We start from the raw sequence: 144,179 nt of genomic DNA on the forward strand, positions 1-144,179 counted from the left end.
CTATTCTAATTTTCATCGAAATCGGTTCAGCCATTATCGCGTGAAAAGGTAACAAACATACATACAGACAGACAGACATACAAACAAAAATTTCAAAAAAGCGATTTTCGGTTTTAGGGTGGTTAATTATATATGTTAGAACCAATTATTTTTGGAAAATCGAAAATTACCAGAAAAATTTCGGCTACAGATTTATTATTAGTATAGATGGAAGTAGTGGCGATTCTTCCATGAAGGATATGAGCATAATCCTACAGTTCAATTTCGTGCCTCTGAGGATAGAAAACATTTTAATTACAGATTTTATTTTTAATGCATCCCGATGTAATAATTTTCTTCAAACTTCCACTTTCTGTCGTGAGCTGTCGCCACTGCACATCTCAGACCTTAGGAATACTTCCCGAGGAACCATCCAAATATCTTAACAAACGGGTTTTTTCTAGTAGTGAATTTACGGACATGGGTGTGTGCGGAGAGCGGGATATGGCTTGTCTTTAACCGCGTTGAGGATATAACCACAGTCTACTATATACAGTCGCGAAGCTCAATATGTAGTAAAAATGCAAACATGGATAGTTGCCCACCACTAGGATCGCTACTATCGCCTCATCATCGTAGATCTCTCTCCTAGCAGCCGACAAAATATGTCGTTGTGTTCTTTTGGAAAAATTAACACCTTCCTTCCATTATTGAAATATTAAATGCATAAAGTTAATTTATTATTTTAATGAAGTATATTAAATTCCACCATAAACTCGAAGATACCTGCAAGAAATAGGTTAATATTATTTTTGTTTGTGCGAAACGAACTGAAATTTACTATAATCGCTTCACTCATTCAAGATTATAGCGATAATTAACTATGAAACCAATAAATATTAATTTTCATTTCCCTTTACAACAATAATAATGGAAATATGAATTAATGGATTAACTTATGTACGTGTACCGGTACTTGTATTGTAGGCTTACGTAGTTGAGGTTAAGCAATAATAATCACACCAGAATTGGAAACAAAACGTGATTAATAAATTTTATTGTAACAGACTTTTTCTACGTCTCTAATAAAGTAACAAATAAAAATAACAACAAAATTAACAGCTATAATTAAAAACATATCCTTTGAAAAAAAAAGTAGGCCTAAGCAATAATAATCCCACCGGAATTGAAAATAAACCGTGATCAATAAATTTCATTAAAACAAACTTAATTTTTCTACGTCTCTAGTAAAATATTATTATTCCAATTATTGTATTTTAGCCATTAACATTTTCATTACAACCAATAATGAACATTTCACAAGCATCAATGTGAAATACGCAACGAACTAGCACTCGATGGAAATACGATTTAGTCCAAAGTCGACCGCAGACAGTCTATTGTTTCTAGTTGCTAACCGCTTGGAGCGCTTTATCACGAGATTTGCAAAAAATCACCTCAAGCTTCGCGACTGTATATAGTAGACTGTGATATAACCGTCTATCCTAATACTACGACACTTCTTTCTGGGTGGTGGTGTGAAAACCCTGTCAGAGACTACATTACGAATTTTCAAATACCCTTGTGGCCTCCTTAAATGCAGTTCATTGGTCATTTAAAAAAAATAGAATAAACGAAATAATAAATAATTTAAAATTATATAATATAAAAAATAAAATAAAAACCAAAATTACATAAAAATAAATAAAATATGCTATAACAAAACACAAGAATTAACAGGACTTTGAGATGACAGGAATGCCGAAAGAATATCTGAAGTTGTATTTGATCATTTAGAAGAATTTAAATGTAGCAAGAAATTAATTGCGCATGCTCTATTATTATTATTATTATTATTATTATTATTATTATTATGTTTGTTTTGGTCATCAATCGTCAATCTCATATCCTACAACCAAAAAATATCACGAGTCGCTACTGAATGGAAGTAAACAAAAGTAACAGGTACGAAACATTCTCACTGACTACCGGAAGGGCAAAAGCCCGATCTCACTTGCAAGCAAACATTCCGATGGGGGCAGATAAAAAAAGTTATATTTTTTTCTTTAACCATGTTAACTGTTAATAATGTCAAAAGAAGTAGGCTTACTTACACAAATTTTGGCCACTCGACCGCAATTACGAGGGCTGTAAAAATAAGTTTGCCAGGGGCCGTTTAACAGAAAGAAAACACAATTTCATTGGAAAAAATTATTGCGACAGACACAGCAATATTGTTGAGCTATTTTTCAAAATATTCCCCACCGGAATTGAGACATTTGTCATATCATGGAATCGACAGAGAAGTACAGACGGCTGTCAAACGCTGGTTCCAATCCCAAGCGGCTGACTTCCACGACACAAGGATACAAAAATTGATCCCATGGTATGACAAATGTCTCATTTCCAATGGGGAATATGTTGACAAATAGCATAACATTGCTGTATCTGTTACACTAAATCTGGCCCGGTAAATTCGGCTTCAGTTGGAAGCGAGATCATCTACTTGACGTTTTTTCGTTATAACATCATACCATGATGACTTCGAATACCAATACACTCTACAAATTACGTCAGTAAGGTTCCAGTGGCGGCACGTTTGTCAATGCTTTGTACTGTATAAAGGCTAATATTTCTTATGTAAATAGATATACTGTAAGTGTTATAGATTTTAATTATAATAAAAAATCATAAGCCGCTATTAAATTCTAATGAAACATTAATTCAATCAAACTGATCTTAAACTGAATAGGCTACATGTCATTATTTACAAATTTACAGATCACTAAAGAGAAACAACTATTTTTTCAAGTTCTTTATGCTCTGTGTCTAAATTTAAAACAAAATAATTAGTGAAAACTTACATATGAAAAATAAATAAATAAAATAACTGTTTCTTATCACATCTTTAGTTATTTCTTTCCCTTATTCTTGCGCATGTGTGTTCCGAAGATGTCTCCTGACGTTAAAGTGAAACGTATATGCAATTACTGCTGAACAAATTAAACAGCGAGCCTTTTGGTCTTCTGGCACAAAAGAAATATTTTTCTTCCCACTCATTGTGAAATAATGGTGAGTTAGTTCGACCACTCATACTGACGTGCAGTCACTGACTCGGATTTGTCTTGATTTTGACGAACCGACTACACGAGTGGTTCCCAACCTTTTTTGATTGACGACACACTTTACTGGAAGCCCACGATATCGCGACATACTTATTTATTTTCATAAAAAAAAATAATAATAATAATATAACAATAACAACCAGTGCTTTTCTTCTGGGAAAAAGGTGATGGAACTCTGTGTAGAATATTTTATAGCGAACGGGGAGATGATTACTGTTCATTACACGATTTGTCGCTTTAACCTCCTTTTCGTTCAACTAAGACTTTCGATGTCTAAGCGGAATTGAAAGAAAAATTATATTAAAACATAGTTATTCACACAATATTTCGGTTCCACGATGAAAAATGTAACAAAAAAGTGCCGGAACGCCGTTCCAGTATATTCCGCCAGAAAAAAAAAACACTGATAACTTCTATGTGGTGTCGGACATCCAGTGTTGTAGATAGGTCGATGTTAACACGCAATCGAAAATTCTAAAAAAAAGAAGCAGCAACTTGAGTGGCATTAGAAAAAAACCAAAGGTAACTATGTGTCAAAAATCTATCTATGCTGGATGTCCAATAAAAGATTTTTATTATCGTTTATGGAAGTTCGTCTATTCAAATTAATGTGAAGTCTGCGCTTAGTGGGTTACACAGAGTTTCTCTATACGTGGACTTATGGTTGACAGGCCAACACGTAAATCATCTTCAAGATGCAGCAGTCTGTTCTTTTGTTTATATTTCACTATTTTGATGGTAGAAAATGCTGATTCACACAAGTATGACGTTGAAAAAGGCAGTCCTAAATGTCTTTTTAGTTCATTCGGCACCATCGACTGATTTGACAAAACATTTTCCACATATAGCCTAAGACACTCGGGATTTTGTTCATATTCGCATATAAGACACTCGGGATTTTGTTCATATTCATCTCCACGCCACGTAAAACCATATTGAAAGTATTCATCAATATATTTACGAAACGCAGTACGTTTTTGTGAACCCTGAAAGGAATTTTCGCTCACGTTATTTGAATTAACACTGCTGTCATCTAACCCAGAACTTGATTCAGATTGCCTTTTTCGAATTAAATATTTGTCCATGATAACTTGGGTCATGAATGAACAAATGAAGGTCTTTAACTAATGAATGCAATGTCAATGGCAACAACGCAATTCCCACAAGGTACAATGCTGTAATGTGTTACAATTTTTCTCGAGTGATTAAAAAAATCCACAAACGATTAGGGAAAACACGGAAATTTTACTCGAAGCAAGTAAAGCAATAGGTTTGGAACTAAACCCCGAAAAGACTAAGTATATGATTATGTCTCGTGACCAGAATATTCTACGAAATGGAAATATAAAAATTGGAGATTTTTATTCTTCGAAGAGGTGGAAAAATTCAAATATCCTGGAGCAACAGTAACAAATATAAGTGACAATTGGGAGGAAATTAAACGCAGAATGAATATGGGAAATGCATGTTATTATTCGGTTGAGAAGCTTTTGTTATCTAGTCTGCAACAGTGTATATTACTGTACATATTACAGTGCATAGGATTATTGTGGAATCCCGGCCACCAAGTCACTCAATGCACTCCTTGTATAATGGCAGTTGACTTAATATATAAAAATGTCAACATACATACCCAGCTTGGAGTCAGGCCACAAAGGGAAAAACACTGGAGGAGAGGGGTTCGATCCGGTGCTGTGGATTGAACTTCGGCGTTGTTCAATGGTGAGAGCCTTGGTACATAGAACCAAGGATTTGGGTTCGATCCCTGATGTCGGAGCGAATTTTTCTCCTCTAATATTGTTACCATAACAGATGTATTCTATAGGACCAAACAATAATAATCTTTATGTGGATTAATCTTGCACAGGATAGGAACCGATGGTGGGCTTATGTGAGGGCGGCAATGAACCTGCAGGTTCTTTAAAAGCCATTTGTAAGTAAGTAAGATGCTCAGAGAAATATTCCATGTTAAAATATACACTTCATACAATGAAAAGCTTGAACAAATAATTTAGTCAGAACATGATTATTGTACAGTGCTGTAATGTTTGTTACAATGTTTCTCGAGTGGTACTCAGAAAAACATCTCATGTTAAAATATACACTTCATATAATGAAAAGCTTGAACAAATAATTTAGTCAGAACATGATTATTGTACAGTGCTGTAATGTTTGTTACAATGTTTCTCGAGTGGTACTCAGAAAAACATCTCATGTTAAAATATACACTTCATATAATGAAAAGCTTGAACAAATAATTTAGTCAGAACATGATTATTGTACAGTGCTGTAATGTTTGTTACAATGTTTCTCGAGTGGTACTCAGAAAAACATCTCATGTTAAAATATACACTTCATATAATGAAAAGCTTGAATAAATAATTTAGTCAGAACATGATTATTGTACAGTGCTGTAATGTTTGTTACAATGTTTCTCGAGTGGTACTCAGAAAAACATCTCATGTTAAAATATACACTTCATATAATGAAAAGCTTGAACAAATAATTTAGTCAGGACATGATTATTGTACAGTGCTGTAATGTTTGTTACAATGTTTCTCGAGTGGTACTCAGAAAAACATCTCATGTTAAAATATACACTTCATATAATGAAAAGCTTGAATAAATAATTTAGTCAGAACATGATTATTGTACAGTGCTGTAATGTTTGTTACAATTTTTCTCGAGTGGTACTCAGAAAAACACTCCATGTTAAACTATACACTTCATATAATGAAAAGCTTGAATAAATAATTTAGTCAGAACATGATTAAATGAGCCCAAACCATAATGGAGGAAAAGTATAAGTAGGTTAAGCAACAAATTATCACCATTTCACTTCACTTACGTGATTCAAGTTCCGCTTATTGCAGACAGATGGCAGGACTGTGACCTATTTTCAAGTTGCACACAACTTCAGGTCCTGCGCCGTGGTGTCGTAGTCTAAGGCATCCTGTCTAGGGCTCGCGTTACGGAATGCACGCTGGTTCGAGTCCTCATGGGGGAAGAAATTCTCTCATGAAATTTCGGCCAGTGTATGGGACTGGTGCCCATCTAGCATCGTGATGCACTTGGGGAGCTAAGATAGGTAGCGAAATCCGGTTACGCAAACCAGCTATAACGGCTGGGGGGACTCATCATGCTAACCACATACCTCCATTATGGTTGGATGATCGTCCACCTCTGCTTCGGCATGTGGACGTGAGGCCAGCAGCTGGCTGGTAGGTCTTGGCCCTTCATGGGCTGTAGCGCCACAGATTATTGTTATATTATTATTATTATTATTATTACACAACTTCAGTGGGCAATGCTGTGCATGATTTGTACCTGTGGAGAGTAATATTGTGTACTAGGGTGAATGTTTGTGTAAGTAGGTAATGGGTGAGGATGATGATGAAGATAAGGAAGGGAAAAGGTAAAACCCGGTGCCGGCATGTAGCCTATCCCTGTCGAATAGCACCAAAGGGGCCATGAGGCTTAACATCCCTGTTCGACAGTCGAATCAATACCAATAGTTATACTCTGTAATTTACCAATTATAGCTCCATTTTACATTTTTGGCTATGATATATTTATACTTAACTCTTTTTAATTTATTTTTATTTGGTATTTTTCATTTATATCTATATCTGTGTCTTTTATTTAGGTAGTATCTATTTTTTTTTTAATTTGTAATTATACTTGTATCTTGCATTTGTTTCTGTTTTATCTCTTTTTTCATGTTATATGCAATTCTATGTTTTTTTTTTTTTAACAAATCTGTACTGTCTATTGTAATTGGGGCTTTGCCCTGTTATAGAGATAAATAAATAAATAGATAAATAAAAATAAATAATATGCCTTCTCTCCATATGCACCGTGGAGAGATTTGGAATTTAACCCAGGCATATTGGTGCACAATCTAGTGGTTAGATGTTGTGCACTGCCATCTCTCCTTGTCCTGGGGTAGAAATTTTACAGGAAACTCTTGACTGTGCCAGGAATCACCAGTAATTCAGGAAAAAATAAGAGGAACTGAAGCTGTAAGGACAGGGTCAGTGTTGAACAGAGCTTCAACAAAGGAAAGAGTTTGCAGGTTAAGTAAGCAAAACTCAGTTTTACTTCGAACAATGTCTTTAATTCTGTTATACAAAAACCATGGATTTGTTTCTAACTCGGAAAAACAATATCATTGTTATGTCAATGATCTCTCGTACTGTGCTCTAAAATCAGAAGGTCACATAATTTAATTACAACCTGAAATACCTGTAAAATCTCATATTAAAGTCTTCGTCTAACTCCCTGTGAAATAAGGAATTCATTTCTTCAGTTAATGTAGTCTATAGTTATCTTCATTACATTTTCATAATTTCATGGGTAATTACTACATTCAATGTGGTGAAAATGTTGAGAAGGTTTCACTACAAGAACAAACTATATCAGATTTAAAAATAAATCAGGTAATTTGAAAGTTTAACAGTTACAAGTATGTCTTGTCACTGAATTGGATAATTCCCATATAGACAGACTTCATGTATAATGTAACCCTGCAAAGACGACATGAAATAAACTTACGATTGGAATTTTATGAAGAAGATCGGGCAGTTTTATCTACATATTTTACGTCTTGAACAGAAGTCGTGAACTTTCCATTAAAAATTATTATTGTTCAGTTGGAATTGAAATAAACATTACTTTTAATTACCGTATTTGTTGGTATATAAGACGCACTTTTTTATTCTCAAAATAGGCCTTGAAATTAGACTGTGTCTGAGACTTATACAACAAAAGTAGGCCTACATGTACTATTATTTTTCATAGTTGCCTGCACTCTAGTTTTTCCCTTCCAAGATCTACAATTACAGCCTCCTGACGTTTCATTAAGCAAACTATTTAAAGTGTTAATGAGAGAAGAGTGGAATAAGTGGATGATGGATAGCAGTGTGGATCATCTGACTCCGAAGGGAGCGCTTAACAGCCTACACTCACTCAAGTTTGTGAATGGGTCAAAATATCCTGGTCCAAGATCAGTGAGAACACTATTGTGAAGTCTTTTCTGAAGTGTGGTATCAGCAACATTCTAGATGGAAGTGAGGATAATTTTCTCTATGAATCTGAAGATGAAGATTCTAGTTCTGATTGCGAGTTCAATGGATCCAATGAAGAAGAAACTTCTGATGACAGCGATGGGAGTGAATTTAAAGCCTTCTGAAGGTAAAATGTTATGTTTTATTTAACGACGCTTGCAACTGCCGAGGTTATATCAGCGTCGCCGGTGTGCCGGAATTTTGTCCCGCAGGAGTTCTTTTACATGCCAGTAAATCTACTGACATGATCCTGTCGCATTTAAGCACAGTTAAATGCCATCTACCTGGGCCGGGATCGAACCCGCAACCTCGGGCACAAAAGATCAGCGCTATACCAACCACGCCACCCAGGGGGACCCTTCTGAAGATCAGTGAATAATTCTTAACATTAGTTATATATATTTTTTTTAAATATAAGTTTTTCTGGAAAATTTATTTCAATTTTTTTGGGTGTCTCTTATACAACGGAGCGTCTTACACACAACAAATATGGTAATACAAAATAAAATGTTATAATCATCTTCTTCTTAAGGCACTGAAAATTTGGCCTTCTCAACGATCTCTTTCTATTTCTATCTTGGATAATTTTGGGCCAATTCTGAATCCATAATGATTTTTTATCAAATGTTATAATCATGGCAATATATTTGAATACATCTGCTTGTAATGTATGCTACAGAAACTGCTGCTGATTTCCACTGCCAATAGAAGTGTACATCAAATTGTGACACAGGATTACACATGAAAGTGTGAATAGTAGGAATTATTTGATGGTGAACATAAGTTATTATAATTAATAGTGAACTGAATAACGAATTGGTTATAGAAGTGAACTGGTATAAACCATACAGCTCGCGTCACCGTTTTTGGCGTGTGAAAAAAGTAATGGGAACGTTAAGGGCGAGTGTTTTACATTTGCTGCAGTCAGTAGGATAAGTATTAAATAGACGATGGACTGAGCAGCAAGAGGTGGAAATAGTGGGATTAGGGTAGTTTTTTAAACTATACTGCAAAGAAGTGTTATTTGTAATGATTGTTAATGGTGGCACCGTATATGTCAAAATGTGAGGTCCACCATTAGATATAAAAATGCTGTGACGAAATATATATATCATATCATATCATATCATATCATATCATATCATATCATATCATATTCTTTCCTTCCTTTCTCCTTTTTGTTCTCTTTATCAGCAGATGAATTTATTATCATAGCCTTTTTATTGTGAATTTTATTTAATATTCGTATTTCTTTTCTTTTTTATTATTATTTTATTACATTCCATTTTGTTATATTCTTCCTTACGTTTTCTATATTAACCATTTGTACTAAATGAGTTGCTTTTACTATATTCCAATGTATTTTACTTTCTTTTTTCTATTATGGTATTATTTTCATGTTGTTTAGTGTCGATTTTATTATGATATTATTATTATTTTTTTTTTGTAATACCGGTATGTTAGTAGTCTGTTCTTTAACTTTTTGTTAAATTTTAACTGCTTGTATACTTTGTGACCTGGTAGAGTGTAAGAGAAGGCCCTATGGCCTTAACTCTGCCAGTATAAATAAAGAATTATTATTATTATTATTATTATTATTATTATTATTATTATTATCATATCATATCATATCATATATTATTTATTAATATGATTAATTACGCTCAAATTTCAATTAACACTACCTAGTAACTTTCATTTCATGAACACTGTCATCTTCTTCAAAGGCAAGTGATAACTGTTAGGAAGTATTGCCAGTTGGAATATTTGTCAGTACCAAAAGTCGAAACAAAGTTGGCAAAAAAAAATTCAATCTGACAACTAGAAAATCACTATAACCCACTAGCATATGTAGTAACATGGAGAAAATAGTTAGGTTTCACCCTTAAGGCATAAAGTAAGAAGACTGACTATATTTAGGGTTTCTTATATGCTAGAATAAACGTCTCAAAGATAATCAACACATTTTAAAAGTAACACACACATGAATAATAAAATCGCGATATGTGACCTTCTGACAATAAAGTTTATTATTTTTGCAACAAACAAACACAAACTAATGGAATGTATACATACATACGTAAAATTATTCACTGGCATCAATCCAACACATGGTATACATCTGTACCATGTTTGGAAATCTGTATTCTCTAGTTACGACTCACAGCCACTTAGAAGAAACTGGTAAGTAATAAATAGTATAACCCACTCATCAGCTGATAAGGGGAGCAGCAGAACGTCCAACCTGTAACCCAAGATTTGATACGACTTCTTTTCGAAACAGCCAAGACCACCCTGGAAAGAAAGGATTTGTGCTGTTGTCTTTATTTCAATAAAGAAACATATATTCCATTTCTTCTGATATAGAACCTTTCTATCTCTCAACAATTATTTTTTTCGTCTTTAAAATAGGCTGTTTTAAATCTTAAGAGCACCATAGGTGTTTAAATTATATTGTTGCAATGTTTTGACAATATGAAAATATTTTCTGCAAACAGTTGTTTCATATTTTCAGAAACTTGATAACCCAGTTGCAAGAAAAGAAACTCTATTAATTACAAGAGTGGTAAGGAAACTCCAACCTACTGACCATTTGCAGCCTACACAAGGATATTATAATATGGTTCGCCATCAAGTAAAGACATCTAGAATTCAATATATAACTGGTGAAATCATTAACAAACTGCAGGTGCATCCATCTCATTAAGACGTGAACTTGATTATGCTTCTTCTGTGAAAGTAATTTTTTGTATAATTGTTTCATAAACATTATATCCTGTGTAGTTGTAGTCTTGTACATAGTTTCACAGGATTTTCATTATTCCTCAATTCATGACTATTTTTAGAGACCCATAGGAAGAAAAATATACCTACCCTGATTCATAAGTTGATGATTAAAACTATCTTGTGGTAAGATTTATCAGATATGATAAATATAGAAGAACGAAGAGTCCAATAACAAAATTACAATAGTTTGAACACGTTAACAAAGTATAAAAATAAATGATTTGCGAGAAGTCATTTGAAAATAAAGACATCATTGCCTTAAATAGGAAAGAAAGAGTTATGGACTGGTTTTAGATCCCACCATTCATTTTTAAAGGGACACAATACAATCATAATATATAGATTTGAAAGATAAGGTATCATACGAACCATGTCTGTCATTTTAAAAACACAAAAAAGGTATATATGTATATGTGCATGGGGCTCAATGCCACTTTATGTCTTTAATATTTTAAAAGACTTAGGGTTCCAAATCTACGATTCTGATAAAATGTTAATCAAAATACTTAAGCACTCACTCCAGATACTTCAATATAATTTAATGGTTGATAATATACAGTGCAGAGACAGCGGAGTGTATGCTCTCACAACTGCAACTATGTTGGTAGCATCAGGCAGGCCGGGTCATTGCCATATTCTTGAGTGGCGGTTGTTTATCTAATGGTATCAGTTGAGGGTAGACGGGGTGTACTGCAATCTAATTGTGAGTGAGTAGTGGCTAAAAACTACTGGTGACAATACTTTCTATTGAAGAAAGAGCGTTTTTGGTGGAATACGTTTTTCACGAAGGTGATAAGTTTACGAAAAAAGTGAAACAGATTTTTCGTATGCGTTTTCCTAATTCCAGATGTCCAAATCACGATACTGTACGTGATTTGTTCAATAAATTCCTTGGAACCGGATCAGTTCTCAATGCACCAAGAAGTGGCAGGCCTACAATTTTAACGACAGAAAAACTTCATGAAATCTCGGCTATAATGTTGCGGAGTCCTACAAAATCAACGTGCAAATTAGCACAAGAGGTCGGAATCTCTAAGCGGGCAGCATATAAGGCTGTAAGAAGCGAACTTCAATTGTACCCCTATAAAATTACAGTGGTTCATGAATTAAAAGAAAGTGATAACAAAAAGAGAGTCTGCAAAATCTGCGGTATATGGTAATAACTCTAAACGATCACTGAACTTAAGATGAATATAATTAATTATGTGCAGTCGATTACGCAAGAAACATTAGTAAAAGTGTTTTCAATCAAATACGTGTAAAAGAGTGCCTTCAAGAACGAGGAAAACACTTCCAGCATCTGTTATGATTGTGGTGAGTACACAGTTTACGTTTCGTTCCTAGCGTAAGTTACAACTACTACCAACATAACTACAGTTGCTAGTTCATACACTCCGCTGTCTCCAGTGCTGAGAGACTTCCCTGGTGCACTATACTTGTCTTCATTCATGAAATTATATAAATACCCTGTATTAACCTACATATCAAAATATTGGAATATATTCTGGATCCTAGAGTGGTTACCCTCAATGGAGGGCACATGATTAAGATAAATAAATCCTTCTCACTCTCTCTCTCTCTCTCTCTCTCTCGCTCTCCCTCTCTCTACAGGAGATAATTGCTTAATATATCATCTGCATTGCATCAAAATACAAAAACTCTAGTCACTATGGAATATGTTGCAATCCTAAATCTTTTTAAAACTTATTGAAGTGTACTGGTTCGAACTAAGAAAATAAAAAAATGGGAGAAAACAAAAAAGGTTCAGCAAACCTACTGGAAGCAGTGGAAAATGAAATTACAAGTTAGCTTAAAAAAAGAAACAGTGAAAAAAATTCTTGCAAAAAATTCATGTCGAGATCAAGTCAGAAACAAAGAACAAACTTTGGAGAATAAAGTAAGAAATTAGAATTTTAAAAATTTTCATTTTGGAGTCGAAATAACTTTGTAAGATGATGGCAATGCTAACAATGATAGTGATGGTGGCGATGAAGAAGAAAAATTCAAATGCACTGTTCACAAAATACAAATTTGTGCTACAGCAAGAACCACAAAATCCATAAAAGATGTCTGGAATCTCAAGAAATATACAAATAAAAACAAGTCTATTAATTTAGGCTCAACTCACGTGGATCACAACTTTGCCAAAGCCCAGCATTAGATAACAACAACTTTGCGATTATTTTGCAGTTTTGTGTGGTTGTGCTGTGGACGGTCAGGAATTAGTACTGAATTATATGGAAACAGATGATACTAACTCACATGGACCAGAAACTGAAGTCACTGTCGACGTCTGTCGCAATGCATAGTCGGTATCACCCACAGCACAACCATAGAATTGTCGCTGTCGGTGGTCAAGCACAACTCACACGTGTGACACACCAACCACACTCCAACCACTCACTGCCGACACCATATCCTTGGAAACGACAAACGCTTTCTTGACAAATGGTGTGGTTGTCTGTGGTCGATATGGGCTCCAAGCGACCACAAAAAAGAAGTCCGTGTGTGATTGGTTCTGCCGATAGCACAACCACACAAAAACTTCAAAATAATCGCAAAGTTGTGGTCCGTGTGAGTTGAGCCTTATTGTTTTCCACTTGAATGAGTGTTTTATAAAAGCACAATCCCTGAAAAAAAAATTACCCATCATCACTGTTTTCTCTCAACTTTATAATGCTAGTACTTGCAAGCCAAGATGCATAAAGCAAAGGATAAAACATAACTGGCAGAAAAGCTATTAGTTTTCTTCAGTCCCTTCATAAAAATGTCCAACATCTCTGGCTACAAAATCAGTACCATATCGAAAAATTAGGGCTTACCCTTCCCCATTATCATATTTAGAAGTGTCTTGACTTGTTAACAACTTGGACACATCTGAAACTGTGAGAAAAATGTAACAGCTTTGCACTGTTAAGTCAGAAAAGCACATGGTTGTCTCACTTCTGCAGAATATTTCATATTTGCCTCTTATTACAAGAAACATAACTTACCATATTATTATGGTAAGGCTGTAGCTTGGAAGAATGACAGCTTTCGCCAATTAGAACAGTGGTTGTCAGCACTTACTGAAATGGGTAAAGGGTAAGGAGTGCAACGAAATATGCTCCGTCATACAGAAGGGAGAGAGAGAGACAGCATGCCCGCCAGCAGCCACGAATGCTTATGATGGGACATTGTACTTTTAGAAAACAGAGGTACAGGATGGAACTCTTGGGACAGAAGCCCCAAGTATTCATTTTGTAGAACAAGACATCATCTAGTATGTAATATGAATATGATTAATTGATTCTGTCCCACTAAAGGAAGAGCAAGCACAAAGGATTCTTTAAAACTGAAGAGCTGATCTAATTCACCTCTATTTCTATCAAATTTCGATTTGTGTTTTCATTAAGTTTTACATCCACAATGTATGTACAGCGGGTGTTCAACAGTGCGTAGTATAAGTTGCACAAGATAAATCTATTTTTTTAAATAGAACGTCAGTTCAACAGAAGTGTTTATAGTAAGATTGAAAATTAAATTATACATAACCTTACACGTAAGAAGTAACATGGCACTATATAAAATGACATGATGTGTTACTGTATGCAAGAGAAAACCCCTTCATTCCCGAAAATGTGAAACACTGCGTGCTTATGTTCATTTCATGTCAAACAATCATTATCTCAAAACTCAACGCAAAATAAATCAATAAGAATTCAAAGAAATTAAATTCAGGTTAACGCAGAAACCTATCTTGTACGTAACGCAAATAAGTCAAAGTTAAGAATTGTACACCTGGTATAATACAATGCCAGAATCATCTCCAAATACTCACTCAATAGTATCTTACCATTCTAACTTTCATACGTAAAATTCAATTAATTAAAAACATAATATTTCAATTGAAGTCGAAAAAAGAAAACCTATGTCTTCGCAAGGCAAAGATTCAGTTCTTGCAGCAGTGGCAATATCACAATTACCGAACCTGGTTTGTCGTGGAGAATGTCAGCCTATTTATTAGGCTTTGTGATTGTTTTCTACAGTCTGTGTTTGCAGATATGCACCACTCAGGACAGTCTGGTACAACTGCTCTGTTTTGAAGTGGATTCCCACTTCTAAAAAGTGATTTAAAAGCCAGCTGATCTATACTGGAACACCTGATATGGATCATACGGTGTCTGCTGAGGATTGTTATATTGTCGTTGTGGTCTTGTCTGGATATCGGCACGCAAGATCACCACACCTGCAATAAAGATATCAATATTGTAATGTTCGAAGGACAATAAAAAACCAGTAGGTTTATTGGTTATAGATCACCATAATGCACTGAGCCAGAAAAAGGAAACGATCACAATTTCTTAGCCAAAAGGAGAATAGGTATCACAGGTTAGTTAGCAAGTAGGTCATAAAAAGTGGCAGGGGATTCTCGAATCTCTATAACTGCGTGAAATATTTAATGCTGTTTGTGACTGTTATTGTGAGCATGACTGGGATTGTAAGGATGTTTGCGATTTTAAATAAAAGTTTGATATTTCTTTTTATTTCTGTCTTCATACTCCCTGCATTTAAATTCAACGAAGCCTTCTCATTACAGTCATGGTCCCTTTGAATGATGCCTGAAAATAGCTATTAATCCTTTGCGTATTTGTTTTTTAAAATAATGTGTTTAATCTGTACCTACAGTCAGTGTATTGTTATTAGTATCTCTTTGTTGTTACCTATTGCTTTAAAAAGAATGTGTTTAATTTGTAATCTTAAGTCATTTTTTCTACTATTCCTTTCTGTACTGTTTACATTTGTTTTTAAATCTTTTGTATTGCCCCTACCATAATATATTGCCCTTCAAGAATTTCGGTATTCGTTAGTTGTAAGTCATTACTTGTGTTATATTTTAATTATTGTAATTGTTCCTGAATCATGTACCGTAAAGTGGGGTGACTTTGAACAGTAATTTAGCGCCTTTCTAAATTAAATGCTGTACCCAACTGCGAAAAATTAAATGCTATACCCAATTGCGAAAAATTAAATGCTATACCCAATTGCGAAAAATCGCAATAGGGTACAGCATTTAATTTAGAAAGGCGCTAAATTACTGTTCAAAGTCACCCCACTTTATGGTATGTACTTGTAACCGTAAATCATTGCTTGTAATATCTCTTTATTGCTCTTAACTGTTTCATTGTTCATGAATTAAGTATTAATTTGAAAGTGAAAGTGAAACTTTGTTTTATTAATCTACTATTGATTATCTTCTTAAGATCGTGATTTACTCTGAAACGGTTAGACATTCTTGTATACCTTTAATATTGATTATTCCTCAAACATCTCATTAATCTTTAACAGGAGCCATTCTTTCACTAATGTGCATGTTTCTACATAATTCATGTAAATTGTAACTGTGATCCATTATTTTATGTTATCACTTTACTATTGTTTATTGGTTATAAAATATGTATTTTGATGCCAACTATAACCCTAATACGCCTCAGAGTGAAATAGGGTTTATTAAATTGAATAATAAAAAAAAAAAGCCTTCTCATTAACTACTTCATAATCGCCTCTTCATTCCATGAGGCTTAGTGTCGAGACAACAATACAATTGACAGTCGAAACAATTCACACATCAATATGACGCCAATAATATTCCGTGTCCCGCTTGGAGGGATCGAGAAATAAATGCTCACCATTTAAAATCAGATGAAGATACTGTTTTGATTTACATCTGACAAGATGCAGAAACTGTCAAAGTTTATGCACCAATGGCTTAAAAACAGTTGCATGCGCATGCGCACTAACGTTTATCATGCAAACAACCCTGGCGCCACTCAGTAGAGCATTCCGTCATTGGACCATTCTCCTTCATCGAGATGACAATCAAAGGGAATGTGTATCTGGACATGTGCAGAACTTTTGTTGTTAATCAACTCGTCCAGGATCGGTTTTTCAGCAACATGGGGCTCCACCCCATTACTATGGAGCAGTGCGTGGCTTTTTGAATGCAAACTTTCACAATAGGTTGATCGGAAAGGAGAACCCTTGCCTGGCCACCTAGGTCACCCGATTTGACGCCCACTGACCTTTTTCTGGGGCTTTATGACTAATATTGTGTACCAACATGGTACAGTTGACACTTTGGAAAAACTGAGACAACGCATTATAAATGCAGCTGCGCTAATCACTCCACAAATGTTATGGAACACTTGGCAGAAGGCTGAGTATCTTTTGGATGTCTTCACGGTAGCTCGAGGCGCACACATCGAGTTGCACTGGCCATTCTCCGAAACTCGGAGAGTTTTTACATCAAGTTGTACAAAAAGTTATGTTATAAAACCAATATTTATACTATAAATTGGATGCACTTATGCAATATGGAACCAACCACCATTTTATGAATATCTGGATTTCTATTGCAAAATGTGTCTTAATGTCTATAGTTTCTTATACAAAATAGAACCAACTCCTATCTGTAACGTGCTGCCCTATAGAGAGATCTGAACCAACCACCAAAAACAGAATCCATAGTGCAGTGTTCTGCAATTTAGGACCAACTCCAAGCTGTCAGTTCCCATGTTTGTTTTGTGTAAATATGGGAGTTTGAATACAATTTTTTGCTAATAGGAGTGATATATTATATTATATTATATTATATTATATTATATTATATTATAGCTATTATATTATAGCAACAAGAGTAATGTTAATGTATCAAAGAAAGTTGTAGAACCGAAGATGTTTAGGTATCAAATATGTAACTACAGAAGAAAATCCAATGAATTTTTATTTTAATAGGTTATTTTACGACGCTTTATTAACAGCTTAGGTTATTTAGCGTCTGAATGAGATGAAGGTGATTATGCCGGTGAAATGAGCCCAGGATGCAACACCGAAAGTTATCCAGCATTTGCTCATATTGGGTTGAGGGAAAACCCCGGAAAAACCTCAACCAGGTAACTTGCCCCGATCGGGAATCGAACCTGGGTCACCTGGTTTCACGGCCAGACGCGCTAGCCGTTACTCCACAGGTGTGGACAGGATGATGTTGATGGAATCAATGGTCCCCTTGACTTCACCTTGGAATGATAAGTCAATGTATGAACAAATGCTAATGAATATATATTTTTTAAATTTTATTTGTAATCCCACAATTAGTGTCTCGGATGTTTAGTTTTCCAATAATAAAGTGTTAAACATGGATTTGAATTAGAATGTTGCCTCATCTCTCTCTCATTTGAATCACAGAAGTAGGAACCAAGTGCCAATATCCATTTTTGCAATAAGCAATATGGAACCAACTCCAATGTTGCCCTTCTACTCTGTGTGACTCAAATACTGATGCGAGCTGCACCATTGATCTGAAAGAGCATTTCAGAATGTTAATAATGCAATCATTACTTTCGTAATAGTATTGATGTAAAATTTTATTTGTAACGATTTGCTAAAACAGCTGTAGCTCAAAAGTTGTATTTTAGACTTGGTTCCATATTGCATAAGTGCATCCAATTAGCACTTATTTCTCGATCCCTCTACGCGGGATACGGTGTATATGTCATTACAGAAAAATGGATCAATTTTGAAACTAATACCATAGTTAAGACTGTAGAATAATATACTATGTTAAATTAAATATTTTTGTCTTTATACATCCCGCATTTACTAATCACCCTAATACTGTATGATTAATAATTTTTTACTATGTTAAAATTAAGTTTACTATTTCATTAAAAATATATAAAGCAACGTCGACATTATTGTAAAAACTGCCTATATGAAGAGACAACATCCCAGGTGGCTGGGTGATTTCTTTCAGGAAATGCTGCAATGTACAGATACGGAAATAAAATTTGGAGCTCCAATACTGTGCAAGTTTCGTTTGCAGCACACTGCACATGAGCAGTAAACAAGGGCCCCTGTATATATGCTGCTTATGGACAGTCCTGCGAAATTGTTGCCTACATACAGGTGGACTCCCATCAAGACATGCTCCAAATTCTAATTCCGAATCTGTACATAACCTCTTAAAATATAAAAACAAATGAGGCTGTTTTTTATGTCAGAATCTCCCACATTACAGTGGTTTACCGTCATACCCACCAGGCACAGCTTTGCTGAGAGTGCTACTCCATTGGACAGGTGCAGACTTATCACGGGGAGTTGATATAATGATAAATGAGAAGTGATGATGGAGAAATGAAGCATTGGGAAGGAGTGGGGTCACGGCCCTTGAAATTGGTAGTATCCCAGCATTCACCTGAACAGACTTAGGAAACCACAAAAACCCAAATCAGGGTAGCCAGACCCCAGGATCAAACCCCGATCCTCCCAAATGAAAGATTCGAATGATAACAATTACACCACTGTGCTAGATTATTTTCCCCTCTTCTCTTTCAAAATATCAGTTGGAGCAAGCAAAACAATACTTGATGCTGAAGTCAAAGCCATTCAAATAGCTTCAAAATCCTTCAAAATAATCCCCCAAGACTTTCACACATCTTTGCCAACGACGATGCAGGCGCTGAATATCATCGGCTGTGTGCGATTCATCTATGTGTACCACCTTTTGTCGAAACGCTGTTAAGATGTCCTCCCTGTTTGCAAACCACAACCATGCAGTGGTTTCTTCAATTGCGGAATGAGAAAGTCGCATGGACTGAGATCAGGCGAGTAGGGAGGGTGTCCCAAAGCACTATCACCCAATGCTCCTCATAGCTCAGAATGACACCGACGAGCATTTCTGCCATGAAGAACTGCCTCTAGCATACTAACTTTTGCGTGTGCTGTCAACTAGCCACCACTGCACAAGACGCAATTTGGTGGTAGTATCCCGTACAATGTACAACAGGTTTTAAAACGTATATACTGAACTAACCACATTTTCGGTTATTCAGAGGATATAACATAGTTGCCATGACTTATGAAATGACCCTCGTATTTGAACAAACTACATTGACTTTCTATCTTCTTTAATCAAGTTACTCGTAACAGCTAAAATTATTCAACTTAACAAGTACACATAGACAAGAGTTAATTCACTTATTTGAACAAACTAAACCGATGAAATCACTTCAGTACTAGACCTGAGTAGCAATGGCATAACTGTACTGTACAGTGAAGCCAGAAGGCAACTCATGAAACAATTATTAATCCTTAATGCCAATGGACAATTCAACTTACTGGACAGATTTGGACAGGAGGAGGAGACCAAGGAGAATGAGTGATGATTGATACAAAAATTCTCTACAGCTCGACCAAGTTAAGTCTGCGAGCCGAGAGGGGAAGTTGGAGGCAGTTCTGTAGTGAAAGGAGGCAGTAACGAGAGGAGACCAGTACAGTCTCATATGACAGCAAAGTTTTCCTACTGTGCTTCAGTTCATAGAGCGGTAACAATTTAAGACGCTTTGAAATAGATTGTACTTCTACTTCTGCTTGACAGTGAGGTTTGGCGTTCTGATTGGCAAGTGTGGGCGTAGGAGAGAAAGTTGCATGAGGGGAGAGACTGGGAGACAGTGTAACTGTTGCCTTTATCTGAAGACAAGGACAAAAAATGCGTGCACTCCGTAATGTATTTTAAACGATATGCACACGTTGAAATGTGAGCGTCAAGTGACCTATGTGGCAACTGTGTTTTGCCTCTACATTCCATCCCGATATCGCCACTTGCAGACTTGACTTGGACAAGCTGTACTTGCGTCTTACCCTTTCCAAAACATTTGGAAACTGTATGGTAGTTCCAAATTTAAGAACACACTATAGAGAAGGTCCCATATTTTGAGAGAATTGCATATTGTTGCTGCGCTTCCAAAATCCAATATGTGCATTTAAACAAATTTTTCAGGAGAAAGAAAAAAGAACTATCACTTTTAATTCCCTTGATTTTCAAAGCCACTTTTGGTATAATTTCAATCATTAAATAAAAAATGATGAAATTATACTGAAAGTAGTTTTGAAAGACAAGGAAATTGAAAGTGACGCTTTTTTCTTTCTCTTAAAAATCTGTTTAAATGTACATTAGCATTGGGGGTGCAGCAACGATATTTAGATTTATCTTTCACACCTTTCATAAACAAAGTAATAATTCAACTTTTGTTTTATATCCTAGAGAAAGAAAGAAAGAAAGAAAGAAAGAAAGAAGGTAGGAAGGAAGGAAAGAAGGAAAAAAAGAAAGAAAGAAGGAAAGGAAGAAAAGAAAGAAAGAAGGAAAAGAAGAAAGAAGGAAAGGAAGAAAGGAAAGAAAGAAGGAAAAGAAGAAAGAAGGAAAGAAAGAAAGAAGGAAAGGAAGAAAGAAAGAAAGAAGGAAAGAAGAAAAGAAAGAAAGGAAGAAAAAAGAAAGAAAGAAAGAAGGAAAGGAAGGAAGAAAGAAAGGAAGAAAGAAAGCAGGAAAGAAAGAACGAAGAAAAGAAAGAAAGAAGGAAAGGAAGAAAAGAAAGAAAGAAGGAAAGGAAGAAAGAAGGAAAGAAAGAAAGGAAGAAAGAAGGAAAGTAAGAAAGAAAGAAGGAAAGTAAGAAAGAAAGAAGGAAAGTAAGAAATAAAGAAGAAAGAAAGAAGGAAACAAAGGAAGGAAAGAAAGAAACAAAGGAAGGAAAGAAAGAAAGTTAACAAATATTCATCATTATTTCAAATAAGATGAAAATTGTAAGCACCAAATATACTCACCAGATGGATTTACTTTAACTTTGATTTTAGTTTGTGGAGTCAGAAGACCGTAGTTTACATCTTCATACAGATCCTATGAAAAAACAAAATTACAGAAAACGACGTGAGTAAAGTAAGCAATGAATATGTCAACAACGTCAAGCCATAATTGTAGGAAATAAGTAAGTTCTCTTCCACAACAACATTCCACAAATCCCTTAAAGTCACAATTTAACCTGCACATGTAGTCAGAGTTCAAAAATTTAAGCATTAAATGGTGTTTTACCTCAACATTGTAGCCACCAGGAAAGGAGAGACCCAGTTCTCGCAGTGTGACAGCAACATCAGATGGTGTGCCATCTGTACGGCGGTTTAGGAAAGCCACAGCATATGAAAAATAGTTCTGGTACACTGGAGTTATTGGTCTGGCCCAGATTTCAATGCCATTGTGCTGAAATATAATTGCAAAGGGGTAACTTCGACAACACAGTCAATGCAATGTTCATGAACCTTACCTCCACCTTTCACTCGCTCCTAAGGCCCGCTCCCACTTAGCGGAATCGAATCGAACAGAATTTCTCTTCACAATGTATTTAAATGGAAGATAGCAGAAAGCCGCACGTCAAATCGAATTGAATCGAACAGAACAGAATTCAGGAGCTAGAATATTTATTCCACTGCCAGAATAGAATTTCTTGTTTTGGGTATGATCGTAAGTTCTCGTGAAGCCTTAGTGAAAAAACAAATAAACCACATCAATTCTTGGCGGCTTAATTTGTTTACTATTGAAAGTTATTGCTGAAATAGTACATATACAAAAATCACAATGTAATATGAATGAAGAAAAATTAATAAATCTTGTGTAGAATTACTCTCTTTCATATGACAAAACACAAAAGTACTAGATGTGAGCGGCAGCAGACTTTTCGTTTTGATTCCGCTAAGTGGGAGCGGGCCTTCAGTCTTTCTAATAGAAGAACGTGTGTGTGTGTGTGTTTGTTTATTCAATGCCTACCCATTTCACTTGCGTGATTCGGGTTCTACATATTGTGGATAGATGTCAGGACTGTGACCCAATTTCAAGTTGCACACCACTTTGGTGAGTCATGCTATGCATGATATGTATCTGTGGAGAATTATGTCGTGTATTAGGGTGAGTGTATGAATAAGTGTTCGTGTAAGTGTAGTGTAAAGAATGGGTGAGAATGATGATGAAGATGAGGAAGGGTGAAGGAGCAACCCAGTGCCGGCACATAGCCTACCCTTGTCGAGTAGCACAAAGGAGGCCGCCAGGCTTAATGTTCCCATCCAACGGATGAATCACTATCAACAGAGACATATGACTTCTCTTCATATGCTTTGTGAAGTGATTTGGCAATTAACCCAGACATACTGATGCAATATCTAGTAATAAGAAGTTGTGCACTGCCATCTCTCCTATTTTTTGACCCTGCTGGGAATTGAACCTGAGCCAGCTACACAGGAGGCAGATGTGCTACCACATAGGTAACTCGACGGACTCTAATAAAAGAGCAGTGCAGCGAAGTGAAGTTTGGCATGATGTGATGTATTGCAGTATCGTATTGCATTGTATTTTGTTACACAGTCTTCCGTATTGTGTTGCTTTCGATGTATTTTGTTGTGTTGTGTTCATTCAGAAACAACTAAGTAAACTAAAAGAACTCCGAAAGGAAATAACATTTCAATGGATACCTAGTCGTTGTGGTATACCTGGAAACGAAAAAATCGATAATATTGCAAAACAGGCAACATATTTGCAACCAAGACCTCTTCAAGTGATATCTCTATCCAATGCTTTTGCTTCAGTAAAGTCTCATTTTACAAACCTATGGATCAACAATTGGCTCTCTTCTGACAAAAGAAAAATTTTACAGTCTGTACAAAAGAAACCAAATGACCTGGAAATGTACAAAAACTTGCCCAGACATGTTCAAACATTTTTAACAAGAGCCAGAACAGGTCACATTGTCACTCAATTGTACCTACACCGATTTCACATTTCTGATAATCCTACTTGTCTGTGGTGTAATAATCATGATGAAGATCTGGAACACATTCTTCTATACTGTCCATCCATAAACCACAAAAGAAGTAAATTAAAATCATCAGTACCAGCTGCAGAAGACACAGCCCTGCAGTATATATTGACTACACCCCACCTCTGGCTACTAGCAACAGGCATCTATAATGAACACCGATCAAAATACCCCTCATTTCTCGTGAAAAACAATAAGTGAATAGACTACAGTGGACTTTATGTTGTTAGCAAACAGCTGGATATATTAAGAAGATTGATTTCTGATTTCATTTGTGTTAGGTATGTCGCAAAGTTCGGCCTTTTTCATCGTGTCTTTCTGTAGTTGTGTTCTGTCCACTGATTTTGTGGTCTATTGCATTGTCTTCCTGAATCTTTCCAACATCAGCTCTGTGTTCCTTTAAGTTGTGTCCTGTTTGTTGCACTGTGTTATGCTGTCTTGCCTTGAGCTGTTGCGCTGTGTAGCTCTGTACTGTGCTTTGTCTTATTGTATAGTGATGTTGTGCTATTTCGTTACACAGTGTTTCTCTGCTGTATTTGTTAAGGCCTCGCCACAGCAACGCAAAATATTCGTAGCGGTGGCGGCAACGAATATTTCGCGTGTACAGCGGTAACGAAATTAGAGATATATTAATAAAATCAGAGGCCATTTACATCTCATAATTTATCGACCTCAAGTATAGTAATTACAGCCGCAAGTATAGTAATTACAGCCAATAACTCCAACACATTCCAATCTTCAACAGAGGAAATTCTCTTCAAAATATGTGACTGGTTCTCAGTCAATAAATTGGTATTAAATTGTAACAAAACTAACATAATTCAATTTAAATCCTGTCCAAATTCAACCTCGCAAATTTCTAGCGCAATAATTAACAATAGATCCCTATTAGAAACAACAACAACAACCAAATTTCTTGTCTTAAAAATCGATATGTGTTAAATTGGAAAAATCATATTAAATAAATTATCCCCAAACTAAATTCAGCTTGTTTTGCTATTAGATCTATGCACAAGATAGTAAATATTAATACCTTAAAAACAATATACAGTACTTTGCATACTTCCACTTAGTAATGAGTTTTGGAATAATATTCTGGGGAAATTCCACAGATAGTAACAGTATATTTCTATTACAAAAAAGAGTAATTAGAATAATAGTAGGTGCCAAATCTAGGGAATCGTGAAGGACTATTTAAAAAAACTACAAATAATGCCCATGGTTTGTCAGTATATCTTTTCATTAATAATCTTCCTCATATGTACCGTGAAAACTTTGTAACTAATTCAACAGTTCATAGCATAAATACACGCCAAAAAATGACTTTCATACTCCATCAGCAAGTCTATCGTGCTATCAAAAAGGAGTGCGTTATATGGCAGTAAAAATTTTTAATAGCCTCCCTATCGATATAAAAAATGAAACTCAAAACATAAGATTATTTAGGGCCAAATTAAAGAAGTACTTAATTTCTCACGCCTTCTATTCTGTAGGTGAATTCATGACATTCAATAACACTTCCTGAAATTGATACTAAAACTATGTGTTGTACTAGTAGACTACTGTATATTGTAAATCTCGTCTGTATATATTTCATCTAGACTGTGACTATAAATTAAGACTTTATAATAGGCCTAGTATTAAGTTTTTTGACTTGTTCCATATTCTAGCTGTAAAGCAATGTGTGAATACCATGGAATATTAATAAATACAATACAATACAAGTCTTATCTTTAGAAAAATATGAATGTGTAAAACAATAATTCTTGCACTACCGAATCTCCCAGAAATAAAATAAAAGTTCGATTACAATGCATGAATCCCCTCACTTGAAACTAGACAGGACACATGGTCGGACTCACATGACATGGTATTAGTACTATTAATAATGGATACACATTTATTAATGCGTACTGTATCAGGCATGTCTGCCAAAAGGAAGGAGTTCATTTGAGCAGGTGAGGTTTTTGCCATGATTTTTGCATGACGAAACAAATTATTCATTACTGCTGCAGGAAGTTCGTTTCTCTACTGAATACACTTACAGTTGCTCTCTATTAATTCTCACCTTGTATATTCTTCGACCCTGATAGCCCAAGGGATCTTGGTCCACTGCAATGATCTTCCTGTTCTGGAGGATGGCCTTGTACTCAGGTCTGATGGTCCGCAGATCGACAGACATGAGAAGTGGGGCAGCAAGGATGGCCCATAGTGCCATCTGGGTCTTGCTCTGCTCATAACTCAGTCCGAAGTTCCCAATGATCAACTGCACAAAGACACATCAAGTTACTGGACTTCATTACTTCAGCAGCAGATGTAACAAGAAAAGAGAAGAATTATTCTACATCAAACGCCGGGAAAGCCTCAAGTCATACAAGAAAAGAGAAGCTATTATTTGTATATCCAATGACGAGTATTTGACTTTGTGTCATTCATCTAAGCATTTTCCTCTAAAGGTAAGCGTTCACTACATCGTATCGCCCTCCTCGTACGAATCGCACGCAACGGATATTTTAAGTGCAGTGCGTTCACTGTATCTCATCGCCTCATCGGATTCCCCTATCAGCTGTTTAAAACATGACGTCGTACGATATTGACATTGCTGAAAACAGAGGAGTTGAGGTTAGGTCTATTGGTTATGCTATTAGCGAATAAGAATTTGTAATTGCTTCCTGCGTCTTAATTGAAGAGGAAGAAACGAAAGAAATATTGGTTACATAATATATATGTAAGGAATGACTTGATTACTATAATGGGAATGCCTCAAATTATACTGGGTGTTCATTTCAAAGTGTGTCATGACGTCACTGTTGTTGGGTCACCGATTTGAAGCGAGTTTCAGTTTATATGTTAGAGAAGTTGCCTATTATTTAAGGCGTTCTTCAATCTGAACTTGAGAACATGTACGGTATAACTTGAACGTCGTAGCAACAGATGGCGGTCTGTACGGTCTGTGTGCTACCATAACCTCTTTCGAACTGTGTTTTGCGCCGGCAAGTCGTACGCAGGGTATTTGTTATCATCGGTTGCGTACGGTAACATTCCACAACACAAATCAAATGCTCCGTGTCCATGTTGACCGTCGAAGTTAATGTCAACAAATACGTAAGTAATCGTCTTAACCCTCTCCCCATATCCCGACAGTGCGTATTTCCAAACAGTTCACATTCCTGCCACTACCGGCGTTACTGTACGTATCGGCACGTACTCTTCAGAATGAACGCCGTACTTGCTAGCCAACTTCTCTGCCTCTTAGATTATACACCTGAGCTGCGGAAGTGTAGGAAGATTGAATTCTCTAGGCTCATCAGCTAGCCACATGACGGCATACAGCGAGCCAAGACACATTTTGAACTGAACACCCAGTATAATTCTTCGCAGTTTTCTACAAGCGAAATAAGTTTTCCGCCTGCCATTTTGGCGCGACACTGAACATGGCACAACATAATAGTAACAGTTGAGCAATTAAAATTGACTTATTAAAGGAAGCCATGATCGCACGTATCGGAAAAGTTGCTCATCCGAGAAACGTGACGGATTTGCCGAGAGGTGATGCGTGCGATACGATGTAGTGAACGCGGTTACATAACAATTACAGCAAAGATTGTTTTTTTCTGATCCATGCAATTCGTCCAATGAGTGCGATACGATGTAGTGGACACTTACCTTAAGAGTGATGTACAGTTACTGTAGATCTTGTAAGTTGTTTCTTATGTTGGCGACATTGATTATATAAAATTGTGTGCAAAAGCGGCATAACTGCAGTAGTGGGAAATGGTCTAAAGAATACCAGTGGCGTAGCCAGACTAATTATTTTGGGTGGGCTATATATGCAGGGTTTAGAAAGTACCTGACCTATCTCCTGACAATGCCGCTGCCGTCAACTCTCTTGAAACTCATTCTCGGAAGTCTTATTTAATAACATGCAAAATTATGATAAACAATCATGCAAGGCATACCTATACAAACGCTTCATAAGGTGAACTGGAGCTGTCGAGTTTTCCTAGCAATGAATCTGTCGATCGCTGATGATAGGTCTTTCAACAAATCCCAACTCTTCTCCCTCTCAATGGATAGAATTGCTAGATTACAAAGCCTTGTGCTTGACATGATTGTCGAATTTTTCTTCGTTTCAGAGCTTTAAAAACTTTTATACCACTGCCTTAATGAAGGACGAACATTTACTAATATCCATTTTTGGAGACTGAGGTGCTTCCAATAATGAATTTGCAAGAGCAAGAATATCGTCTAAACATACCAAATAAAATAATGTGTCAAATTTTTCTAGTTGATGTAACAATCCAATAAACTCCATGGCTTCCTTCTTTTTATTGCTGCCAGACAATTTTTTAAGCCCAACCTAACATAGTTAAATTGGCTCTTGAAGAAATTAATGCATTTTTTACTTCTTACCTTAATGCTATCGACTATAACAATTGCTCTGGATACATGGTTTAGTTTTAATGTTGAGTATTTTCCTAAAAAACGCTGGCTACACCACTGAAGAATACTCTGTAATTTTTCTACATAATTTCCCTAAAATACATTAAAGGTGATACGTTTCAGTTGTATGAACACTAATAAGTACAATAAAATTATTGAAGATGTTAGTCAGACATGTTTCGGAGATTCTTCTCCATCTTCAGTGGCTAATTACAACGATGATGGCTAGGTTAGTCTCCTTTAAGCCAAGCAACAACACGGTTCGAACAACTGAACCACATCGTCGTTGCAATTAGTCACTGAAGATGGAGAAGCATCTCCGAAACATGTCTGACTAAATCTTCAATAATTTTATTGTACTTATTAGTGTTCATACAACTGAAACATATCACCTTTAATGTATTTTATCAAATCAATGAACACTGTATTATTGACCTAACATGTGTTTTTTATCTTTAAATATAATTTCCCTAACTTTTCTGGACTTAGTCTACCACTTAATGAGCTTCTGGATTCCTTCCCAGAAGAAACTTCTTAGTTTCTTGAGCCACTCTTACACCACCTCAGTTACCTCATTTGAATGAATAGTGAAGCTAACGCTGAGGTAGTTCCGGTGATTTCAGAAGTGAAAATTGTTGAATTCGTTAGCGATTTTTTTATGGAAATGCAGTCGATCGTATATGCAAGGCATAATAAAAGCCTAAACTAACCAACCCTAACCTGTCACAGATTTGTATATGCAAGGTGTATAAGCAGAGTACGAAGGGAACTACCTCAATTCTAGTTTAGCCGAATGAACCAATAATTATTGGATATTGGAACACTCATTTCAATCACTAAGACTTTGAAACACGCAACAATATTTTGAGGTTATGTTTAAACGAAGTAGTAGTAGGCCTACAGTCAGTGCTGCCAACTGCTTGAATCGAAAAAGGCAGACGTTCTTTTATTATTTGTCTTTCCCTTGTATAACAAACAAGTAATTATGGCAGAGAAAACTAAACTTTTTATAAACAAAATTCTATTCTCCAGAGAATTGTTAGCATTTTAAGTACATAACATCTTTTCATGCTCTGGCATCAGAGAGATATTAAATAGCCATAATCTTTAATAGGCTCACTTTACGTAGGAATTGCCCTACTATACTAAAAGCCAGGTTATGAACCGACTACACAGGAAGTGGTTGGGAGGGCGAGAGGAAAGTGGAGATTAGAGGGGTAGCCTGTGCAGTGATGACACGTTGTGTGTGGGGAGGGGAGAACGAGAACGAGAACGGAGCTTTTCATTGGACGTAGCGTGAAAATGTCGTCTGCTAACGAAAATCTGGCATCGGAATCACGGAGACAGTGTAGCCAGTTCATTTGCAGTACCATGTGCATTAAGAGTCGCATTTCGTACCAGCGTCATTAGCTCGTGCTTTCTTAAAAACAGTAATTTTAATTACTAATATTGTGGATAGTGTTATAGAGAACTATATACAGTAGTTATTTTAAACATATCGGTGACAAATGCTGAACACGCTTTGAATCTAGCGCCACTATGTGGCAACAGAGCTCAGAAAGAGAACAACAGAACGTTGCTTCCGGTTTAGTCGGTTCATAACCTGGCTTTTAGTATAGCATCAAAACCAATGATTAATTCTTTTTGCTTAAGATGAACTGAATAATCGATAATTTCATAATGCACTCCAGATGCTATACGAGCTAATTAATTTTAAATAAGAGAAGAAAATCGCAGTTTCAAACCCTCACTAATACAACAACAAACAAGGTCAAACATTTACAGGACACTAGCAAGGCGAGGGTTGTCAGATGTCCCATATACTTGAGGCCGAAAAAACTTGTCCTGTATGAATTCCATACCAAGAATCCCATATTTTATGAACATTGTCATGGGTGGCCAAAATGTCTCTTATTCTCTTTTTCTAGTTTTTGTATGGATATCATGTTGTAGAAATATCATTACAGTCACTTGAACCAATTCCCCCCCCCCCCCCACCAAGTTCCCTTAACATTTCTGGTCTTTCCTCCTGGCAGTGGCTTATGTGTAACCCAGTTCTTTGAGATTGAGACACCTAAGAGGCTCAATGTTGCCCCAATGATATGGTAGGATGATGACATATGATTATGTAGCACTAGGGTAGGTCTTAAATCTAGGCTTAACCTAAATTCTAGAGCAGGGATGCAGAACTGGGGAAGAGAGGGGTGGAAGCATGGGGAAAGAGTTTGTTCCCCCATCTACAATCAGTCTGCCTTCAATGGCGTATCTGTGACGTTTTGCAAGCACACTGAATACATTTTCTCTTCTCCCCCTACCATTTCCAATGATGCGAGGGTTGAAAAGAAGGGATGAGTTACATGTTCCAGCTTGTGACGTCTGCTACAATTGTAGCATAGTTTTGTATTCCTGTTCCAGAACATAGACGAACACAGGTATAGTTTCCTTTAAAGATAAATCCGAGAATCGAACCCTGGACCTCATTACTGCAGCCAAAACCACTGACTACTAGACCATGAGGCTTGTCACTTGGACCAATTTAAAAACATGTACAAAATTATTGAACTGGAAGGAATACATTGGCACAGTGATATTAAACAGAATCTAATTCAGTCTGAAAGTAGAAGTCTGGAAAGTCCGTTAAAAAGATAGAGTGAAAATGTGACAGTCCATATGCCCTAATACTGATATGGGACAGTGCTGATGGTGGTGAAGAAGAGAAAAAAGAATATGAACTAAGAACCAATGTTCTCTGTCATCAAGATGAGTTCAAGTGTGTAGACCACATCTCAAATTTTGTTAACTTTTTTCATTCACTCTAAAAATTACTCACAACTTCAGCAAAAAATAAAGATGGAAGAAAGTACGATGCTATCTAATATAAACTTCAGTCATTCTGCCATCAATGTGATGGCACTATAATTCAAAATACTTACCATGTCGGGATCATTCCAATGTCCTGGACCAGCATTAGGGACAATAATGTCTTGATTATTACCATAGTAGTCTATAATACTTTCTAAACTGGCCCAGGAGTCCTGGATGTCATCAAAGTTACGCCATAAATTGCAGTTCTCAATAATTGATGAATAATTAGGCTGAAAAGAGAGAAAAAATGGGTACCAGTAAATAAAATTACTTTATCATTAGAATACAATAATGAAGAGTTCTAAAACAAAACCTGTTAAGTTCACCTCCAATTATAACCGAGTTAGAAACAGATTCTTATACTCAGAAGGGAACTACATCAGGCTAAAAGCTCTATTCGCTATTAACTCAATTACGTCCCTTCAAATGGAGTTTGTAGTCTGACATAGGTCTCTTCGAAGAGTATGAATCTGTTTCAAGCTTAGTTATGGTTCGAAGTGAACTTAAAGGTTTTGTTTTGGAACGCCCTAATTAAAATAATAATTTAAATAAACACATATATCAAATTATTCACCAGTACATCATTCCAAATACAATACGAATTAATAATCAATACTTCAAAAACTAAATGCTTAAAGTTTACTACTAAAACTGATGAAGCTAAACACTGATAATGCAATATTGGAAGAAGTAAAGTCATTTAAATGTCTTAGTTCGATGGTAAACATAAATAACGGCACCAATAAAATAAAAAAACAAACGAGAGAATTGTGTTAAGCAACAAAGCCTATTAAGGCAATAATTTTTTTTCGAAAGTAAACTGATGTCCAAGGCAGCTAAACTTATATAATCTTATATAACAAAGTGATAAGACAAAGTGACATATGCAAGTGAAACATGGGCTTTAAAAAAGCAGTAAAACAAAAATTACCAATTTTTTAAAGGAAAATATTACGAAGAATATTCGGATCAATAAAAGAAAAAAGATAGTACTTCGCGAATTCAAACCAATGACGAACTAAATAAACTGATTCGAAATAAAAATATAATACATTTTATCAAGATACAAAGATTAGGATGGTTCGGTCATATGAACCCTATGCAAGATGATAAATATTATTTATTGTTCTATATATAATTGTAACATTTATAATAATCACCGATTAACTTTATAAATCTACACTGTGTTAATATGAGGAAATTATCTGACTGACTAGTTTATTTTCCAAAGCCTAGTGAAGGTCCTGTGCTATCTTCTGGTTTCCTGTTGTGGTGAGGCGTGTTCATGATTGTGTCGAAAAAGGTGTGTGTTTTTAAATTGAGTTGAATGTTTCTGAATTTTAAAATTAATATTAAATAAAAAGTAATGAATAAAAGCCTTTGGTCTGCCAAAAAATTTTCGTAAAAACAAGAAAGGACATATAAAGTGATTTTATAACAAAAATGGGGTTTATTTCAAGCGAAATGTGGATTTTTAGGAAGAATGGGAGAAAGGAAAAAAAACAATGTATTTTCACAAATAAAATTCCTTAATTCAGTTGATACATACTCCTTACTAAATCAATGTATGTATGTGTGTGTGCGTGTGCGTGTGCATGCACGTAATACAGAAATATAAATAATTAATAAAATACAATAAAATTGAAGAAATATATAACAGTTGTATGAGCACTATGCCTGTTGAGCTTTTTTATTAGTGTACATGTTTCGGGGATTGGATCCCCATCATCAGTGATGTCAAGACAGCAACGGAAACATTTACAATTATTACTAACTGAAATAGTTACTTATCACATGTTAAAATTTGAGAAATTTTAGAAGTTTAAAAAACAATAAATTGTCATGAAATTACAATAATTTACAATATCATTTGTTAACTTGAAAATGTTTAATAAAAAATAAAAAAATAGTTCAAACAATAACAAATTATATTGTATCTTTTGTTTAAATATACTAAAATGTTAAAAAGAATATTTAAAAAAATTAACTATATTAATTATAAAATTTAATAGTTTGAACTTGAAAATACAAATGTTAATTAAAATAACATCTGGTAGTGTATATAAATTATCTAACTAATTAAAAAAGACCATTTTACAAAAAAAAAAAAAAAAAAAAAAAAAAAAAGAATAAATTAGTTAGATAATTTTTATACAGTACAAGATGTTATTTTAATTAACAGTGTTGATATGCAAATCTTAAAATTTTTCATATTTTCAAGTTCAAACTATTAAATTTTATAATTAATACAGTTCATTTTTAAAATATTCTTTTTAACATTTTTGTATATTTACACAAAATATACAATATAAATTTTTGTTGTTTGAACTAATACATTTTCATTTTTTATTAAACATTTTGAAGTTAACAAATGATATCGTAAATTACTGTAATTTCATGACAATTTATTGTTTTTTAAACTCCCGAAACATGTATGATAAATAAATAAGCTCAACAGACATAGTGCTCATACAACTGTTATATATTTCTTCAATTTTATCGTATTTTATCAACTTTAATGAACACAGTTACAAAATTGACCAAAAACGTGTATTTTATTATTAATAAATAATTAAATATTTGTATTTTCATACTTACCGACATTCCAGAATAAATCTGGTAAACAGGCCAACTGCAGGAGTAGATCATGGGTCGTCCAGTTCGGTTCAGATAGTATCCAAACTCGGGGTACCCTGCATAAATCAAGATCAAGAGATATGAGACAGATGGTACACATTTAAACGTAGGTGTGATCAGGAGAAAGTGGTTTGGGTGGGCAGCTCAGACGCGCGACCTTCCAGTTCACTGACCAGTGCCAGCTCTGAAGCAACTCGCTCCGTATTACAACACAGTAATGAGAGCAGCCCTCACAGTGACTTACACTATTACTCAGAATCAGTAAAAAAGGTTTTATTAGCACAACCGATGTTGATGCAAATGTATCTGGAATCGTTCCAAGTACCTACTACATTTGCACTGCTTATACACTGAAAAAAAAAAAGTGTGGTTTAAACTAAACAAAATACCTTTCTATGCATTTGTGGGTCAATACATGTGGCTCATGTTACACTGAAAACCTTTCATAAAGGTGCTGTCACATGGGTGAAACATATTTTCTCATTATATACAGAATGGAAGGTAACACTGCACCAAAATAAAATTGGTAATAAAGGGTGCGGCAGAACATCTTCCCTAATTTAAAGTTTAAATAAAAAACACATGGATCAAAATTAAGGAAACTTTATTAATATGAATGGTATCTTAACAGTGGGAATTTTTCATTTTTTGAATAACGTGTCTCTCAAGTGGTGTCCTTCACTATCAATGCATTGTTGAATGCGACTTCGGAAATTCTGCATCACTCTAACTAGCATTTCTTGAGGTATAAGACCAATTTCTTCCTGTATTGCATTTCTTAGGTCTGGCAAAGTCTTCGGCTGATGTTTGAACACCTCAGCCTTAAGATGCCCCCATAGAAAAAATCGCAGGGTGCAAGGTCTGGTGAACGTGCTGACCAGGGGACGTCGCCACGTGAAGAAATTAAGTGTCTGAGAAACATCTAAGCAGCGACAACGGAATTACCACTTACCAGAAACGATGCCACAGCGTAAGCACGTTCTTCACCCATCCACGGCATAGTTTGAATTCGTTACAGATTACAATTTGCACTAATTGAATGTCAATTCTGTGCATTCAATGTCCTATTCAATTCTTGTTTTTGCGCATGTCATTTGATATCGCTATGGCAACGCATGTAAATCTAAATTGCCCACTGTTTAGATACAATTCATATTAATACAGTTTCCTTATTTTGATCCATCTGTTCTTTATTTAAACTTTAAATTAGGGAGCCGCACCCTTTAGATCATGAGGAGAGGTTTGAAAAATGGTGAACGGGAGAAGAGTTCAGGGCAGTAGAAGAAGATATCAGATGGTAGACGACATTAAGATATACTGATCATATGCGGAGACTAAGAGAAAGGTAGAAAATAGAAAAGACTGGAGAAAGCTGGGTTTGCAGTGAAACATCTGCCCTTGGCAGAACACTATGAGTGTAGGAATCATCATCAACAGCATCATGATAATGCTATGTGTAGAAAATTCCAGTGCAGCTCTACAGAACTAAAATTTCACAAGCTGTTACAAGTTGTAACAAATTTTTTAGATGATAAAAATCCTTTGCAAGAGCGAATTAAAACCAGGATTGTTGTGGAAATTTATGAAATGCAGCGGAATTCTATCTGTGAGTTAGAAGTTTACCAGTTGATATCAAAATTAAATTCTTCTAGCTATTGCTTCACTTATCATTCTGTAATCAGAAGGGAGGGGAGAATTGTGTTGCTTTTAGTAATGGCTACTCCAGATTTTTTACACGGAAGAGTAAGATCAAGCGTACATGTGTATATTAAACCTAAACTGAACGGAATATAATTCCTGCTGCTGAAAGGGGATTCCTCAGTTATGCCAAAGAATATTGAAGAATTGATGGACTATGAAATAAAGACAAAATAAGTGAATTCAATAAAAAAACTACCTATGCAATAAAATGAGGATTACAGACATAAACGGGGCAAACTTGTGGAAAGAATGGATCCAGTGACAATATACAGTTGTACTTATAAACCTGTAACAAGGAGGAACAGTGTACGACAATGAAAATGCCGAAGTGAAGTCAGAAAAAACTGCTGATATAATTTACTGAAGTTATGGTGATAACAGGTGGTGAAATTCAAGGTAAAGATGAATATTATGATGGTGGTGATGGTGAATATTTTATCACCGCTTCAGGTGCAAATATGCTGCCTGTTTTGCAATGTTATCGACTTTCTCGTTTCCAGGTATACCACAATGACTAGGTATCCATTGAAATGTTATTTTTCTTTTGGAGTTCTTTTAGTTTACTTAGTTGTTTCTGAATTGGAATAATAAATAATTGGAATAAAGTCTAATTTTATAAACCTATGGATCAACAATTGGATCGAGGAGACAGCCTCCAGATATGGAGGGTAGCTGTGAATATATTGAATAAGCAGTCGCGGACAGCTGATGAGGGGTGGTCCTCCAGCTTGGGGGTTGGGCGAAGGCTAACAACCCATCACCGTAAAAAAAAAAGCTTGTTCGAATCCTTCAAATAAGCCTCGGAATGCGAGCATATAGAGTGTTAGTTGGGAAGCCGGAGGGAAAAAGACCTTTAGGGAGGCCGAGACGTAGATGGGAAGATAATATTAAAATGGATTTGAGAGAGGTGGGATATGATGATAGAGAATGGACCAATGGTAGGCTTATGTGAGGGCGACAATGAACCTCCGGGTTCCTTAAAAGCCAGTAAGTAAGTAAGTATGGATCAACAATTGGCTTGCTTCTGATAAAGGAAAAAATTTACAGTCTGTACAAAAGAAACCAAATGACCTGGAAATGTACAATAACTTGCCCAGACATGTTCAAACATTTTAACATGTTCACATTGTCACACAATTGTACCTACACCGATTTCACATTTCTGATAATCCTACTTGTCTGTGGTGTAATAATCATGATGAAGATTTGGAACACATTCTTCTATACCGTCCATCCATAAACCACAAAAGAAGTAAATTAAAATCATCAGTACCAGTTGCAGAAGACACAGCCCTGCAGTATATATTGACTACACCCCAACTCTGACTACTAGCAACAGGCATCTATAATGAACACCGATCAAAATACCCCTCGTTTCTCGTGAAAAACGACAACTGAATAGACTACATTAGACTATAGTGGACTTTATGTTGTCAGCAAACAGCTGGATACATTAAGAAGATTGATTGATTAAGGTGCAAATACTCGTAACCCTCAAAATGTTCAAAATTAAGTTTCTGATACCGTGGAATTCATGTAAGTGAAGCACATCTACCTGAAAAATCTTGTAAACCACAGTTTAATATTAATCGCGGAAGAGTAAAAATTTCAATATCACGTAAGCCGGCAGTTAATGGTGACACAGAGCAGTTTTTTAGTTCTCCTGTAAAATTATGATTTTGTGCATCTTAAGTGACATTATGCAGACCCATTTATTCTCTATAATTAGTGCCTAATGTTTTCGATGTTTTTTTTTAACTCTTAAATAAACATATATCAATCATAACTAAACATTTCTGGGATCATATCTTACATATGTACAATTCTATGCTTTCTTCTTTGTCAATTTAACATTATTTGTATGCAAGCTCAGTTACTTTTGTAAGTTGTTACGAAATTAGGGAACAGTGTAACTTTTATACGTGCAACTATAAATTTAATATCAACTGGTTCATTAAAAATTAACAAGGTTATATATCACACTGACTTTCGTAGTATTTGTTTTTTATGTAACTTATTATAAACCAATATCTGACATGTTTCACTGATTGGAAAGAAAGAAAATAAATGGGAAATTCGTTTTATGACCCTTCATTGTTTTCCAACTAGTAACTTTATAAAAAGAGATATCAGTACAATGGTATTTGCTTTATTTACGCTTTTTCTCTAAATTTTCTGATTTATTTAACTATTTTTATATGTTCCAGCACAAGTTCGAGGTGATTTCTGAGTGTTTCTAAATGATTAATGATAAAAAGTAACTGTAAATTAATTCTTAAACTTTATCAGTCGTAATTTTTGTCCACGTTTCTACTTCCTGATATATAATGTTGATAAAGATTCTGCCTTGATTGACTAGTTTTCATTGTCTCCACGAGTAGTCAACTAAAACCATTTTGAAACTTGGCTAACCTGGCAGAATTTCATTTAGCGGGTGGAAACAACACTGTAAATAGGAATTAACTGTATTGAAAGATAAGAAGACAGCTGAAAATAATGACCAACAAAGTTGAATTGTGAAGTGAACGAGAAATGGCTAGAAAATTTTGTCTGAAGTCCTGTGATAAATTTACAATAGGGGACAAGAAACTAGACAAAAAAAAATCCCATATACTTTTTTCTTCTTGCTACATATGTGAAGTTTATCATTTAATTTATTACATGAACCTATTAGAGATATCTGTAAAGTCTTGAATTTTATAGTATATATAACAGACATTTACAGTTCTATTTTTAGATGCCAAATGAAATTAAATCAGAAGATTAGATCAATTTATTACATATTATGAATTTAATACAAGTGTCCAGTACAGTGACAAATAAATACAGAATAAGTCAGAATAACAAATAAGAACTTATTACACGTAGGTAGCTGTAAATTTAACAGTAAAACCCTGCTTAACCGAAGCAAATGAGTAAAAATTCACACTTTATTTTTTGGGCCATAAGATGCACTCTTTAAAAAAATACTGCCTAAAATACAAGTGCGAGACTATTTCACTAGTCAAGGGATGAAACAAAATTTCGAAGATTACAGATCCAGCAAGAAGCAGAACAGTGATCGCTGGTAATACTGCACTGCATCATTATTGACATTAAATCTACTTAATTTTATTTGCTGTATTTCTTCTTTTCTACTACTATCGAATTTGTCTAATTCGAGCATTTTTAATTCCAAATCGGGAATAATTTGAATTTTTCCCGCAGTCCCTTGACATTCCTCTACAACGCAATGTTAAAAAATCGCCTGCAATTATACTTTTTTTTATATAATTCGAAGTGAAATCCAACGACATTCAGTTCCAAAATAACAGAAATTAACTTGCAACATAGTGCGAGCCAGATTGCTAGGGAATAGCAAGGATTCAGAAAGAATGCAGGTCTCCATTGACATGTGAGCATCCAGGAATTAAGGTGCTATGTTGAAGGACAACAAAATGTGTGTGAAACAATTTTCCAATGGTTAAATACACTCGAAAAATTTTGCATAAATCAAAGATTAAACGCTAAAAATAAAGAAAAATAAAAACAAAAGTTTTCAAGTAACTGATTAACTAGCGGACTTACTCGTGTTAATTATGTAGGCTCTGAGGATGGTATGATGAAGCACCGAAACAGATGTAAGCTGCACAGACTTACATAATTAACACGAGTAAGTCCGCTAGTTAATCAATTACTTATATTAAAAGTGTTAAAAGTAGTGTACGCAAGATTCAAAATGGATTATCAAAAGTTTTCAGCTTTTTTTTAAAGAATTCTGATTGTACTGTATTTTGACAATTACAAAATCCTGAAAAAGGGCCCTCCCTGATGGTTCGGTGTAGCAATGGTACAGCAAGTCTGCGGCATACATGTGATTTTCTCTGCATCACTCCACTGCACATTTTCTAAATTCTCAGTAGTTATTGAGCCTTCTAAAGGACATGTCGTCTAGTGACGAAGAAGATATTGCGTTCTATGTGTATTTAAGGTTATGAAAGAAAAGGGAATGATACTGGGTACATCTGTACATTGAAAGGAATATCAACTGTAGGTTGTTTGTAGCAGCACGAGATTGACACTAGATGATGAAAAATTCCTGTCAATGTACAGAATGACAAAGAGGACTTCGCCAACTTCTCTCCAAGCCTTGTCTGTTATATCTTTTCGTGAAAATTCCGCCAATTTGAAATTGTAAAGACATAGATATTTCTCTTCCTCAAGAACTAACTGTATTTCCACTGACATTATGGTAAAATGTCCCTTATTACAAATAGAAATATTCACAACTTCACTCGGTAAATGCTGCTTGCCGACTGAGATATGTGCAGCAACGCTTGCATGCCGAAAACGTGTTTTATCGGTACTGCGCCATGCCGACTCGTGTGAGGCTGCCAATTCAAATATATGGCTAGGACATTGACTCGGCATGCAGAGCACTTACCGAGTTGATGTTGTACTGATCCTTTACTGACTCGTCAGGGAGCACCTAAATAGTTTTTTTTTTTACTATAGTGGATCGAATTTTTTATACAAGAAGTTTTACGGGCTTTATAACTTTAATATCATATAGATTGGTTTTTATTTTCAGTCACTCACTTATCATGTTAAGATGGCAGAAATGGATTCTGTTACATCAGGATACAATATTAATATACGTCACGAATATTTTCGACTTACTTTCAAGTCATCTTCAGGTGATAGTTTACTAACATTTGAACATGGTGAAAAATATTAAGCACATCTATAAACATAAATAAATAGTCTAACCATGCATACTTTTCTTAAAGTGGTTAAATGGCGTACATGGTATTAAATTAACATTCAGATAGAAAACCTTCCAGTGGATATAATTATAATTTATACAATATATTAAAAAGGCAGGCAGTGTGCCTGAGTTGTAAAATTAAAATCGTTTAAAATTATTATATATTATTATGTATTTTCAATATACTGAATAAATTATAATTATATCCACTGGAAGGTTTTCTATCTGAATGTTAATTTAATACCATGTACGTCATTTAACCACTTTAAGAAAAGTATGCATGATTAGACTATTTATTTGTGTTTATAGATGTGCTTAATATTTTTCACCATGTTCAAATATTAGTAAACTATCACCTGAAGTGACTTGAAAGTAAGTCGAAAATATTCGTGACGTATATTAATATTGTATCACAGTCTACTATATACAGTCGCGAAGCTTGAGGTGATTTTTTGCAAATCTCGTGATAAAGCGCTCCAAGCGGTTAGCAACTAGAAACAATAGACTGTCCACGGTCGACTTTGGACTGAATCTTATTTCCATCGAGTGCTAGCTCGTTGCGTATTTCACATTGATGCTTATGAAATGTTCGTTATTGGTTGTAATGAAAATGTTAATGGCTAAAATACAATAATTGGAATAATACTATTTTACTAGAGACGTAGAAAAATTAAGTTTGTTTTAATCAAATTTATTGATCACATTTTATTTTCAATTCCGGTGGGATTATTATTGCTTAGGCCTACTTTTTTTTTTTTTTCAAAGGATATGTTGTTAATTATAGCTGTTAATTTTGTTGTTATTTTTATTTGTTACTTTATTACAGACGTAGAAAAAGTCTGTTACAATAAAATTTATTAATCACGTTTTATTTCCAATTCTGGTGTGATTATTATTGCTTAACCTCAACTACGTAAGCTTACACTACAAGTACCGGTACAGTACATAAGTTAATCCATTAATTCATATTTCCATTATAATTGTTGTAAAGGGAAATGCAAATTAATATTTATTGGTTTCATAGTTAATTATCACTATAATCTTGAATGAGTGAAGCGATTATAGTAAATTTCAGTTCGTTTTGCACAAACAAAAATAATATTAACCTATTTCTTGCAGGTATCTTCAAGTTTATGGTGAAATTTAATATACTTGATTAAAATAATAAATTAACTTTATGCATTTAATATTTCAATAATGGAAGGAAGGTGTTAATTTTTCCAAAAGAACACAACGAAAGTGTAACATATTTTGTCGGCTGCTAGGAGAGAGATCTGCGATGATGAGGCGATAGTAGCGATCCTAGTGGTGGGCAACTACTCATGTTTGCATTTTTACTACATATTGAGCTTCGCGACTGTATATAGTAGACTGTGATTGTATCCTGATGTAACAGAATCCATTTCTGCCATCTTAAAATGATAAGTGATTGACTGAAAATAAAAACTAATTTATATGATACTATTTCACAAACTTATCTGAACTCAATATGACTTTTAAATTTATAACTTTAGTTTGTTGGCTTGGACTGTTTCTCTCGAAAAATATTGGTATATTTTGATCAAAATGTGTCTGACATAGAAACTAAGAAAACAATTAAAACTTGTTTAATTTGAAATCTTGGATAATTAAAATTTTAAATAGTCCCTTCAAGTTCGAATTAACCAAGTTCGATTGTACTCTCATTTGAATATTGATTATTATTTTATTGAATTTCCAAGTTTATAGAACCCTATTTTACCCGAAGGTATATTAGGGCTGTAGTTAAATCATACATATCATAGCCCTGTACAAATATTTACATAAAATATATACATATTTATGATATAAAATACACATTTGAATATTGATTATTGAATTCTTTATTTTATGGTTTCGATTAAATTGTCATACATTGTTATTTATGTTCAGCTGACAGCATTTTTTTTAATGGTCCAGGGTAGCAAAAATGTTAAATACTGTCCTGACTATAAATATTGAAAATATTAGGTAAACTGGCACGCCCTTGTCATAATCTTGTAGTTACCGTCCTATATTCTCTAGATACTGATTATCAGGGAACGGATTTATATGGACTAAAAATATATGAAATATGTAAATATATATGTAGTTATTTTTACCAAAATATGGAATTAAATATGGATTTTTACCAAAATATGGAATTAAATATGGACTTAAAATTATAAAAAAATGACTATGTACGTTAAATATTGGTACATTTTAATCAAACTAAACAAAAAATATAATGGACGTACCTTATCTTCCAATGTAGTTTCAACAAAACACAATTTTTATTGTCTGTTACCATAACAATAGGTTACAAACATTTCTTTCAAGTGCTGAAAAGTGAATCTTCTTCTATTGTCTCTGAGGATAGATTTATACTGACTAAAAGAGCGTTCGACGTCACAAGAAGTAACTGGTACATAATTCAATTTCACAATGTCTGCTGGGGATAAGTCCAAGTTAATCTTCACTGTTGATTCACCACTCATCACAGCAACAACCTTTTGTAGTTCTTCATATCCAGGGTTTTTTGAAAGTACAGTGTCCACCTTAGCTCTTACTGCATCTGCAACTTTACCTCTACCACGATTCAGTTGTTCCACAGTACTATTTATAATTTCAAAACTTTCAGATAGTGAAAGGTGCCTATTTTGGAGACTTTTGAGCGTTTTTATGATGCATGAAAATGTATGCTGAATGTGAGCTAAGTCATTCTTCACACTTATGTCACAGGTAACTGTTTTCGCAGTATCAATTGAGACTGCATCTTCAGAGTCCAATGCAAGGAGAACATTGTTAATAGAGTCTATATGTTCGGCATAATATTCAACTGCTTCTAGCCATGTACCCCATCTAGTTAAAATTGGCTTTGGTGGCAATGGAATTTCAGGGTACATTTCTTTCAACACGTTAACTCTACTGGGAGCTTTGAGAAATACTTTTTTCACTGATGAAATCAACAAATCTACTTTAGGGAAATTGTCTCTGACCACTTCTGCCACACGATGAAATGCATGCGCCACACAAGTAAAATGAGTCAATTTAGGATATACAACAGATAATGCTTGTCCAGCTTTGACCATATAAGGGGCAGCATCGCTAATAAAGAATAACACATTATCGTACATAATACCCTTTGGCCACAGGATACCCATAGCTTCGTTGAACAGTTTAACTATAGTTTTGTTATTGCACTTTTCTAGAACATCACAATGTAAAAGAATTCGTTCAGAATATTGTTCACTTAACAAACCGATAACTACATTACCAACAAGTCTACCTTCTTTGTCGGGAGTCTCATCAATGGAAACCCAAATTGAACTATCTTTAATTTCATCTCTTATCTTCTGTATTGTCTCATCGTAGATGGATGGAGCATATGTCTTCCTAAGTGTTGACTCATCCGGGATTGTATGTTGAGTATATTTTTCAAGGAATTCCCTGAAGACCTTATTCTTTAGTTTGTAGAGAGGAATATCAGCAGAGATGAGAGAACGGCACAGGTCGATGTTAAACTCAGATCTTACATTCGATGTTGTTGGTTGTGTTAAAAACAATTGTCTCTGCTTGGAATTTAGTTGTTTGTTGGCCTGATGTTTACTAGTTGTAATGTGTTGTTGCACCAGGAACTTTTGTGTAGATGATACTGCACACTGACACAAATTACAAAATAATATTTTATTGTCAGTTGATAAACCATCTTCTTTAAATTCTGAAATGTAACTTGTTAGTTTTGATTTTAAATTGACTGAATGACGTACTTTTGGCATATTTACCGTCTTTATAGTATGATTTACAAAACTGAACCTATGTGTACTCTGACTGGCATTTAACTGTTGAGCTGCACAACTGAAGTCTGTTAAAAATTTTAAATTAAATTAATACAGTTTTGTAACTTACTTTCCCATTGTTGATAGGACTGCTAATTTTCAAATAACTCTGATGTTAAAGGGATTACTGAACATGTGTTTAAATCTCTATTGTTGAAATGTATTTTTAAAAGTTAATGGAATTTTGTTTTGTTTTATTGTTAAACCTAATATAATATGGACTGTTTTATATGAAATATGGAAAATATATGGAAATTAACGAAAATATGTACTAAACTCTAAAATATGGAAAAATATGGAAAATAAAAGTAGGATTTTTCAACCCTACACATTGTGAAACATAAAGATAATGCAAAATATAAATTATATTAGCTTTGTAAGTAAATATGTATTTACATATAAATCCTTTCCCTGCTGATTATATATTTTACTTTCACCCCTGTCATTAGTAAGCAATAAATCTAAAAATGCAGTTCTTACAAAGTAAGACATTTACGAACATGATCCCATTGGTTTCAAAACAATGCACATATCTTATGAAACATGTAGTTTACATTCTAACCCATGTCTCTGTATGCGGTGCCACCCTTTTCTGCAAGGTATTTGTAAATCCCGCCTACCTTGTCGTGTGACCCCAGTTTTCTGAACTCTTTTTCAAAGTATGATTGCCTTCAGAAACCAGTCAAGCCACTTCCACAGCAATCGTACGGCCTCAAGCATCAGAGAATGCGATACGCCCAGTCTTCTTTTTCTATCCTCTTTCAGCAAGCTGATATCTCAACAAAATTCAACTTGCTCAAAGGTCACTGCACAGCATCAGGAAGTGCCGAGATTTGGTCTGATAGATAACCAGATTCTTCAAGGCTAGATGTCACACTACGTGAACTCAAGAATTCCGTAAAAAAGGAAGTTTTATTCTTGGAGCTAACTTTAAAACAATGAATGCCCAACCAGTTGAGTATGCTCCCAATTCTTAAAATAAATTAAAACGTGTTACCTACTCGCAAAATAAAAGATATTTCAAACCTAAATTACACACACTACAACACGAAAGAGGAGGGCCAAGATCTGTGTCCTGTAATTATTCAACAAGTAGATGCCACAAAAAATCTTCTACTTGGCAGGTTAAAAGAAAAACTAATATTAATAACGCTTTTCTGTGCACGACCTTCAAAGTAACTGTGTTAACTCTCCCTTTCTGAACTGGAAGTCTTGATACAATTATCACCAATGAAGGTAGTTCAATCCTCATGGTAACTATTGAACAGCTTCCATTTTAAGTATGTTACTGACAATAGTTTGAGACTTTAATAATCAATAGGTAAGTTAAATTAATAATACATAATAACTAGAGCCCGGATGTTTAGGCATTTATTTTGGTTAAAATAGATAGGCATATAGGCACTAAAAATAGTAAAAATAGGCAGTGGAATAGGCATTTATTAACCCAGATATGCCTGAAATATTTTTTTGCAATTTTTGTGTATTTTTAAAATCTCATTTAATGCAGTATATAACTGAAGTATTTGTATGGTGTCGAAACATTCTAGTTTTTACTGGTTGAGCTAGAAACAGGTGTCCTTTTAAAAAGACAGTAGGCATATGAGCATACATTTTGAGGAATAATTGTATACTATGCTTACATGAAAGGAAAGAATATAATTGTTGTAATTTACAATTATTCTTCTTCTTCTTCTTCTTCTTATTATTATTATTATTATTATTATTATTATTATTATTATTATTATTATTATTATTAACAAATCATTACGTTATTATTTTATTATAGTTTCTTTATAATTACTACTAATATTATTCTGAAGATTGATGCATTGTGGCTAAATTCGTTTTAACTCCGGAATACTTTCGTCATTGAATAGTACCGTATTGCTATTGATACGTAAAAATAAGTAATAAGCGAAAAGAGTGTTGAAGTTTCGAGGAGGAGGTTATATTGGGAGAGAAGTGACGATACATATATAGAAGCAATTGCTGTGGCAATGTAGAAAGACAGGTTTCAGTTCATTTTCTAAAATCTACATTGTTATGACAATGACAATTTAGAAAGAAATAAGACCTCTTCCAAAAATACTAAATGAAAAACAATAGAAACTTATGTCCGTTCAATACCTCCCTCCAGAACGTCACCAGTCCTCCACTTGTAAACAGATCTTGCTATGCAAATCTGGCTTTCAGGTGTATCTCCCTGTGAAGCAGACTTGAATAATTTCAAAGGAAAAATTGTTCCGGAGCCGGGTATCGAACCAGGGGCCTTTGGCTTAGCGCACCAATGCTCTGCCGACTAGCTACCCAGCAACTACACCTGACACTGTCTTAACTTTTCCATTCATATCCACACATCGCAGTGGGCTGACATGACGCCAGAAACCCAATTTTGAGTGCACACAAACTCTGTGTGGCATTTGTACGCTGCATTATAGTGACATGTCTGTATTTGAGATGAAATTTCGCCTGTAGCATAATTTTCAAACGCAGATAGCATTTCATTCAGGGAAAATCCACTAAAATTGAAATAGCGAAACAATTTCAGAATATATGGGGATATGCCTACTGTCCTTTTAAAAGGACACATAAGTTTTCGTCATTGTCATGTCGCAATGAATAGATATTTCGAAAGCATTGTGGTTTCACGTTATATTTATGTTTATTAGGAATCATTTGATCTACAACAATTTGTAAAATAATTCCGAACTATAACAATATTTAACTTTTATATCTGATTTGCGTCTCGGATGCCATAGCTGAAATAAATGAACAATTCTCACGTTCACATCTCAAACTCAACGGTGATCAGAACTCTAATTACCAGTCTTAACACACCTAGCAAGCCTCTAATTAAGACCAGTAATAGTGACACCTGTGATAAAGTAAATGCATTAACTGTAGAGAGGGTAATTTGAAACATTGACAACTGTCCTTTTAATAGGACAGTAGGCATATCTGGGTTGGAAACAGACAAAAAAATAGACAAAATATACTTAATAAACTATCCCATATGGTACTTCATTAGAAGTAGAAAGATCTTTTTACCATGAAAAACGATCTGACAGGCGGCTCACTATGCCATTTTGGTAATTACAGTCTTATGTTTCACTGTTGCAAAATGTTGAAGTATAAAATACTTTTTTTCATGGTTAATGGTTTTTTTTCACAAACTTTGCACATCAGAACAATACCATCAGTAGACAGCGTATCTGAACCGAATTCGCGGACATAACCATGTAGTTTACTACCTACTTAAGTATGCACTCACTTTTGGCATGATAAATATTGCAATAATCACGAAAACTGGAGATGTTTAATGCAAGTTCAGTCCTAAACTAACATATTATTCTACTTGCTATAGTGAAGAGACTATATCTTTCTGTCTCTACTTTCTTTCAGAGAGTCGGCCTTGGTAGCGTAGTCAGTATAGCACCGGCCTTCTGTGCTCGAGATTGCGGGTTCGATCCCGGCCCAGGTCGATGGCATTTAAGTGTGCTTATACTGTTAAAATATCTTTGTTAAGTGACATAAAAGATGAAATCGATAGGGGAGAAAAGCTTACGACTTCCTGGAAACATATGTATTGCTGAAGAATAAGATTCTCAGCAAATATTTGTATGAGGTGAATATATATTTTTAATTTGTACAACCGTTCTTTTTTTGTTTTTTGATATAATTTATGTGCGGTTTATTTTAAATGCATTAAAAATATAGAAAATGTACAATAACGACGTAAAAAGGCTAAAAAAAAGGCATTTAACCTTAAAATAGGCAAAAAAAAAAGGCAAAATAAAAATTGGACCAATCGTCCCCAAATGTGTGGAAATGTGTTTATCTCTAATAGGTCTTTCATACATACACTCCGTTTAAAAAAGGCATTTTGCCTAACATCCGGGCTCTAATAACAATTATTAAATGAGAATATTATATCAGACGACTAAAAAGACACATGGTACAAATGAATATGACTGTATAATATAGTATATACAGGATGTAACAAAAAAGTATGTAAAAACTTTCGGGAAACATTCTTCACATATAGAGGATGAAAATATGTTCCTCCACTCCCATTTGTAATTGCATTCTAACCTGAGGTAAAGAAGAGTGTCTACACATAATCAGACTGGCCTGGTATGGAGTTGTTACACGACAACTATGATGGCATTCCACATAAACTTATTAGAACCCATTTCAAACGAATCTCTGGGGGATTATTTCTCCCTCCTTAATAGGGGTTTACATAAAATGGGAAGGAAAACCTCAAATAAGTAAGTCTCTTAGTACTTACGTGTGTTATATAACCTAACTTTATTAACATCATTTAAGTAGGCCTACAATTCAATACATTTCATTATAATATTTTCTAACTCTTCAAATGGTGAGGCACGAATGTTTTTCTGTCTGGTTGAACCCGAACTACACTGAAACTCGGCATTGAAGATTTCTTCTTTCTTCTTCATTATTCCCCATAATGAAGTATTGGCAAACCATGCTTTTTTGCCGTATGTGATGGTATTTTTTTTTTCTCTTTATTTTATTTAGCTAACAAAGTGAGTACAAATTAAATTTATGAAACAAAAATGTTTCTAGCCACTACCGTAAGAGCCAGGCTCATGTACGGTGTGATCTTAGCCAATAATATACTATAAAATTTACAAAGACAGTTTACTAAATACAGTAATTAACTTAATTCAAATGGATACAGAACACACAAGAGCAAAAGAGAGTATTATTTGAGAATTAACCTCGACATCCCTTATTATTTTCTCTTTCTGTCAGATAGTTAATTTCTTCCACTTAATCAACATTATAACGATGCACAAACAACATAAACAAAAAGAACTTGGAAACAGAATCCACACAACTCGAGAGAACAAAACAAGAAAGCAACCACTCTGTGAAAGCAACGCAAAGCTAGACCATAAAGAGTGATAAAGAATAACCATCACGTGGCACCACGTTACTATCGATTAGGATGCGCTATCAAATATGCTGATACTATTGATTATTGAAAGTCGAGTCGATATTTCGAGCTTCATAATCACAGAATCACTTGAAAAGTATTCCTTAAAAGTGGGATTTTTCTTAAAGCTGCGTTTCCTTAAAAGCAGGAATGAATTACATTATTCTTATGGCAATTTGGCTGGAATTATGATGGTATTCCACACAAAATAGCTTGCGCAACATACAATATAAGAAGAGCTGCAAAAAGAGCTCTAATAGTTTCCGGATCTAAGTTCATGTAACATATTTTTCTCCTCTACGTGTGAGAAATGCTTTGCTAAAGTTTTGACATATGAACGCGCATGCACACACATACACGAAAATACAACTTATTGGGGAACAACTTATAAAACTCCGTTGGTTGCACATACGTCAATCTTAAAGAGTGACACAATATCCTAATTGTCAACCAATAATGGGAGAAGGCGTTACTCATGTAGACTTTCAATGAAGCAGAATATTTTCGCATTTTTTATACTTAAAAGTAACTAAAAAATTAGTAGTCATATACTAATAAGGAAAAAAGCATGTTGAAGAGTAATTTTTTGCAGATTTTGAAGATGTTTGAGTCGCTGCAATATAACAAATGTAAGACTTCTTAATTGAGATTTGTTTTATACTATTGTAGTGTGGGAAAAATATGTTTTTGAAGTAGAAAATCAATCAAAGATAACTTTTTTCTTGAGAAGAGAAGTGGGCAGTTGCAATGTATGAAACCGTCCAAATACATTATACTTTATGCTGAAAAAGAAACCCATGTTAAAGCAATGAGTCTACAAGATTTTATCACTTGTTAAAGGTTTATGTCTGACTGCTCGCAGTCCGTCATGTAGCGCGCGTACATAAGCATTATTTATGTTGAAAACCCAACAGTGCTTTAAAAATAAGCATTTATTGTTTTGATTGGTTTCATTTACTTAAAGGTCAGACTAAAATCTTTAATCAGTTGTCTCTAATCTTTTCAATTGGATTTTTATAACAAAAATCCCACTTGATGTAAAGGAACAATTCTGTCGCCACTTTTTCGCAGAATATGGAAAATACAAGTGGAAGAAATGTGTTGATCACGTTAAAAATAACTAAGAGCAATATTTTGTAGTGCTAATGTATTAGACAGTGAAACTGACAGAATAATTTCGTTAGAAGTTTAAGTGATAGTAGTGATGCATCAGATGACTTGTCAATCAGTGCGACAGTGGTTCAGATTAATGGAGGAAGACTCCGCCTCCAGCACAGTGGTAAGGTTTAGTAACCTCCTACAGCGGAGTTTTGGCAGATGTTAACCTATAGTTCTGAAAAGTCCTATACAGTAGTCCTGCCTCGAAGTGGAGGTGGTCAAACGATTTGAAATATCAGTGGGAAGCTTCCCTTTGTATGAAAACAGAGTGTAACACCAATATTGTTATAATGAAGGTAGATTTGTTGTATATAAACCAGAGTTGCTTATTCCTGACAAAGAGAATAATATTACTAATTGACAGTATGTAGACAGAATTTCACTTTAGCCACTTTATCCCCATGAATAAATTACAGTACCACATGCACGTAGAAGATTTTCATCTTATTTTCAACACATAATCTTCATCAAACTGTTGCAAGAGGCAAAATGCATTTGATATGTTTCTGAAGCTTGCAGTTTACTCAATGACATGCTTTTGCAATTTAAAATATTTCACTACAGGTTCAAATCATATTTAACGAGTAATAGAAAAGTACTTTACCTCGGTCCATGTCGCGAGGATGTGAGTAGCAGCCATCCAGCTTCACGTAGTCAACATTCCAGCTGGCAAAGGTCTGTGCATCAGTCTCCAAGTAACCCAATATTCCAGGGTAACCTGCACATGTGTAGTTTCCATAGTCCTCATAAATTCCAAATTTCAGACCTTTCCCATGAATCTGCACAGCAAAAACATTTACTTCTATAACGAAAATCTCATTATTTAAAGTTTGCTACTGTTTTTCATAACTAGAACTCGGACATTGCCCTTTTACCTATTTTATTCTTGTGTACATCATTTAGGGAACTTCCTAAAATAATAATAATAATAATAATAATAATATTAATAATAATGGCTTTATTTAACCTGGCAGAGTGAAGGCCGTAAGGCCTTCTCTTACACTCAACCAGGATTAAAACTTGCTTACATAGTTGAACATAAAACTGGATCGGAATTAAGTAATTACATACTGATACAATTTAGGTACATAATGAGATCTAAAGAGGTAGTTACATAAAAATTTACCTCATAAAATAAAAATAAACATAGTGGAATACATATTAATGTCGTTAGAATCAAATACGAATCACATAAAAACAGAAGGCGATAATTGAATAAAAAAAAAAATGTACACAGTAAAAATAAAAATAAACACATTAGTATACATATTAGTATTAGATTACAATTAAGTAAGATTTCCATAACTAAACCAGAAACCGACAATTGAATAAAATGTACACAAAAATAGATTAATAATAAAAAGAACAACACGTGGGATACATATTGGGGTTAAGTGATAAATAAACACGATTTACATGATTACACAATAAAAATAAGAAACAAAAAAAAATAATAATAAAAATAAATACAGTGGAACGCATTCCATTAAATATTTGCAACGCATTAGGTCTGGCAACTCATAAGATATTTTTCTAATTTACATTTAAAGGAAATTAAAGTTCGGCAGCCCTTGACTTCAGGCGGCAGAGAATTCCAGTGACGAGAAGTAACAACAGTGAAAGATGAAGAATAAAGAGATGATGTGTGAATCCATGATAGATTATTTATAAGTGCCTGTCCAAGTTTTACAATACTTATAAATCTATGTAAAGATTAATTTTTGGTCCTACAGAATTATCTGTTATGGTTACCATTTGTTATTAATGGAAAAAAAAAAAAAATCGTTCTGGTGCCAAGGATCGAACCCGGAACCCCAGTTTTACGCACTGGGTGCTCTAAGCACTGAGCTATGCCAAAATTCAATCCGGTGCCGGAGCGAATTTTTCTCCATTAATAACAAATGTTACCTATAAATGCCTATTTTAGTAATATATGCCTGTTAGCTTCTCAGATTTGTAGTTGAAACCACCGCCTGCTTGAACACATCCACACATCCAATGACTGCTCATACTGTCTGTTCATTGAATGGTTAAACATGTAACATGAATTGGAAAAAATTGCCGCTAGATGGCAACTTGTAATGGCCTATGAAGTCGCTTGTGGATATAGGTCTTATGCTTTATGTTTATATTACATGACTAAAATTTTTAACTTTGTTTCACGACTCTAATAGCTTCATTAATCCATTATATTCTTTACTCTTGGAACAAAAGGAAATACAACTAGACATGCATAAACAAAGTTTAATAGTACATTATGCAACGAGCCTATAATGGTAGTAATTAAGATGCGAGTATGTTTATGAAACGAGCGCAAGCGAGTTTCATAATTTTCATACGAGCGTCTTAATTACCATTATAGGCAAGTTTCATACGACTTTTTATGCTCGACCATATTTCTAACTTGAAATTATTCATAAGTATTCATGTTATTCTTATCTGACTGGGGAGCGGAACTGACCTTGTGCAATATCTCGTAAATTGTGAGATGTGCGCAGACGCGAAAATATTGATTTTTTCTGAGAAACAAAATGTCATTGACCTTGATATAACCTTGAAATTGATTTAGACACTGAAAAACGAGATGACAAATTAAATTTATTTGAATATTATTTACAATTAACGCTAATTATTATAGTAACAGAACATAATCTTCTGCGACAGTATTGGATTTCCAGCCTCTGTGACGTTTCGCTAGTTATCTTTTGATTGCATATCCGAGAATAATCGATACTTGCGCTTTCATATTGCTACAATGGTGTTCTGTGATTGGTGGAATACCTCAACTTTAATGAATAGGTGTACTTTAATGAGGTCCATTAAAGGGCTGCTACCAGGTGTATAATTACTACACTTCGGCATGGTCGAGCATAAAATATGAAAACCAATTAGTTGTTCAGTTATAAACTATGTGACAAAATTAAAAACAATTTTCAAACTAAAATTGCAAATTAACTACTAGGAGGACATTTTATGGAACTTGTAAGGTTAATTAATTATTTTCGTTCCTAAAAAACTTCAGGAGACTATGATCTGTTCATATGCGACCAGTTTTTGGTGGTTAAAAATATATATATATGAATTTTTCTGATAGGGACTTTTGCAACTAGGCAATTCAATTAAAAAAAAAAATGAACCAGTGCCCCAGGAACTTACAACTTCAGTACTTTCCGAGAAAGGGGTTTCTTCTAACAAGAAAACTGGAAAACTTTTTCTGTGTGGAACTTCCCTACATTACTAAGTAGAGGTTTCACGAATTTATCCTCGAGAGTTTCTAACACAAGTTCTTATGATTATTATTCGTAACACACTTCAATATGTCATACTGGCATAAAGTAGGTACAACAACGTTTTTTATAGTTTGAAGCAGACATACAGATGAGCTGGTTGGTGCTGCATCTACTGTTGGAATTTGGAAATACGCTATTTCAGTGGTTGAAACACACCTGAGAAAAACAGACTTTTAAAGGCAATATAAATTCTTAGAATGATTTTCTTTGGAAGAACGTGGAACTGGGTGGCCCACGTAGGTGATAAATTTACGACACAAAAAAATACCCTATGCCTAAATGAGAGAATTCGGAAAAAATGTATTCATTTCTCACTCACGTAAAAAATAGACTCCAAATAACATTCTTGCCTCAGTCTATCTTTGGAGATAATTAATTTCTCCTTACAGATGTCATCAACTCAAAAATGGAATTATTGCCAGGTTAACAGTCCACAAAGTACTCCAATGTCTATATTTGAAGACGCCAGCTATAACCTCTTATTATATAATATATCAAATACTCTTTTTTGTTCTTCTTTCATTTAACAACCTTGACCAGACTTATAAAAGGAGCAGGATGTGAAAGATCATCTTGTTCATCACAGTGGAGGTGTACTGAGGGTGGGTTGACTTGTTCATCACCAAATATGGCATTTCTGATTCAGTGGGAGCAACTATGCAGAGGACAACTAAATAGATGAATCACAAAATGTAAGAACGTATTTGTTACCCTTTTCTTGAAAGTAAAAGTCAATTCTTTTGACTACTGTTAACTAATGTAATTGCCCATGAATGACAGAAACAAAAGAATAAACACATAATAATAATCCGTGGCGCTACAGCCCGTGAAGGGCCTAGACCGACCAGCCGGCTGCTGGCCTCACGCCCACATGCCGAAGCAGAGGCGGACGATCATCCAACCAGAATGGAGGTATTGTGTGGTTAGCACGATGATTCCCCCAGCCCTTATAACTGGTATTCGCAACCGGATTTCGCTACCTATCGTAGCTCCCCAAGTGCATCACGATGCTGGGTGGGCACCGGTCCCATACACTGGCCGAAATTTCATGAGAAAATTTCTTCCCCCATGAGGAATCGAACCAGCGCGCATTCCGTAACGCAAGTCCTAGGCAGGATGCCTTAGACCGCGATGCCAGAGAGCGGGACGAAACAATACAATAACAATGATAATAATAGTAAGAGCAAAATGAAGACAAGTACACATACATGTAATTCTAAACGTCAAACAATTACAATTTGTTGCTAAAGAAGGCAATAATTTGAGGAATGATTAAAATAATGAAAAAAAAAAAAAAAGATACATTAAAAATAAAAATCATATTTTACAAAAATTATATTTTAAGAAATATTACAGTCTACAGACAAAAAGCAATATATTTGATAATCAGCTTTTGACAGTAGTCGATGTCTGACAGCTCCTTAAGGTGTGGGGTAGGGAGTACCAATGAAACGGTGAATGGTGACCAGGAAGTGTTATGATGAGGTATACTCAATGTGCTGGTGATCTGAGATCAACTATTTAGGTCACAGCTGGAACATAAATGCACAAGACTAAAGACTAGACAATGGATAACTTAGGGCAGTGGTCGTCAGCACTCGCTGAAATGTGCAATGGGCATGCGGTGCCGTCCCATGCGCACCATCGTGCAACAGGGAGAGATAGAGAGCATACCCACTAGCAGCTACGAGAGCACTATGGTGCACTGCGTTTTCAGTGGGTAAGAGAGGCTAACCCCAGCGTGCTCTGTGCTGACGACCGCTGACTTAGGGGTTAAGTTTCGCAGAATTTGAAATAGAAAAGAAAGACAGTCCAAAGTTCTGCGGTTGTTGAGTAGGAGCCTAGGTAAAAGTTCGAAAAATAGTGAAATATCATCATATTATCAGACACTGCACACATATTATGAACATGTTCGAGAGTTCAGTGGTTATGTCAGTGAACAACATGTCACAATAATCAAATTGCGGCATTACGAATGTTTGAACTAATGTTTTTTTCAGTAGTGCAGGAAAGAAATGCATGAACCAGATTAGCGAGTGAAGAGATGAGCAGATTTTCTTGCAAGTATGCCTTACTTCATAATTTCAATATATATGTATGTATCTAATGCTCTTGATTTAACAATGAAGTCACTCTCCTTCGTGCTTCCAAATATCTCAAAATCTGTGATTCATTGGCTGACCATGATAATACTTACTTACTTACTGGCTTTTAAGGAACCCGGAGGTTCATTGCCGTCCTCACATAAGCCCACCATTGGTCCCTATCCTGAGCAAGATTAATCCATTCTCTATCATCATATCCCACCTCCCTCAAATCCATTTTAATATTATCTTGCCATCTACGTCTCGGCCTCCCTAAAGGTCTTTTTCCCTCCGGCCTTCCAACTAACACTCTATACGCATTTCTGGATTCGCCCATACGTGCTACATGCCCTGCCCATCTAAAACATCTGGATTTAATGTTCCTAATTATGTCAGGTGAAGAATACAATGCGTGCAGTTCTGTGTTGTGTAGCTTTCTCCATTCTCCTGTAACTTCATCCCTCTTAGCCCAAAATATTTTCCTAAGAACCTTATTCTCTGTTCCTCTCTCAAAGTGAGAGTCCAAGTTTCACAACCATACAGAACAACCGGTAATATAACTGTTTTATAAATTCTAACTTTCAGATTTTTCGACAGCAGACTGGATGATAAAAGTTTCTCAACCGAATAATAACAGGCATTTCCCATATTTATTCTCTGTTTTATTTCCTCCCGGGTATCATTTATGTTTGTTACTGTTGCTCCCAGATATTTGAACTTCCGACCTCTTCAAAAGATAAATTTCCAATTTTTATATTTCCATTTCGTACAATATTCTCGTCACGAGACATAATCATATACTTTGTCATTTCGGGGTTTACTTCCAAACCTATCTCTTTACTTACTTCCAGTAAAATTCCCGTATCTTGAAAAATATTGGAGTGCAAGAGGTGAAATGACTTTATTGTCAAACGCCTGGCATTAGAAAACAACAACAACATATTTCGACGTGATGTCTTGAGCTATTTGAAGGGCTGTTCAGCTTGCCAGATGATCCATATCCATTTCCTGCTCCTGACAGTATAACAGACAATTTGGTGAAATAATTCAAATATTATTAAGTGTAATGAACGGAATTTGACTATCATTCAAGTGTTCAGCAGTCTTTTGCCTATGATGATTATGACCTGAGTTTTAGCTGCATTAAGTGTAAGTCCTAATCTGTTATGTAGGAGTTATGTAACTGGCAAATGAATAATTTTATTGCTATTCTCCGCTTAGAGGAGTCACCAGCTCAGGAAGAACAAAAATATATTTGTATTTTCACATAATAATAATAATAATAATAATAATAATAATAATAATAATAATAATAATAATAATAATAATAATAATGATTTATTTTAGCTGGCAGAGTTAAGGCCGTAAGGCCTTCTCTTCCACTCAACCAGCAAAAAGTGTATATACATATGCATGAACTTACAAAGAATCCAACAATTTGATTTAGATGAGAGTTACATGTATACAAAAGTTATTTACAAATTAAACAACAAAATACTATGAACTATTAATTAAACACTGAAATAAACTGTGTAGCAGAATTAAACTAAAATACATAGAATGTTAATATATTTCAAATAATATTAGATAATAGAAAGAGATTATTACGAGACAATTAAAATACAGCACAATCAGGATGATGTCTAAAGAAAAAAGTAACAATGTAGTCAGTGATAGTTTAAATCAGTATGATTGGAGTGAAATGCTAATAAGGTTATCTTTTAAGCTATTCTTAAAGGTGTTTATTGTCTTGCAGCCCCTAATACTTTGTGACAAGGAATTCCATTGACGCGAGGTGAATATTGTAAAAGATGATGAATAACAAGATGTTCTATGAAGAGGTATACTTAGCGTGCCACAGATAAGTGATCTGGTATTTACGTCGTGGTTAGAGTATAGATAAGAGAAACGAGACGAAAGGTAATTTGGTGTTGAAGTGTGCAGAATTCGAAAGAGTAAAGACAAAGAGTGTAAAGTTCTACGTTCTTTAAGTCGGAGCCACGAGAGACTTGCGAAGAAAAATAGTGGCAGACCAAGGACACAATAGTTAGACTATACAGAGTGATTTACAACTAATGACCCACGCTTTAGGAATTAGTTCTACAGGCCATTTTGAGTACAAAAGTCATGTGAACATGGATGGGATTGGTGATAGCGAGATGAGGCCGAAGATTCGCCACAGATTACTCGACATTTGCCTTATGGTTGGATAAAACCATGGAAAAAACCAAACTAGGTTATCAGTCCAAGCGGAAATCGAACCTGCGCCCGAGTCCAACTCCCGGAACAGCAGGCAAGCGCCTTAGCTGACTGAGCTATGTCGATGGCAGGATGGTTCTTAAAAGAAGGTAAAAACATACATTTGTTGTGTGGTTTTTACATTGGTTTTAAGAAAAATTCTTCTCTAAAGTGGGGTAGCTTTTTAATAGGAATGGTTAGTCTTTTGGAGAGATTTTACTGTACATTGATCTGCAGAAACGTGAATGCATGGTATGAAAACTTGAAAGTATAAGAATATAGAAGACAAGAATATATTCTTGTTAAACAAAATATGTCGAAAACATTTCGGCACTCTTATTATTTTCTTCATACACTTTCTCTATTCTGTATAATTAAGCAAGCATAATAATCTGTTACTTCCTACATTTGCATATTCGCACATTGCAACACCATCCCTGGACCATTTCTTGCATATAGAGTTAACATATGCAAGGAATGAAGATTGCATAATGGAACATGCCAATTTACATAAGATAATTTACTCCAGTTGTTTCTGCAATTACCCATTGTGTTCCGAGGCGACTTGTGAAACAAAGACAAGTCACTGTGAATGTAATGACAAAAAATTTTAACGACTCAGTGACAGTATTAAATCTCTCTCCATTTCCATTCTGTAGTTCTAAGATGTAAACATAAATAAAATCCAGCACATGGAATTTCAGTTGGTATCACTATATTACAACAATGTGGCTATTGTACTTCAACACAATTAGTGCAATACATGTGAGAATAAACGGACAATGTGTGCTTGCTTGACCTTGTTCGACATGTGGAAATGCCCTAACGCCACATACAGCTACTGTGCTAACATGATAAGTGGTGAAACACAGCTAAGTGCATTAACATACTGTACCAAGGGACACTGATTTAGCCTTGGACCAGTGGCGGCTCGTGAACTTGTGGATTGGGAGAGCTGCAGTAGATTTTGGTACATACAAATCTCACTTCTTGATACCATTACTAATAAGTATAGTACAAAATTAAATGCACTACATATCGAAAAACCAAAACTTTCTGACTTAGTTGGAAGATGTCTGTGGCATCATTTGCTAATCGCTAAAAAAACTAATACCATCGATTTCAGTCTGAATTTCAGATCGGCAGACACTCAACTTGCAATCTACCAGTTCATTGTCTTAGAATTACCTTTAAACAGTGGCATGTTCCAAATGATTTTTGAGAGGCTCGTTTAGATTACTCACGAACTGTAGCAACCCACGAAATACACCAGGGATCTTCGAATCGTTTTTTCATCATGTCCCCTAAGGGGAAGTTCATATTGGCCACAAAATTTGATACAATCAATATTTTTAAAAATAATTTCACGATTTTTTCTCACTTCTTGATTATGTTTGTTCTGTTCGTTTCACTCAATTGCGCAGCAATATTAGTTTTGCCTAACATAGGCAATGAAACAACATTTTTCAGGTGACACTGTGAAGATTCGTGCATTTTGCTTTTTAGGGGAAAATGTCCTAAATGTGTCACACCACTCCTAGTCCATGCAGCATCACCACCGAAGAGGAGGCAAGGAAACCAAAATACAGATTTTTTTTTTTGTTCACATCCACATAACCACAAATGCTTAGCGTAAATTTCATTGTTATACTTCCTTACATATATGCACTATTTCGGCTAGTTGAAGCTTGAGTAAGATTTAAGTCGGGTAACGGACGACTCTTTAATTTCACTTCATTACATAAATCTTCTCCGCAAGGGAAGGATGAGAAAAATAAAATTAATATTCTGTAATTCACACACACTCATGCTTGCACATTTGCACTGGTTAAGTTACGGTATTAAGACGTCACACCAAAGCAACACTGAGATATACTGATGGTCAACAATTTTCTAAAACTAGGAAAGAAGTCTCTTTTGTATTTTACATGCTATATCAAAAGGATTCTACTCGTGTAATCATTTTGAGTTAAGGCAAATATTAGGTTTTGCTGGAGGCTGGATATATACGTAATAATAAGACAAAAGACAATGTTAACTCGATAAGACTCTACAACAGTAAGTTTGTGAAAAGAAAAGAAAAATTTTGTCATTAAGTTTCAAGGGAGAAGAGAATCCATTGACGTAGCATTACAATAGCGGTGTGGGAGGGGAGGAAAGATCTTCCCTTATAGCCTGGCTCTGCAAGCCACTGCAGCGAAATCTGGGTTTTAAACAGCGATAGTTTCCCTCTGCTTCCCTTCACCTCTCTACCCCTGACCATCAAGACACACTCCTACGAGCTGTCCCACACCGCAGATCCCAGGACAACTTTGAATGCAGTGTCAATTCCAATACAGTTGAAGCGCAAAAAAATTATGCATAAGATAATAGTACATATTTCCGGCCAGATGAAATATAAAGCAATTTACCAATAAAAGCTGTAACAATTCTTCTACAAAATAAAATAAATATTATTTTTATTTTCCTGTCAAAGTAGGGAGTGCTGCAGCTCTGCAGCTCTTATGGACGAGCCGCCCCTGCCTTGGACCTTTGTCATAAACAAAAGCGAAAATAGTCAACATGGAAAAGAGTATGTTGTTTGACAAATAGTTACTCTATATATTTTGATGATATAACATTTAGTTGATTCTATATTGTATTGTGAATGTATTAAAAAAAAAAAAAGAGAACAAAAAAATAAAATTCAGCAGCAGTAGGTGCTAAAGTACTTATTTTTAAAAGGGTTCTCTGACAAGAAAATTTATGTGGATATGGTGGATACATTGAGGAATCGTTGTCCTCCGTTCATTATCATAAAAACTGGATTGTGAAACTTAAAGTACAATATAAACCCGTTTCTTTCATCCATTCATTTAGTTGACCTGGTTAGCGAGTTGGTAAAGCGCTGGCCTTCTATGCCCAAGGTTGCGGGTTCGATCCCGGGCCAGATCGAGGGCATTTAAGTGTGCTTAAATGCGACAGGCTCATGTCAGTAGATTTACTGGCATGTAAAGGACCTCCTGCGGGACAAAATTCCGGCATATCCGGCAACGCTGATATAACCTCTGCAGTTGCGAGCGTAGTTAAATAAAACATAACATTTTTCATTCATTCATTTATTCACTCATGTGTTCTCCCCAAGGGCAGGTCTTTCACTGCAAACCCAGCTTTCTCCAATCTTTCCTATTTTCTGCCTTCCTCATTGTCTCCTCATATGATCCATATATCTTTAATGTCATCTATCGTCTGGTATCTTCTTCTGCACCAAACTCTTCTCCCGTTCACCATTCCTTCCAGTGAATCCTTCATAGGAGTTTCTTCTCAGCCAGTGACTCAACCAATTCCTTTTCCTCTTCCTGATCAGTTCCAGCATCATTCTTTCTTCACCCACCCTTTCCAACACAGCTTCACTTCTCATTCTGTCTGTCCACTTCACACGTTCCATTCTTCTCCATATCCAATTTCAAATGCTTCTATTCGCTTCTCTTCACTTCGTCATAATGTTCACGTTTCTGCCCCATATAATGCCACACTCCATACAAAGCACTTCACTAGTCTCTTCCTCAGTTCTTTTTCCAGAGGTCTGCAGAAGATGCTCCTCTTTCTATTAAAAGCTTCCTTAAGCTATTGCTATCCTCTTTTTGACTTCTTGGCAGCAGCTCATGTTACATTATATAATATATTATAATATGTTCTACTGTGTTCTACAATTTATTTCTGGTTTGGAATAGCGGTAAATTGATAGCAGTAGACTTTCGAGTTTCTTTGGTTTAACTAATTTTACAAGAATTTGATCATGTCGATGCTGACTTAACCACATGAAAACTAGACAGTGAATCGAACAGATGAAATAAAAAGAAGTTAGCAGGGACGATAAAAAATGTTGAATATGACCAATAGATCATTAAAATATGCTCTGTCAAGATAAACTTGTCAAATATCCACAAATATGCTTTAACAAAGTACCTTAATTTAATTAATTTTTTTTTTATAAAATAGATTTCTATATACTTTAGCAACTCACTGACCTGATAAAAAAAATGCTAAATCATGAAAATTCTAGTCCTGATTATGAATAGTGGTGATGCTGATGCTGCTGATGGTGATGACGATAATTATATTGATGATGAATGCAAAGAAAACGTGGGAGAAAAAAGAGGTAAATTATAAGCAATGAAGAAGAAGGGGAAAATTAAAAAAAAAAAAAGGAAAAGAAAAAAAATTGAAAAAAAAAATAGGGTATAAGAGGAAAAGAAAGTCTTGAAAAAGAGAAGAAAAAATATGTAAAACGAGAAGAAGGTTTGGAAGGCCAGCAAAAAAAAAAAAAAAAAAGAATAATATACTGGTATTGTAAACCTAAGGAATGTCACAGTTAATTCTTTACGAGTGAATGAGTGAGTGAAGTTTCTGGGTTAAGAAATATTATGCCCAATGGAAAATTTTTAGTGGAAAAGAAAATGATGAGAACCGAGTTTAACGAAGAATTTTTTCAACTTTCATTAAGACAACATTTCACTATACGTGGTCATTAGATTGGTTTAGACAGACTAGTAAATACACTTAATGATGTAGAAACACTGACTGGCTCCAAGAGGTGTTGATGCAATGAGCATCACACTTTTTGTTCGTACGAACAGAGAGAGTGAGAGTTCAAATCCAATTTAGTTACAGCAGGAACTAATCAACCTCTTTTCTTTACACTATCATCCTATTTAATTACAACTGACTAACCACAGAAGGTATTTGGTAAGATGATTACAGTCCTCTTCAGTGTTCTTACATTCCAATTATTTTAATAATGACCTTAATAGGAAGAGTTAAGTTGTTTCGTTAAACATTCCAGAATTCTATTATGACTACTAACATAACCTCAAAACAATCTGAACTGCGCTGTGTGCCAAAAGTCTATATCATCAGATTGCCACAGTGGAGACCTGAGTTCAAGTGGTAGTTGTGGTGCACAAATACAGAGTTCTGGAAATGTTTCTTGGGATGGGTACACTGTTTCTCCGACCACAGCTTTATAATTTAAAAGATTCTCATTCCTAGTGTACAATAGTAACAATATGGAATTACTTCACTGTATTAGGTTTGTTCGTATAGCAGTTTCCGACAGTTTGCAATTGTCATGAGCATGTGCACATCGACTTTTCTGCTCGTAAATTCCAAGTGCGCATGCTAATGACAGTTGCAAAAACTGTCAAAAACTGCTGTACGAGCAAACCTATTATTTATCTCAAGACACAAACTCCATGGGATCACTAGGGAGAATGTTCTGCAGAGCAAGTAACTTAGGAGAGTACGGTACATGGAATTGGTGCAAATGCCTTAGTATTCAAGTATGACATCATACAAAGAACCAAACCATCTTAAATACAATGTGAATTGCTTATTCCTGGTTTTTCATTAAAACCATGACAGATTTCTTTCATGTTTCTAGTAACATCAGGAGCCTATGCCACAAGTATTGAAGAAAAATAGCCTATACAAGTTAGAAATTTAAAAAAATATCGTCACGATGACACATGCTTTTTCATACATTTCATAGGTTTCGTAATAATTCAGTTCCTTTTATGATGATGTAAATGATATTACTGTTCGTAGTTTATTTTCTTTAACTATTTTTCGAAAGACACTCAAACAGAATAATTTAATATGTAACGAAATAAGATAACTTTTGTTTTCTGGATTAAATTTAAAGGGTAGTCTTTATCGCCATAAACATTATATGTTTGACTTATTTTATAAACTGTACTTAGCTGTACATAATATAACATTTTGTCAAATTCTTAATCTCCCATAATTTCTTCAGAAGAAGTTGGCAACCTTAGCAACAACTGAAGGTCATAAACATTATTACTAATACTCACATAGTCAGAGAGGTCCTGAAGGCCATAAGGAAACCTCTGTCTGTCAGGTACAAGTTGTCCTGCGTAACTTCTTTCTTTCTCTAACCAGCAGTCATCAATATTAATGTACTCATAACCAACAGCTGCATAGCCTTCCGACACCACAAGATCTGTCATGGTGCGGAAAAGGCGATCACTGCAAAAAAAAAAAAAAAATAGTAATATATGCATACATAAATTACAAAATATGCTATAGAGATTAGGAAGAAAATATTTTGGAGAGAGCCCACTGGACAACAGAATTCTCTCAGATCAAGCCCCATTTAGGAACATATAGTAATGATATTATTGTAATTATTATTCTTGTAATAATAATAATAATAATAATAATAATAATAATAATAATAATAATAGTTTATTTCATCATTACCATCCTCATCATGATCATCATCATTATTGGAGCACGAATCTTTTAGACATTTATAGTACCGGTACTTAAAATAGGCAGGCAAAATATATTAATTAAAAACATTAAAAATCACTGTAAATTTGAAAAGGGAACAATAGGCAGGTAAAAAAGGCACTGTAAGTTTAAAAAAGGGCATAATATATTTTATCACCGAATTCATATGATACTTACGCAACACACCTTGTTATTGGTTGTGTATTACCACAAAATGAATTTTTAATTTTCATCACAGAAAAAGTTTAAACAACAACTAATATAACTGGAGCATGTTTGAAGCAAGCTAATGTAGATGAACTTCTGTCTATGATAACTGTAGTACCGATATTATCACCTTTCGTTATTTGACAGATAGTGTCTCCTAGCTGATCCCAGCTGCTTCTGGCATTTATGAACAAGCAGGTAATATCTCAAAGGAAGATTCAGATGCTATGATCTGGGTTAGCAGGAGATTTTAGGCATACTGGTAATTCCGTTTGTATAAAGAAATTAGGGAGAGAAGTACGTCAAGGATGTCCTCTATCACCTACCCTTTATCACCCAACTTCTATTTGGAGGATTTAGCGAAGAACTGTTTTCAGAACATGGGAGGAGTGATAGTAGAAGGAAGAAGAATAAAGTGCATAGGATTTGCTGATGATATGGCGTTGTTAGCAGAAGAGGAAATGATACTAAAGGATATGCTACTGGAGCTAAATGACAGCTGTGAGCAGTATGGGATGAAGATAAATGCAAATAAGACGAAGAGCATGGTCATAAGAAGAAAAATACAAAAGATAAACCTGCGAATTCTAAATGAGGCAATGGAGCAAGTGGACAGTTTCAAATACTTGGGGTGTACTATAAGCAGTAACATGAGCCAGGAAGTCAAAAGGAGAATAGCAATGGCAAAGGAAGCTTTTAATAGAAAAAGGAGCATCTTCTGCGGACCTCTGGAAAAAGAACTAAGGAAGAGACTAGTGAAGTGCTTTGTATGGAGTGTGGCATTGTATGGGGCAGAAACATGGGCATTACGACGAAGTGAAGAGAAGCGAATAGAAGCATTTGAAATGTGGATATGGAGAAGAATGGAGTGTGGAAAGAGTGGGTGAAGAAAGAATGATGCTGAAACTGAACAGAAAGCGGAAAAGTAATTGGTTGTTTCACTGGCTGAGAAGAAACTGTCTACTAAAGGATGCACTGGAAGGAATGGTGAACGGGAGAAGAGTTCAGGGTAGAAGAAATCAGATTATGACATTAAAATATGTGGAACATATGAGGAAACAAAGAGGAAGGCAGAAAATAGAAAAGATTGGAGGAAGACCTGCTCTTGAGCAGAACATGAAATGAAATGAAAGAAATTAGTTCTAGAATAGCTTACATCTGTGAGATTAGAAAAGTGAGAAATGAAAGGGAGACAGTCTAGATATGAGAGAGGATAGAAAAGGATACATAGCAATTAAATTAAAACAGAAGAATAGGAAGTAACCAGAAAATACTTGGAAAATGAATACTGTATATTAACATAAAAGTGTGATATATATATTAAAGGGATGGTGGATCGAAAAGCAGAAATGTAAAGGTACACGTTAACTATGAATTGTAAAGTTGGCTGACAAATAAATATCAATACCAATATCAACATCTCTGAGATACTCAATATTAAACTCTGAAGGCAATTTTAAAATATTGGTTGTTAAAATAACTTAAAATAGCAAATAAACTTTCAAATTATTTTTGAAAGGTAAAAATAGACATTTACTCATAAAACAGACCACAAGAGTTTAAACACCAAAAATAAACATTGATCCTATCATTTAATTTAAAGGGAAAAATTGTTCTGGGGCCAGGTATCGATCCCAGGACCTCTGGCTGAACGCACCAGTCTGCTTCACAGGGAGCTTTACCTGAAAGCTAGATCTGCATTGATCCTATCACTCACAGATACCTATACCATCTTGAAACATATTTAAATCTATATAATTTCTATGTTGTCAAGCATTTTGTCACACATGCAGGCTCTAATTATATGTGCAGCATTCTCGAGAAAGTTTATACTGAATACGAACAACAGTGCATGAAAAATCGCTGTACATAAACACACAAGTGAAAAACCATTTTTTCAATATCAGGAATTATGAAAGTGTGGATTTCTGTGGAAATTTCTAAATCAATGTCCTGTAATATCAATTTCTTTTTCTTCAGGGTGCTAATTTTAAGGATGAGATAGGGAGAGTTTCTCCCCACTGAAAAAAACCATCCCTCCCTCCATGAGCACATACGACTTATTCAAACTAGGAATGATTATTTCTCCCACCACTGTACTTTCTTAGAAACGACTCCGTAAATACCTTCAGACATAATTACAGTGTATGTTACCATTGTGTCTTACTGAATAGCTTGTTCTTCGTAAGAAAAATATTTCTCTCATTAAGTACCTGTTATGTGATTCTTCAGTCTGAAGAAGTCAACATTATGTATTCATGACAATAGTACCTGCATTTTAAGTGAAAGTTTTAATTAACTACCGGTATATTTTTATAAGAATTTTATCCATTTATATCATGCTCTGGAATTAACAAAGATGTCATTCTTCTCGTTCTCCAATTTTAATAATATATGTGTTACCTAAGAATTTTAAATGTAGTTTATGACACATAGGCAGAGATAAAGAGAGAATGAGTGAATTTATCTTACAGAGAGTCGTAATGAAAATCATGAGCAACACATTGTTATAATTTAAATTTTAACAATGTAACAAAAACGATTATATGATCATAATCTACAGATTTTACACTATGTATTGACAGACTGTGACGTCATTAACTTCTATCATGTGACAACAGGCAATGTTTGCAAAATGGTCGACAACGACAGTTCATTTCGACAGCGTGCTGTCATTAAATTCCTTGTTAAAGAAGAAAAATCTGCTACTTAAATTCACCTCAGACTTCAGCGTGCATATGGAGATGTGTGCACGGGTGCCAGCAGTGTTAGGAGATGGGTGAAACATTTCGAAAATGGGAACACGAGCATCCAAGATGAGCCTTGTAGCGGTAGCCCTCGAACTGCCTCCTCGGAACGCAACAAGGAAAGAGTTGATGAGTTCTGTGATACATTTTGGTTGAATTTCTTGAACCTGGGCAGACCATAAATGCTGTCCGCTATATTCAGACAGTTTTGAAGCTCCATCGTGCATTGCAGGAGAAACGCCCTGGATAGAATATCATCCTGCAACGATAATGTGTGGACTCACACTGATCGTGTCACCGTGGAAAAAAATCAGAACATTTGGGTGGAAAACTCTTCTGCAATCTCCCTACAGTCCCGACTTGGCACTCTCCGCCTACCAACTTTTCGGTTCTGTACAGGAGCAACTGTGAGACCAACGCTATGAGACGCTGGAAGACATCCGGAAAGCAGTGTATCAGTGTCTTCAGGAAGATGAAACGGACTTCTACAGCAAGGGAATTTTCAAACTTACAGAACGGCGAGAAAAATGTGTGCAAAGAAATGGAGACTATGTTGTAAAGTGACAGAAAAATCTGTAGATTAAGATGATGTACCTGGCTTGTCTAAAAAATAAAAATTAAGGTTTATAACAATGGGTTGCTCATGACTTTCAGTATGACCCTCGTATTTAACTATGAAGTCATTATTTTTTCTTGTTTACCAATATTAATAATATATTATCCAAGAATTTTAAATGTAGTTTTCGACACTGGGCAGAGATAAAGAGATAATGATGGTAAAATAAATAGCACACATCTCTCTTTATAGGCCTACTTCACACATGGAAAAAGTGAAACCTGATCATGATATAGATTTGGAATTCTAAGAGCTCCATACTGTAACCCCTAACCACAATGTACTATATTCCCTGCAAATCAACACCATGCCATCTATAGACCCACATAACCAGTAACGATTCTTAAGTGTTATCAATACCATAAATGACACTGTTCAAGAAAACAATAGGCTATGTATACAGAGCTGTACTGGACACGGTAGAAAAGTTCAGTGCTCTTTAATTGCAAACACGCTATTTTTTTTGTTGAGTGTGATGAAGAATCAATTCTCATAAAATGTATAACATTCCTGTTTACCATGGCGAAGTAATTTTTTTTACAAAATCCATCTGCTTGCACAACTACCTGTTATTTTGTCAGTGGGTCAAGCAGAGCTAATAATGTTGTCGTTATGATGGACGCAATGCCATGACAAATGCTGTCTATATGAATGAGGTATAGTAAGTTATTATTGAAAGTGATATAAAAAGAGAAAACTAAATCACATCGAAAATGACTACATTAAATCACTACAATGTATAGACAGACATGACATTATTTGTCATAATCTTTGTTGTAAATGAAGGTCGTTGCCTTTTACACAGAACTTTATTTTGAAGACAATGTGTTTCCTAGGACATAAATGCAATATTATCACTTACAGGGCAACTCATGCTACACAACATCTGATGTTGTTGAGATCATCTGGAGCATAAAATGGAAATTTTTACGATATCTTCTCATATGGAGTGTGCAAAGAGAGAGTAGTGCCATATTACAAGAAATTTATTCTCCATTTTCAGCATCTCTGATTCTGCGAAAGTGATTTTTATCATGTTCTATCTTCTGTAAGTCTTTCCGTCTACATAAACGTCTAACACAGTTAACATTGAGACCTCAAATATTTTCGAAACAAAACAAAAACTGGAAAACCTATTGCACAGAAATGTATCCACATCAAGGGCTCATAAACTGAGAGGATATACACAATCCAGTTCATTTAGAATATATTATTTTCTACACACAGTGTGTTGTTTTCAAATGGAGCATGCATGTTTTTTTTTTTCTTTTCAGCAAAATTAAAAATATAGGTAAAATTATGGAAACAGCAATGGTTTCACTTTACTAAACCAAATACTTCAGAGATAATTCATGGAGGACGTGGGATTGGAAACTCGTTTATCAATGTGGTTCCAGCATAATGGTTACCCCATGTGAGCAGAGAGGTAGTTAATGAAAAGTTTCCAAATCGGTGGATAGAACAGGATGGTCCTGCGATGTGGCCGGTTCAGTCTCCCAACTTCACATCACTAGACTTTCCTTCTTGGGGCACGGTGAAAGATTGTATTATGAAGCTCCAACAATAGAGAATGTGCAACAGCGTATTACTGAGGTGTGTGTGGCAGTATCTGGAGAAAAACTGTGTTCTGTGCAATGCTCTCTTCTTCACAGTCTGCACAAGCGCATTGATGTAAATAGTAGTTATTTTGAACATGTGTTTAAATGACAAGGTTTCATAATAAGATAAGATGTTGTCCACTGATGTTGATTAACAGTTAGCATGCCTAACCACGAAACAAGCGGGCCCAGATCCAAATCCTGGTTGGAGTTTTTTCGAGGTTTTCTCCAAACTACTTGAAGCAGAACTGCTGGGTAACTTTCGGCATTGGCCAGTTATAGCATCTCTGGATTTTTTTATCCAAAAAAGTGTTCCAACAACATCCAGCTCTGTTTCAATCCGTAGCAGATATCCAACCAGTGCATGTGCATAAGATGGTACAAGGTTCGTACATGATACATGTTGGAACGAATCTAATATATAATCCGAAAGTTTCAGTAAGCATTCATGTTATAATTTGGAAAGACCTTATTCAAATAATTTACTAAGAAATACAGAAGCATAGTTTATAAAGAAATCATTACCAGTAAAGTGTCTGAACTTATAAATAATTAAATTTTCAAACATACAAACAAAGCTAGTTTAATCAAAACCGTATGATTTTGATTATGAAAGGATTTTAATAATTGAAATGTTTTTTTCTGAAAGTCAGTGGTGTAGGTTGAAGGGGCCCCTCCAATTTGTCAAAAATATTTTAAAACTATCATCATGAACATAATGAGGTTTAGGCATGCCATACCTGTTGCTCTTCTTTCAGGGTGCCTGCCATGGGATTCTGGAAGTTGGCATTCTATTTAAATGCTGTTTCCAATTCTTTTGATAGTTCTACATTTCGTTTGCAATGCTATATGTTTCTAGTTTCTCTGTAATATTTTAATTTCTATGTTTGTCTAATCTTGTGATTCCGAGCAATGATCTTAAGAATCTCATCTATGCTGCTTTCAATTTTCGTTGGTCAAAATTTTATTATTTCTAAAGCATGAAGAACATCCACGCCTCTGGAGTAACGGCTAGTGCATCTGGCCGCGAAACAAGGTGGCCCGGGTTCGATTCCCAGTCGGGACAAGTTATCTGGTTGAGGTTTTTTCTGGGGTTTCCCCTCAACCCAATATGAGCTGGGTAACTTTCGGTGCTGGACCCCGGACTCATTTCAATGGTATTATCACCTTTGTCTCATTCAGACGCTAAATAACGTAAGATGTTGATAAAGCGTCGTAAAATAACTACTAAAAAAAATCCATCATTGCCGTTGCAAGTGCGACACTTAAAGAAAAAGATAAATATATTTTTTACTAATGGCGAGTACTTGACTATTTGTCATTCACCCATACGAAGCCAGTTGTATAGACCAGCGTTTCTCAAACTATGGTACGCGGACCACCTGTGGTCCTCGAAGTCTGCCCTTGTGGTCCTTCAAAAAAGACAGAAGAAAAAATAAAATTCAAACGAATTGCGCATCACACAATAGCTCATCTGGTGCCTGTAACCCAGCCAGGGACCTCCCAAATTCATAACAGAGGACCAAAGTACCGAATCTTTTCATGTATTTATGACTTTCTTAATAGTTTTGCCGACACCCAGTCTGCACATTGAAATGGTCACGTACCATACTATATGTCGTACACCAATAATACAACTCTGAAGTCACAATTTTAAACTTATTTTCCAAGTAAATATGACGAATTTTCATGGGTTCCTGATCACTTTCATTGCGATATTGAAAATAACAAGCTTTCATTGAGTGAAAGAGAACATTTAATTGAACTCTCGAAATGAAATTCCAAGCGGAAGGTATGGTTAATTTCTGGACCTCATTCCAAGCGGAAGATATGGTTAATTTCTGGACCTCATTCCAAGCGGAAGGTATGGTTAATTTCTGGACCTCATCACAAGTTAAAAAGAGAATATAGTGAACTGTACAATAGTGCTTTATAGATTATAATTCAGTTTGCTTCTATGTATCTGTGCGAGAAAGGGTTTTCATCACTAACTCTAATAGAAACAAAGTACCGAAATCGACTCGAGTATGTGACGATCTCCGACTTAAGCTTACCAGCATATATCCAAACATAGAACAACTGTGCAAGAATCGGCAGGCTCATCCATCTCATTAATGCGAGTACCAATATTTATTTATTTTTTAGTTAATTAGTTAAAGATTATCCAAACTCTAATGCCTTGAATTATAAAAAAACAAAATGAATTTTCTTCTATTAATATTAACTTAATTAGTTAATACTAATATGCAATTAATTGAATTAAATTAATTTTAATTAATTAATTATTTTTATGCTCGACCATGCCGAAATGTAGTAATTATACACCTGGTAGCAGACCTTTAATGGACCTCATTAAAGTACACCTACTCATTAAAGGTCAGGTCTTTCAGCCAATGACGACTCAGGTTACAACTGTTCAGCCAATGACAGGTCAGCTTTCTACCGTTATAAAACCGCAAGTATCGATTATTCTCGGATATGCAATCGAAAGAGAATTAACGAAAATTCACGGAGGCTTGAAATCCAATACTGTCGCAGAAGGTTATGTTCGGTTAGCGTTAATTGTAAATAATATTCAAATAAATTCAATTTGTCATCTCGTTTTTCAATGTCTAATTTAATTTCAGTGTTATCCCTGTAGGTTCTTATGGCCTAGCAAGGTCAATGTCGACATCTGTTCCTCGGAAAAAATCAATACTTTCGCGTCTGCGCACATCTCACAACATACGGAACATTGCTCCAGGTCAGATACAATAAAATTAATAATATCAAGTTAGAAATATGGTCGAGCATAAAAAGTCGTATGAAACTCGCCTATAATGGTAATTAAGAAGCTCGTATGAAAATTATGAAACGAGCGCAAGCGAGTTTCATAAATATCCATACTCACTTCTTAATTACCTTCATTATAGGTTCGTTGCATAATGTACTATTTTAAAATACAAGTATACGGTATTAAAATATGCTACAAAAATTATAAATTTACTTTCGAAGGGAAGAAGAGTAGGTGGTCTGCGGAACTGTTCTGACTTAAAAAAGTGGTCTCCAGTTCAAAAAAGTTTGAGAAACGCTGATATAGACCATTTAAGACAGAGTCATTGCCCAGGCTGTGCCATAGGAGACTGGTCTACGCTACCCCTTTGATGAGATGAGATGATGACGGAGATTTCTTGGTATGCCACATGGAAACCAGAGCTCCTAAAGAAAACCTCTGTATTACCTCGTCAACGGACATGTCCAACACAAGTCATAAATTGTAGACCGGGGATCAAACCTGGGGCCAAAGGATTATAAGTCCACCACTTTAGCCATTAGACCATCATGGCGGCAAGAAAAATATTGTTTGCATGTTTCTGCCAACAATAACCACTATTAATAACAAATTCTTTATATTTTTGCTGACAGGTTGTTTTAGATAGGCCCATGATTTAAAAAAAATTATGAAGCTACTATTCTCAGCAGAATAACTAGATTAAGTAATTTATTTAGAGTCGGCGTCTATTGATTCACTCTGCAACAACAGAGAATGGAGTTTGCTTTGTAACAACTTCTGGGGAGACTGAATTGATTTTAAATTTCATTGTATTAAATAACAATTATAAATATTATTCTCTTTTAAATTTGCTGAAGGTAAGCTATGGACAAATTTACCATGTGACGGTTCCAAAACTTCTCACCCTCCCCATCTTAAATTCCTGGCTGCACCACTAATGAAAGTAGCTTGATAAACCATATTAAGCTCATAAAACGGGCTTTTAATCGATTTGGAAACTCATATTCCTGAAAAGCATTTTATCCAATTACACTAGTAGAAGTATACTTTCAACATGCATTTAGTTATCAAGCTGATGCATGAAGTGAAATTACGGGTGTGTTAGAAGTTGGGATAATTAAATCAATCATTTTAATTCGATATCCTCCATTCTCCGAATATACGTCATATGCATTAAACAGCATTCGAAGTAGTACACAGCTTCCGATATCCATTCAATTCTGTTTCAGTGCTCGTACTTTAAAAATGAAAGTAAAATTGCCTCGGTAGGCGTAAACGGAGGTGGAAGTGTAATCACAAGATAAAAGTGAGTGGCAACAACTGCTAGGAGAAGGATGATGCCCTGGAGTGAACAGGTTAACTGTAAGATACGGATCTCACCTTGCCCACAAGAGTCAGACACATGACCTTCAAGTTTCGAATCCACAATATTACCCTACGTACATACAGGTACCGTAAATTATATAATAATTTATTACATTTGGTTTACTGTTTGACGAAGTACTGACTCCAGGCAAATGAGTCCCAGCATGTTCGTCTACTCAACTGTAAGACGATCAAAAGACGCGATAGTAACTACGAAGAGAAAAAGGATAGAGATGAAATTGAGGAAGTAAAAGTAGAGTAAGAGAGAAGGAAAGGAAGATTAAAGAAAATAAAAGAAGGATTGAGGAAAAAAGTAAAGAAAATAATGAACAAAAGAAAGAAGGGAATGAATGAAAAAAGAAAGGAATTAATAAACAGAAAGGACAGAATTAAGAAAAGAAAGAAAATGAAAAAAAGAAAAGTTAAGAAAAGAAAGAAAATAATGAACGACAAAAAGGAATGAATAAAAATGACAGGAATGAGTGAAAAATAAAGAAAAGGCATGAATGAAGAATAGAAGAGGACGTAATGAAGAAAGGCAATAATGAAGAAAACGAAAAGTGAAGAAAAGAATGAACGAAAGGAGGAAGGAAATGAATAAAAAGGAAAGGAATGAGTGAAGAATAGAAAGAAAGGAATGAATGAAGAATAAAAAAGAAAATTAAGAAAAATAAAGAAAGATGGAAGAAAATAATGAACGGGGAAAGGGAATAAATTAAGAATAAAAAAGAAAGAAGAAAATAGAAGAAAATGTGGAAAAAGGAAAAATGAAGAAAAGGAAGGAAAGACAGAATTAATGAAAGAAAGGAAGATTTAAAGAATAGAAAGAATGTAATAAAGAAAGAAAAATGAGTACAATGAATAAAAGAACACAGAAAATAAATAATTAAAAAAATAAAGAAAAATTAAGGAAAGGATGAAGAAAAGGAATGGAAATAATAATAAAAAAAGAAAATAATAGAGAAAAGAAATGAGAGGATTAAGTAAAGAAGGTAAAGATTGAAGAATAGAAAGGAAAAAAGGAAAATAATGGCAAGAAGAAATAAAACAAAGAAAGAGAGGATTAAAGAATAGACAGAAAGGAAAGAAAGGCAAGAAGGAATAAAATAAAGAAAGGAAGGAATGAAAAATAGAAATAAAAAGGAAAAAGGGAAAGAAAGGCAAGAAGAAATAAAACAAAGAAAGAAAGGAAAAAGGGAAAGAAAGGCAAGAAGAAATACTTTAACGGAAGGGCTGAGGAATAGAAAGGAAGCAATGAGGATAAGAAGAAAGAAAAGAACTACGGAAAGAAGAAATCAAGAGAGATATTTTATGAATACTCAATATTAACTTCTGGACTGATTAATTATCATTTAGTTTTTATTAAATGCTAATGTTACGTATCCGCGGATGATATTCAATACTAACGAGACTATAAAAACGATCGTGATCTATTTCAACGGGAAGGGGAATAAAATATCTAAGCCAGTACAGTTCGTCTCTAGGATTTGGGGACTCTACGAATATGAAGCAATGAAGTACATAGTGCTTTTAATACGGTGGGTAATATAAACGTTTAACATAGTAAGTGCAAGTGGTAGAAGTTAAGTCGATGTATATTCATGGATCAAAGACTTCGTGGAAATATATGTTCTGGTTTCCTCTAACGTACCACCCAAGAAACGTGGCAAAATTAAGGTTTCGTACTTTACTGCACATAGAGGTCAATGCTCAACTCAGTCACGTCCCACAGCAAAATATTGTCACATTCTTAAAATATGAAAACCACAATGCTGCAGCATTTTAACATGCGAGAAATAAATCATATTTGTTTGTTATATGAAGTCTAGCCTGTAGTAGACTAACAGAAAAATATGAAATCAACTCGTTTCTTGGATCACTTGAAATAAAGATTTCCTTCAAATCAACGAAGGACAACAGAAACTACATTCTCTTTATATCTTACTGATGATGATGATGATGTCATATTTGTATTTTTTTTTCAATATTTTAATATTCCTTGTTAAGTCTCCAGCATCTCTAAGTGGTTTCTGATTGAGCACTTGTCAACAATGTGACGTTGAAACGTGTGTTAAGTTTCTTTCCAATGACAGTGCTGATGTCATATTATTTATATTTTATTCACAATCACACACGTATTCACACAAATCTCCAGATTCTAGACACCCAAGGAACACTTTTTTTTTTTCCAAGGAAAATTCCCGAGAATCGAACCTGGGACCTCCAGATCTTGAAGTCAGCATGCTGACCACCACGCCACGTAAGTGACATCAATAAGGCACTCATGAGGAAACTAGGCCAGGAAATAATGGGGTAAAGTGGCCAGTTCCTCTCCCTCCTCTATTGCATACATCGCTGACAATATTACACTAGCCAGACTTCAGATGTATACAAAGAATTCTTCTTCTTCCTCTTACACATATCGTCAAGTGAGATGTACTGCCTGATAATAGATACACATATCAGCCAGATCCTCAATAAGAGGTAGGGGAGAGTTGGGTAGTATCGGACATCGGATAATATCGGACAGTGCGTTTCTTTCATCTACCACCAGATGGTAGCACCTGTGAAACATGGTTACGTTTTTGTATGCGATATCACAGAAACTTAACCATATCATTCAGGTACTATCATCTGGTGGTAGAAGAAAGAAACTGTGTCGTATTATCCGATGTCCGATACTACCCAACTCTCCCCTAAGTATTTAACTGTAGTATTAATTTCCAAATTAATTCAATTTTCTGTCACGCCAATTGTTTTTCATAATCATAACAATATTTGAAACAGCTCATTGGCGTCATACTGATATTATGTGAATCGTTTCGACTATCAACTGCATTGTTGTGTTGAAGCTACAGTAGGTCTCATGGGATAAGGCAGGGGTTCCCAGCACAGTGTGTCGCGAAATTTTGGAATTGAAAAATAAATTTCATGCCATCCAGAAACTCTCTTTACAAAGCACTTTTTATTTACAACGAAGTCTTTGATATGGTACAATTTATTTTGAGACAGATCTTACCAATGAAATGTAAAGACCTACAACAATGTTCAGTTCAATTTTCCTGCCTGGCGATAATTCGAATGAAAGTGAACACCTGAAACAATGCTTAGTAATTCGTTTACTCTCCTACTTAATAATAAACAGAGTTTAGAATCGTCAGAACATATCGGTCAGTTTCAGTATATAGTAGCTACGTGTGAGTGAGTGATAAAGCACTTTTGATAAAATAGTCGCACTATTTTACATTTTATCATGGACAAATTTTGAATTCGAAAAAGACAATCTGAATCGAGTTCTGGGTTAGATCACACAGCAGTGCTAATTCTAATAATGTGAGCGAAAATTCCCTCAGGGTTCACAAAAATGTACTGCGTTTTGTGAATATAGCGATGAATACTTGCAATATGGTTTTATGTGCGTGGAGACGAATATAAACAAAATCCCGAGTGTCTTATATGCAGAAATATTTTGTCAAATCAGTCGATGGTGTCTAATAAACTAAAAAGACATTTAGAACTGCTGTTTCCAAAGTCATTGTGACTGGTTGTTATTATTATATTAGCATTATTATTATTAATAAAAAAACAAATAAGTGTGTCGCAATATCGTGGACGTTCGGTGAAGTGTGTCGTCAGTCAAGAAAGGTTGGGAACCACTGGGATAAGGAAGTGATTATGAAGTAATTAACGGGAAGGATTCGCCTTGTTAAATTTACGGTAAATGTGGGTATAATAAAGACAGAAACGAAGAGAAATTTCCAACTTTTATTTGAAATGTGAAACACCCTTAAAATCCCAACCATGCTTACAATAACAATCATGAACATTTCACGAAATTCTAGAAATTCGTTGAATCTTCTGTCATTTTTTAAAAATGTTTTCAATGGATCCACCCGAAATAATTTCATATATACGCCACTTGAAAGTACTGCAATATTGAGGAAAAAAACATAATAACGTTAATGGATTTCCAATTTTCGCGTAAATATAAGTTTTTGGCAATATCTATTCATTAGCAAACAGTCTTAATTTCTGAACTATGGGTGAATTTTTAATTAAAATGAAGTATTTTTACCGGTATGAAGCAAAATTTTTAATCTGGATACTTCTTCCAGCTTAAAAGAAACTACACTTCTTAGAGGTTATATCCTTTCCATTTAAAACACAATATTATGCTTATCAACATAAATAAAATAAGAACTCCCAATTTTTTTATATCCAAATAATAAATGGACGGTAATTAGCAATAGTGATCCAAGCGCCAAAAACCTGTTTCGAGATATTGGCCATTGAAATAAATCTGTTTTTTTTTCTTTTTTATAAAACATTTTATGCAAGAAGTATTATAACATTCATACTATTACAAAAATAGCACATATAATAGCAAAAAATACTAACCGATTTTTAGTAAGAGACCAGCAGTTGAATTAATATTTCAAAGCAAAATCTATACTAATAATAAATCTGTAGCCGAAATTTTTCTGGTAATTTTCGATTTTCCAAAAATAATTGGTCCTAACATATATAATTAACCACCCTGAAACCGAAAATCGCTTTTTTGAAATTTTTGTTTGTATGTCTGTCTGTCTGTCTGTCTGTCTGTCTGTCTGTATGTTTGTTACCTTTTCACGCGATAATGGCTGAACGGATTTCGATGAAAATTGGAATATAAATTAAGTCGTTGTAACTTAGATTTTAGGCTATATGGCATTCAAAATACATTATTTAAAAGGGGGGTTATAAGGGGGCCTGAATTAAATAAATCGAAATATCTCACTCATTATTGATTTTTGTGAAAAATGTTACATAACAAAAGTTTCTTTAAAATAATTTGCGATAAGTTTTATTCCTTGAAAATTTTTGATAGGACTGATATTTAATGAGATAAATGAGTTTTAAAATTAAAATAACTTCCATCTAAGGAAGTGTAATGAATTAAAAAACAAATAACTTCGTCTATAAGGGGCCTTGGACAGCAACAATCGAAAGCTATGAAAGATAGCCTACAGAGAATGTTTCTGTGTTTGTATGAAGTAATATCGGAAGCTAAATTAACCGATTTGTATAATTAATTATTATTTCACCATTGGAAAGTGTAGTTTCTCTAGATGGACATAATGCTATAATGTTATTACCCTACAGTAACTTCTGATATAATATAATATATAATATAATTTAAGTTATTTGAAGGGTTCAGAACCATAGTGGACCAAGCGCCATTAACTGAATACGTAGAAAACAAGGGTTAAAATTAAGTTATTACCATAATTCAATGGAACCTATAACAAGTAAAATAAAATATACACATTAAATCTAAATGATGTCAATCTTCATTAAACTATGGTTGCATGTAATAAAAATTAAGAAACATGTTAAAGGAATTGTCATTGCACCAAATGAGTGTCTCTGGACCAAAATAATCGCATTTTAATTATTTGGATGCAATTTAAATTAAGTAACATATTAAACGATTTATCCTTCTATCAAACACGAATGTTCCCTGGATCAAACGTCCTATTTTAATTATGTAATTACTTTATATTTATTTCTAACGGGTGCAGCGGAGCGCACGGGTACGGCTAGTAAATAAATAAATGAATGTTATGCAATAAATAATTTTTGCTTATAAATAGCAGCAAAATTCAGATATCGCGTTCTTGATTTTTTCCGAGTTAAATTAGCCTGCCATCAACAGATCTGTGCAAATATCTATTTTTTTTCAAATTGTCGTTTGGTCTATTATTACGTAACTCCGTCCAAATGTTACCCAAAGATTACAAATAGCGTATTGCAAATTTAATTTACTGTTACTCCTCGGCGCTACAGCCCATATAGGGCTTTGGCCTCCGAAATTTAATTTAGATTCAACAATACTTTAAGAACAACTTTGTATAACAACTAACTCGGATTAGGAGGAAATGTCGCGTATTGCAGTCTAATATTATGAAAGACAAATATAGAACTCTTATACAAGGCTATCAGTGCCGGAATTTGCCAGCGTCATTAGTGACTTGATTGTTTCAAGCTTTTAAAGGCAACGCATTCAACAACATTCAGGCTTAAAATAAACAGCTCTTTTCTTGTCATTAGTAAGCAACCATGCATTTAAAGAAACTAAAATTGAGTATCGGTATATTACACACACTAGCCGTACCCGTGCGCTACGCTGCACCCGTTACAAATAAATATAAAGTAATTACATAATTAAAATAGGACATTTGATCCAGGGAACATTCGTGTTTGATAGAAGGATAAATCATTTAATATGTCACTTAATTTAAATTGCATCCAAATAATTAAAATGCGATCATTTTGGTCCAGAGACACTCATTTGGTGCAATGACAATTCCTTTAACATGTTTCTTAATTTTTATTACATGCAACCATAGTTTAATGAAGATTGACATCATTTAGATTTAATGTGTATATTTTATTTTACTTGTTATAGGTTTCCATTGAATTATGGTAATAACTTAATTTTAACCCTTGTTTTCTACGTATTCAGTAAATGGCGCTTGGCCCACTATGGTTCTGAACCCTTCAAATAACTTAAATTATATTATTAATATTACATATTATATTATATTATATCAGAAGTTAATGTAATAACATTATAGCATTATGTCCATCTAGAGAAACTAAACTTTCCAATGGTGAAATAATAATTAATTATACAAATCGGTTAATTTAGCTTCCGATATTACTTCATACAAACACAGAAACATTCTCTGTAGGCTATCTTTCATAGCTTTCGATTGTTGCTGTCCAAGGCCCCTTATAGACGAAGTCATTTGTTTTTTAATTCATTACACGGCCTTAGATGACAGTTATTTTAATTTTAAAACTCATTTATCTCATTAAATATCAGTCCTATCAAACTTTTTCAAGGAATAAAACTTATCGCAAATTATTTTTAAAGAAACTTTCGTTATGTAACATTTTTCACAAAAATCAATAATAAGCGAGATAATTAGATTTATTTAATTGAGGCCCCCATATAACCCCCTTTTTAAATAATGTATTTTGAATGCCATATAGCCTAAAATCTAAGTTACAACGAACTTAATTTATATTCCAATTTTCATCGAAATTCGTTCAACCATTATCGCGTGAAAAGGTAACAAACATACAGACAGACAGACAGACAGACAGATACACAAACAAAAATTAAAAAAAAAAGCGACTTTCGGTTTCAGGGTGATTAATTATATATGTTAGGACCAATTATTTTTGGAAAATCGAAAATTACCAGAAAAATTTCGGCTACAGATTTATTATTAGTATAGATTACACGTTTTGGTACACAACTTTACTGTGACTATTCGCATTAGTAAACTTGAGAAATGTTCCCATTATATAATTATTTATGCTAGATAGAAGACTTCTGCAACCTAAGAATTATACTCGTAATAGAGATCATTTATTTTAAAACTAAACTATTTATAAGTTACTAGCATCTGAAATGGATTAATTTTATTACAAAAGATCAGCAAGATTCTCAAGAAAACTCATGGTTATTCATTAGTCGGGAAGAATTACTTTATTTTTACAGAAACTTCTTTTCCAGTTTTTTCAAATTCATACCAGAAAATAACGATTTTGTCTCTAAAAATACGATTCGCTTTATTTAGTGTTACTGTGAATATAACAGATTGTTCCAGCGCACTGAGAAGACTCAGAACTATAAAGGGATCGAGATATGTGCTCTGCAATTAATCGTCACTGTGAAAACTTGTAAACAATTTTGAAGATATTCTGAAAGATTTTCTTCTGAAAGCAGTTCATTTCCTAGAAGAGAGAATACTAATGACAGTGAAGAAAAATGCGACAATATCTTAATGTTTTGCAATTGCTTTAAACCTGAATAAACCTCATTCTTTTATAAACAAAACAGTATTATTTTTATAAACTTACTTTTTGACAAAGTTAGAGGACTTCCTGTTGAAGAGTGGTGAAATTTTACAGTATGTACAGCAGTGGCAATAAAAAAAACTGGACCGACCCTTGTAGCTGATTTCAGAGCCTTGTTCACTCCAGAGCATGATAGACTGGTAACTAAGACTTTAGTGTTTCGAATCCTGCCTGGCAAGGAAGCTTTTTTTTGTTCCTTATTCAAATTTATTCCCAATACTTTTCGATTGCAGCGATATTTTACTACTTAATTAACTTATTATTCCCAGAACATGAATTTTACCAGCAATCGAAAAGTATTAGGAATAAATTTTAATAAGGAACAAAAAAAAAAGTTTCCTTCCCAGGCAGGATTCGAACCACGAAAGTCTTAGTTACCAGTCTATCGTGCTCTGGAGTGAACAAGGCTCTGAATTCAGCTACAAGGGTCGGTCCGGTTTTTTTGCCACTACTGTACAGTACTACCCGACTCGAGAAAAGTATTCTCATTCTTTGTGTCCAAACAGCCATCCCTGCAGCGGTGAATTAGCTGGCTCTATGTTATTCTACAGGGACATCATTTTATTTTTACTAACATTTTTAATATTAACCTGTCTATACCTTTAGAGAACCGGAAACACCGCTTGCTCCCTCCTCCAAGACTGGAGTTCGATGATACTGGCGTAAAACACAAATCACTCTACTAGGTATAGGAAGGAAGAAAAGTAGTTCATCCATTTACGTAAACTAGGAAATATCGCGATTTTGAGTTTTATAATTTTCATTAGGTTTTTCTTTAATCAAAGTACAGTACTGTATTAAGAATAAGTGTTTTTACTCACGAAGTGAGTTATCCATGCGAACGTATTCATTATGCAGTGTATATTATACTGTCTACAGCACATTAGCGTACAATATAGAGAAAGAAGTTAAATTGAAAAATAATCATAATATGAATATTTAAATACAATTTTGAAAATGGTGGCCGTTCATTTCGATACAGGCTTCAGTTCTTTTGTGCATATTATCGCACTATAGACTATTGCATCTAATTCCAATTGCCAGTTTCGTCCTTCGTACTAGTAACTCATGTTGAAATAATTCTGTACCTACTCTACGTACTGTGAATTCAATCTTCACTTCTGCCCGACCCGAAAATATAAAATTACTCAGATATGCTATCTACTGTCCGTCCAAGTGGTTATGCCGCAGGATTGTAGAAAGGAAGGAAATCACGTGACAGTTAATTACTTAACGAGGCCCTTTTATTTAAGTTAAATTAAACAGCTGTATAATATTACGTAAACGTCCAATTCCTAAGAGAAATTAATGTTTTCAGAAAAGAGCTAAGACAGCCCAGCTTTTACAGAGGGGCGAGCAGAAGCAGGTGGGGGAAACCGGGATGCGACGTAGGCAAACTGACAGTACCTGTGCGAAAATATGATTCAATATTAAAAGTTCTTTCGTCACTGGAAAACGCGAACATATTTCTGGAACGTACTATACTCAGTAACTCAGTGCTGTTTACTATAAGCGGCCTTGATTCTGTCTGGAAAACAGTTGAAACTTCATTAGTAGAAGGGGTGGGAGTGAAGTACATTCAAAAACTCAGGTACAATAAAAATTGAAGTAAAAATAAAATGATGTCCCTGTATTATAATCATTATAGTGCTTACTAAACAAATACTTAGGTACATAGAAATGTTGATAAGTGTGTGCGAAATATACAGTATATCCGGAAAATAACGCAATTTATAATTTATTAGAAAAGTCGTTTTGTACACTTAAATATGAGAGTAAGAAAGAAGTTTTAAATTCTGGACGACCTACAGTTCCATTTGTTCTTTGTTTGTAATAAATGCTAGGAAAACAGAGAAGTTGTATAAAATAACTTAAAAAAATTCTTCCGATGAACAAAGCTTTTCTGTTTAAAAAGATTGAAAAATTTGTCTCGGAATGCTACATCACAGGAGAGACTTCCAACATTAGCCCCACTGAGATGCAATATGGCGAAACGCGAAGAATCACGATGCTATGGTGGGTTGTAGCATCCAGTAAGCCGTAGTATACGGCAGACATATCCCATATCCTTCAAATCCATTTTACTATTATCCTCCCACTTACGTCTCGGCCTCCCCAGAGGTTCTTTTTCCCTCCGGCCTCCCAACTAACACTCTATATGCATTTCTGAATTCGTCCAAGCGTGCTACAAATCCCTTTCATTTCAAACGTCTGGATTTAATGTTCCTAATTACCAGGGAAAGGATTTATATGTAAATACATATTTACTTATAAAGCTAATATAATTTATATTTTGCATTATCTTTATGTTTCACAATGTGTAGGGTTGAAAAATCCTACTTTTATTTTCCATATTTTTCCATATTTTAGAGTTTAGTACATATTTTCGTTAATTTCCATATATTTTCCATATTTCATATAAAACAGTCCATATTATATTAGGTTTAACAATAAAACAAAACAAAATTCCATTAACTTTTAAAAATACATTTCAACAATAGAGATTTAAACACATGTTCAGTAATCCCTTTAACATCAGAGTTATTTGAAAATTAGCAGTCCTATCAACAATGGGAAAGTAAGTTACAAAACTGTATTAATTTAATTTAAAATTTTTAACAGACTTCAGTTGTGCAGCTCAACAGTTAAATGCCAGTCAGAGTACACATAGGTTCAGTTTTGTAAATCATACTATAAAGACGGTAAATATGCCAAAAGTACGTCATTCAGTCAATTTAAAATCAAAACTAACAAGTTACATTTCAGAATTTAAAGAAGATGGTTTATCAACTGACAATAAAATATTATTTTGTAATTTGTGTCAGTGTGCAGTATCATCTACACAAAAGTTCCTGGTGCAACAACACATTACAACTAGTAAACATCAGGCCAACAAACAACTAAATTCCAAGCAGAGACAATTGTTTTTAACACAACCAACAACATCGAATGTAAGATCTGAGTTTAACATCGACCTGTGCCGTTCTCTCATCTCTGCTGATATTCCTCTCTACAAACTAAAGAATAAGGTCTTCAGGGAATTCCTTGAAAAATATACTCAACATACAATCCCGGATGAGTCAACACTTAGGAAGACGTATGCTCCATCCATCTACGATGAGACAATACAGAAGATAAGAGATGAAATTAAAGATAGTTCAATTTGGGTTTCCATTGATGAGACTCCCGACAAAGAAGGTAGACTTGTTGGTAATGTAGTTATCGGTTTGTTAAGTGAACAATATTCTGAACGAATTCTTTTACATTGTGATGTTCTAGAAAAGTGCAATAACAAAACTATAGTTAAACTGTTCAACGAAGCTATGGGTATCCTGTGGCCAAAGGGTATTATGTACGATAATGTGTTATTCTTTATTAGCGATGCTGCCCCTTATATGGTCAAAGCTGGACAAGCATTATCTGTTGTATATCCTAAATTGACTCATTTTACTTGTGTGGCGCATGCATTTCATCGTGTGGCAGAAGTGGTCAGAGACAATTTCCCTAAAGTAGATTTGTTGATTTCATCAGTGAAAAAAGTATTTCTCAAAGCTCCCAGTAGAGTTAACGTGTTGAAAGAAATGTACCCTGAAATTCCATTGCCACCAAAGCCAATTTTAACTAGATGGGGTACATGGCTAGAAGCAGTTGAATATTATGCCGAACATATAGACTCTATTAACAATGTTCTCCTTGCATTGGACTCTGAAGATGCAGTCTCAATTGATACTGCGAAAACAGTTACCTGTGACATAAGTGTGAAGAATGACTTAGCTCACATTCAGCATACATTTTCATGCATCATAAAAACGCTCAAAAGTCTCCAAAATAGGCACCTTTCACTATCTGAAAGTTTTGAAATTATAAATAGTACTGTGGAACAACTGAATCGTGGTAGAGGTAAAGTTGCAGATGCAAAGAGCTAAGGTGGACACTGTACTTTCAAAAAACCCTGGATATGAAGAACTACAAAAGGTTGTTGTTGTGATGAGTGGTGAATCAACAGTGAAGATTAACTTGGACTTATCCCCAGCAGACATTGTGAAATTGAATTATGTACCAGTTACTTCTTGTGACGTCGAACGCTCTCTTAGTCAGTATAAATCTATCCTCAGAGACAATAGAAGAAGATTCACTTTTCAGCACTTGAAAGAAATGTTTGTAACCTATTGTTATGGTAACAGACAATAAAAATTGTGTTTTGTTGAAACTACATTGGAAGATAAGGTACGTCCATTATATTTTTTGTTTAGTTTGATTAAAATGTACCAATATTTAACGTACATAGTCTTTTTTTTTATAATTTTAAGTCCATATTTAATTCCATATTTTGGTAAAAATCCATATTTAATTCCATATTTTGGTAAAAATAACTACATATATATTTACATATTTCATATATTTTTAGTCCATATAAATCCGTTCCCTGCTAATTACGTTAGGTGAAGAATACAATGCGTGCAGTTCTGCGTTGTGTAACTTCCTCTATTCTCCTGCAACTTCATCCCTCTTAGCCCCAAATATTTTCCTAAGTACCTTCTTCTCAAACACCTTCGACCTCTGCAAATCTAGCTTTCAGGTAAAGCTCCCTGTGAAGCAGACTGGAATAATTTCAAGAGAAAAATTGTTCTGGGAACGATACCCGGTCCCGGAACAATTTTTCCCTTGAAATTATTCACCTTTAACCTCTGTTCTCCTCTCAAAGTGAGAGACAAAGTTCCACAATCATACAGAACAACCGGTAATATAACTGTTTTATAACTTCTAACTTTCAGTATATTTTTGAAAGCAGACTAGATGACAAAATTGTTCTGTGCCAAAGAATCAGTCCCATTTCGAGGCTTATATTTTTCCACTTATCACGTTTTTCACCGCATCTATAGTAATTATTTGTATGGTCCTTCCAATGTGAATAACACAGCAGAGTCTCGATAATCCGAACCTCAATAATCAGAACGTCCGATAATCCGAACGTACTACCGAATTTAAGTACAATAACAGAAAGCACAGAAAATAATGAAAAAGAAGATCCAATGAAGTTCCCTCTTTTCACAGTGGTGTGTAAAACGAATAAAAGGGGATGTTAAAAGAATAAGAAAAACAAAAAAAAAAAAGATTTCTACAATCTTTTAACGTGTATAGTAGTGTACAATTTCTTTTAGAGTAATTCAATATATTTGATATTCCGAAAGAACTGATAATCCCCTGGTCGCAATTAGTTCGCGTTATTTAGTTCTACAGCAAGTATTTTTAAGTATTTCGAATTTGATAACACTACTCTCATCAGTCATCACTAGAGACGAGAATTTCATGCAAATGCATGTTTTTATAGGAACATAGGACACAGCTCAAACTTAGTACTTACGGTATCCATTTCATTACTTTCCGATCCCAAACATATGTACTTTTTCCGTGCATATTTGTATGTTTTGGCTTTTTTGGGGATAGAAACATGCATAATGCATATTTAAGCAATTTTTAGCTTAATCATGCATACCTATAATAGCCTATACATCATATTCAGTTTAAATGCACTTTTTAATTTTTTAGTGGACACCTCAGTTTCTTGAGTTTTATGTCCCTTATTTTAGCTTCAAGAATCAGGATTCACGAAGGAAAAAAACTAAATAACATAAAAATTAAATAAAATGTTAAGATTTTCGCAGTACGATGTTAGAGGATCTTTCCCTGGACGGAAGTTCACTTTTACAACACTTTACCGACAACCCTCTACAGACTGCGAGTCATAAATAGATTTATTACGCTGCATATTTCGAGAATAGTAGAGAGGAAATAGCCTATAGAAGGTTCAAGGAAACTGCCGACAAATAATTTAGGTCAAAAGCACCCTCTTTCAGGGAGGTTGTAAATACTCTCTCTCTCTCTCTCTCTTTCTTTTCCAGTAGGCCTACCAGTAGCAATTTTTTTTATTATCCAATTTAATAAACCCTATTTCACCCTGAGGTATATTAGGGTTATAGTTGGTATCAAAATACATATTTTATAAGCAATAAACAATAATAAAATTATAATACAAAATTGTGGTCAAGGTTACAATTCACATGAATTATGTACAAGAATGCACCTTAATGAAAGAATGGGTCGTTTCATAAAGCCTCAAGGCATGTCTCTATATTTATATCTAATGGTTATAGGAAGAAATATATATATATATATATATATATATAATAGCTATTAAACATGTTATTTTAGAAGCAATAAATAGCTATACTAAGAGATGGCTTAAAATTTACGAATTAAATACATTATTTAGTAACAACCATTGGCAATAATCAGGTATTACAAGAAATAGTTCAAAATTAGAAATCAAATGCCTAATTAAAATAAAAATTTAAAACCAATAGTACAATATTATAGTATGCGAAATTGAAGACTTACAGTTTCATTATAGTTGATTAGAACTAATACGATTTTTTTCCCCCGGAATAATTCAACATTTTACAGTTTCACGAATATTCTATTCAAGAAGGACATGAAATACTTATATGATTTGGAGTTGGTAAGTATATTGGTTAACGGTTTGGTAAATGTATAATTTAAAGTGTTCAGTAACAAATCAAGCTCGTATCTTTCACGGCAAAAGACTGGACAATCATATAATACATGTTTCACATCTTGAGATTCCTCCCCACAAATGCAAGTTGCATCATCTTTAATATGGAATCTATTTAAGTATTCCCCGAATTTTCCATGCCCAGTCAAAAACTGTGTCAGTAAGAAATTTGGCGTTATTACTTTACATTTATTACGATCATAGACCGTTGGAAAATACAGCTCTTTTGTAAGAATTCCCTTATCACTATTGACCCATCTTTCGTTCCATTCTTGCATATAATGTTCTTTGGCTACTTTTTTGATATAATGATATCGGACACAAATTGTACGACAGTGGCACATCAAAGTTGGCTGTCATCTTTGCCAATTCATCGGCTCTCTCATTTCCAACTATCCCAGTATGCCCTCTGACCCAAGTTATACTTGGCAAGTAGCAATTTAGATTCTTCTAAAATTGGAACCATTCGCTAAACTATCTTTGCAGTGTGTGAATCTCGTAAGTGGTTAATGTGCTTGTTTATTCTGTTTGCGTGTGTTCTAATATGCCTCCAGTTGAAGGTTCCAAAAGTGTATTCTTTGCACAGTGGATTAAAGGAAAAGATTTTATTAGATCATATGGGAATGTCGTATTCTGCGATTGTTGCAGTAAAGAGGTAAGCACTGCTATTCTCTTCCGAATATTTTCTATGACAGTTGTTCTTCGTAAAACATTACAAGTTTTTAAAATAAAATGGACAGGATCATAAACGCTAACCCGGACTACGGATTCTTTTGTTCAGTGAAGATTATTTGTGGTGAAAACTTGAATGAAGAATTTGACCTGCACTGTACAAATATGTTCATTTAAGTTTGCACCCATAACTTCTTGCCTACAAAGACATAGAGGAGACTCGGCTAATTCCGCAATATTAAGAAGTAAATCTATCATATTATTTATCAAAATGTTTATTGAAAAATATTATCAAGGTATGTAGACATGGACGAAACCTTTCATTACCAAATGAGATAAAGAGACCTATTAAAATGCAAATATATTTAGTTGTACATACATTACAGTTGAAAAAGAACAACTCGGGTAATTCCGCAACAGTGCGGATAAATCCTCAATAGGACTTGGCTAATTCCGCAGTTGTAAATAATTATGAAATACATTATGAAATTAACATATAAGGAACAATTTATATGTAACAATGCTCACTTTCTTCACAGCTGTGTAGCAAAACACAAAAAAACAACCAACTTTCGATGTTTCACTGTATTGATAACAGAGGTATCGACCAATATCCTTAATTTTTTCTATAGTACTGCAGAGGACATGCCTCCTGTTGACAGCCTCTCAAAACTTACGTTCACGCTATTGTAAAGCCGCAGTAAAATCATATATGCACTACTGCGAAATTACCCGTACTGCGGAATTAGCCGAGTTTCCCCTATTGTCTGACAAACACAGGAACCTGACAGAAACCAATTTAGAAATGTTGTTAGTCGTTAACTGTGCAAAAAAAGTGAAGGGAAATAAATTTGGAACAAAAATGAAAGTGCATATTTTAATGTATTTTTCGCTTGATCGTGCATGTTTCATAGTTTGATAGTGCATGAATGCATACATATTTTGGGATTTTATAGTGCATGAAATTCTTGTCTCTAGTCATCGCCTTAAAGCTATAAAATGAGCTACAATTTTTTACGTACCTTATACAATTTTCAGGGTCATTCTTGCAGTCGGTGTTGCATCGAAACCTCTCCCATGAGAGCCAGCCCATGGGGGGAGTCCGGGCCAGCCCGTTCTCCAGTGCTTGCACCACTGACGAAAGCACACACACCACCACTACCACACAGCACACACGACAGTCCATAACTATATTTGCCCGGTCAGTCCGTGTTATCTGCAACAGAGTATATCTTGCCTCGCAGTTTCCCAGTCTCGAGTCACACACATGAACCTACAACAAAGTTCACTAATGGTGGCTCCCCGCTGTCTGTTCAACAACACCACATCAACTGCACTCCCTGAATTGTGTTGAATGATATGACAAGGATTCCACGACTTACTCTTCGAATAAAATGATTTTCTATTTGCCAATCAATGCTTTCAGGAAAAACCTGGAATACGGGTTAAGGGGAGAGGATGGTATTTTTTAAAACTTTTTTCCTATTTGGTGTAAATTATTAATTTTTTGTATGTAGAGAGCTCATAGCTGTGGCAACTCAACCAAATAAAAATATTTTGAAAAAAAATATATATATATTTGGGGGCCCAAATTTGAAAAAAAAATACCCAATGCAGGATTGTACTAAAACCGATATATTTAAACCGTTTTTAAAGATAGATTCAAACAGTTTTTGTAATGTATTTGCAAAAGTATGTTCTACAAACTGTCTGTAACAGAATTTTGATAGTAGTCCCTACGTTTGTAAAATAAACAATTAAAATTTAGTAACAATTTTCTGATTTCCTTTCTTGCAAACAAACGGACGTATTTTTAAAATGAAATCAATTAACAAAATTCTGTTACAGAGAAACGTTTCCTAATAGTCTAAAGAACGTGTGTTCTAAATTTCATGCATGTATCTCTAATAGTTCAGAAATTATATCCATTTTGTCTGGCAATGTAGCAAAAAAAAAAAAAATGAAGTTACTGGAAACCGATAAAAGCGGGCGTGTGATTTAAAAATCCATAGCGCAGGAAGTTTAAAAATGACGTCTCAACATCCGATAAGGGCACAAATACCCACAAAATGTTATGCAATGCATTCTACACATATCAAAGAGTATTTTAAAGAAAAAAAATTTTTTTTTGAAAATTTAATTTACCGGAAACAACAATAAAAGTGGGCGAGTGATTTAAAAATCCATAACGCAGGAAGTTTAAAAATGGCGATCCACACATATCACAGAGTATTTTAAAGAATATATATTTTTTGAAAATTTAGTCATTTTTCATCAAAAATACCATCCTCTCCCCTTAAGTGAATCCTAAAAATCCAGTCTCAAAGGAGGGATTTTCTCTATCTCAGCGGTCATCAGCACAGAGTACCCTGGGGCTAGCGTCTCTTACCAGCGGAGAACACTGCACTATGGTGCACTCGTAGCTGCTAGCGGGCATGCTCCTGCTGCAAGACGGGGCACATGGGACGGCTCCGCTTACCCTTTACCCATTTCAGCGAGTACTGACGACCACTGTTCTATCTCTTTAAAATCAAAAGAGGGACCATGAATCCTTAATCAGTTCCAGAACCTTACTCGCAAAAGTGATACCGTAAAGGGGAGATTTTGAAGATATCTAAAAATTTGATTTCAGATTTTTGGGTGGGCTTAGGTCCACAGAATCAGCGATCGTTTTAGACTATTTTCCCAGGATGAAGGGGATGACGATAAGACCTAATAAGCCAAAGAATATATTTTATATAAAATTATTTTGCACTTCCGTGTAAAAAATAATAATCATCATCATCATCAGGGGTAGACAAATTCCGGGCACCAAGTTGCCTAAAACTTTGTATGTGGCTCCTTAGTTTTTTTATTATTAACTTCAAAATTTTTTAAGACTTCAATTTCTTTTTTATGCCACCGATGTACGATATGCAATGGAGGGGGAAAGGCATTGGCCTCCCTACCGCATTATATCCTGGTTTAGTAGCCTCATGAATGATGTCTTATTGGTGTCTTTTTTATCAGGTTCCAACCAGTCTTCGGACTGCTGACTAAACATAAATTATTTTCTCACTAAGATTAATTACACAATGTTAACGAAAGCGGTCGGTCATAGGAAGAAGTTCGAGTGTGTAATGTTTTTTAAATTAATCATATTCTTTAATACAGCACATTTTAGAAAATGTATCTTAGCTCGAATGATTTTCTCATTAAATATATAGGTAAAATGTGTTGGCCACTGAAGGAAGGGGCTGTCGCCTAAAAATTTTGGAGTTTTGCGTATCCATTATTATTATTATTATTATTATTATTATTATTATTATTATTATTGTTATTATTATTATTTTATTGTTATTGTCTCGCGCACCGTAATGTTACGGTCTAGGACTCGAGTTACGAAATGCGCGCTGAAGGAATTTTCTGATGAAATTTCGGCCAGTGTATGGGACCGGTGTCGAAGTATCATAATGAATTTCGGGAGCTACAATAGGTAGCGAAATCCGGTTACGGAAACCGGCTATAACGGCTGGGCGGATCATCGCGCTAATCACACCATACCTCCGTTCTGGTTGGATGATCGTTCATCTCTGTTGAAACACGAGGGAGTGAGGCCAGCAGTCGGCCTTGGCCCTACATGGGCTGTCGCACCACAGATTTAATTTATTATTATTATTATTATTATTATTATTATTATTATTATTATTAGTAACATGCACAATAAGCGTTCAAAGAGACAACTTGCTTTCCTAAACATACGCCATTTCTTTTTTATCTTCAAGTTAAAAAACCAAAGAAAAAGAATTATTTTACGCTAATACAGTATATAATCTGCTCAAGTTCAACTTGTCTTAAAATATTAAAATTACATTAAATTAGTTTGGATGCATTTATGTATAGAAGAACCTGGGTTATACGCAACTCATTCAATTAAGCCTATGCTTTGTATGTATTTAAGCTGTACGTAATTCACTTATGTAAGTAGTCATTTTTTTTAATCGAGTTTGAATTGTACGTATTTTTGTTCGCTTTGATACGTAATAAAGCTTTATTTTAACTTCTCATGAGTTGTCTTATGACTGAATACATTTCAATAATTTCCCACAGTACAGAGCCGGCATGTTCCATCTCTCTACACGCTAGCTTTCCTGTTTTCTCACGAGACAATGTTCCAAACATTTGAAAACGGTTGCAGGTCACCCAGTACCTGTCTAGCAATCAAGTGTAATAGTATAAGGAAGGGCTACTCGCTAGAAGACAAAATTATTTATTTATTTATAAAATAAGTTGAGACAAATCCCAACAAAATAAAAACTGAAATTGCAAGGGGTTTGTAATAAACATGCATAATAAAAAAATAATTGAGATGTCTTTTAACGTCTGGGTTCATGATTGAAAAAAAAAATTTCATAGCAAATGTATGTAGTTCACTTATATTAAACATTAAAATTCTAGTTGCTTTCTATTGATTAAAACACATTTAGACAAAAGAATTCTTAAATGTCCCAGCTGTGTATGTTCTGTTAACCAGATTTCTAGTAGTTTGAAAATTATCTTTATTCAACTCTTATTTATATTGTTTCTTGTTCACGTTAACACTTGTTTAAAACTTAAAGCTTTCTTAGTTGAAACGTTAAAAGTGTTATAGTTTTAAAGAGGCGGGTCCCGTTTCAACACCAGTATGGTGTCATTTCAGTGTTTTTCAAACTACGCTGTATATCAGTGCGAAAGACATCGTCTGTCATAAGGTACAGCTGTCAAAAGAAAAAGTGGCCGCTCTCTAGATACTAAGTTCCCTTCGGGTATCTCCGCTACAATTCGGAGACAGGCGATGTTACATGTTGTTGGACCACGATACCTGCTATATACAGTGGTAATTAAAGTATTTTACATGTTACACTTATAGCGTAATGGTAGCGTTCCGGACTGGTATTCGTGAGGTCGTGCGTTCGAACCCAATGAGTGCTTTTTATGTGTTTTTTTTAGATAGAGAGAATATATAATTGCTTGTGTTTCTTTTATGGCTGATTTAGTAGGCCTAATTAACATCAGGGCCATGAATCCATTATGCCATGACTTTATCACTGTTTATTATGACATTATGGCTGCAAATGGAAAGAAAAAAAGAAACAGAGGAAAAATTTTATACTCAACAAAAAAAAAAAAAATATATATATATATATATATATATATATATATATATATATATATATATATATCTTTCGTGGCATAAACAAAACAAGCATACTGGCATCTGGCTGAGAAAATTCAAACAATTAAAGTTAAAAAACCAAACCAAAAGCCACGATTCAATATTTAGTCCATCTTCCTCCAATCTCGATCACATTTTGCAGTCGAGTGGACATATCCTGGACGAGCTTCCACAAGTCGTCAGGACGACTTGGAGGGAGATTGGTCCAATTTTCCGCATATTAAGTTATTATGCTTCTTTACTTATGTCCCTGTGGCTCAGTTGGAAGAACGTCTGAATTCAGATGTCAACGTCTCAGGCTCAAATCCTCGCCGTTCCTTTTTATTTTATTGTGTATAATGTAATAACATAAAAAGAAAAAACTAACACTAGAATTATGCAACTGTATTTTTTCAAATCTAACATTAAATTTATATTATTTATGTCGCTAAAAACATAATAGATAACTTGAATATTATTTATATCGCTAAAGAACGTTAACAGAATATAAATGGTAACTTGAATATTATTTATTTCCGTAAGAACGATAACAGAATACAAATGATTTCAGTACGCAACACAGATTTACTTTTTCACTTGAGACTGAGCAGTTTGTTCTATGCATATAAGGGTGTGTGTGTGTAATTTAGAAAATTGCTGTCTCACAAAATGTTACACTGAACCTAAATATCAAATTCGCAGTCAATTCTTTGAAAGAATGTAACTGTCTCTGATTATTACATAAGCCTATTTAAAGAATTTAAAAATGTACATATTACATTATGTTTATAAATAACCATTAAATTAACCAGTTGACTAGAAAAAAAAATGATAACTTGAATATTATTTATACCGCTAAAGAACTATAACAGAATATAAATAACTTGAATATTATTTATATCACTAAAGAACGATAGCAGAATAGAAATGATAATTTTAATATTATTTATATCTCTAAAGAATGATAAAATAAAATTATAACTTGAACAGGCTCGAACTCACAATCTTCAAGTCCTTAAGAGAACACTCTACCGTTACTCTAAGAGACGCAGGTGTCTAATGACTCCATAGTTCCGAAACTGCTTCTACAAGAGCGAGCATCATGTAACATCACCGTGATCCGAAGTGGACTTAGAAAATATTCGCTATTCACGAGTGCGGCCACTTTTTTTGACAGCTGTACATAACCTCTTTAAAATTATAATCCTTTATAGTTTCAACTAAGAAAGTTTTAAGTCTTATTTCTACGTAGTTCTGAGTTGTGCATCATTTAAATAATTCCCATTCAGTTACGTACAACCCAGTTTTAATATATTTTCGAAAGGTAAATTCTAAGTTTTGGGGTTGAACATTCCCCCTCCCCGTGCATCCTCTAACTGCACGTGAACCACTTGCTAAACCGCCACTGAAATACAGTCGACAACACTTCTGTAATTATTCCTTAGTTTAATCACTGAATATCCTCTGACTGCGGATTTCTTCTTTAAAGTAGAAGACTACTTCGTCAATTTTCGCACGTCTGGGTAAGCTCTAAATCCAATTTCACTGTCACCTTGCACATCATTCAACACTAAACACTCAGTTGACATGGTGTTGTTAAATAACACAAGAACTAGTTCATTATTCGTAGATGAATGGCCGAACAATGTATACCTAAACTTTACAAGTACAGAACATCTCTCGCGGCAATACAGCTGGAAACCACAACCACTCACAACACTGACAGCAGACACACTGCAAGACTGATCCTCTCCTCAGCTGTGCGTGGCCGTCGCTGCCAGTGCCCCCTCCCCCCACCAGCACTTTCACCCAATGCCCCAGATATAAAATGACTTAGAGGTATCTACAATGGCATTACTTGGCAGCAAATGCTGTTCCCATGGTCATTAGGCTGGGTACACACAGCTTTTTGACATCTATGTGTCTCAACAAGGAAGACAACTCTCAGGGGTCTTTACTGAAACAATGTCTTGTGATATAACACTCGCAAACGGAACAATCTGCTCTGCATCTGTTTTGCAATAGGTCTGCCTCCCATGAACTGCTTCTGACATTTAAAAATAGTCTACAACACAGGTTCACAATTCACCATTCACCTTTCTGTACAGATTGCTTGTCAGGCATATCCCAGCGCAGGGGTGAGCAAACTGATGTGCAATTTGAGATGGAGAACTACAACATAACCATTTAGTATTCGTACAAGCGAAATGTGATTTGTATGGGTTGGGGCACGGGATCCTCTTCTGAAAATGAAGCTTCATCTTTGTTTTTACATTGTTTATCATAGTCTGGGATGACAATTTCATCCAATGCAATTTCTTAGAATTTAATTTTTGTACTTTAACATACATTATTATTATTATTATTATTATTATTATTATTATTATTATTATTATTATTATTATTATTATTATTATTATTGTTACTTGGCAGAAGAGAAACTTTAGACGTAAACTTCCCGACCCCAGTTCCGTGTAGAAAAACATTATTAAATGAAGAATCCACTGCAAGAATGATGGATGTCATTTGGAATACATTTTGCAGTAGAAGCAATTGAAAGTTTAAAATGCTTAGCGCTCAAAGCTTGACTGTGATTTTCCGATCATTACTGGACAATGACTACCAGTGTTAATGCCATATAACTCTCTATGTACATTCTATATGTCTTAAGCTATGCATTGACAGTCTTGGTTCATTTTCGACAAGAAAGTGACATCCATCATTCTTGCAGTGGACTCTTCAAATCTAGTAAACAAGTTTAATGAAACAAGTTCTATAAATTATCACACAAGATGGGCAACACTTCCAGCAGCTACTGTGAGGAGAGTGAGTACCGAACGTTATATTAATAACTTACACACAAGGTTTAATCCAGCAAAGCAACTTAAGTTTGTAGATGGAAGCAGCGGTGGTAATGGGGGGGGGGGGAGGACCAGCAACTGGTCGACCAAAACTAGGAACGTTTACTGGGACTCATAGTAGTTTCATAGAGCTATGTATGTGTTTGTGGACAAATATTATAAAAGGAAATACTATTATAAAATATCATTATTTCAATATTTTCAGACTTTTCCTTATGGAGTTTATATCTAATGTAACTGCAACATCTGTATCATTAATCCCAATTCATTCCCGTTTAATAATACCTACTATATCAGACATATTGGAGACGTAGTTTTATCTGCATTTATGAGCCGATTCCAAGCTTATTATTCACTGCTCAAAAACACGCAACTGGCATTTTAAATATTACAAGTGTTTGGTACAGTGTATAAGATATTCCATTACAAAATTATACAAGCTACATCTGTTGTTAAACTACTAACGCAGAAAGTGCATATTGTTATTACATCAATACACAAGATGTCTAAGATTAACCGCATATCTAAACAAAAATTTAAAAGATATAATTTACTTGCACTAAAAATTTAAAAGATGCAATTTATTACACTGAAAATTTTCTTGTAATGTTGAAGATATTGTCCTGTTTTAGATTATTATTATTATTAAGTAGTAGTATATAGCAGCATATAGAATGTTAGTTGGGAGGTCGGAGGGAAAAAGACCTTTGGGGAGGCTGGGACAAAGATGGGAGGATAATATAAAAATTGATTTGAGGGAGGTGGGATATGATGGTAGAGACTGGATTAATCTTGTTCAGGATAGGGACCGATGGCGGGCTAATGTGAGGGTGGCAATGAACCTCCAGGTTCCTTAAAAGCCATATGTAATTGTAATTAAGTAGCAGCAGCAGCAGCAGCAGCAGCAGCAGCAGTAGTAGTAGTAGTAGCAGTAGCACATAGTAGTTTTTTTAATATAGAAAATATGCTCTGCAATGGGATTGTACACAACAGATTTCACAGATTTCAAAACTAACTTCTACCATGACTCGAACCTCATTTCCCTTTGTTGACTGATGCACTATTGAAGGTAACATTAAATTAAAAGAAGAGAATAGTATTATTGCTAGTTGGCATTGAAATTCATAAAAACCTTAAAGAAATTCCGCAAAGAGGCAGCATTGCTTGGAAAGTTTTATGTAAATGGTTATGACAAAAAAAATCCAACGATAGTATTAAGTTAATAACAGTAAGCAATTAAATTCCAACAGTTTTACAACATGGCTGAAGTAGTCAGAACATTTACATTGGAATTTTTTTAAATTATGAAGCATCTTAAGAACACCAGTAAATGCATACTTTTCCCTTCACTTCATTTACAATTAGATTTCTTTATGTATTATTTATTTTATTTTGTTTTCAAGAACTAAATTTAAGTTCTAACTTTGTTTATATTTAACACAACATCCATCACTGTCCAGGGAACCTCGTGTATCTAATAAGTAAAGACATCTTAGCACTTATTTATCAATGCGAGAAATCTCAGTGCATTAATTACCAGCTGTCTCAGCAATGTGTGCTCCCCTCAGGTGAGTTTTTGTGTGAAAAATTTGTTTTTGAATCCTGTTGACTAGTGATTAATAGTTCAGAATATCTGCTTCTACAGTGAATCCCAGCAAACATTCCCAGTGTTTCTACACTGGTGGCCATAATTCTGGAAAGTTTTTATTTTGTAGTGAATTATTATAACATCTGCATTGATTCACAGATTTGTACAATTGAAAATGTTATTCGTGACTGATTCTTTAATTATGGGGTTATAATGAAGGTATTATATTAAATCCTGAATATTTTAACAATAAATAATCATTACTATGTGGGAAATTATGTTCTTGTCGTTTAAGATCTAAATATTAATTTCAGATTTCATTATAATTTTCCATTATTTACTGTAATAAAAACTAATCCATTGTTGATTTTAAGATCATTTTTGATCGGTAGAAGCATTCTTGAGCACTATTAGCATAAAATGTGGACATTATTAGTGTGTTTCTATCATTAGTCTGACTTAAGATTTCGTTAGGTGAACACCTGATTACTTTACAACAAAATTTAGTGATTATTTTATCACAATGGATCCACGAAAGTACTGAACACCTTCTAGGGCAGACACACTTCGAGAAGAAGGCTACACAATCAAGAAAATTGCAAGAAAACTTGGTAATGGTGCTACAGTATCTGGCGTGCAGAAAGTATGGCAGAAGTACAAATTCACAAAATCTTTTAAAGCAACACTTAGGACTGGTAGAAAACCTAAAGTAAGTCCAAGATATGTGAGGCAGATTTGTCGATTAGCATTGAAAGATCGAAGGAAATCTTCTAAAGAGACACAGGAAGTTCTACACAGCAATTTACTTAGTATTTCTGCAAGGAATGTTCGAAGGAAGTTATTTGACAACAGACTGAAAGCAAGAGGATCCAGAAAAAAAGCCATTTCTCAACAAAGGACAACGAGAAAATCGTGTAAATTGGTGCAAAAATCATCAATCATGGACCAATGATGGCTGGGCGAAAGTGATTTGGAGTGATGAAACAAGGATTTCTATATTTGAAAGTGATGGAGGCAAATACGTTCGTCGCCGAAATGGAGAAGCTTCGAATCCTGAGTGCCTAATCGAACAGTCCTCGCAGAAATACTAAGACCATTGCTGTGTAGAACTTCCTGTATCTCTTTAGAAGATTTCCTTCGATCTTTCAATGCTAATCGACAAATCTGCCTCACATCTCTTGGACTTACTTTGGGTTATCTACCAGTCCTAGGTGTTGTTTTACAAGATTTTGTGGATTTGTACCTCTGCCATACCTTCTGCACGCCAGATACTGTAGCACCATTACCAAGTTTTCTTGCCATTTCCTTGAATGTGTAGCTTTCATCTCGAAGTGTGACTGGCCTAGAAGGTGTTCAGTCCTTTTGTGGAGCCATTGTTATAAAATAATCACTAAATTTTGTTGTAAAGCAATCAGGTGTTCACCTAACGAAATCTTAAGTCAGACTAATGATAGAAACACACTAATAATGTCCACATTTTATGCTAACAGTGCTCAAGAATGCTTCTACCGATCAAAAATGATCTTAAAATCAACAATGGATTAGTTTTTATTACAGTAAATAATGGAAAATTATAATGAAATCTGAAATTAATATTTAGATCTTAAACGACAAGAACATAATTTCCCACATAGTAATGATTATTTATTGTTAAAATATTCAAGATTTAATATAATACCTTTATTATAACCCCATAATTAACGAATCAGTCACGAATAACATTTTCAATTGTACAAATCTGTGAATCAATGCAGATGTTATAATAATTCAGTACAATAACAAAAAATTTCCAGAATTATGGCCACCAGTGTATTGACCGACCAATGGCAGGTCCCCACCATTACCACTGCTGCTTGCATCTATGAACTCACAGCACTTCACCAGAATACTTAGGTACTACGTTATATCAATAATATTTGGTACCGGTACTCCAACCACGAGAAAGTCTTTGGGGACTGAGACGAAGCAGGGTAATGCTGTGAATGAATGTTGATGTCATAAGATGTCATAAGGTCACATACGTGGGTACTCGTATCTGTATTGGCTAGCTCTCACAGCACAAACAATAATATTGATACACACACATTGATATTACCCTAGTTACAAAATTAGATCACTGTTAATCTCCTGGTCTTTTAATCTCTCCATACAGGAAATAACATATGCAGGAGAGCCCATGGTTTTTAAACTGACATTATAACGGTAATATTATCTATCTACTTCGTTCCAATAGATGACGCAATAGTAAGCACATTTCTTTCACGGTTGATCTCCTGGTTGGAATACAGTAATTCACTTCACATCATTCACAGGGGGCAAAGGCTAACTGGGATTTCCCAGTTTCTGATGGGTCCAAAAACCCTGATAGAATTGATATTTAAACCTTGCAGTGAATTTTGGTGAAGTCTGGAGGGTCTATTAGTCAAATCCACTCCCTTCACCTCCACGCTGGGGACCCTTGGGATCTTTTAAGATGCAAAAGGTCCACACCTGTGGAGTAACGGTCAGCGCATCTGGCCATGAAACCAGGTGGCCCGGGTTCGAATCCCGGTCGGGGCAAGTTATCTGGTTGAGGTTTTTTCTGGGTTTTCCCTCAACCCAATACGAGCAAATGTTGAGTAACTTTCGGTGTCGGACCCCGGACTCATTTCACCGGCATTATCACCTTCATATCATTCAGATGCTAAATAACCTAGATGTTGATACAGCGTCGTAAAATAACCCAATAAAATATATAAAGATGCGAAAGAGAGAGGTGTGTAGAAAGCAATGGAAGGTACTGCATTTATCTTTCCTAAGAAAAATTGCAAACATGGCATGATGAGTCTTTCCATGGTAAAAGATATATGGATCATATGCGGAGACTACGAGGAAGGTAGAAAATAGCAAAGACTGGAGATTGCTGGGTTTGCAGTGAAAGACCTGGCCTTGAGGAAAAAACTATGGATGAATGAATGAGTGAACAAATGAATCATTGATTAAACCTATTCACTAAATTCAGAATTGGTTTCCAGCTTAGAACTATGCGACCAGGAAATTTATGTCTAAAGTTTTCTGCAGAAGCTTGCTACATGTTGACAGGCTGACTGTTCCACATATTAGCTGTGCCAGTCTGTCCTTGAAAACTGGAAATTAAGGCATGCAGAGAGTCAAATAATCATAAGTGCAGTTTATTGTCTTACATTGTGTTATGTTTTGCAATGGTTACATATTCAGTGAGTGAACGTGCACACATTTTGAAAACATATGTACGGAAAAATGAAATCATGTGGCAGAAAAAGGGAAAAACTTCAGACGTAAATTTCCTGGCTGCCCCATTCCATATAGAAAAACAATAATAAATTTAGTGAATAGATGTAATGAAAAAGTTCTGTGAAGGATGTGATGTGAGATATGTATCATACAACAAGATGGACAACATTTCCAACTCAGTAAAGTTTTAGTCCAGCAAATCATGGTGAGTTTGTGGATGCAAGTAGTGGTGGTGCCAGAGGATGGTGGAGAGAATGGGACCTGCCATTGGTCGGTTAACAGAAATACTGGGAATGTTTGCTGGGACTTACTGTAATTTCTTAAAATAATTTAGCTAATATTATGAATGTATTAGTTTATTGTGTAAACTACTGTATCAGGTATCTCCCCACATATCATGGTTACTGGTATGAATACTCAATTTCTAATTTCTTCTGCTTCCCCCCCCCCCTTTTTAGTTGCACAAAAGGATAATGTGTCTGTGAATAAGGTTTTATACTATTCAACAATGTCCCTAGATACAATACATAGCCTACTTACAAACTTAAACGCTTTCAGAGTTTCAATGTGCTAAGATCTATGGAGTAAAAAACAACTACATTCAAATAAATAAATAAAAATGTTGAAGTTGTATCTACAGAAATTTATAGTAAAATAAGTTGGGAAGCAGTATGTGATATAAAGAAGAAATCTCTTGTTTGTCATAACTTGTGAAAACTCCTGATCAAGAATCACTGTGAGAGAGACAAACTAGGGCCTACATTTGGTAGAATATGTAATAACAAAATTATTGCCAAAATACTGCAAAAAAAGTTAATCAAAGGAACAGGCCTTTGATGTTAAATAACTCTAAAAGTGAACATTTTCACCTTCAAAATGAAAATTTCTTTATGACAAAAAGTTTTAATTTCTTTGTTTAAATTTACACATTATTTCTAAACTACATGAAGGACTAACTAAACTAATTAAAGTTCCTAGCCTACGTATAGTTTTGTATAAACCAAAAAATAAATATTTGCCATTTATTTTCAAGGTTATTTGCTAGCAAAAATTGGTCTACTTGATAATTTTCACTTTCTATCTACTTTTATACCTATTACCTATGTAGATATATTATTTTGCCAGTTTCAGATTAAATTTGTCCTTAATTTGTCCCTAGGAACACTTAATTATTGTTCCAAGGTACAACATGACTTGTCCCTTTCCATCTGTAAACCCTTTGCAGACATGTAAAAAAAATTGATCAAAGGATGAACCATCAATGGTGACTTTTATACACAGATATAGGCATAATCAAGAGTTACATAACTGATGTAAAACCATTTAAAGTTCTTCGAAATTGCAGCCAAATAGAACTAAAAATGGTAAAAATATCATTAGGTATTACCAGTATGTACAATCTGCTATCTTAGCAATTAGGTTACCCGGACACAAAATTTCACGATAATAATTATGTAAGTAAGGTCAAACACAATTTTACGTTTAGGTTTGGTTTCATGGATGTTTGTTGGATGTAATACTAATAGATGCCCATGCAACAAATTGAAACATGGAAAAGCGGAATTACATAATGGTATACATTGAACTTAATAGGATCAGTTTTGTGATATGCATGAAACTATGAATTTATTAATATTTAAGTAGAGTCTATACGCTTGGGGTATGTGACTTGTTTATAATGCAAAGTTCCTCAAAATCTTTAAGAGCTATTGAAATCCTAACTTGCAGAATCTATAGCCTACATGTGTTACATGATTGCATACTTATGAATGGTATTATCTAAAAATAAAATATATCGTAGGCCTATAAATCAGAGTAATACTGCAAAGACAGATCATTTCCAATGCAAGATCGCTATCACATCAACTAACCTTATTTAATCTCAAGAAAGGAGACTCAAACAGAGTTTACAACTGTGGTAGGGAGAATACAGAGACCTTTCCTTAGAAATAACACAGAGATCTATACAGGTGTTTAGTATACAGGCATTTTTTTTCAATCTGAAATTCACATAAGTATGGAAAATAAATTACAAGTAGGCCTAAATGTACAAATGCTATTGTGAAGTTAAATGTCGAATATAAATTTAACACGTTACAAGCAAACATTACTTTCACCTACACTATATTACTGACAAGGAAGATTATCGGTATGAGGTGATCTGTTTTGTAAATTCTATGGCAAACAGCACTCTTGTCAGCAACCATGGCATGTGATTCTAGAATACGGGGGTCAAAACTTGTAAGACTTAATAGGCCTACCTAGTTACACAGACCTTGTATATATTAGCATGATAAATTTGCATTCAATATCCCTAAAGTGGCTAAATATGTACCAATGAACTTAAACATAATAATATGATAGACCTATTAGGCCTATCAATTAAAAAAAATGGTGGTGTCCAGATTGATTCTCTTTCGATGAAAATTGTATTCAACGTTTTAATAGTTCTAGAATTCCAGAAGACAACTGGAAATATAATTTAAAAAAACCTGCATTAATAACCAACCAAATCTAAGTAGCCTATTTTATAAAAAAAAAAAAAAAAAACATCGACGTTTCATGTCCACTGAAGATAATGAAAACAAATGAAATTACGGGAATCCGAAATTACATACAGTACATTTTAATCACAGGCCCAATCTCTCTGGTTCCAATGTTAAAATTTCACACTGAGTTCAACGTTACATTATTTTGTCTGCGACATGAAATGTTAGAACTTGACAACACACTTTTTTTTATTACTGCCATCACTGTTAATTCATTAAATTATTCTCAAATATTTATTGATATAATAAATAGGAAATGCATGCCTTTCATCTGTCAAATTAAATCGTCTTATCAATGTATTTTTATCGAACAAACACGAACATAACCTGTTTCTCAACTGGAATATTTTTCCAGCCTCGCATATAAAAGTGTACATACATTGTAACAACCTGCAGTACATTTTACCTTGAATGAATTGCTCTCGTTTCACTTCAATGTGTTGGCCGGCTTCCGTTTACAGAAGGTAAAAGTTGCTTTATACAGAACGAGGCCACACAGCAGTAGCACCCTATACTAGATCCAAAGTCACCATATACTTCGAAGAACCTCAGTGTCAAGTTCTGCTACGTCTATTGACGTTCTTCCAAACCATTCCAGACGTTCAATATTAACAAAAATATTGCCCCAAGAGGCATTTGATAGGTCTACAGTCACTGTTTACACATGCTTATCACCTACACAACTGTAACTTTGTTTTCCCTATACCTGCCATACTTCACATTTCATCATTTACTTTCCATGCGTTCTTGACACGCTGCAGAACATCCACTCATGTGCGCAGACGCAATGCGCATAACCCAATAATTTCCTTGCGACGGACGTACAGTGTTCCTCATAAGTTACAACACCTTCTACGAAGGAAAAGTCAAAAGTGATACTTCACGTAACAAAATACACATAGCCATCAGTCTGTATATTATTCTAATCTTGCTTTCCGGTTAAGCTTAAACGAGATAAAAGTGTAGACAGAAATCTGCAGTTTGGTGTTAGTACTCGTGACTATCAATTCTGTGGGTCTTTTTTCTCTCTCAGTAGCCTACAGTACGTTCAGTTTCATTATTTTCACTTTTAAAATTAATTTATTGCATTCTAGAGATTGTCACATCAGCATTGTAGCTTTGAGATGTGGAACCCGATCTCACCACAAAATGTGGATAACTCTTAACTTGTTCCACATCTTAAAGCTTCAGTGTTAATATAAGATCTATGGAATATACAATAAATGAAATGAAATTAAATTAATTTATAAAAAAATTGATACATACTGACTAGTAATAGTAGGTAGGCCTACATAGTAAGTATTTTAAATTTTTAAGTGTAAACAGTCCATCCATCAGTTGAGTAAGCTTAGAAGGTATGAAAATGAATAAATTAATTTTATAAATTCTGTTCTAAACTTTTAGTCCAATACGTTCCGTTTCATTTAATTTTCAATTTATTTATTGTATTTCAGAGAACTTTACATCAACATTGTAGCTTTGAGATTTAGAACTAGTAAAACTTTTACAAAAATTAATATAAGTTAATACATAACTACTAGTATTAGCAGGTAGGTCTACCCTGCACAGTGAATAACTTATTCCAATTTACAGGATAAACAGTTCCTCAGTTGTCAATAGAAGCTATGAATTTTGAAAAATGTTGCAATTTCTGTTCTAAATTTTTTCTCTTTAAAATCATTGACCAGTGCATTCGAGATCTGATTTGTATCTTGCATTAATATTACAGTATGAATGTAGTGATTAATACCAGTACTAAAGTATTTTTAGAGAAATCAACATGAGGGAAAGAATAAAAGTCTTCTCACAAGGTAAAGTCAATATTTATAAATTCTGGAATTTCTTTTTACTGAATTCCCTTTTATGCACACATGTCATTATTCTTAGGGCCTTTCTCTAACAAAAAATATGTTTAGCTGTGTGCCTCGTTTTATCGTGACAACGCTTTTTAGTTCTTTTAACACTCTGATTATTATATTATTTATGTATTTGTTACATTAAGAATTTTAGATAAGGGCGCAAATAGCCATAGTAGCTGACGCGCCCTTCTTAAACCCTACTACTACTACTATGTTTAGCTACAGATGAATGTGCACAGAATAGTAATTCATAATTGATTATAGAATGAAAGTATGAGAAGTATGTCATTTTAACGATTTTTATATCGCCAATATATGTATGTATGTATGTATGTATGTATGTATGTATGTATGTATTGTGAATTTTATTAGTTACAACAATGTAATTTATTCGTCACAACAATAATTCCTTTCTACAATTCACCTTAAACGCTCTCGTCAACAATTGGATCTTCACTCACACAGTATTCGTTATAGCACTCCACCGACGACAATGACAATTGACTTGGACTATTACGCACAACAATGAACTGTTAATCTTAACTAATATTTACAAAGCACTATTTACAAATCAGAACTACCAGTTCTCAGTTCACAGTTCTTCTATCTCAGTCACTCGAGTTCACGGTATCTCGAACCACAGACCTTCAGAGACAGTTCACTGTACTCGAACTCGGGTCCCTCCAACTGCGGTCCACTGCACTCGAACTCAGGTCCCTCCAACTGCGGTCCACTGCACTCGAACTCAGGCCTTCGGATGCTGACGCAGATGCGGACGCACACTCGAGTCGAACTCCGGCTGGCTTGCTTGCTCTGGCTTTCTCACTGACTGAATAACTGAAAACTCTGTCTAGTTCGCTGGCGCCTGCTCTTTTATAGCAAAATCATAGTTGCGAGAACCTTCTACAGGTGTGTAGAGAATTATCTCAATATCTCTACATCGACAGACGTCTGGAATAGTCGAGAAGGTCGTTCCACATCCACTGCGTCAAGTAGCAGCTGCGCGCGCAGACTCGTCGCGTGACGTAATACACCCTCTCTCTTCTCTCCACCGCGCGACGTCACTCAATGTTCCGTGGAGCCTGTGCGATCTGCTTTCATGCGGGACGCTGGTCGTGAGTTCGATTCTCATGTCGCTGTCACATTGCCCCCTCCTTAGGACTGCTCGTCTCGGGCAGTCCCTTGGTAGGCTGCTAGTCGGTCCAACGCTTGGGGTCCTCCGGCTGCTCCCTCCTTATGGTGGCGCCACCCCATCCTTGGCTTGGCTGGGCAGCGATACTCGTACAGCGTGGGCGCCATCTTGCTTTTCCCCTTGGCCCTCCAAGGAGAGCTCGCTGGCCACGGGTTGGTCCTCGGCGTCCATCAGGAACACTTCATCCCGACCAAGACGGAGTATACGGCGCCGGACGTCCACCGTCGCATCGAGTAACCGCATGGCGTCGAGTCCCAGGACGACGTCCTCGGTGATGTTGGCGACGAACACCCACATCTCCAGTTTCCTCTTCCCCAAGGTCAGGTCCAGGAAGACCTCTCTCTGGATGGGCAAGCTCTCGCCTGAAGCAGTCCGTAGCTCGTATTGGCGCAGCGGCGTCCTCCCAGGTAGGCCACGCACGACGTCTGGTCTGGCGATAGTGAGCATCGCCCCGGTGTCCACCAGTACTCTGCATGGACGGCCTCTTATCCGTCCTTCAGCAATCAGCCCATCGTCGCACCTTCTGTCGACCGGCTTCAGGACGAGCCGAGGGGACGGTGATGATGGCGCCGACGTGCTCCTCCGAGCATCGGCCCCCTCTCTCTCCTGACTGTTGCCAGGTCGGTCGCAACTCCTCCGCAGGTGCCCAGGTTCACCGCAGGACCAGCAGGTGGGCACCCGTCGTCTCCGTTGCTCAGGCGACTGTTGGTTTCTCTCGGTGTCAGCCACCTCTCTCTCCTGCCGGTGGCCGGGTCGCAGTCCCTCCTTAGGTGTCCCGGTCTCCCGCAGGACCAGCAGTTGGGCGTCCGTCGTCTCCGCCGCTCCGTTGACTGTTGGCGCTCCTCGACGTCGGCCACCTCTCTCTCCTGCCTGTGACCGGATCGGTCACAGTCCCTTCTCAGGTGTCCCGGTCTGCCGCAGGACCAGCAGGTGGGCGCCCGTCGTCTCCGCCGCTCCGTTGACTGCTGGCGCTCCTCGACGTCGGCCACCTCTCTCTCCTGCCTGTGGCCGGATTGGTCACAGTCCCTTCTCAAGTGTCCCGGTTTGCCACAGGACCAGCAGGTGGGCGCCCGTCGTCTCCGCCGCTCCGTTGACTGCCGCTCGGGTGGCTTCGGTTGGCGCCCCCCAGCATCCGTCGCCGTGACGCTCCTGATCCAGTGCGGTGTTGATACTCCCGCCGCCGACTTGGCCGCCTCCATCCTGAGGGCCGCCGCCAGAGCTGCGTTGATGGTACGATGCTCTGCCAGGAGTAGCTGTTGTCTGATTTCGGGGTCTCGAACTCCGCTGCCGAAGGTGTAGGCCGCCTCTCCAGCGATGAAGTCATTAGGTAGGCCCCTGAGCGCCTTATGGGCCAGTTGTTCCACCGCCATCGCGAATTCTTGCAGGGACTCGCCTGACTGTTGGACCCTCGTTTTCAGTTGGGTCCTGAATGCTGCAGCAAGTTGATGGTCACCATAACGTCCCTCCAGGGCCGCCATTATCTCAGCGGCTGTCCCATCTTCTGGGACGCTGTGAAGAATCTCCGACGCCTGTCCTTGAAGCGCGGTCAGCAGCTGAGTAGTCTTCTCCGCTGGGGTCCAGCCATTATGTGCTGCGGTGGCCTCGAACTGGCGATGGAATATCGCCCAAGACGTCGTACCGTCGAACTTCGGCGTCTTGACGTTGTGATGTCTGGCTGAATGCGATGATTCCGCAGGGCCACTATATGGAGTCCTCAACTCTGTGGCCGCTTCTTGCATGGCACGTCGAACCTCCTCGGCAACTATCTGTTTTTGTTCTCTAGCCTGGCGATCCACCAACGCGAGAATGTGCTTGTTTTCTTCAGCATGTCGGTCCATCAACGTGAGTATGTGCTTGTTTTCTTCAGCTTGTCGGTCCATCACCTCACTCGTCTGCTCTTGACGACGCTCGAGATCGCGGATTTTTCCGTCGAAATGGTCTACATCCTGTCTCAACTCGGCTACTGTCTCGTTTATAGTTGTAAAATTCTGGTTTAATTTATCCAGATCGGCCTTAAGTTCGTCTTTCACAATGGCGACAATTCCATCTACGTGGGCCGAAACACTTTCGATTTGTGTAGTGACGTCATCTTTCACTCCGCTTATGTCGCCTTTCACTCCGCTTATGTCACTTTTCATCTCCGTTTTCACTTCACTTATGTCGCCTTTCACTTCACTTATGTCACTTTTCAATTCCGCGATGGCTTGCAGGATCAGCTGTAGGTTCTCCATTGTCGATAATGTCCCGATTCTGACACCAGTGTGAATTTTATTAGTTACAACAATGTAATTTATTCGTCACAACAATAATTCCTTTCTACAATTCACCTTAAACGCTCTCGTCAACAATTGGATCTTCACTCACACAGTATTCGTTATAGCACTCCACCGACGACAATGACAATTGACTTGGACTATTACGCACAACAATGAACTGTTAATCTTAACTAATATTTACAAAGCACTATTTACAAATCAGAACTACCAGTTCTCAGTTCACAGTTCTTCTATCTCAGTCACTCGAGTTCACGGTATCTCGAACCACAGACCTTCAGAGACAGTTCACTGTACTCGAACTCGGGTCCCTCCAACTGCGGTCCACTGCACTCGAACTCAGGTCCCTCCAACTGCGGTCCACTGCACTCGAACTCAGGCCTTCGGATGCTGACGCAGATGCGGACGCACACTCGAGTCGAACTCCGGCTGGCTTGCTTGCTCTGGCTTTCTCACTGACTGAATAACTGAAAACTCTGTCTAGTTCGCTGGCGCCTGCTCTTTTATAGCAAAATCATAGTTGCGAGAACCTTCTACAGGTGTGTAGAGAATTATCTCAATATCTCTACATCGACAGACGTCTGGAATAGTCGAGAAGGTCGTTCCACATCCACTGCGTCAAGTAGCAGCTGCGCGCGCAGACTCGTCGCGTGACGTAATACACCCTCTCTCTTCTCTCCACCGCGCGACGTCACTCAATGTTCCGTGGAGCCTGTGCGATCTGCTTTCATGCGGGACGCTGGTCGTGAGTTCGATTCTCATGTCGCTGTCACAGTATGTATGTATGTATGTATGTATGTATGTATGTATGTATGCATGTATGTATGTATGTATGTATCCTTCTGAGTCCTGAGATATTTGAGGGGGTCAGAAGCAAAGTGGTATAAGTGCACTTAAGTTACTTTTGGGAAAATGCAGTTGAAAGTATTTAAGCTTTAACAAATTCCGTGTAATTTTAATTTCAGTTTTGGGATGTAGTGTGGTTAAAAGATATATTCCTTTGTCACTAAAATTTTTAGATGCTTTAGCTTACCCTAGATGCACTTAACTCTTGTTTTTAGAAATGTCACTTGTACCTCCTGACCCCCTCATTTGTTGTTTTAGTTTTAAAGTTCAATATAATTCTACACTTCAAAAAAAAAAAAAAAAAGTCACTCACATGAGGAAAAATGTTGAAAAAAATTTGCAGATTACAGTTAGGGCACACATGCAGGTATATTTTTATTATTATACTTCGGATCTCTGTACATGCATCTTATATCATAATCATGTATGAAGTAGAGTATAATATAGTATACTCTCAGGACTCAGGAGGGTATGTATGTATGTATGTATGTATGTATGTATGTATGTATGTATGTATATATGTATGTATGTATGTATTGTTATTTTATTGTGTTATTTTACGACGCTGTATCAACATCTAGGTTATTTAGCGTCTGAATGATTTGAAGGTGATAATGCCAGTGAAATGAGTCCGGGGTCCAGCACCGAAAGTTACCCAGCATTTGCTCTTATTGGGTTGAGGGAAAACCCCGGAAAAAACCTCAACCAGGTAACTTGCCCCGACCGGGATTCGAACCCGGGCCACCTGGTTTCTCAGCGAGACGCTCTGACCGTTACTCCACAGGTGTGGACATGTATGTATGTATGTATGTATGTATGTATGTATGTATGTATGTATGTATGTATGTATGTATGTATGTATGTATGTATCAGTGGCGGCTGCTCCCTACGTGCTAACGTGCTGTGGCACGCCATAAAATTATCATCGAAATAATATTGTTAAAAAACCCACATAATACAAATTCTACTTATAATAGTTCACTATTTTCGATAATTTGGTGCTATAGACTCAATGGAATCCATCCTTACTCTACGTGCTAATTCCCAATTTAGCCCGGCTAGCAGTATCTGCTCATGCGCAGAACAGCACTTCACCTCGCCCCTCCTTGATATTTTGTCCTGCTTTTTCACACAACACCGTGCTCACTATTGTGCAGCGTACCGCTCTTCTTCACTTTGTTTTGGTGAAACTTTCTCTCTTATCTTCTATATTCTTTGGTCCGTAGCAGTCGAGAAACAGTGCTGCCTAGACACCGCTAAAGATATAACTTTGAAATAAAGAAAATACGTTTTATATATATATATATATATATATATATATATATATATATATATATATATATATATATATAGCTTATTTTTGCTTTTTGTGTTTTTCATAAATATAATCATATTGAAATACATTTTTGAACGTTTGTGTAAACAGGTTTACTTTTATATAATCTCAGCAGATAGTTTTGAGTTTATTATCTACGTGTTACGGGGTCTATGTTGGCATACCTACCTTTTCGCGGGAGTCCGTTAAAATAGGGATTATTTTCCACTTTCAAAACTGTGTGCAGGTTTATGGGATTCATTATCTTTTATACTGTGGTCATTTTAAATGTATATTCTGCTGTGTGTCTATCTATATTTTGCTTAGTGTAATTCAAATATATAATATAAGTTTAATGTGTATGTTAATCCAGAGACAGATTTTAATATTGGGATTATAAAATGTTTCAAAAATATACTGTAGTTATATCACAGTCTATTATATACAGTCGCGAAGCTCAATATGTAGTAAAAATGCAAACAGGGGTAGTTGCCCACCACTAGGATCGCTACTATCGCCTCATTATCGCAGATCTCTCTCCCAGCAGCCGACAAAATATGTTATACTTTCGTTGTCGTGTTCTTTTGGGAAAATTAACACCTTCCTTCCATTATTGAAATATTAAATGCATAAAGTTAATTTATTATTTTAATGAAGTATATTAAATTCCACCATAAACTCGAAGATACCTGCAAGAAATAAGTTAATATAATTTTTGTTTGTGCAAAACGAACTGAAATTTACTATAATAGTTTCACTCATTCAAGATTATAGCGATAATTAACTATGAAACCAATAAATATTAATTTTCATTTCCCTTTACAACAATAATAATGGAAATATGAATTAATGGAGTAACTTACGCGTACCGGTACTTGTAGTGTAGGCTTACGTAGTTAACAAAATGGGATGAGGTTAAGCAATAATAATCACACCAGAATTGGAAATAAAACGTGATCAATACATTTTATTGTAACAGACTTTTTCTACGTCTCTAGTTAAAGCAACAAATAAAAATAACAACAAAATTAACAGCTATAATTAAAAACATATCCTTTGAAGAAAAAATTAGGCCTAAGCAATAATAATCCCACCGGAATTGAAAATAAAACGTGATCAGTAAAGTTCATTAAAACAAACTTAATTTTTCTACGTCTTTAGTAAAATAACACATAAAAATAATAACAAAATTACTAGCTACAATTAAAAATATATCCTCTGAAAAAAAAAATTAGACCTAACCTTTATTTCTCTGGAAATTTAGCAGCCTAAGTGACAGAACTTTGACCGGTATCTAATGTCCTTTCGGTTAGACTGAAACATTTCATTGTGAAATTTAAGGATATAATGTATTCTAACAGTCACAAAGAACTTCAAATTAACAGTTTTGTTTCTGCACAGCATTCTTGTGGAAACCCAGGAACCTTTCTGAATCTTTCGGAAATCGGAAAAAGGATAACTCTGGCCTCTTTCTCTTACTGTTGCTACAATTTATAGCACTACAAACGTCTCCTCCTTGTCCCATATTATTATTCCAAATATTATATTTTAGCCATTAACATTTTCATGATAACCGATAACGAACATTTCACAAGCATCAATGTGAAATACGCAACGAGCTAGCACTCGATAGAAATACGACACAGTCCAAAGTCGACCATGGACAGTCTATTGTTTCTAGTTGCTAACCGCTTGGAGCGCTTTATCACGAGATTTGCAAAAAAACACCTCAAGTTTCGCGACTGTATATAGTAGACTGTGGTTATATCATGATGAACTGCATCGATTCATTACTCAAAACTGCTTTCTCCAAGCAGCCATAGAAGATTAAATTAGAATTAAAAATCTAGGGCGGCCAACACCAATATTGTGCAGAAAGTAAAGAATGGTAAAAACTATGTGTACATTAGGAAATGTAACAGAACAGTTTATGACAACAGTGACTGGATGTGGATGCGAAATACGAAATGCTCTGTTCTGCTTCCCTTGCCTCCTATTTAGTAGCGGTGATTCATGTCTACGACAGGTGTCAAAGATCTTGGTCTCTGAATGAATATATAAAGAAACATTCACACAGCAAGAAACATGAACTCGTTTGATCTTTGTACGATTGGCACCGCAAATATTGCAGCGCAGCTAATAGAGCTTATCAAGAATCAGCACAGAAACATAATGAGAAAGTCGAAAAAATCGATATATTTTATCGAAAATAATTGATTGTATTAAATTTTGTGGGAAATTTGAACTAGCGCTACGTGGCCACGATGAGACGGAAACGTCAGATAATCTCTGTGTGTTCATAGATCTTACTACTCTGATAAGCAGCGTGGACAGTGTAGTGAGAGAACACATTGAAAATAGCAAAGTGTTTAAAGGCAATTCTAAGTCGATTCAAAATGTCGACGGATGGATTTCGCCTTCAAAAATTAGGAGAGTCTAAAAATATTTTTAGCACGTCATTATTTTCAGGTACGTGCCACCACTGGTATGTATATATGTATGTATGTATGTATGTATGTATGTATGTATGTATGTATGTATGTATGTATGTATGTATGTATGTATGTATGTATGTACGTGTACACACAGGCCTACACTACACTACACAACATACTATACATCCACTAGAAACGGAAGCCCAGGATGCTTCAAAATAGAACGGACTCACACTTAATGAACGCAAATAATTCCTGAAGCTAAAGGGAAGAGACAAGAAGAAGAAGAAGAAGAAGAAGAAGAAGAAGAAGAAGGAGGAGAAATACCCTTCATGCAAATGGCGTGTAGCATGAAATACAGTAAATGGCACTCATGGTGATATTAGGAACAGAACGCACTTCATTTATGTCAAAACGTAAAATCCTGCTTGATCGCATATCAAGAGTTATCCTATACATTCCGTGAGTGTTTCATTGAAATTTGTCATGGACATATGAGGAAACCTGTCTAAAACAAAAGGGAAATACTTTCTCTCCGGCACAAGAGCAGCGTGTGAACTGATAATCAGTTCAGAAGGGGGACACAGAGCACTGTCAGGTTGCCAACTACATATAAAACCATACTTTCAAAACGGACCCGCATATGGCATATTATGTGACATTGCTCGCGTCAGGCATTGTTCATGCACTTTCATTTTCAGCTCTTACCATCAACTACAACAAACCAAGACTGGATTGGACTTGTTTCAACTTCGTTTTACACATGTGTGTAAATAATAAACCTGTTTTATCTATTTACTATACAAATGGAGCTCGAAAAAGGGGCTGGTATACTACAAAAGAAATTCTTCTTGTATCTGAATTTCGACGGCATTTTTTATTCTTAAATTCCTATAACTATGTTTGAATGGATTGCTATAAAAGGCATCCAAATGGCCAAATTAATGATTCTGAGTTAATGGTGAAATTACCAGGAATTCTGCTTCAATTGGTCAAGGAAAAACGTCTGGAAAAACCTCAATCAGGTAACTTGTTCAAACCAGGATTTAAACTCGAGCCCATTTGTTTCACAGGTAGACATGCTAATCGTTACTCCATGGCGACAAACGTTAAACACACGCTTTAGTGTCAAAATATATCTTATGTGAAACTTAGACAATCTTACTGTAAATAATTGATTAAATGGCGATCTTACTCGTGTTAATTGTGTAAGCATGTGCGGCTTACTGCTGTTTCGGTGCTCCTTCACACCATCCTCAGAGCCTACTAGATCTCGGCGTCATCTCGAACTTCGCTCCCTGTTGTGTGGGTGCGTTCCATAGTTGAAAGGTGTTGAAATGTGGTGTCAAATAGTGCGTGTGTTCTGAAATTGATCTGTGTGTTGAGAATTTGATCAGGGTGTGTTTTAGTGTGTCCGTATATTTCATACTGTTCTAGTATGTTGAGTTTTTGGTTTTTGGGTTGTATGTGTAGGATTTCCATGTCTGTATTTATGTTATTGTATGTGTGGTTAGCATTAGTTATGTGTTCGGCATGTACTGTGTCCTCTGGTTATTGATTTAATGTGTTCTTTGTATCCAGTTTGGAATGATCTGCCTGTCTGTCCAATGTAGAAACTGTCGCAACTATTGCATCTCAACACACAAGCAACACAAACAAATAAATACAACCACACAGACGTATATACAAACTCACATGCAATAGTTGCGACAGTTTCTACATTGGATAGATAGGCACATCATTCCAAACTCGATACAAAGAACACATTAAAGCAATAACCAGAGGACACAATACATCTACATATGCCGAACACATAACTAATGTTAACCACACATGCAATAACATAAATACAGGCATGGAAATCCTACACATACAACCGAAAAACCAAAAACTCAACACACTAGAACAATATGAAATATACAAAGACACTAAAACACACCCTGATCAAATTCTCAACACACACACTATTTGACATCACATTTCAACACCTTTCAACAATCGAACGCACCCACACAATAGGCAGCGAAGTTTGAGATGACGCCGAGATCTAGTAGGCTCTGAGATGGTGTGAAGAAGCACCGAAACAGCTGTAAGCCGCACATGCTTACACAATTAACACGAGTAAGATCGCCATTTAATTAATTATTTATATTCAAGTGTTAAAAGTAGTGTACGAAAGATTCAACCTGGAGAATCTTACTGTTTTTGGACAAAATAGGTGGATGATTTTACAAAATGCAATAAACTTGCATTGTAAGTTTTATCAACATCTGTGACAAGCTATAGGTGTGAATCAAACCTCTCTGACATGAGCGATATAATAGAATGTTGCAGAAAGAAATAGATTGTCAGACAGCCGCTTTCTATATGCTTTGAGAATATCCACCCCTTACATAAAATCTACATTGAATATCGTGCTCATATTTCATATTGAGGTTGTTCCTAAGTCGATTTAAATTAAAATCACCAGACGTCCGGATGGGCAGGGCATATAGCACGTATGGGCGAATCCAGAAATGCATGTAGAGTGTTAGTTGGGAGGCCGGAGCAAAAAGATCTTTGAGGAGGCCGAGACGTAGATGGGAGGGTAATATTAAAATGGATTTGAGGGAGATGGAATATGATGATAGAGACTGGGTTAATCTTGCACAGGATAAGGACCGATGGCAGGCTTATGTGAGGGCGGCAATGAACCTGCGGGTACCTTAAAAGCCATAAGTAAATAAGTTATTACTTAGTACCTGTTAAGTCATAAGATAGGATAGAGAAAATTATTATAGTACCATAGATACAAAATACTATGTCACGTGTCACAGTAATTAAAATTGATGTTAATAATAATAATAATAATAATAATAATAATAATAATAATAATAATAATAATAATATGTAGGTTTATAAGGTTTATAAACAAACTTTTTTTAGCGACCGACGTTTTATTACTATTATTTTTTTATACCGGCCCGAGGCCTTTTTCCAAAGTTATCTTTGTTTTCCTGTTTTCTTTCATTTCCTTCTACTTAAACTAATACAAACACAACACCCATGCCCGAGGCGGGACTCGAACCCACAATCCTTCGGACCAAGCGGTAGAGACATTCCATGCCTCTACCACTTGCGCCACCCAAGTCGGCAATAGTGAAACCGAATATATTATAATTGCTATAAGAAAAACTAAAAGAAAATAATATGTCAAGAAGAAATCTTTCACCTTTCTACATATGTATCAATTCGAACATTGAGCATCATGAAAACCATTTTTCAGTACTGTAATTAACCCAAAACAGGAACAGTTTTGTCTTATGTTCTTAACTATTAAATAATGACTCTTTTTGTCCTCTGACCTGCATCTGAACTGGAAAGATTCTATGTGACCCTTGTTATTTATTGACGGAAAATAACTGGGAACCGCTAAATAAAGAAATATGAATATATATAAACAAATAAGTAAATAAACAAATAAATAAACAAGTAAATAAACCAACAAGTAACTAAATAAATAAGTAAATAAATAGATAATTAAACCCGTGTACAAACACTTTCAAAGGGATCTCGACCTCATGTTGTGGAAGGTCCATTTGCAACGAGTAGTAAGACGCTTTGTGAATAAAGCACTTAGGCCTACGCATTCTGTAATAAAATTACGCGCTCGAAGAATTCCTTTGTAATAAGCAAACAAAGAAACAAATAGCAAAACTGTGTGGAAAGAAACAAAGCGAATGTGAATAGAGTCATGCACGTGATAAAAGCAGCAGCTTCGTCAACAGCAACGTGACAGTGACTGTTATCGATATGTGAGTCATGGCAACGCAGTGCTGAAAGACAAATAAATACAAGGTTATTACAAAGATAAGAGTAGTTGCTTTTTGAAGTTATTATAACTTTTCTTTAATAATAATTGTAGGCATAGTGTTCACCGAACATTGACTATTCTAGAAGCAATGGTGAGGTAAAGGACTTTGGAAGCGGCACTGAGGTGCATTTATTTTAGTAGGTTATTTTACGACCCTTTTATCAACAGCTTAGGTTATTTAGCGTCTGAATGAGATGAAGGTGATAATGCCGGTGAAATGAGTCCGGGGTCCAGCACCGAAAGTTACCCAGCATTTGCTCATCTTGGGTTGAGGGAAAACCCCGGAAAAAACCTCAACCAGGTAACTTGCCCCGACCGGGAATCGAACCCGGGCCACCTGGTTTCACGGCCAGACGCGCTGACCGTTACTCCACAGGTGTGGACACTGAGGTGCACAGAATGTGGGAAGGAATGGCTGTAATGCTTCATTTGTTTTAAGGGTAGAGATGCATCTTTATGGACAAAAAGTTACATTTTTAAATGTATTGTTACCTTTATATCTGTATATTGTACTCGCCAAACTTGGACGACTCCAGTCAAAGGAAAGAAGTCAAAGAAGTCACATCAACATGCTCTCGATGTGTATGTTATGCAGTTGGCCGCGTCCGATAAGTGAATTGCTTTATAACAGCGTTTCCAAACGTAGACGCCTCAGCCCGAGTAGAGAGGTCAGCTTATCTTGCCGCAAGAGATAACAACTACAGTCGCGCTCAAACCTCCTGACGTTTGGCGAGGGCCAGTAACATGCGAGCGCGACGATGTCACAAGTACACTCTCCGTCTCTGTCTCTCAGCGGTAGTAGTTTTAAAACTGTGGAGCGTGACCCTTTAGCTGAGATTAGTTTGATAGGGAGATGTAGAAGGCTTCTTAATAATAATAATAATAATAATAATAATAATAATAATAATAATAATAATAATAATAATAAATATCATCATAGTGCATCGAATGAAATTAAAAGTCACAAAATATAGAACAATTAGTTGAGTCAGACGTAAATAATCGTACTCGCTGTCGGCCTGGGTAGCTTAGTTGGTATAGCGCTGCACTTCTATGCTCACGGTTGCGGGTTCGATCCTGGTCCACGTCGATGGCATTTAAGTGTTTAAATGCGAAAGCCTCATGTCAGTAGATTTGCTGGCATGTAAAAGAAATCTTGCGGGACAAAATTCCGGCACACCGGCAACGCTGATATAAACTCTGCAGTTGCGAGCGTCGCTAAATAAACCATAATCTAATTTTTTAATTCGTACTCGCTGAGTTTATATCACTTTTGTAATAGTTTTACTTTTATTAGGGTTAATAAAGTTGTCGAATAACACAAAGGTGCAGTATGATAAAATAAACTAAATGATAGGCTTAATCTGAAATAGTAATTTTCTGTACAAATGAATTGACGTGGCCCTAAATAGCATTACGCCCATGCTGTCAAAGCATATTCTTGCAAAAACAGCGGTTATTATATGCCTGCACATTTCATATATGACGCCTTTATAAAATATCCCGTTTGTTCGCTGAAGTTCCGCTATTTTTGTGGGATATTTTAGATGTAATTTTCAGCAATAAAGCATTTTGGCCACCGAATGGAAAATTTTGCGGGTCAGTTTGTTGTCCTTTAGTGTATTGAAGTGTCTGTGAGTGCAATTACAATGAGTGTTATAGCTACGTAAAGTGCTTTCTGTGTCAGAAAAATTGGAAATCTTCCGAAATATGATGAAAACAGTACTCTTAATCAGAAACAACTCTCTGATTCATTAGGAATCCCATCATCGACATTATGGACGATAATAAAAATCGCGACTCAATCACTGCAGCTGCGACGTCGGGAGGATGTAAGCGCAGGAAAGTGAAGTGTGGTAAACATGAGGACTTGAAGAACACGCACACGGCAAACAACTATAAATGGCTTTTTTTTTCGAAAGAATTAAGTACTGTAGGCTACATATTGTAAATGTCTTTGACGTACAGTATAGTAATTACATAATGGAGTAATACTGTATTACCTTTCATGAATCATGTACTTCAATAAAGAAAAATGCTAATAGATACTGTATATAAGTCAAAATTAGTATACCCGCCTAATACGCGGTCCCGGTTAATACGCGGTTTACACATGGTCCCTTGAACAGCGTCTTATCGGGGTTTTACTGTATTAACCCATAAAATTTGAACCACTGGGGGTAGAAATGTGATTTTTGTTTCTGTGTGTTCAGAAAACAGTAAACATTCATGACATATACTTGCAAGGTCCCTACAACATACACATTTTCCGAGCGCACTTCTTATTTGATCTTGAGACTTTCTAAGCGGCGGCCAGGGCTGGCGCACAGGATGGCTCTCTGGTATATTGGCGCGAGAGGTGGCAGGACATTCGAAACTACTTGAAATCTAAAATTTGGTGGCAATGGGAAGGAGAATGGTCTGCACAAGAGGGAAACAGATTACGAAATATAAAGAATACTGTTAGAGTTTGGGATTCGTCTACAAGAGCGTCGCGACACGAGGAGGTTTTACTCACCCGGTTGAGGATTGGCCATTGTCATCTGACACACGGCCATCTCCTACGTGGCGAACCTCAGCCGGAGTGCGATATGTGCCATGTTCCACTTACGGTGGAACACTTTTTATTGCGTTGCAGGAAATATGACCATGCACGGAGGCAATATGGAATTCGGCCGACATTACGTGACGCTCTTGGAAATGATTTTAATTGTGCAAATGCAGCTCTGAGATTTTTATCAAATACAGGTTTGGATAAGGTGATTTAGTTTTTTATTGATCCGTTTTACTCATCCTCCGGACCCTTTACATCCGGAGGTTACATTTGTTGTTTTATATTTGATTTTACATTGTTGACATTTCGGACTTTATACATCCGAGTATTTTATAAAATTTTATGGTTTTAAAATATGATTGACAAGTTATCCTCGGTGGCCTTAGTTTTATTGTTTTATTTGTTCGTCTTGAATACCACCTAGTGTGGTAGAATTGCTCACTTTTATGATTCTGTAGAAATCACCTTATGTATACTGCATTTGTGTGCCTCGTTTTATCGTGACAACGCTTTTTAGTTCTTTTAGCACTCTGATTATTATATTATTTATGTATTTGTTACATTAAGAATTTTAGATAAGGGCGCAAATAGCCATAGTAGCTGACGCGCCCTTCTTAAACCCTACTACTACTCTAAGCGGCGAGTATGCGACGAGTCCACGTGCCCATGTTGCAACGCAGCACTGCCGCTATTGGCTATCGCCGATAAGCGGACACACCTGCAAACGTCAGGAGGTTTGAGCGTGGCTGTAACTTCTCTGTTTTTAAAAAAAAAAAAAAAAAAAAAAAATCGTACTTGCCTCAGCCCAGCGGCTGGCCTAATTCAGAGTCATAATGTGACAACGCTGCATAACTAACGGGCATGCATCGTATGATTTATTATGTTTTGGGGTAAGGCACGAGTCAGCAGAGTGGTGTGAGTGAGGTCGTCTAAGCTTGGCGAGAACAATACATCTGAGTATTTTTTTCTTGATATGAAACAAATTTCTTATATACTGTACTAATTCTAATGGTGTTCAAGATATACCCTTTAACAAGCAAGCTTCACCATTCCCTTTATATAAATTTATTCTTTGTCACTCTCTTGTAGAGTTCAGTTACAAAATTACAACGATTTAGTGGATGTTCCTACACAGTCAACAATCAACGAGTTCAATGCATGATCCAACTTGTGTCAGTTATTTAGAATTAAATCGTAGTTCAAATAAAAATGCTCGTAAATATTTGAAAAGCAATTTATAAGCGATCAATTTGATTTTGTGTGCTTCATTTTTCATAACGTCGTTGCGCCTCCAAAATCCGCTATGTGTTTTTAATAAGATTTTGCAGAAGAAAGAAAAAAGCATTGTCACTTAAGTCCATTCATTTTCAAAGCTAATTTCGGTATAATTTCAGTCACTGCATAATAAATGATGAAAATATAGGGAAAGTAGCTTTGAATATCAAGGGAATTAAAAGTGACAATGATTTTTTTCCCCTTTCTCTTCCAAAATAAAAAAATAAAAAAGAACATAGCAGATTTTGAAGGCGTAGCGACGATATATCTTTTTAGATTTCATGTTAAAATCGGTAGCACTTTGAAGAGAACAGCCGCCAGGATCGCCACCCGTCCGCCGTAAACGAACACTAGATGGCAGTACAGTCGCTAATGCAATTCAAATGGGAATTATGACGTGACTCCTTATGTAACAACTAGATGGCAGCGTAGTAAACCTGACAAAAGTTGTTAACGTCAAAGCCTATAAGGCCGACCTATCTGTTACATGTATGATCTAAGCTTTCATCAACCCATTTTTCAGTTTTAAATTATGAGTATTGAGTATAGAGATGTTAAATTTAACCCTAATGTATCGTGTAACATTGCACGAACATTTAAAAAGATTACTACAAATTTATAGCTTAAGAAGTTTCACTTCAGCCATGAATAGAGGCCACACACTGATTTTATTTCATGAAATGAGAGATACATTATGAGAGTAGTCATAGGATATTTCTTTCATTTTGATCCAGGGTTGCCAGACGTCCTGGATTTCCCAGGATTGTTCTGGATTTTAATGGTGTGTCCTGTCCTGGATTAAATTACGTTTGCAAATTAAGCTTTCAGGAATAACTCCCTGTAAAGTTAATTTGAATAATTTCGAGGGAAAAATTGTTCCGGGGCCGGGTATCGAACCCGGGACCTTTGGTTAAACGTACCAACGCTCTCCCACTGAGCTACCCGGGAACTCTACCCGACACCGATCCAATTTTTCCCTCTATATCCACAGAACAATTTTTCCCTCGAAATTATTCAAATTAACTTTACAGGGAGTTATTCCTGAAAGCTTAATTTGCATAATACACGTCACTGTACGTAACAGAAAACCACAATTTAAAGTCACACAGAGTTAGTGTGCACTCAAATGTTGGTTGCTTGACGGTTGTCAGCCCACTTTGAGGTCTGTGGATATAGAGGGAAAAATTGGATCGGTGTCGGGTAGAGTTCCCGGGTAGCTCAGTGGGAGAGCGTTGGTACGTTTACCCAAAGGTCCCGGGTTCGATACCCGGCCCCGGAACAATTTTTCCCTCGAAATTATTTAAATTACGTTTGTCCCGGAATGTCAAACAAATTTGAAAAATACAATTTTTTGCTCATTTCTATAACATTATTGAACAATTCCTTATTCATTTTTTTCAAGATCTTGTTCAACCTATGTTTAACGACGCCTGGTGCCTCTTGTCCGATTGCATTGAAATAAAAATGACAATACTATAGCATTTATTAAGTATTATATAGTATTATATAGTATCTTTATTCTATACTTTCTTTGGAAGTTGATTTATTATAGATAGAATTTAAACACTATAGCATGTATTTTTTCCTTCTCGGAACCAACATAATATGGCTCCCCGAATACATGCTCCATGTTTTTTTTAAATGTATTATAAGCTCAACTTCGTATAATGTATATTTTATATAATACAATTTTCTTGGATTAAAAACATATTTTATTTCCTGTGTAAATCAGGCTGCAATATGGCTATTTTTCCAGTATATATATAATACACAGTGTTCTTCCAAATGGCAGGTCTTTCACTGCAAACCCAGCATTCTCATATCACTCCTATTTTCTGTCTTCCTCTTAGCCTCCGCATATGATTAACATATATCTTCATATCGTCTATTATCTGATATCCTCTTTTTCCCCGAACTCTTCTCTCGTTCACCATTCCACCCAGTGCATCCTTCAGTAAGCAGCTTCACCTCACCCATTGACCCAACCAATTTCTTTTTCTCTTCCTTATTAGTTTCAACGTCATTCTTCCTTCACTCATTCTTTCCAACACAACTTAATTTTTTATTCTGTCTATCCATATTTTCACATGCTCCACCCTTCTCCATATCCACATTTCAAATGCTTCTAGTCGCTTTTCTTCACTTCGTCATAATGTTCATGTTTCTACTCCATACAATACCACACTCCACACAAAACACTTCACTAGTCTCTTTCTTTGTTCCTTTTCCAAAAGTCTGCAGAAGATACTTATTTTTCTATTAAAAGCTTCATTTGCCATTGCTATCCTCCTTTTGACTTCCTGGCAGCAGCTTATGTTACTGCTTATAGTACACCCTAAGTGTCTGAAGCTGTCCACTTGTTCTACTGCCTCATTTCGTTTTCGCATGTTTGATCTTCTTTATTTTTCTTTCGACAACCATGGTCTTCGTCTTCTTTGCATTTATCTTTATCCCATACTGCGCACAGCTGTCATTTAGCTCTAGTAGTATATCCCTTAGATCGTCTCTTAGTCTGATAAAACGCCATGTCATGAACAAATCTTATGCATTTTATTCTTCTTCCTCCTACTGTCACCCCTCCCATGTTCCGAAAACAGCTCTCCAGACTTCATAATTAATTCAAAGAAAATTTCAGAATCTAGCAAAAATGTAACAAAACTAAACGTTTAAGTCCTATATAATTACTTGAAATACATAAAAAGAATATAATCAGTTACACTGCAAATGGAATTAATTTAAATGCGTAGTCACGTTAAGGCATGCAATATCATCACCTGTCCTGCTTTCCTGATAAGAGAATCTGGGAACCCTATAACCTGGCAAAACTGTCTACAACAAAGTGTGCCAACCGAAGATTCGTAAAAATATTTTGTCTGCCCTTACGAAATACATGACCTTATTTTTATACAATATAAATTGCATGTGAAAGAGAAATGTTAGCGAATTGCAAGTTAAAAACAGGTTTGATTCTAGAGAACCCTCCATCTGGGAGGAAAATATGCTGAAATACTAACTGTTCGCAAAAATAAACCTCTTTCACAGCTGGGATCCTCGGGAGATTGAACCGAGGAGCTATAGGTCAGAAGCCGTCATTTAACAGACTCACAATGTCCTTAAAAATCGTCGAGCAGAACGTTGAATAAAGTTTCGTGCATCCAGACAGATTGAATCGCCTGAGAAAACTGCGCATGCGTGGCTAAACTTCATATTAACAAACACGGAAGCAGGACTCACGCCTCGTTGCGGCTGAGATATTTTGTACGACTTCGTGAAATGTAGAAGTAATCTACATAAATACGTTGCTTAATATATGAGCATGCAAGCAGCGCACTTTCCCTTAATCGCTATACTCTCTGGGAAACGATGATATTCACCCTAAAAGTGGAGTAATATGTTCAGGATGCGCGCGCATGTTTAATGAATGATTGCAATTACCGTAATGCATAACGGCCGGCCATCAGCTGAACAGCACAACCAATAATCATCGTGTTACTGCATCATTGCTAACGTAATGGATATCTCGAACAAGGGAAAACAGTTGAGAAACGCGGAGCACGCAATAAATGCAGTCTGATTGTTTACGTCTGTTATTAGTAACGGAAAATTGAATTCAGGTAAAATGCCACGTAGAATACATGCACCCTCAGAATAAACACGTTACTTGAATTGTCTGTCTACTCCCTGTCTGTTATTTCACAATGCTTTAACGCCTGGTTTAATGAATTATTATTCCTTCCGATAGAAACCTTGCCTTTCCTAACCTACCAATAATGTAAAGATCGATGTAACTGGAACAGTCGAATTTTGCCGGCATCATCTTCTGTTCGCTCATGGAAGATCGAGTATAACAAACACTACAGCGTAAAAATATCGAATAATATGACTGTTCAAGCATGTCCAATAATTCGATTGTTTCAAGACTTCGGATAACTCGACTTGTTCAAGACTACCAAATAGTTTATTTGTTCAAGACTACCGAGTAATTCGACTTGTTAAAGACTACCGAATAATTCGACTTGTTCAAACTACCGAATATTTTACTTGCTCAAGACTACCGAATAATTCGACTTGTTCAAACTATCGAATATTTTACTTGTGCAAGACTACCGAATAATTCGACTTGTTCAAATTACCGAATATTTTACTTGTGCAAGACTACCGAATAATTCGACTTGTTCAAACTACCGAATATTTTACTTGTGCAAGACTACCGAATAATTTGACTTGTTCAAACTACCGAATATTTTACTTGCTCAAGACTACCGAATAATTCGACTTGTTCAAACTATCGAATATTTTACTTGTGCAAGACTACCGAATAATTCGACTTGTTCAAACTACCGAATATTTTACTTGTGCAAGACTACCGAATAATTCGACTTGTTCAAGACTACCGAATAATTCGACTTGTTCAAACTAACGAATATTTTACTTGTTCAAGACTACCGAATAATTCGACTTGTTCAAGACTACCGAATAATTCGACTTGTTCAAGACTACCGAATAATTCGACTTGTTAAAACTACCGAATATTTTACTTGTTCAAGACTACCGAATAATTCGACTTGTTCAAGACTACCGAATAGTTTACTTGTTCAAGACTACCGAATAATTCGATTTGTTCAAGGCTACCAAGTAATTCGACTTGTTCAAGACTACCGAATAATTCGACTTGTCCAAGACTACCGAATAATTCGACTTGTTCAAGACTACCGGACAATTCGACTTCTTAAAACTACCGAATATTTTACTTGTGCAAGACTACCGAATAATTCGACTTGTTCAAGACTACCGAATAATTCGACTTGTTCAAACTAACGAATATTTTACTTGTTCAAGACTACCGAATAATTCGACTTGTTCAAGACTACCGAATAGTTTACTTGTTCAAGACTACCGAATAATTCGATTTGTTCAAGACTACCGAGTAATTCGACTTGTTCAAGACTACCGAATAATTCGACTTGTCCAAGATTACCGAATAATTCGACTTGTTCAAGACTACCGGATAATTCGACTTCTTCAAACTACCGAATATTTCACTTGTGCAAGACTACCGAATAATTCGACTTGTTCAAGACTACCGAATAATTCGACTTGTTCAAACTACCGAATATTTTACTTGTTCAAGACTACCGAATAATTCGACTTATTCAAGACTACCGAATAATTCGACTTGTTGAAGACTACCGAATAATTCAACTTGTTCAAGACTACCGAATAATTCGACTTGTTCAAACTACAGAATATTTTACTTGTGCAAGACTACCGAATAATTCGACTTGTTCAAACTACCGAATATTTTACTTGTGCAAGACTACCGAATAATTCGACTTGTTCAAACTACCGAATATTTTACTTGTGCAAGACTACCGAATAATTCGACTTGTTCAAACTATCGAATATTTTACTTGTGCAAGACTACCGAATAATTCGACTTGTTCAAACTACCGAATATTTTACTTGCTCAAGACTACCGAATAATTCGACTTGTTCAAACTATCGAATATTTTACTTGTGCAAGACTACCGAATAATTCGACTTGTTCAAATTACCGAATATTTTACTTGTGCAAGACTACCGAATAATTCGACTTGTTCAAACTACCGAATATTTTACTTGTGCAAGACTACCGAATAATTTGACTTGTTCAAACTACCGAATATTTTACTTGCTCAAGACTACCGAATAATTCGACTTGTTCAAACTATCGAATATTTGACTTGTGCAAGACTACCGAATAATTCGACTTGTTCAAACTACCGAATATTTTACTTGTGCAAGACTACCGAATAATTCGACTTGTTCAAACTACCGAATATTTTACTTGTGCAAGACTACCGAATAATTTGACTTGTTCAAACTACCGAATATTTTACTTGTGCAAGACTACCGAATAATTTGACTTGTTCAAACTACCGAATATTTTACTGGTTCAAGACTACCGAATAATTCGACTTGTTCAAGACTACCGAATAATTCGACTTATTCAAACTATCGAATATTTTATTTGTGCAAGACTACCGAATAATTTGACTTGTTCAAACTACCGAATATTTTACTTGTTCAAGACTACCGAATAATTCGACTTATTCAAACTATCGAATATTTTATTTGTGCAAGACTACCGAATAATTTGACTTGTTCAAACTACCGAATATTTTACTTGTTCAAGACTACCGAATAATTCGACTTATTCAAACTATCGAATATTTTATTTGTGCAAGACTACCGAATAATTTGACTTGTTCAAACTACCGAATATTTTACTTGTTCAAGACTACCGAATAATTCGACTTTTTCAAGAATACCGAATAATTCGACTTGTTCAAGACTACCGAATAATTCGACTTGTTCAAGACTACCGAATATTTGACTTATGCAACCTGTATTTCGCTTTTCGCAATTGGCATTACTGAATAATAACATCGAATTTCTTTATTGCAGTAATCGATATTCGTCTACGAGTATTTCAACTTCACAATGTCTGAATAGGTTAAATATTCGTAAATATACAATTATTAACATTTTGTGATCGAATTTTAGGGATACATTATTTACATTTTTATTTTATTCACGAAATAGTCCTAATAAATGTTACTCGAGGTCTGAGATTTTCCAGATAAATCTCAGACCTCTCGTGACATTACTACAGATAATATCATATTAAACTCTGGTTTATGATTAACTAATATCGTTGTTCGCAAGTACATATGAAAATAACGTCTTTACAGAAAAAAAAAAAAAAACTTAAAAATATCGTCTCATTCTGCCGGAATCATAAAAAAACACCAAATAAATAGCTAGCCGCTGACGGTAAAATTCTGTAGCTAACCATAATTCTGAAAACACCAGATTTAGCTACAAACCGCTGACTTGGCAACACTGGTTGTAAAGTACAATAACATTGCGGTCGTCTTCTTCTCGATCGCCTTCTGTTCTTCAAGTCCGATAACCACATCAACCTCTTGAATTAAAGTACCGTCAACAGAAGCGGTCTGTCGCGTCGCCTCGCTCTCATTTCTGCTGCTCCGGCTGTTTCTCTTTCATTATCCAACGAGATTGAGCTCAGAGCGTTATTCCGTTGTTACCTGACTGACTGGTACGGATAACTGTCTCGACTGCAACCGCTTATCCTCGAACCAATAATTCTCAGATAAAAAAAACGTGTACACTCACATCACGATAAATGCGGCGTGCACGTTACGAAACAGTACCGTAACAACTGCACGCTCCTTCAGCTGCTTTACTTTTCCGGGCTTTCAACGCGATAATCCACCAGGCGGATTCTGCAACTGGCTATCCACGAATAGTGTTCAGTCTTGTAAGACAGGCGCTTCTGAGTGCACAAAGAAACTTAGGTTCAGTAAAATATTTTATTTGCATAAACAGACAGACAAATAGGTAGCTAATGTAACTAAATAAATCTATACTAGTAATAAATCTGTAGCCGAAATTTTTCTGGTAATTTTCGATTTTCCAAAAATAATTGGTCCTAACATATATAATTAACCACCCTGAAACCGAAAATCGCTTTTTTGACATTTTTGTTTGTATGTCTGTCTGTCTGTATGTTTGTTACCTTTTCACGCGATAATGGCTGAACGAATTTCGATGAAAATTGCAATATAAATTAAGTTCGTTGTAGCTTAGATTTTAGGCTATATGGCATTCAAAATACATTATTTAAAAGGGGGTTATAAGGGGGCCTCAATTAAATAAATCGAAATATCTCGCTTATTATTGATTTTCATGAAAAATGTTACATAACAAAAGGTTCTTTAAAAATAATTTTCGATAAGATTTATTCCTTGAAAAATGTTGATAGAACTGATATTTAATGAGATAAATGAGTTTTAAAATTAAAATAACTGCCATCTAAGGCCGTGTAATGAATTAAAAAACAAATGACTTCGTCTATAAGGGGCCTTGGAAGGCAACAATCGAAAGCTATGAAAGACAGCCTACAGAGAATGTTTCTGTGTTTGTATGAAGTAATATCGGAAGCTAAATTAACCGATTTGTATAATTAATTATTATTTCACCATTGGAAAGTGTAGTTTCTCTAGATGGACATAATGCTATAATGTTATTACAGTAACTTCTGATTTAATATAAAACAATATAATATAATATAATATAATATAATATAATATAATATAATATAATATATGTAATGTAATATTATATAATATAATTTAAGTTATTTGAAGGGTTCAGAACCATAGTGGGCCAAACGCCATTTACTGAATACGTAGAAAACAAGTTATTACCATAATTCAATGGAAACCTATAACAAGTAAAATAAAGTATACACATTAAATCTAAATGATGTCAATGTTCATTAAACTATGGTTGCATGTAATAAAAATTAGAAACATGTTAAAGGAATTGTCATTGCACCAATGAGTGGTCTCTGGATCAAAATGATCGCATTTTAATTATTTGGATGCAATTTAAATTAAGTAACATATTAAACGATTTATCCTTCTATCAAACACGAATGTTCCCTGGATCAAATGTCCTATTTTAATTATGTAATTACTTTATATTTATTTCTAACGAGTGGAGCGGAGCGCACGGGTACGGCTAGTAAGAAAATAAGAATGTACTGTAATTAAGTAAATAAGGAAATAAGTATATAACAAAAGAAATAGACATGACAAGACAGATTAGATAGATAGATAGATAGATAGATAGATAGATAGATAGATAGATAGATAGATAGATAGATAGATAGATAGATAGATAGATAGATAGATAGATAGATAGATAGATAGATGGATGGATGGATGGATGGATGGATGGATGGATGGATGGATGGATGGATGGATGGATGGCTGGGTGGGTGGGTAGATGGATGGATGGATGGATGGATGGATGGATGGATGGCTGGGTGGGTGGGTAGATGGATGGATGGATGGATGGATGGATAGATAGATAGATAGATAGATAGATAGATAGATAGATAGATAGATAGATAGATAGATAGATAGATAGATAGATAGATAGATAGATAGATAGATAGATAGATAGATAGATAGATAGATAGATAGATAGATAGATAGATAGAAATTTTCTAGTTTTGTAGTGGTCTGTGATTAAGATTTTTGTTATTGTTATTGCTTTGTTTTTATTGTTAGCAACAGAGATGTTAAAAAAAGAACCAGTCTATTTCTGAGCTGCGACCGAACACGAGCGCTGCTCATTCGGTCCTGAAATTTTGTTATTATTATTGTATCCTCTTTTTATATTGATTGTATCATTTTATTTCTATTTCTATTATTGTAATTATATTCTATAGTCTGATGTATTATTCTGTATTATATGTTCTGTTCTATATCTATACTAATAATAAATCTGTGGCCGAAATTTTTCTGGTAATTTTCGATTTTCCAAAAATAATTGGTCCTAACATATATAATTAACCACCCTGAAACCGAAAATCGCTTTTTTGAAATTTTTGTTTGTGTGTCTGTCTGTCTGTATGTTTGTTATCTTTTCACGCGATAATGGCTGAACGGATTTCGATGAAAATTGGAATATAAATTAAGTTCGTTGTAACTAAGATTTTAGGCTATATGGCATTCAAAATATATTATTTAAAAGGGGGGTTATAAGGTGGCCCGAATTAAATGAATCGAAATATCTCGCTTAGTGTTGATTTTTGTGAAAAATGTTACATAACAAAAGTTTCTTTAAACATAATTTGCGATAAGTGTTATTCCATGAAAAAGTTTGATAGGACTGATATTTAATGAGATATATGAGTTTAAAAATTAAAATAATGCCATCTAAGGCCGTGTAATGAATTAAAAAAACAAATGACTTCGTCTATAAGGGGCCTTGGACAGCAACAATCGAAAGCTATGAAAGACAGCCTACAGAGAATGTTTCTGTGTTTGTATGAAGTAATATCGGAAGCTAAATTAACCGATTTGTATAATTAATTATTATTTCACCATTGGAAAGTGTAGTTTCTCTAGATGGACATATTGCTATAATGTTATTACAGTAACTTCTGATATAATATAATATAATATATTATATAATTTAAGTTATTTGAAGGGTTCAGAACCATAGCGGCCCAAACGCCATTTACTGAAGACGTAGAAAACAAGGGTTAAAATTAAGTTATTACCATAATTCATTGGAAACCTATAACAAGTACAATAAAATATACACATTAAATCTAAATGATGTCAATCTTCATTAAGCTATGGTTGCATGTAATAAAAATTAAGAAACATGTTAAAGGAATTGTCATTGCACCAAATGAGTGTCTCTGGACCAAAATGATCGCATTTTAATTATTTGGATGCAATTTAAATTAAGTAACATATTAAACGATTTATCCTTCTATCAAACACGAATGTTCCCTGGATCAAATGTCCTATTTTAATTATGTAATTACTTCATATTTATTTCCAACGGGTGCAGCGGAGCGCACGGGTACGGCTAGTTATTATATAAATTTGTACTTGACCATGTTATAAAATCTTCCGATGCATTTGAAATTTGAAATTTCATTACTTACAGTTCAGCGTTTTAAGCCTTGCATGCTCCAGAATCATTTTCTCTTCATCTTTTTTCTATGTCCCTTCTTTTCTTTGTTACCATGTTCTTTCCTTTTACCAATACTTTGCTCTTTCTCTTTCTTCCTTTATCCCCCCTTTTCCTCATCCCATTTTCCCTTCTTTCCTTAGTTATCACCTATCTTTTCTTCTAATAAGGAACGTTTTTTATGTAGCACTCGAGAAGAGTTGTAACACAGATTGCAATATTGTCCCTTATAAAAGTTAGTCGATGCTATCTTTCGTCAATTAAGAAAGATAATTTGTTCATTCATGGTCAAGATTATGCTTAGACTACAACAATGATCAAATGGAATGCGCATCCTATGCTTATCATGTTAGCTGTTCCACCCTCATTTGTTTTTATATATTTTAAGATATGTATACGCACCGCAGCATTTTCTGAAAGAAAAACCCGGCCATCAGGAATGCCGTCTCTTTATATAGGGAATTCCAACACTAATGACGACATATTAATTAATAAATTATTAATGTATTTTGACGTTTCTTTATTTCCGCGATTTATTTATTTATACAGGGTGTTTCAAAAATACGGGGCATAATTTCAGGTATGTATTTCCCACATGTAGACAATCAAAATAGTTCATTACAACATGTGTCCGGAAATGCTTCACGAGTATTGCGTATGTCCTCAGAACATGCCACAATTCGATTCCGAAGGGATTCCAAATCAGGCACCGGAGACGAATAAATCAATGATTTTAAATGATCCCACAAGTAGAAATCGAGAGGGTTCAGATCAGGTGAGCGTGGAGGCCAAGCAACTGGGCCACCTCTACCTATCCATCGATCAGGAAACCTTCGATCCAAGTACCGGCGAGCCGTACGACTGAAGTGTGCAGGAGCCCCATCATGCAAGAAGTGAATGTGTTGACGATTGATCAGTGGAGTGTCTTCTAAAACATGAGGTATGGTTTTTTTCCAGGAAGTTTGTGTACGCCTGCCCCGTAAGTCTGTTTACAAGTACATGGGGTCCAACTAATCGATCACCAATGATACCGGCCCACATGTTGAGGGAGAACCGCACCTGGTGATGAGATGGAACAGTTGCACGTGGGTTTTCATACGCCCATACATGCTGATACATTGTGGAAATTTGTTATGCCATCTCGCGTGAACTGTGCTTCAACTGTAAATAATACTAAGGCAGGAAAGTTCGGATTTACACCACACTGCTGCAAGAACCACTGACAGAACCTAACTCGTGCAGGGTAATCTGCTGGTGACAGGGCCTGTACACGTTACAAATGATAAGGATACAATTGATACTCTTTCAACAGTCTCCAGACAGTCGTATGGGGAACATTGACTTGCAACGCTACCCTTCGTGTGCTGATAGAAGGAGTCATGTTCACGGCCTCCAGAATCTCCTCCTGTATTTCTGGAGTTGTAGATCTTGGTCGTCCCCTTCCCAAACTAGGAGAGTTAAATTTTCCATACTCGCACAGGCGGTAATGGAGACGTACAAATGTCTTCCGATCTGGACATTGTCGCTGTGGGTACCTCTCCTGGTACAAACGACGAGCCAGCGCATCATTGCCGTCCGCCTTACCGTACATGAAGTGTACTGTATCTCTGTCAGCTCTTGATTTGAATGCATGTCGCACAGTCTAACGCCCACACAACACTGAATGTAACCTTCGCCTCGGAATGAACTGTAATAGTGCCCTCTTAATGTCTCCTTTGACGGCAACGACCTGCGGAAAGAAAAACGTTCCGGTGAATTTCAATGTTGTGAAGGCCATAACTCGGAAATGAAGCATTTCCGGACACATGTTGTAATGAACTATTTTGATTGTGAAAAATACATACCTGAAATTACGCCCCGTATTTTTGAAACAGCTTGTATAAGGGAATCTGTGTTAAAACAATTGCTGTAGGTGTGCGATGTCGGTATCAGGCCCACTTGGAATATAGTATTCAAGAGTAGCTTTTTTAATGTGTAATAGCTAATGAAATATATCTTAATTTAATTTTAATGTAATCAGAAATAATTATTCGTACACAAATGGGGCGATTAATAAATGCGGGGAGTGTAAAGTCAGAAATTCTTAATTTAACCTAGTCTAATTCTAAAATACTTAAGGGGGGATGTACACCATTGATCTGCAAAAATTTAGTGAAATTCATTTTTTTATACCTCAACTACTATAAAAGCTAAATGATCCAAACTTTCCATGCTTAACATACATACATTACACTTGATAAAACACTATTCAGAATATTAAAATAGCTAATAATTACCTGTAAAAATAATATCAAATTTGCATAATTTTTTGCAACCGTAAAGCATTTATATATTATATAATTAATTAAATATCTGCACAATTATTTTACTGGTACGTTTTAAAGACCTACGTCAACAACATAGTCTAGGATCTTTTACCTATCCCTTCAAGAATTTTTTTTTCTTAATTGTTACCTTCAATAGTAAATTTTCTAAATTTTTGTTAAGTAAAATAATTTCCTTCAGGAAAAGATAAAAATTTCTAGACTATGTTGTTGATGTAGGTCTTTAGAATATGTCTGTAGAAAAATTATGCAGATATTTAATTAATTGTAGATTTTATTATATAAATGCTTTACAGTTGTAAAAAAGTTTTCGAATTTTATATTATTTTTACAGGTAATTAGTAACTATTTTAATATTCTGAATAGTATTTTATAAAGTGTAATGTATGTATATTAAGCATGAAAAGTTTTGTTTATTTGGCTTTTATAGTAGCTGAGATATAAAAAAATAATTTCACTAAATGTTTGGAGGTCAGTGGTGTATCTCCTCCCTTAAAAGCGAAGTTGAATAAAACATTTATCTTACACATTACGTAAGTAGATGAGTTTATTTTCTATGGCATTTCCTTTAATGAGAATAGATTATTCTTAAATATCACAGACAACAATAATATGCATGCTAACTCGTAGGACTCTTTTCCACATGATATCATTGTAACCTTTAGCTATGTCCGCCTCACGACCTTGCACAGAAATAAGTCAAAGTTACATAAATCCTAACTTAAAGGTTGTTGTAGGTCTTATTACAGTCACATGAAAATAGGAGTTAAAGGACAGTTCGGTTTGCTAATCTCTAAAATAATATTCATTCTTGAGAAACAGAATTTGCATCTGCCGACAGCTTTCTCTTCCGCAAGCAACGTGATGATAGCTCATAACAGAAGCGTAAGGTTAAAATGTGGTCGCCAAGACCTTGGTCTCCCAGTTTCCTAATTTGGCATTTTCTTTTTCGTGCTAAGAGATTTGTTTTCATGACCATAATATGAAAATATATTTTACTGACATCACTAAATGTAAAGGGATCCGTAGTCACTATAAAAGATACAGTCTGGTGACTATAAATACATCCTACAGTATTTAAAGAGTAAAATATATTTATAAATGTTTTGAAATCGCTGGAACTTTATTACATAAAATAAAAGCACCAATTATTACATAAACATGTCGTCGTCTTCCAAACAAGCATTAGGCCGAGTGGCCTATTACGGTCTCAAACTAGAATTTTCAGTCCATCTCTTCTTCGGACGACCTAGAGATCTTTTGCCATGCGGATGGTAATGAAACAGTGCTTTTGGAATTCTGCATCGATCCATTCTTTCGAGATGACCCTTCCATTGAAGTTGATATTTGCTGATGAACTGCATAATGGGTTCTATTTGAAGTTCTTGCAATTATGTCCTCATTTTTTTATGGTCCCAGCGAGTATATCCAGCTGTTGCTCTCATGAACCTCATCTCACTTGCTGTTATTCTACCGACATCTTTATTCTTCACAGTCCACGCTTCACAATCATAGCTTAATACTGGCTGTGCTAAGGTTTTATACAAACCTATTCTTGTGTGTCTTTGTACTAGTGAAGGTTTCATGATTTTATTAATGATCCCCATTGTTTTATTATATTTACATATTTTTTCAGCAATATCTACTTCATCATAAGGTGCTAATGTATAGCCAAGGTAAGTGAAAGTATTTACTCGTTCTATTATTTTATTATTCAAACAGATTTTACTTGGTACAGGGAATTTCCCATAAAATGACATGATTTTCGTTTTTTCAATATTAATTTCCAAGTTATATTTTTCACTGACCATATTTAAATTGCGTACTGAATATTGTGAATCATCTTCAGTTGATGCTATGAGAACTAGATTATCAGCAAAAAGTAAAGCATCAAGCTGCAAATTTCGATTAATTGGAATAAATCCATGGCGTGTCTGTCGCCAATCTTGAACGATTCTGTTTATATATATTACATAAACATATTCGGGTTAAATGTTTGAACACTTCATTTTAATTATTTAATTATTTTGCTTTTTTTAATAGCATTATTACTTATGGTATTCATTTGTGGGGAAATTGTCAGAAAATTGCAAAAAAAAAAAAAAAAAAAAAGCAATACGCATTTTGACTGATTCTGATTTTTATGTGCACTGTAGTCCTTTATTTATTTCTGAAAAAAATTTAACTGTTGTTAATTTGTATATTTTCCATTGTTTGATTAAAATTAAATTAAATTTGAATAGTTATTATCCACATAGTGAGATTCATCATTATGGCACAAGACATAATTACCACCTTGTGACCCCTAGGGTTAGATTAGCCAATCAATTGCATTGTCTATGTTTAATAAACTTGTTTATGTTCGACCATGCCGAAATGTAGTAATTATACACCTGGTAGCAGACCTTTAATGGACCTCATTAAAGTACACCTACTCATTAAAGGTCAGGTCTTTCAGCCAATGACAACTCAGGTTACAACTGTTCAGTCAATGACAGGTCAGCTTTGTACCGTTATAAAAACGTGTATCGATTATTCTCGGATATGCAATCGAAAGAGAATTAGCGAAAAGTCACGGAGGCTGAAATCCAATACTGTCGCAGAAGGTTATGTTCTGTTACTATAATAATTAGCGTTAATTGTAAATAATATTCAAATAAATTCAATTTGTCATCTCGTTTTTCAATGTCGAATTCAATAATCAAGGTTATAATATTATCAAGTTTAACGGGACTATGTCAAGGTCAATGACATTATTGTTCCTCGGGAAAAATCAATACTTTCGCGTCTGCGCACATCTCACAATTCACGACCTAGAACAAGGTCACTTCCGATCTTGTCAGTTACAAATAAAATGTATACATATGAATACCGGTAATTTCAAGTTAGAAATATGGTCGAGCATAAAAAGTTGTATGAAACTCGCCTATAATGGTAATTAAGAAGCTCGTATGAAAATTATGAAACTCGCTTGCGCTCGTTTCATTAATATCCATACTCGATTCTTAATTACTATCATTATAGGCTCGTTGCACAATGTACTATTATAGTGCACATATTGTTAATTTTAATAGATTTAGGGGTGTTATTCGTGACTGGCTAATGAAAAACCCTTTTTATGATATAAATGAATTTATGGAAACTGGTGTTGATATAGTGTTTTAGTTAGTTTGTTTATTTTGTTTTTCTTTTGACTCTGTCTATGTATCTGTGATACCACGGCTGTTTTATCAATCAATCAATCAATCAATCAATCAATCAATCAATCAATCAATCAATCAATCAATCAATCAATCAATCAATCAATCAATCAATCAATCAATCAATCAATCAATCAATCAATCAATCAATCAATCAATCAATCAATCAATCAATCAATCAATCAAACAATCAATCAATCAATCAATCAATCAATCAATCGGTTAATAGGGCTATTAGTTGCTTTGGTGACATTTTCTTCGAAATGTAGCCAATAAGTAAATCTTATGCATCGCGTGCATATAGACCTAAATGGAATCCCAAAAGCCATATTTCACTATCGTCGAAACGGCAAAAAGTCTATAGGTAAACGCTGGGTTGAAAACCCAACTGTGAAATCGTAACAGACTATAAGACCTAATACTTAAATGAAGAAGACGATATGAATAATGTCATGTGCTTTTTATTTTATTTTTTATTTTTTTTTTTGCAACTCTACTTTTCGAAGTAATATTAAACAAAAACTGGCTCTAGTAAGTGTTATTATTAATGCAATATAACATTTTTCAACGCCCTCAAACATTTACAGCTATAAATAATTTGTGGTTGGCGTCTATTATCTGTCTTCATTCAGAACTTTTTTCTCTAAAATATGAAGATACCGGTTGTTTTGCAGGTAAAAAAGTTACGACAGACTAAATCCGATGTAAACGCTACGATGAATTTACAGGACATCCATAAAATTACTGAAAAAATTCCGAATACGGAACATGCAATCCGAAAAAAAAAAGTTGCGAGAAAACTGCAGACGACCTACTCAAGAATATGCAGAATTCTCGGTGGACAGCTAAAGCCCTGCCAATTTCAAGCGATGGGATTATCTGAAAGGAGGAATTTTTCTTCGCCGCTCTTCTAACGCTGTAGATCTGAAGTGATAAATTACTCGAGAAATCCAGAGCATTTCGCAGAGTTTTCTTCTGAATACTGTACAGTATCTTAAAGAGAGGCTACTAATGACTGAACAACAAAATTTAGATTTAGATTTGGATTTATTTAATAATAACATATACATAAAAACGTTACATTAAAGTACCCCGAAAGAGCAAAGCTCGTGTTCGGGGACAGTTCCGTTACATAGATATACATACTTTGTAGACAAGATACTTAAGAAAAAAGGTCACATAAAGATGATGATAATAATAAAGTTAATAATAATAATACTAGTAGACTAATAACTGAGTGAGAAAAGACCGATGTTGAGATTGATGGATTAATATTAAATTAATATTAGTAGTATAATTAGTACAGGTCATGTTGATATAGTAACCAAGATAAGAAAGGAAAAATATACTTAGGATAGAAATAAACTTGTTTTATGATACATGGTACACAATATAATACAGGGAAGTCTGTCATATACATTTTTAAATTCTGGATCTGAAAATTTCATTGCTTAAAGTAGTCAATTCTGGATGAAATTTTATTATCGAATTATATATAGGCGTGGGCCATAATTTGTACGGTGTAGTAAAGCAGCAGATGTGAAACGTTTAGGTACAACTAAATTAAGAATTTCATTTCGTCTTGTATTATGATAATGTGGCTGAGCAACAAATTTCATTCTATTTTAATGACAGAATTTCATTAAAGAGTATTTATAAATTTGGTCAATTCTAAAAACATTCAATTCGGAATGGATCAAATTTGTTGGATAATCCCGTCGCCTTTTCAAACAAATTTTGATTATACGTTTTTACAACATAATTAGAGGAAGAAGAGCAGTTTTTGTAATGCCTCCCCATCCAGTTATACCATATTGGATAACAGATCCAACTATAGCCAAATAACCAAATAAACCAAACGTAATACATGAGTAGGCGAGTAATGGCGAAGGTTTACAAATCTGTAAATTGTTTTACGGATCCTGTTACATAAAAAGGTGATTTGTCTATCCCATTTAAAGTGTTGATCAACAATAATTCCCAGGTATTTCACATCTACAGATTCTTTCAGGCAAGGGCATTTGCAGGTTGCAGAGAGTTTACAAAATGAGTTGTGGATTATTAATTTTAAATGAGAAAGTGATATAAATTCAAAAGGGAAGTGATTATTTAATTTTATAGGAAACGCTTTCTACATAAACATCATTCTGTCATGAAATGGTGACTTTAATTTTATTTTATGCTCGACTATGCCGAAATGTAGTAATTATACACCTGGTAGCAGTCCTTTAATGCATGTCATTAAAGTACACCTATTCATTAAAGTTCAGGTTTTCGATTATTCTCGGATATGCAATCGAAAGACGAGAGAAACGTCACGGAGGCTGGAAATCCAATATTGTCGCAGAAGGTTATGTTCTGTTACTATAATAATTAGCGTTAATTGTAAATAATATTCAAATAAATTCAATTTGTCATCTCGTTTTTCAATTCTAAATCAATTTCCAGGTTATACATTCTCTGCATTACATCAAGGACGATGACATTATTGTTCCTCGGAAAAAAAAAATCAATACTTTCGCGTCTGCGCACATCTCAAAATTCACGAGCTATGAACAAGGTCACTTCCGATCTTCTATCAGATACAAATAAAGTGAATACTTCTGAATAATTTCAAGTTAGAAATATGGTCGAACATAAAAAGTCGTATGAAACTTGCTTATAATGGTAATTAAGACGCTCGTACGAAAATTATGAAACTCGCTTGCGCTCGTTTCATAAACAAACATACTTGCGTCTTAATTACTATCATTATAGGCTAGTTGCATAATGTACTATAATGTACACATTAAATTTAAGTCTAATTCGCTAATTCAATAGTTCATTTTTACTTTAGAACAATGGCAGATTTTCACATCTTGAATAATCCACTGCGTCTCGAAGGTTGTAGTTTATTATCTAATTTATTTATAACTTGTATATAATCCAGTCGTTCTCAGTTACTTCTCTTCAGGGGCTACGTAGACGTTCCGGTGTGTAGATGTGGGTCAGTGACAAAAATAATAATTCAATATTTAAATGCTTGACAAAAATTGTTTCTTTATTTTCAGTTAACTGTTAAGTCAAGTTAGATCATCAGTGTGGTTTTAGGCGTAATAGATCGACTATTGATAAGATTTTTTGTATTCGACAGACATTGGAGAAAAATGGGAGTATAAGGGTACAGCACAAAAGATTTCAAAAAGGCATATGACTCGGTTAAGAGAGAAGTTTTATATGATACTAGCCGTACCCGCGCGCTCCGCTGCACCTGTTAGAAATAAATATAAGGAATTACATAATTAAAATAGGACATTTGATCCAGGGAACATTCGTTTTTGATAGAAGGATAAATCGTTTAATATGTTACTTAATTTAAATTGTATTTAAATAATTACAATGCGGTCATTTTGGTCCAGAGACCACTCATTTGGTGCAATGACAATTCCTTTAACATGTTTCTTAATTGTTATTACATGCAACCACAGTTTAATGAAGATTGATATATCATTTAGATTTAATGTGTATACTTTATATTACTTGCTATATATTATGTTTCCATTGAATTATGGTAATAACTTAATTTTAACCCTTGTTTTCTACGTCTTCAGTAAATGGCGCTTGGCCCACCATGGCTCTGAACCCTTCAAATAACTTAAATAGTGATACAGCATATATAGTGATATGTAATTATATTTCTTTCTTTCGAAAATGTAAGAATTCACGATCTCCTATGTACCATTGCCATGGAATGAATAAATGTGTTTTTTCTTTCTACTCAAAAATTTTAAATTTTGCACATAGGAGTTACTGCAGGAACAACGCTATAATCTGAGGCGGCGGTGAAAATGTATTGTATTGTTATTTTAAAAGTCTTGTATACCCTTAAATTTCACTCAGAAGTTACTGTAATAACATTATAGAATTATGTCGATCTAGAGAAACTACACTTTCCAATTGTGAAATAATAATTAAACAATTAATTAGCTTCCGATATTACTTCATACAAACACAGAAACATTCTCTGTAGGCTATGTTTAATAGCTTTTAATTGTTGTTGTTCAAGGCCCCTTATAGACGAAGTCATTTGTTTTTATTTTAATACAGCGTCTTAGATGGCGTTGTTATTGTAATTTTAAAACTCATTTATCTCATTAAATATCAGTCCTATTAAAATTCTGTATAGAATAAAACTTATCGGAAATCATTTTAAAGAAACTTTTGTTATGTAACTTTTTCATGAAAATTAATAATAAGGGTGATATTTCAATTTATTTAATTCAAGCCCCCTTATAACCCCCCTTTTAAATGAAGTATTTTGAATGTCATATAGCCTAAAATCTAAGTTACAACGAACTTAATTTATATTCCAATTTTCATATAAATCGGTTCAGCCATTATCGCGTGAAAAGATAACAAACATCCAGACAGACAGACAGACAGACAGACATACATACATACATACATACATACATACATACATACATACATACATACATACATACATACATACAGAAATTTAAAAAAAGCGATTTTCAGTTTCAGGATGGTTAATTATACGTCATGTTAGAACCAATTATTTTTGGAAAAACGAAAATTACCAGAAACATTTCGGCTACAGATTTATTATTAGTATAGAATAGATTCTTATTGAATTTGGTATTCCCAAGAGTCGGCCTGGTTGGCATAGTTGGTATAGCGCTGGCCTTCTATGCCCGAGGTTGCGGGTTCGATCTCGGGCCAGGTCGATGGCATTTAAGTGTGCTTAAATGCGACAGGCTCATGTAAGTAGATTTACTGGCATGTAAAAGAACTCCTGCGGGACAAAATTCTGGCACACCGGCAACGCTGATATAATATCGGCAGTTGCGAGCGTCGTTAAATAAAACATAACATTTAACATAGCATTTGGTATTCTCAAGAAACTAGTTCGATTAATTAAAATGTGCCTCAGTGAAATGTACGGCACAGTTCGTACAAGTCAGTTTCCCTCAACTTTCAGCGCTGGACACTAGACTCATTTCGCTGGCTTTATCACCTTCATCTCATTCAGACACTAGATAACCATAGCAGTTGATAAAACGTTGTAAAATAACTAATTAAAACAACTTCAGTGAATTGTTCTTAAGTTTCTTTACACGTATGAACATCCTTTCCATTAACAACCAACACATTTTCGATAGTTTCTCGTTGGAATACTTCTGTGCTCTAAAAAATTACCCTTGAGTCTACAAGAGACATTATTTGTAAATTGTGTAAAAACTATAAAGGAACAATAACGCACAATCTACTAATGGACGAAAAGGGATTTTCAATTTTAAGGGAAGAAGTTGAACATGCTTAGGGCAGCGGTGAACAAAGCGGGTGTCGTGATAACATCGTGTAATCACAGACATTCAAACGGGTGCGAGGAGTTTCCTGTACATTGCTTTGTGTTTCATTCACGTACTGAAGGCAAGCAGTGGCGGTATCATGTTGCTCTACAAACTCTGTCTCTACAAGCAGTAAGAGGTGGCTTCGTAAAGAATGAGGAGGAGAACTTTTTTGTTGTTCTGTCGGACAAAATGTAATATGTTTACTTGCTCAACGGTTCAATTAGGAGTATATAGAAACATTAATTGCCACGCTGAATAATGTATTATTATTATTATTATTATTATTATTATTATTATTATTATTATTATTACTGACAACTAAATAATTATGTGTTTCTACTGGGTGTTCATTTCAAAGTGTGTCATGACGTCACTATTGTGAGTGAGCGATTTGAAGCGAGTTTCAGCTTTTATGTCAGAGAAGTTGCCTATTAATAAAGGCGTTCAATCTGAACTTGAGCACGTGTACGGTATAACTTGAACGTCGTAGCAACAGATGGCGGTCTGTACGGTCTGTGCTACCATAACCTCTTTCGAACTGTGTTTTGCGAGGTCAAGTCCTACGCAGGGTAGTTGTTATCATCGTTTGCGTACGGCAACATTCCACAACACAAATCAAATGCTCCGTGTCCATGTTGACCGTCGAAGTTAATGTCAACAAATACTGTACGTAAGTAATCATCTTAACCCTCTTCCCATAACCCGACAGTAAGAAAAAAACTCACCTCAGTACGTGTTTCGAAACAGTTCACATTCCTGGCACTATAGGCGTTACCGTACGTATCGGTAATTACTCTTCAGAATGAACGCCGTACTTGCTAGGCAACTTCTCTTGCATATAGGTAATTCGCCTTTGCGGAAATATAGGAAAATTGAACTCTCTAGGCTCATCAGCTAGCCACATGACAGCCATGACACACTTTGAACTGAACATCCAGTATAATTCTTCTGTACGTGGATCAATATTGATATTTTTAGATCTTCTCCCTAGAAGGATAAAATTATTAGATTTAATCTGAATTTTAATCTTCTTAATCTTTACATTTCATTTAATATTAATATTGTACTGAGTAGAAAAACTGATTCAATATTACGTGCCAACGAACTATTGAACACTAGAAATTGGTATGTCTTAAATCATAGCCAGGAAGAGAAAGATGAGATAAATAAATGTAAGGAAGTCAGCTACCTAATGGGGTATGAATGTCTCGTGCTCTAAAGCCTTTTAATAGAACAGAATTTCTCAAAAGTGTAATGATTAAAATATCTTAAATAACTTGTCCATAAGAAGTTTTTAATTTTGAAAAACTACGAATTTCTCGACCAAATATCGAGAGAAGAATTTAGAAAATTCCTGGTT

At 35.2% G+C, this 144,179-nt stretch overlaps 1 protein-coding gene across 4 annotated transcripts; it reads right to left on the bottom strand.

Moving 5' to 3' along the window:
- Positions 1 to 9,323: 9,323 nt before the first annotated feature.
- LOC138698400 (alpha-N-acetylgalactosaminidase-like) lies at positions 9,324 to 104,538 on the bottom strand. 4 transcript variants are annotated; one of them, XM_069824276.1, is made up of 10 exons: positions 104,183 to 104,538; positions 89,376 to 89,569; positions 63,449 to 63,623; positions 50,589 to 50,763; positions 33,535 to 33,629; positions 31,005 to 31,166; positions 25,697 to 25,894; positions 21,858 to 22,022; positions 21,593 to 21,665; positions 9,324 to 15,185 (listed from the first exon to the last, which is right to left on the bottom strand). In XM_069824276.1, exons 2-10 carry the CDS (start codon positions 89,537 to 89,539, stop codon positions 15,070 to 15,072), a joined length of 1,323 nt encoding a protein of 440 aa, XP_069680377.1. In that variant the 5' UTR covers positions 89,540 to 89,569; positions 104,183 to 104,538; the 3' UTR covers positions 9,324 to 15,069. The 4 variants fall into 4 exon arrangements, with proteins under 4 accessions (XP_069680377.1, XP_069680376.1, XP_069680375.1 ...); XM_069824275.1 differs by having other exon boundaries at positions 89,376 to 89,626; XM_069824274.1 differs by lacking the exon at positions 104,183 to 104,538 and adding an exon at positions 95,180 to 95,327 and having other exon boundaries at positions 89,376 to 89,626.
- Positions 104,539 to 144,179: the final 39,641 nt, after the last annotated feature.

Source organism: Periplaneta americana, chromosome 4 (genome assembly GCF_040183065.1).
Source record: "Periplaneta americana isolate PAMFEO1 chromosome 4, P.americana_PAMFEO1_priV1, whole genome shotgun sequence".
NCBI classification, from domain to species: Eukaryota; Metazoa; Arthropoda; class Insecta; order Blattodea; family Blattidae; genus Periplaneta; species Periplaneta americana.

Excerpts from the sequence above, each read along its gene's own strand:
- LOC138698400 (XM_069824276.1), bottom strand. The coding sequence starts at position 89,539 with ATGGACTGTCGTGTGTGCTGTGTGGTAGTGGTGGTGTGTGTGCTTTCG. Across the intron at positions 33,630-50,588 it reads TCCTCGCGACATGGACCGAG|GGTACCCCGAGTTTGGATAC; the intron begins GTAAAGTACTTT and ends TGATTTATGCAG. Across the intron at positions 21,666-21,857 it reads CTGGTGGCTACAATGTTGAG|GATCTGTATGAAGATGTAAA; the intron begins GTAAAACACCAT and ends GTTTTTTCATAG.